This window comes from Pinus tabuliformis, chromosome 1_2 (genome assembly GCF_031772625.1).
Source record: "Pinus tabuliformis cultivar Carrire ecotype Pingquan chromosome 1_2, CPIR1, whole genome shotgun sequence".
Taxonomy (NCBI): Eukaryota; Viridiplantae; Streptophyta; class Pinopsida; order Pinales; family Pinaceae; genus Pinus; species Pinus tabuliformis.
In genome coordinates, this window is record NC_142298.1 from 107,183,032 (window position 1) to 107,327,210 (window position 144,179).

A 144,179-nucleotide genomic window follows, 5' to 3' on the forward strand; every position below is an offset into this window, starting at 1 on the left:
TTCCATGGAATGCAATGCTTCTTCCTCGTGATACCCAAGGATTAATTCCAATGGGGATTTTAAAGAACGTAACACCCTGTGATACACACAAAGGCATGTGCATTTGTAATAAACAAATATATACTAAATAATAATTAGTTATTGAAGAGACATGTCCCAAAGGACGTGACTATTTGTAAAGGGGCACCTTGCCTAATATATAAGCAGGGCCCTCAATGTAACAACCAATACTATCATTATATATATATATATATATATATATATATATTATTTTATAGGTAGCTGATAGAAATAATATTATAGTAAAAGAAATAATATTTGCATGTGTGTTGAGCATTCTTCATGTTTATATGTATAATTTGGATCTATACAAACAATATTTCATATTTAGTGTGGTATGTCAGATCTCTTTATGATAGCATGCAAGTCTGATTCTGTAAGTGCTAAACTGTAGAACAAGTTTTTGGGTGTATACATAAGAAAAAGTAATAAGATGGAAAAAATTAATTTTATGAGATTTTAAAAATTCAAGAAACCTTGTGGAAGTTATAAGTACACATTGTAAATATTTATACCAGGTCACTAATATAACAGTGACATGGTCATTATGGTGCATATAGGATTACCCTTCTTATTTAACATATATGTGCGACAAAAGGAAGATTTACCATGTCAAGGACTAATAAATCAATCATATAAATCAAATGGTTGTAATAGCAAAAGGGGGTAAGGGATATTAGAAGTTTTGGTATCCAAACAAAATGGAATTTATTCTGTGTTCATGTTGTTGAATGCAAAACTCAACATACTCTTCCAATTCTGGAAGTATTAATTATTAAGGAACTAGAAACGAATGCAAAGGCCAGAGATCACTCATAGCTACATAAAGTTTAACTATAATTAAAGCATATGGTAAATACCATATCAAGTGTATGCAAGGAACTATATAAAGGAATACCCTTAGTATAATATAAAACAACAGATAGCAGATGAAGCTCGTATGATCGGATGTGAAGTGAGACCTTATATTAAGTCAGTGTGATCGCAAACAAAGTCAAAGCAACTAGATTAATAAAAGAAAAGGAAGTGAGTAGTAAATCCCATAAACTCTTATAAAGGAGGTTACAATTAATATACAATTGTTAAGAAAGATTAACTACCAAATTTAATATGTTCATGCATAATTAGTATGATTAACAAAGGAAGATCGCATATGAAAGTAAGAGCTTCTCCAATAAAAAAATCAACTATCAAAAAATCCCAATATTATAAATATTTCACAAAAGCACAGGAATACGTAGTATACCAAACATGTATAGAGGTTATACAATACTAGTATCAAATGTATAAGTGTTTTATTAAAAATAAAATAAAACAATTATAGTATAAAAAATAAAAGAATCCAAGAAAATGGACTTTGAATTAGTCTACAACCTGAGGTCTTATAATTACACAAAAATGATTTAAATGTGAATCTTAAGGTAAAATCACTACACAATTTCTAGTATTCACACTATGGATTACTCAGAAAAAAATGGTGAACTTATCCATACTAAGCCCATATAGACATCTCAGATCATTATATTCATCTGCATGTGTGCACCTAGAAGAAGAAGAATAGAAGAGAAGATTCCAACCTAGGATGGAAGATGAAATTAGCCTTGCTAGGAGAAAAATGACATCCAATGCATTGTGAGTCCATAAAAGTAAATTATGTGCCTGCAAGTATAAGTACCTAAGAGAAACATAAATGAAATAATTAGATAACTAGTTATATAAGTAGAAGAAAAATTATATGCATTATGAAATGAAGGATCAAGTGGTTACCTTATGAAATTTGAGTTAGGATGACTGGTAATGCCTACAAATAATTCCATCTGAAGAGATAGCAGAAATGAAAAAAAAAAATTGACATAAAATAAATAATATTAAATGAAAAATGAACCATACCCAGAATTAAATGGACAAAGTGTGTACTGTTCCCGATGCTTTGGAAGGCGCTATGAGGAAAATTTATGGTGGGCGAACCTATAGTAACCCATTCACTACAAAAGAAAGGAAGGAGGAAAAAAACCTTTTCTAGAAAACTCTGAAATAGGTCATTAAAAGAAGAAACTATAATCCAAATTAGCTATAGAAAATGGAACAACCCTATCAAGATTGAGATTCCTCTGAAATGAAAAGAAAAGGGTAAGGTATAAATAAGCCAAAGTAAAATGAAGTGCCCATTGTTACTCAAGCTTATTATTTGATGGTATCATGAAAACCATCGTTAAGCACTGAACATGATAGAGGGAAATCCAATCATCTACACGTTATTCTTAAATTGAAATGAAAACAACCAACATAATACAATGAAATGATTTGAACATTTTACCAATAAGGCCAACGCAATTATGAGATTTATGGAGCTAGAGATTCAAACCCTCAACATAATAAGAAAGAGTTTCATTCTGCCACAGTCACAATGAGAAAAATAATATTGATGAAAGAAAATAGATAATACAGATTCTATATAAGAGAATCAAAGAATGAAACTAAGAAAAATTCGAACCTCATTAATTTCTATCGATGGCTAACTCATCCTGAAAATTTGAATCCTCTTCCAGGACTGTCAGTCACACAGAGGTCAGCCAGATAAACCCTAAGAAGAAGAGAGGAATCTGTTAAACCCCACTGAGTAAACCAACTGAAACAAGAATTTAATAGCAAACACTATATAAAAGGAACAATAGATTACCAAATTTCCAGAGACAAAACCTCCCCTAGGCACTAAATTATCTTGCTAGGAACCCTAGTAAAATTCTGTGAGAACCAAAGACAAGAGGAAAGTTAAGTTGAAATGGCTTGTTGCAGGACGGCGTGATAGCTTACCAAAAAAACAAAATGAAACGAAAATAACAAGAGGGCAAAGAAAAGAAGCCCTAGTTTTTTTTCCAAACCATCGTCACCTTCCACGCATCCCAAGAAAATCAACACGATCCATTGGCTGGACACCTACAGTAGGTGGAAATCACATGGGCTAGAGTAGATGGTTGTTGATCATTTGTCCAAGTGTAAATGAAAAGGAATGCCTAGCATAGATATAAAACCCCATATAACCCTAATTTCAACATACCCAGATATAATATCAATCAAACCAAACATTGCAAATAAAATACATTGCTAAAATGTCATGCGCACCACTTTAAGTCTACCCATGGGAAATAAAAATGTAATGGAGGCCATGGTTAGCATGCAAGAGAAATCCCACATGCTGAAACCCATAATAACATAAGAAAGGTATATCAAAATGTTAACTTAGGATAACTATAATGTGCAATTGAATATAAGCCTTTGACGATAATTTAAATATGGAAATAAGAGTTTAGTATAAAGTATGAAAATTGTTATTTGAGATTGAAAAGGGAATTCAAATTGATGGGATTCATAGGAATAATAAACCTAATAATCAATTTAATTGAATCCAAGAGCAAAGGGAAATCAGTATAGTTGGAAAGAGTCTATCAGTGATATAGAAATAAAAGCACAATCTTTTTGGTTTTAGGGAAATGTGGTAGGTGATAGTTTTTTGGGGCTAGGAGTGGATTGATCGGACTTTATGATTTACCTATTTTGGAGGCACATCAGAGTGTTTATTATAAAGGTGTATAACCAATTAGCGGTTGAATTATATGGATTAATTCCTAGAAGTGTCAACATTTTATTGGGATAAAATATTGTTGAATTAAGAAAAATAATCTCTTCTAAATAGTGGAAATGATGAACACTATTCACATCTAAAAAAAGAGGTACAAAATAATTAGTAGGTCAGGAAAGTTGCATTGTGAATAGAAAACAAATGAAAATAGAAACAAAAATAATAAAATAAAATTGAATCAATTATACCTTTATTACCAATGGCAAGGAACAAAGGCCTTCGTGAGACACCAAGAATAAATGGACAAAGGTGAGGATTCATTCCCCTTCTCCTTAGGAGGGTCCTTGTTGGTCCTTTTTGGGTTATCTTTTTCTCTTTCTATAAAAAAGGTGTAAATATGGCTCTCAAAATTGAATTTTCCAATATAAATCTACTTATGAATTCTAAATCCCCTTTGATTGCATACCCATGGTTTCCAGTGATACCCCTTTATTTAATTTACTTTTTGCCACAAATGTTTACTTGAATAACACCATATATTTTACACATAATTTACACAATAAAAAATCACTAGCAATTAAATCAATATGTAAAACCAAAAATGAGAAAGTTTGAAATCTTATATTATTTTATTAAGGAAATTCTCCAAAGGAATTGATACATGAAATTCAAATAGCGAACCTAGAAAATAATCTTGAAGATATTTCTTGCCACAATATTTTATTAATTTGGCCCTTCTATTGAGGACTTTCATAATGCAATGTAACCTAGAAAAGAACATTTTAACTCCTGATGCAATCTATTCTTGAAGGAATAATTTAGACTCTTTTTTTACCAACCCATACTTGGAGAATCAATAACTTTACTCATAACTCAACTTCTATGATCTATCTGCCTTGTATTTAGTAATCTGAGTCTCCAAGCACTAGTAATTTTATCCCAGTTCTAGCTTCCATGCACAAAATAAATTTGGAGCAATCATGATCTCCACACACAGGGTAATATCATGCCAATTTTGATCCCCATTCATAAGCGATCTCAACCCAATTTTGACCTCTGCAAATAGGGTAACTTTGGCACACTTATGACCACCACAAATAGGGTAAATTGAACCCTTTTTACTTTAATTATTTGACCTTTATCCGCTGAGTGGTTTGTTTCTAAGACTATAATTTGGCTTTAGAAAAATTATAAATTCAATCCCAACAAAGGGAATTATTCCTCATTAATTGGTGACTTCATCCATGGATAAATGTTGATATTTTTCACTACAAATAACCCATGATTTCAGCTGTCCTAACCAAGGAAAATCCAGCCTCAACAAATATTATCTTGGCCACCACATGATCAATAAACTCATCGCAAGTTAGATGTCAAACTGAAAAACACTTCGATCTCTAGGCAGGGTGATAATTCAACCCCAAGAATTTGATGGAAAGTTAACCCTAACACATGAATTATCTCCTCAAAAACCCATGAGTAATACCATGGCTCGATTTATTTCCACAAAATTACTTTTTACAACTTTTATTTAATTTTTTTATATTGATCAATTTATTTTCTTGTCTATATCCCATGGGATCTAGATATGATATGACTCATTCCTGTTTTATTTTGAAGGGTCAAAAAGGGATATTACAATACTCCCTTCTCACATTTTCTTGTCCTCAAGGAATGAAATAACCTACTATCCTTTCCATGTAGCATATTCTATAGGTAAGCCTTTCCATCGAATCAAATATAGTTGGATGACCTTGATCCCTAATTTATTTTCCCTTGTGTCAAATACCTCTTCTGGAATAAGAATTAATTTCTCTTCCTCGTCCAATGGTGGTAGCTCTATCATTGCCTCAGCTTGCTATCTAAGTGCCTTTTTAAGATAACATACATGGAATTCTACTTTCTTTAGGAAATTACAACTCGTAATTCACCTCCCCAATCTTTTTAGTCGCCTTGTAGGGATCATCAAACCATGGTTTTAACTTCTTGGAACTGTTTTTATTTAGGTTTGATTGCATGTATGGCTATATCTATAGAAAAATAAGATCCCCTTCCCAAAAAATACACCTTGGCATGTGGTGATCCACATACATATTTTGCTGATTCTAGGATACCCATAAATTATGTTGGAGGATTCTTAGTAGATCTTGACTCTACTACAATCAATCCCCATCAATCGGTGCCCTGCTATCTCTTAAATCCATCTCTAAAAATGTGGGTCCATCATATCCATATAATAGCTTGAACAGATCCATCATAATAGATATGTTATAGGTGTGTTATAACAATACTCCCTTAAGTGAAATGTGCTAATATAAGTTTTATATTGTCCTACCACATGATTCCTTAAATATACCTGTCTGACCATATATTTGTGGGTGATAACTAGTGCTCGAGGTTAATTACATACCCACCTATTTGAAGATTTCTTGCAAAAATGAATTGAGAAACCTATCATATTAGTCATTTATAATGTTCTTTGGAATCCCATGCAATTTTAAGATCTCATGAAATAACATCTCTACCACCTATGTTCTTGAATAATTGGAAACTATGGCCATGAAATGGGTGAATTTTGCCAATTGATAAACCACCACAAAGATGTAGTATTTTCCTTGCACCTTTAGAAGCCCTAAAATGGAATCCATAGAGATTCTTTGCCATTTTTGATTTGGAACTGGAAGAGGCTAAAGTAGTCCCACCTAATTAGACTACTCATTTTTGTTCTTCTAGTAGACGACACACTCAACTACAAGTCTCCCAATGTCCACCTTGAGGTATTTCCATGAAAATGCCTCATGTGACTTCCTATGTGTTTTGAAGAATCCCAGGTGTCTGGATAGCGACGAGTCAATCATGGACCTCATGATCTTCTCCTTACGATATGATCCATGAATGAATATTATTCCCTTATAATAAATAACATCATTTACAACCTGGTATTTGTCATCCAAATTATTCCATCCAACAACTCAAATTCAAACTTAACTTTTTGAGTATTCCACTAGTAGAAGTACCCTTCAATAATGATTGGTTTCCATGAGAGAGAATTTTGTTAGCATCCTAGAGAGAGAATCAACCACCACATTCTTCTTCCCCTTCACATATTCAATGTTAAAATCATAAGCTTGAATCTTTCAGAACCATTTCTGCTACCTCTCATTGAAATATTTTTGCTCCATGAAGTATTTGAGGCTATTATGGTATGTTTTGACCATGGATTTTCCACCCACAGAGTATTTTGTAAATCCTGCATGACGGCGAACATTTCATTTCCATATATATAATAGAGCCTTTCTAGCTCCCTTTTCTTCCATCACTCGGAAGCGATTAGATTGTTTCCCTACATCAACTCTACTCGTATGCCTTCCCTTGATGCATAACACTCTAAAACAAATTTTCATGAAAGCATCGAAGTGGAAGAAAGAGACGAGATCTCATTACCTCTTTGCACTGCTCAATGGTGAATTTTTCCTCCTCTATCCATTTGAAAGCTCAATTGTTCTTTATATCTATTAGGGGTGCCACCATTTGAGAATAACCCTTAGGAAAATGTTGATAGTAATTGCATATTGTAATACACCATCCCACATTTACTCACTTTTACAAGATCGCCAAGGTAAACATGAGCTGAGAGTTAGTATGACATGTCCCAACCTCAAAGTTCTAGTTATGGAAGTAGGGCCTACAAACCAGAAACTTGTTGATACCTCTCAGGAACACCAAATCACCCAGATGGTAGCCAACAATCTCTGGTGATAAAACTCTAAGCTGGAACTTCTTTTTAATTAAACTCATAGCCCAATCACATGCATTCCAAGTTGTGTATGTGGCTAGAAAGATCTAGTTTGACACGTGGACCTTCCTCTGTGTAGTTTTAGAAAAAAAAAATCCTAGAACTATGCATGTGGCTACGAAATCAGTGCCACATTTTCAGGATTATACTACAAGCAGTTTCCCATACTTTCCCAGAACTTTCTAGAATCAATTCTAAGGTAATCATAGGTATACACAAGTTATACTATCCCCAAAACATTCCCAAACACACCAAACATATGATAAAAAAATTGTCTAACATATAGTAGACATAGTAGGTACAGGTCATGAATGCATATCTCATTCACTTCACCAGAGGATCATCAAGAATGCTCACTTCCCTCTCAAGCTAGTTACACCAACACTTGTTAGCCGATGCATTCATGTAACGATAGAATAACTTATCAAATTATGAATAATATATATAGCAAGAGCACACCATTTAACCATGCTTATAACTAAAATATAACCAGAAGGAAGCCATGATGAGCCGGTCATAAAATCAACACATGTGCTCATTATTATAAATAGAAAATCAATATATAAATACATATGAAAATGATAACCAAGTCAAGGACTCCCACGTTCTACCCAACCATAAATTCGGATAAACCAACTATTTATTTCATTCAATCACCCCCATTGCATATTCTAAGAATGAATGGAGGAACTTATGGGATACACCAAAATAGAACCAACCAGGGCATCTAGAGGCTAAACCGCCTCAACCCTCAACCATAGTGATTCCCCCTAAACTAGTCCAGGAATCACCAAACCAACACACACTTGGATTCCTCAGAGTTTCTTCACCATAATTAGAGGAATCTCCCTTTATCTAACCACCTATCAAGGACTTCCTAGAGAAAGAAATATCCAGGTCCAACCCTTGGGATTTTCCTGAGACAACCTCACTTAGATCCAAAATCTTCTAGCAATTCAAAGCTCAACCAGAAAATAATCCCACCACACCATGGTTATCCAAGAAATGACAAGGAAAGTTTGAAACCAATATCAATCCAAGAAAAACCCATGTCAATGACAACAAATGAACCAAATAATCAAATGCATGTACCATGCATTCACATCCCAACAAGTAAATTACGCATGCAAACTTTTACCTGCCAAATATTTCTATTGTAGTTGTTATTCTAGCTTTCTCCTCGTGCTCTCTTGATTCCCTTTGCTTTTCCTTTTCCTTCATTTACTTTTCCTTTTCTTTCTTGCTTGCTTGCTCTCTGCTCTTGGGTCTCTCTCTCTCTCTTTGAAATTGATCCAAAGCTAAAAATTGACAAAAGTTATGAACTCTTTCTTTGATGCCTTTATATCATTGATTTATAATGTCTATTTCTTTCCTTTTTCCTTTTTTATTTATATTCCTATAATTTTTCTCTCATTAACCTTGCATGCATAGTATTGTGTCTTCATCTTCCTTTTGTCCTATTTTCCTTTATTCTTTTAATTAATTTCCATTTATTGTCTCTTTGCCTTTGCCAATTTCTTTGTCAATTTCCATAGCCATTAGTTAACCCGAAGTGATACCCCCTTTAATTTGTGTGTGTGTGTGTGTATATATATAAACCAAAAAATCATTTGTTTCAACGAGAAAATAAATAAGGATATAATTCTCACATTAGATCAACCATCTCCCATGTGGCTTCATTAGGCCCAAAGTGCTTCCACTGCACTTTAACTTTCTCTATCGCTTGGTTCAATAGCATGAATTTCTTCTACTGTAATATACATTATGGCTCTAGCTAGAACCCTCCCTTTGGTTCCACCTATAATTAAAACCAATTCATCACATGTTGATCATCCTGCACATATCTCTTAAGAAATGAAACATAGAAAAAATCATGAACTTTGATTTTTGGCTATAGTGCAAGTATGTAGGCCACTCGTCCCATCCTCTCAATGATATTTAAAGGCACACAATACCGAGTTGCCAACTTGTAAAATAACCCAATCCTTAATGATCTCCTCTTGGGCTTGATGTGAAAGTACACATGATTCGCAATCTTAAAATCCTTGAGTGCTTATGATGGTATGCATAATCCTTCTTCATGTCCTTTACTACCTTTAAGTTCCTTTTGATAACCTGCATTTCTTACTCCATTTCTTTCAACATATCCAGTACAATCAACACCCTTTTCACTCGATCACTCTAATTGATAGGAGTATTACAAATCCACCCATAGACAAAATCAAATGGACTCATCTTCGAGGATTCCTCATACCCATTATTATAGGCGAACTCCACAAGTTGAAGATACTCCTCCCACTTCCTCTACTAATTCATGACATACATCTTCAGCATGTCCTCAAGAATCCTGTTAAGTCTCTATGTGTGTCCATATGTTTGTCACTGATAAGCTATACTAAAATCTAACTCTGTCCGCAATCCTGAAAAGAACTCCTTCCAAAACCTAGAAGTGAACTTGGCATCTTTATCTGATATAATCTTATTGGGAACTCCATGCAACCTCACTATATCCCTAATGAAGATCTGAGCTACCTCACTAGATGAATTCATAGACTTCACTACAATGAAGTGATCTACCTTACTCAACCTATAAACCACAACCATGATGGAGTCATGTTTCCTTGATGCCATAGGAAACCCTATAATGAAGTCCATGGAACCAGCCTACCATTTCCATTCTGGAATCAGAATAGGCTGCAAAAAACTATCTATATGCTTGCATTCAACTTTCACTTGCTGACACACCAAACACCCTACAACAAACTCAACCACCTCTTTCTTCAAATTCGGCTAGTAGTAGAACGCCTTAATAACTGTGAAAGTATTTTCGTATCCTGGTTCACTTGAATATGATTGATCCAAATGGAAAATGGCATCCACCCATGGAATTTACCCATGGTATTCATCCACCCATCGTACTTATCTACCAATGGAACCTACGCATGGTATTGTAAGTGGCATACACCCATGGTATTCATCTACCCATGGTATTTATCCATGGTATTGTAAGTGGCATCTTCCCATGGCATTCATCCTCCCGTGGTATTTATCCACCCATGGAATTTACCCATGGTATTGTAAGTGACATCCACCCATGTTATTCATTCACCCATGTTATTTACCCACACATGGAATTTAATTGTGGTATTGTAACAAAAACAAAGGCTATAAGTAACAACCCACATTTTGTAAACGACAGATCCAAATGAGTGGTATCAAATTTAGGTTATGACTTCGTGGTATCCATAACTCTGCCTCTCCACATATGTTTTGAAGAGAATATAATACTTTCCACCCTCCTAAAATTGTCTTCCTTCTACAGTCCTCCCAATTAAGTTTGTTGTTGAAATCAATCCCAAGGTACTTGTACTCATTTACTTCTTCAAGAATGTTTCCTTCAAATAAGAATGTACGATGCCTCTGCTTCCTTTTATTAGATAAAATCACCATTTTGGTCTTACTAGTATTGATTCGCATCCCCACTACTCTACATAAATTCTCAAGGGCATGTAGGTGCATCTGCAATATATGGATCGATTTAGAAATCAATACAAGATCATCAACATATAAAAGAAGCTTTCTCACAAACTCCCTTAACCGAACACCATCTCCACCTTGCATATTTAACCACGCTTCTATTTTATCAATACATAAACTGAAAAGAGTAGGGGATATAGGGCAACCTTACTCGACTCGAATGTCACTTCTAAATACTTCTGAAATACGCATTGAGGTTCTAATTTTGCCTTTCACCTCTTCATAAAGTCTATGGAAAATGACTCTACAATTCAAAGGAATTTCAAGTTCTTCCATTCTACGCCCCAACTTATCTCTAGGGACTATGTTAAATTCCTTTTTGAAGTCAACAAAGAAGAAAAATACTTCTTCTTTGTCCCCCAAAATATTTTCAATAATGTGTCTCAACGTGATACCATGATCTAATGTAGAATGCTTCAGCCTAAAACACACTTGTCCTTTTTCCCTCTTTTCTTTTACTTTTGCCCACTTATTGATTCTATTTTCTACCATGTTGCTAAAAGTATTTGCAAACAAAGGAGTGATCATAATGGTTCTATAATTGGAAGGATTATTAATGTATCCACTTTTAAAAAGGCGTATTGCTAGGATTTTTTTCCAGTCCCTTGGGAATCCCTGTTGAATGATGTTGTTAAATATTTCAATGATATGCGGTGCAAGAGTGTTCGTTCGTTCTTTTAAATACTCTGCTTGAAGTTCAAGCAAGTCCTTTGCCTTTCCTATTTTCAACTTCTTAATTCAAACCTCCACCTCCTGTAACATTTAGAGCTTTGTACTTGTGTTGATCCTAGGGGGAGGCTCAGCCTCTAATTCTTTTTTATAGAGTTGCCTTGCATATTCGAACCACTGATTGGTTGCAATATTATTTTTCATTTTCTTCTTCCTTGGTTGAGGTTCCTACCAGAAAATCTTTGGGTCTTTCTTGCCTAGATAGATTAACTCTTCTCACGTTGTTTGCATGAATTCATATTTTTTTCTTTTTATTACCTGCTTATATAACTTTACATTCATCTTCTCCTTGCCTGTTTTTTTCAAGGTTCTCCTTCCCATTGCACGTTCCTCATAAAACCAAGCAATTTTAGGAAAGTATTTTGATTCTCATTTCCTATTTTTTTCGCTTTTTCACTTCTTAAGTGCACGTTGAATTATATTTGTTAACCAATGACTGTTGAAGCTTTGGAAACTCGTTTTATCCTTCTGAATTAATCTCTCTCGCATTGTCTTGAAGATAATACAATTTTCTTTTGTTAGAAGAATTTTTCCCCTTGATAGTGATTTCCAAGAGGATTAGGTTTTCCTCCTATGCTTCCTTTCTTCTAACCATGATAAATCTATATAAATTGGGTTATGGTTTGATTTTAAGTCCCAAATATGCTCTCCAATCTTAACTTCCTCTATATTTTCTATCAATCTTTGTGAACAAATCACATAGTCACGACACTTTTCCCATTGTGTGTGTTGCAAGTGAAGTTCCTAGACTTTTTCCATCTATCTAGACCATTGTAAATAATTAAGTCGAAATCACCACACAGTGTAAGAAACTCCTCTCCAAAATGATTGCTAAGTTTGTAATCCTCTAAACATCTCACCCATTGGGGATGCTCCTCTCCAGTGAGCCATATAGGATTGTGATCTTCTTTGGAACAAATAAGACTAGCCTGTTGATTTATTGTTGTAGCATTGAAATCTCCCACTAAAAGAACTTCTCTCTACTGAGAGTACTTGGCAATATCTTAATTTCAAGTTGCATATGGATCCTGCTATCTAGCCACTTATTTTTGTAAGTTTTTGAGACTTAAGGGGGAAAATAACATGTTGCAATTCTATGTGATTCTCATTCTCTGATATTTTGAACCATTTTGTGATACTGATTAACATAACTCGACTTTTAAAATGCGCCTTCCATCATGTTTCCATTTTAATATAGTTATGCTCTACTCTTTTGATAAGGCTAAGTTAATGCATAAACATTTAAATAATTGAATGAGTTTATTTTTTTCAATAAAATAAAATTCAATCTTGATTTTATTTATTTATATAGTTATTTAGAATTTCAATAATTTATATTATTTTAAATATTAAAAATAAATAAAAACAAAATTTCGAATAAACAACCAAATCTTAGAAATTATATATATATATGAATTGATTAAAATTTAAATATTTTAATTCCTTAGAATGTATTATATAATTAAATATTGTTAGTAAAAATATTTGAATTCTAAAATTTTAAAATTAATATTTTATTCGAGTATTAATTTAGATTTAAAATAAAATAAGATAAAAATTCTTGTTTTACACTAAGTGAATTTTATATTATAATAATTAATAATAAACTCCTAAACGAAGAATGCCATGTTTTTATATACATTTCATACTTGTTATTGATTGATAATATACTTTCTATAGTTAAAATTAATATCATATTTATCCATCATTATATTATTAATATTGATGTTAATATTATTATTTTAATATTTATTATGTATTCAATTGATATTTTGTATTTTATTACAATGTTTAACGTATATTTAAATTATATAGTAATTTTAAAAAATATTGTATTATTGACATTTTTATTAATTCAATAAAATTTTAATAATTTTCTTATAAAAATAAAATATTAAATAATATTTCATTTTTTAAATTTTGTTAAACTAATTTAAAACATAATGAATATTCCTTGTCATTATAATTGATGTTATTCATTTTTATAAGATTATAATCTAAAATTATTACATAATTAAGTTTACAAAAAAAATCGTTAGTTTTCTAAGATTTTTCTTGGTTTTCTTAGTGGATTTGAATGGTTTTCATCATCGTTATTTTTTTTTAGTTTTTGTATTTTGGTTTTCATTTAAAATTCGTTTTTTTTTTATTTGTAAGAAATAATATTGGAATAAGTGAAAAATGGTAGAAAACCTACCTCGACATCTAGAGATTTGGCTCCTCAGAAGCTGAGTCCAGCTTCTGGCACATGTCGAGGTATTAGGTGGTTGGATGAAGCTCCTCCATCCTTAATCAAGCTCCTAAAACTCTGGTTCAAGCTTCGAAGTTCGCGATCTATGTAATAAGGCCTACACTAACTACGATTTGGCCTCTTATTAACAATAAAGGGCTTGATCGAGATATAGAATCCATTGAGAGCATAAAGATCAATTGAGCCTCTTTATTAAATATATTGTGCCCAGGCTGTATTGGTAGGAAATTTGAGAAAGATGTTTGATCGATCCTGAAGCTTGATCAAGCTCTTAGATAACCTTGGGTTACACATGAGCTTGATCGAGCGTTTGTTTTATTTCTCAATTGAGTAATATTTAAGCCCTCAAATAGCTCAATCAAGGGCTAAAATATTGCTTGATCGAGTGGTTAAAAAGTTGTTGATCAGGCTACTTTTCTTTACCCCAAATCCCCCTTTCTTGCCAAAAGGTGTAAATGAGCTTCATGCACACACCCTAGGATCCACTTGAATCCCTTTTGAGGAGAGTAAATTCCCTAGAAATACTCCCTCATTCATTAGGAACAATTTTCCATGGCTTAATGAGATGTTCATCTCCCCAGATATTTACAAGGGCTTGCTAATATTGGAGAGAAATTCTTGAGAGTCATTCCCATAGCGTGTGGAGTCATCCATATAAATTTTGACTAGATCATGTAGTAGATCAAAAAATGTTAAGCACAACCATTTGGAATGTGGTATCAGAATTATATAAGCCAAATGGAAGGACCTTATAAGAAAAGGCCCACCAAGAACAAGTGAAAGTGATCTTATGTTTACCTTGAAGACTAATTTGGATTTGATTATGCCCATTAAACCCATCCAACAAGGAAAATAACTTTTTCACAACAAGCACATTAAGGACTTGGTAAATGAAGGGTAAGGGAGAATGATATTTCCTTATGGCTTTTTTAAGTTCCTTGTAATCAACATGAATTCTCCATTTTCCATTCTTTTTGGGAACAATAACCATAGGTGATAACCCTTAACTTTATGAAATTGGATATATGAATCCTGCATCAAGTAATTTTTGCAATTTTCTTTAACAATGTCCTTTAAAGAAAGATTCATTTGCCTTTGATGTTGGTGAATAATCTCATGATATATATATATATATATATATATATATATATATATATATATGATGCTTACATATAGATGGATTTATACCTTTCATACCCTTGTAATGCCATAAAAATGCACAAATGTGTTGGCTCAAGACTATAAGCAATTGATCATCTTGATCATCTAAATGCGAGGAGGTTATTTTTAATAGTATGGAGGGGATAATTTCCACCATTTTTTATGATATTTTAATAAAAATCAATAGGTAATAATTCTATACAAAAATATTATTAAAATAGCTAGGCTATCCTAGGGATAACTCCTCTTTCAGCTCATCAATTTTCATATCAGCATGATGTTGATTTCACAAAAAAATGTCAATTAAGTAATCTTCATCAAACTACTTGCTCGTAAGGGATATTTATATGGTACACATAGGATAGGGTGATGATAGGTCAAAATCATCATCATCTTCTGCTTCTACTCATGTAGGAAAGTCATCATCAATGAGAGATTGAGTTGGGGGTTATAGTACAAGATATTTTTGTGACTGCCAATTGGTAATTATCATGTTTCCATCCCTGCAAATGATATATACATAAAAATGATCTAACCAATGTATTCCTAGAATGATTTGGTTAACCATTTAACTTGGTCTTACACTGGAGAATAAGGAAATCTATAGAATATTCCTACGATTCTATCGATACCATTACATCTTCAATTATGCCTTCCAGCTCTACTATCGATATGTCAGAGTGCTACAACACATTTTTAGCTTAATATCAAATAACTTCCCAATAATATTGATGGTAGGGGCATCCCTTATCTTCCTACTAGGACTTGTAATAAATTTTTATTTAATGAATTTATTGTAAATTGAAACATCATTGATATATTTGAGGAGAGGTATTTTTACAGAGATTTTTTAGTTATACTATAAGTTCGACTTCTTGTGCGTTCTGTGTCTTTTGAGTTGCTAACATTTAAGGATAGCGATGTTTTTGGCGAATGATAGGAGGCACATGATCCTCCTTCTTATTTCTCATAATATTCATTAGGAGGAGGTGGATTAAATTTGGAAGAACCTTCCTTGAACTATGGTCAATCTCTTGGATCTATATAAAATATTTATGATAAGAAGTCTTTCCACTGTCAACAAATTGCGTCTTCTTACAACTAGGATTGGTATTCAGTTGAGCATGCATATCAAATTTCATTCGAGGAAAAAAATTGGGTACATGTTGTTACTGAGGAGGAGGCATTAGAGAAGATGGTTGGGTGACCTAAGGCCCCCATCCTTGTGATGGATAACCTTGTAGAGGGGGATGGTTGCAATATGGATAGAAGGGAGGACCGAAATGCTAAGGAGAATATGGGAAATGCGTGGGCATGGGAAAACCTGAAGGATTAGGCGGGTTCTAAGGTTGATATTGAGCATTTTATTTATGATTGAAATGATAAGGGAAATTTCTACCTTGCTAAAATTTTCTTAGGGCTTGCAATATCTTCTTATTAATGAAGCATAATTGCTCCATGCTCCCTTCTTTTGGTAAACGACCTTTGAAACTGGAATGGATGGAAATTTATTAGTAGAATTATTTTATTTACATATAGAGTAAATTTATATAAAATTCAAAGGACATTCATTCCTAGGGCATCTCTTTGTGCACCAGGGGAAAACAACAACCAATGATTTTTTCACTTCTTGTTTTTTCCTAATTTGTAAAGTATCCGTCTGAATGGAAAGTATTTGCAATATTATTATTTTCATATCCTATAACATTCCTCTTATTTCATTTTTAGTAGGCATATAGGAAGAATAAGAAATTACCAATCTCTTTCCCATTCTACCTTTTTCCCCAATGGTTGTAAAATGAATTATAAAAACTTGCTTAATCTCATCATAGGTGAGTTAGTAGATATCTCCATTAGCCAATAAGTTGAGAGTTTCCATGAGATCTTCTTTGACTCCTGTCAATAGTACATGATTTAAGGAATATCCTCTCAAATTACATTTGCGTTCTTTCTGTAACTTAGTCAGGACCTTTCCTCAAAGTCTTCTAAGGACTCATTTTCCCCTTGATTCATTCTAAAAGTATCATCTTTGGTATCCATTACTCTAAAATAATGTTAATACTTATTATTAAAAGAATGTTTCATTCACTAGTAGAAAATGACTAATTAGTTACTAAAAAAATTACTAAAATTTTCATATAAATGACTATTTTTCGGTCGGTGACCAATAGTAGCTATTTTACAGTATCTTATAACGTGACCAACTTTTAGTCGTTTTTAGCTTAGTCATTAATTTGTTGTCTCAATTTTATTATCTAGTAGTGTATTTAGTCATAAATTTGGTCATTAAATTAATCATTGATTTAGTCATTAATTGCCACAATTAATGACCAAATATATTACGAAATGTTCACTTGAGAAAACCAATTAATGACTAAAAAATATGACCAAAATGTTGGTCGTGTTATAAGAAATTGTAAAATAGATACTAATAGTCATATATATGCAAATTTTAGTCATCGTTTGAAACCAATTAATTACTAGATAAATATGACTAAATTTTGGTTGTGTTATAAGATACTATAAATTAGCTTCAAATAGTCGTATATATGCACAATTTAGTTGTAAGTTGTAATAAAAAAATTATCATTTGTAGTAGTCATTTGTTGTTTTTTGGTAGTTTAATAATCATTACATAAATCACTAATTTAGTATTTTATATTCATTTCATTTAATTTCATTAATAATCTTTATAAACGACTAATTTAGTTGTATATTCATTTTATTTATGTTCATCACTAATCAATATAAACTACTAATTTAGTAGTTTTAAATTGATTTTATGTGTTCATTATTAATCAACATAAATTAATTAGTATGATTTTGTAGCTAAATTAAAAAAATTCCATACAATGTACATGTTCATCCAATATGAAAACACAAAGTTACATATGTTAATTACAATACTAAACAATAGCAAGTGCAACTATAAATAATTACAACGACATAAATTATATTATATCAAATTTCAAGTACTACAATATGAGTTTCCAACTTAATATTTGTTGGACTACAATTTACACATGAAATATTGTTTCATCACTTCAAAACATTATTATTGTGTTGCCAAATCATTTACAGGTGAATTCACCAACTCTGAAGGTTTGACCATCAATATCTATATGTGTGTCTTATGTGAGATATTGGCTCTGAGGATATCACTAGACCAATTCCCTTATCTCTCCCTTTTCGCATTGTCACTCCAATGTTCTTGTTCTCCTCTTTCCTCAATTTCTACTTACCATCAATATTTAGTTTCCTTTCTGATAAAAAAAAATGTAAATTTTTTTTTTTTTTAAATACAATGAATAGTGCAAGGCATGAAAGATGATGAATACTAGAATATAAACTAAAGTAGACTATAAAGGATTTATACAACATATACCTCAACATCAGCAATGTCAAAGCCATTTTTCCCCATAAAAGCAAGAAACTCGAACAAGTTTTCTTCAGTTCGGCAATAATGGCCTGTATAAACATAGAAAATAAAATGTCACCATAGAAAAGAACACCTTAGTAACTTAGTATTCTACCTTCAAGGAAAGCTTAGGCACAATCATGTCAACTAAGTTACATGCTAAAAATCTCAAGCTGTAGATAACTTATGAAAACAAATAATCTCAGGTGTGATGTCTAATTATTGTCATTTTATTTGCAACAACATTTCATTCTCTCACACATGAACTTGGTAAAATATATAAACATGTGCTCAAATAAGAACATGAAGATAAATTTTTCTAATAGTCATGAAAATATTTTTACACAAAATAACTAAAAATATTTCAATCAATATCATGTAATACTAATTTCATCTTCAAGGTTTGGTCATTTTTTAAATGGACATGATACCAATTATTTTCAATTTCATAGCTAAAATACAAAATAAAATCAAAAGAAGCATTCAAAATACAATCAAACAATAAAGGGAGGATATCATGGAATGAATGTTGCAATTATTAAAGAAGTGTTTCTCTGCACACTGATGTCTTGTCTGACATTCCTAAAACATGTGCTTGCCAAAAATAACCATAAGGTGAAAAAATCACAACATTAAAAGCCATAGGAATCCCTACTAGAAACATTTCCAAAGTCGATGGCACGAGTGCCTGATGGGTCTCTAACAACAAATGAATCATGTCCAAGACATGCTTTGCATTGTCTTCCCATCTTTTTTCCAATCACATTTCTTGTAATCTGCCCAAACCAAAGTCAATTAACAATCAAACAAAGGCATTAACGTTTGTGTTTTTCTTTTATATCTATAAACTTTGAATATGATTTGTTTTAGGAACATATTAATTCATAGTTAAAGTCTTCTTGTCATGAGAAGGTATCAATCAAGTAGGACAGCAAAAAAATCGAACTCAATGAGGTCCTCAAACAATTTCTATAATATCAATATTTTTCTTGATGTGATATCTTGGATAGACAAATGAACATATCCACAAAATAAAAAGCCATATATTACTTATGTTCAAACTTTGTATATGGTGTATTCTTAGGAATCCTTTAAGATGTTCCTCTGCCTTTACCAAAGTAGACTATAGCTTGGTTAAACTCTGTATCCTTTCATTCAGCATCAATTTATGCAAGATAAGTGTCACACTTTATTCTTTCACATTTCTCAACATGGTACATATGACAAATTGTAAGTCACATAAAACCAAGAAAAAACCCTTTTCTAACCAAAACAAAAAACAAACAATGCCTCTAATAAAATTTCACACCTCATAAATTACTATGTCGCATGCTTAGGCTAAAGGTGAGATTCTTTGATTCATCTTTAATTCATATTTAATGGGATATTCGTATGTTTACCGTGATGTCAATTTGGCGTTAAAAGCAATATATAAATCAAGGTTATTAGCAATGACATTCAAGTATAATTCAAAAAAATAATTTCATTGTGAGGCAGTAGTACAACTCATCATAAATGCAATAGGTAAGAAAAATATAGTAGTACAAATGTACTTGAAAAGACCTTGTGTGTCACAAATGTAGCAGTACAACTCACCATTTTGTACTCTATTCTTTTGTGCATATATCCATCAAAACTAATCATTCATCTTATACTCTTTGATAAGTTTATGCATCTTATGTTGAACCATGTTGTCCCCATAAAGGGACAAAAGTGACAATATTTTAACCATAAGCAATACCAATAAAGCTTTCAATGGAATTCTTGAGCAAGCTTATAGTTAAATATCCTAAGCGAGAAGAGTGGAGGTGGGAAAAGATCTCTGGAATCCGTAGAGTATCTAGTGATCTAGTCATTGGGACAGGCTTCTTTTGCTAGGGGGTGACAATTGTATATTTGAGCAGTCTATCAGTGGTTGGGAGGAGATTCTGAAACCTAATCCCAATGCCCATTTTAAGTCACATTTTGCTGAATGTTTCATTAACTATCTAGGTAAGGTACAAACTACAATGTTGTATCTTTTTAGGAATTTTGTTAATTAAAGAAACAAACTCATGAATTTCAAATTGTAATAAGGTTAGGTATTGTTGGGTTAAACAATATACAAACCTCCTTGACATTGATATGGAACAAGAGGTATAAATCTAGGCCACTAGGTATTAACTATTAAGAAAGTGAATTGATGCCTCAAAAAGGCTTCATGTATAGTCTTTACATGATCTCCCTGCCTTAAAGATGATAATATGGTACTCATTTCCCATGAAACCTTAATGGTTCACACACCATACATTTTAATAACTATTATATGTTTTTATTATGTTGTGGTGATGTAACTTAGTTCTGTGAGAGAATTGTCTTTGTGTTGGAGCATTGTTGGTCTGGCATAGTTTGTGAGCCTCTTAATTGATTGTTGGACCCTCTATTGTATTGTTTCTCTAGTACAATAGTGTATGTATGTCCTCACTACTTCGTAAACACTCATTGCTAGTAAAAAGTGTTCTGTTGAAACACAAGGTAATGGTGGTATACGAATTTTTGTGTTAAAATGGTTTCCATAGACACCTATTGTAGTCCATTAATGTGTTACCCAACACATAATGTATTATTGCAGCACATGGAACTGTTGACACACAACATAGACTAATGTATAGGACCACTATGCTAACACACAGGCATAAAGTAGTGTTGCAGCAAACCATCTCATGCCAAAGTTGAATACATCATCGTATTGAGCAATATGTAACCACCATGGTAGCACTTGCAACCATAAGAAATGTTGTACATCTCTCTATTGGCATGTAAAACTAAAGGTAGTTTGTTGCCTTTTCTTGAGTATGTGACATACATCCCTCACATATCCCCTGCCTTGATAATACTTTGTGAGATAGATGGTTGTATCACATGTTAAATAGGGGAATAGAACAGGGTTACAAAAAGGATTCTTATGTTAACATTCCTAAATGTGCCTCAAGAATCCTATGCATCTGCCTTCAAAGTCAAACCTGAGTCAAATGTTACACTAGACAAAGGTAGTTGGGAGATTGATCAAAACAACACATGCTAGAGTAGATTTGATCAAATAGTAGTTGATTGGCTTATACATGTTAGAATGAGGGCACACATAACATACACCTATTATCTCAGTCATAACAAGGTGAAAACTTGTGGATGAAACTCTCTACAATCCCATTGCAAGAGGAAGTTGATGGCAAAGATTACAGGGTTAGGTAAGACATTAATGACTAACCTTTTTGAGGCATGAAAAATTTGATGAAGACCTTAAATGGGCAACAATAGATCATTTCAATCCGGGAACTGACCTTATGGGGAGTTTAGATAAGTGAGGATTATCTTACAATATCAAATTACAATCAATTCGAGACATGGGATGAAGCCCAAGATGAAACTGGATGACACTTGTCACAATGATATTTTCCATGCTTGGATTTCTTTCTGTATCCCATCATGGTGGACTTGTGACAGCTATGGTTCTCCTGTGTGTGTTCATGGGTTTTTTTATTGGTTACTCTTCTGGTCATTTATATAAGATGTTCAAGGGAACAGAATGGAAAACAAACACGTTGAAGAGTGCATTCATCTTCCCTGGCACTGTTTTTTGGCATTTTCTTTGTCCTCAATGCACTGATTTAGGGTAAAGAGCCCTCTGGTGTCATACCAATTGGGACAATGGCTACTTTGGTATTTTTATGGTTTGTGATATCTGTGTCTTTGGTCTTTGTTGGTAGTTAATTTGGCTATAAGAAACCTGTAATTGAAGATCTTATTAAGACAAATAAAATTCCCAGGTAGATTCCAAAGCAGGCATGGTACATGCAGCTAGTTTTCTCAGTACTCATTGGAGGCATATTACCCTTTGGTGTAGTTTTCATTGAATTATTCTTCATCTAAACATCTATTTGGCTACATCAATTTTATTACATTTTTGGGTTTATGTTCATTGTCTTTGTTATCCTTATTATTACTTGTGCAGATATCACTATTGTCCTCTACTACTTTCAGTTGTGTAGTGAGGACTACCACTAGTGGTCGAGAGCTTATCTAACTTCAGGCTCATCTGTACTTTACCTATTCCTGTATGCTACATTCTACTTCTTCACCAAGATGGAGATTACGAACCTTGTCTTTGGTATTATGTACTTCAACTACATGACAATTATTTCATACGCTTTCTTTGTATTGATAAGTACAATTTATTTATACTCATGCTTCTAGTTTTTATGGATAATTTATGCTTCATTGAAGATTGAATGGAGTTACATGTTGTAGCCAAATTTTCCTCAAGGCTCAAATTTGCATTTGAGCATAATCAGGTGGTAGAATGTTATATGTGTGTTCTTTGCTATAGTGTTTAGGAAAATAGAATATGAATTTGGTTGTCCTGGAGAAAGGAGATATCTGAGTGGATATCATGAATGTCATGTATTAGTTAGGTATCATGAATTTATCATGTCAGATGTGCATATCGATGTATTTTCAAACCTATAAAGATGAACAACCAATGAAATTTGAAACACTATTAGATTGATAAATTAAAGGCATGGAGGTATTTTGACGGAGTTTGTCAAGGTATTCCTGGAAAATATGGAGGAGGATGCAATATAATTATTGGAGACAACCATGTTGTTGCTTTAAAGGCAACAATCGGGGTTGATACTAATAATAGAGTAGAGATATTTTCACTTTGTTGATGCTAAAAATTGTTGTTGAAAGAGGTATAAACTTTCTTTGGATAAAGGATAATTCCAAGTTCATTGTAGAATGCAAAAATGGTAATTAGAGGGTTACTTCTAGGGCTATGAGTAGATGTATTCAAGAGCTCAAAATGAAGGGAATAAGATTTGATCTTTCCAGAGAGCCTCAGACTACCAAGAAGATGAAAAGCTATTATGACACTATTTGCAAAATGGGGTGATTCATGCATTATGACATAGCTAGCAGGTCTTAATATACGGTCCATTTCCAACAACACATATTTCAAAGTTTCAAATGCGCATATAAAATATCATCTATTCTCACTCAGCTCAACAAATCCAACTTGTTGCATTTCACAAATTGAATAGAAGTGCAACTGCTCTAACTTATCATTCTTGATGATGATCTCCCAATTGTGAAAGAACGATATTGGCAAGTGTTTGCAAGTGTAAACGATTTGCACCACAGAAAATCCATTTCTAGAGCAAGCAAAGAAGAGAAATGAATTTGATTAACAGATGAATGAATCCAAGAGAAAAAGCAAGGGGAAGAAGGAGATAACTAGCAAGTGTAGATAAACTACATTGATTGACTCAAGAATCTCTATTGGTTTCAACTACTGAACTACTGTCAGCTCAGTGTGCAAAACATGGGAGGTCACAAATGATAATATATGGAGCTATGAAAGCTTAGAAGATCATGAAGCTATGAGAAGATATCATTTTTCTAGGCAACCTGAAAAGAAGAATTACAATAGGCAATCTATGGAGAAATTAGAGAGAACCCAGCCTAGTCCAACAAAAGGTAACAATTTACAGAGGCCTGAGGTAAGAAAACACATTCTTTAGTATCATTCTAATAATGTGGCTCAATTTCCCAACCCTGTACAAGATGATGACGATCAAGACTGGAGGCAAAATTTTGATCAGCCCCTTGAGAAAACTATGAAATAAATGTTTGCTTTGGTTCATGAGCCATTCATGGTGAGTACCACAAGTATCACTTGCTTTAGCTCCTACAGTTGTAGGTCAAGTGACTCTAATTCATTAACTCCTGAGGATTTATCAGAGGAAGAAATCAGTGTGGAAGTGCCATTGTTCAACATAGTATCTCCTGATCTAGGCAACAGTACTTCGATTTTGGAGATGAACTAGAAGAATTTTTTTCAAGAATTGGAGTGAGAGAGCATTAAACCTCCATCAACTAGATTCAAAAATGCAGAACCCATGCCAAAGATTAATTTTCAAATAATAGGCATAAATTGTATACTAAGTTACTAACAGGATATGAAGGTATAAGAGATATGGAGACCAAAAAATAAGGGCAAATTTTATGGTAGTACATAATAATAATAATATATTAAAATTTAATTTAGTTTCTAGTAGTGGCCAAAGTTGACCAATGGGATTGAAAAAAGGATGGCCTTAGTTCATATTAGGAGTGTTCAGGCACATGCAGTAGAGAGTGGTACCAAAGTGCATAAGTGATGTAATGAAGAAAACTGCACAAAAAATGCAGTGAAGCAAAAGAAAATCCAGTGGCTTACTAGAAAAGGGAACAATAGTAATAACAACAGTAGTAGTAGTAATAGCACTAGTAGTAGTAGCAATAGAGTAGTGGTTTTAATACCATGTAGTGATGGTAATGGTAGTAGTAGAGGTAATATTTTAAAATAATACTATTAGAAGTGCTAACAATAATTATTAATAATAACAATAATTCTGGGAGCGATTTGAGAAAATATTGTATGGAGTAGATAATTGGTGTTCTGAAGAAAACCAAACACCACTCTGAGAAAAGGATTGGACGTGAGTTCTGAGCAACCTAATTCGATTTCTCACATGAATTTCGATGGTTATAAAGGATTGAACATGAAGCAGGACATGTGTGGTGGATCAAGGTCTCGAGTCATCCAAAGTAGAAAAAAATATGAAGGATTATTTGCCAAGATTGCAAGGAGGGTTAAACAAGCTCAAGCTCGATTCTCAGAATGCTTCACATGGTCCTTTTCCTGAGTATGAAAACTGTGATGAACAACCTGCTAGCGGCTAAGAATATTTTGTTCTATGATATCTTTGCGGTGGTGAAATCCTCGTATGACCCACAAATATTTCAAAGATTCGATGTTGGAAATGATCTTAGACAACAATATACATTATTCAATAGATCTTCAGAATCTGGTTCAATGCTATATGTTCCTGAATTCTCATGAATATCACAATACCATCATCAAGGTTTTTGAGATCCAACTACAGATTTCTTCCACTTGTAGAGGTAGTAAAACATTGTAAGACATGGATCATAGTCGGTTACATGGTTTCTCACTGTGGTACAAATTATTTACACTTTCAAACACTTGCCAATATTGTTCTCTCACAATTGGGAGCTCATCATCAACAGTGGTGCAAATCGAAGATATATATCAAACATTGCATGCCTTCCCTATACCAAATGTGGTAAGGCATGCTTCGACTCATAACATGCAATCATATTCCCCTCATCCACTTAGTATGTTCAGATATTTTGGTTTTAAAGTGGCACTGTGTTAATCAATTCACAACGCTAGTGAAAATTTATGCAGGTGGGATTATGAATATCATCATTGTCGATCACTTGAATTTGGAATTCAACCAAATGGAATTGCATAGGCTCAACCTTTGATGCCTACGAACCATCATATCCCAAGTGAAGCCTTTGATTGTCAAATTAGAGCTAAATTCTCCCAAGACCAGTCATTATGGCCTTCACAAAGATTGTATTCATGCTTTGAATTTTAAAGGAAATGCATTCACCAGAGGGTTTGTAGTGTCCGTGTCTCGTGGTTTCTTTTCAAGTAAAAGTGTTCTTTGCATTAGGAGTAACCAAGCAAACTTGTGAATTTACTTTCACACAACATTCTCTAGAGCGTTTGTTGTCTTTCCCTTTGTGAACAATACTACGACATTGAGATCAGGCTACAGGAAAATATACAGCTCTTCCAATTCTAGGTTTGTTGTGGTTAAGTTTGAGAATAAGGCTTATGAAATTGGTAAATTTTTTTATGATTTTAGACTCTTGATTTTTCTCTGTTGTCTCACCCTAGACATGTTGTTGCTCCTTAAAAGACCAATTCGGCACAGAAATGTAAAACTGGCACTATTGTTGGGATGCATGAATACATTGGCAACAATACCTATCCTGGGCATTTCCCTCTTCACATATATTATGATATTCAAAGGATTTTGAGGCATGAGTAATTGATAGCAGGTAACAGTATATCAACATTTTCACTCACAAGGAAAGTAAATGCATTAGACGAAATCCACAACAATGTATGTGACTTGGTAATGGAGAATTATGTTGCAAAAAAAATGAAAAATTCAGGCACAGGAAGCTGAACGTAATTTTATCTGCCATGTGCTTACAAAAGTGAGTATGGATTCATAGTCTATAGCCTCACATATAAGAATATCAATAGAATCAGCCCCAACAGAACTCAAAGAGGAAGAGATTGTCCATCAATTACATGCAGCAATAGATATGGATGGACTGAAATATATATATATATATATATATATATAAATATAAATATAAAAATATAAAAATTAAAAAAAAAATTAAAAAAATAAAAAATAAAAAAAATAAAAAAAAAACTAAGAAGAAGCTTAGCTACATAAAATGCTCAAAATAATAAAATGAAATATTCAAGCTAACACCCTCAAGGAGGGAAATCCAACGGATTTTGATGTAGCTTGTAGATATCCTCTCTAATCTCCTAGGTTAAGTCTTAGTTATATAGTAGGAGTTGCCTATACTGTCTAAATATTACCTAAAAAAGGGCAAGTTGATTGATAGAAGTGGCCACTAACTGAAGCAATTAAGAAGAACCCATAAAAATTGCACCAAGGAGGGGTCTATTTAAGCAACACCCTGAACTCCACCTAGATGATATATTGAGGAATTGCATGTTTATAGCAGATGAAGCATCGTAATATAAGGATTTAGAATCTCTCTATCCTATCCCAATCAACCCAAAGCAAGTCAGGTCCCCAAACTGTCAAGCCATAATGGGTCATGGCTCTAATGATCATGTCCAAAGAGGTGCATCTTGAAAGAGATGTCCTAGAGAGATATCTATTTAGCCACATATTCCTTATTAAGTTGGGGCTATAAAGCATGCCCCAAGCTAAGTTAGACTCCTAAGATTTGACCCCTAAGTATTTGTAGGTTGTAGTAATATGAATCCCATCCCCTCCAACATAAAAATGGTAGTCGAAGACAACATATTGAGACATGCTGAAGATCATAACCTTAGTCTCACTAGGTTCAAATGTGAACTATAAAATATCAGAAGAGTTGGATAAGGCATCAATTTTTCTGTACAACCCCTTAAGTGAGGTGCCAAGAGGATCATTTTGATGAAAACTAAAAGTAAGGAGATCAATATTTTGGGTAGAATACAACCAACACCATCTTGTATGTGCTCCTAAGAAAGGAGTCCATCTCATCAATATATAACCCAAAGAGAGTTAGTGAGAGAGGAAATTCCTATTTTACCTCTATAGTACTCCTAAGGTAGTCTAAGAAGATGTGGATAGTGTAGAAATAACCAAGCACTGACTCATATAGTATCATGATAGAATCTAATGGAATATCACCTCTAAAACAAGGCCTCTCTCATGAGTCATGATAGAATCAAATGCCTTGCAAAAGCCAACAAATCAACAAAATAGTTTCAATGAGAAATGATGGGCCTCTCTGATAATGTCACAAAGAGTGAAAGATGTGGTGAGTTGTTTGGCACCCCTTGTAGAACCCTAGCTACATTCTAGCTATAGGGTTACACCACTTTAGCTCATTTAATAATCACATGGGGTATTGTACCATAGAGCATGGAAAATGTGTGTGCAATCATGATGGTCAGATAATTGTTTTAGTTTTAAGAAACCCCCAACTTAAAATTGGAGTGGATGATATGGTGGGGCCCTCACAAAGAGAAACCTAAACAAACAACTTGATTACATGCATAAATTGATGGCTTCTACCAAGCCCATCTTGAACATGTAAATAATTTTATTAATTGATTTGAAAAAAAGGTCGAGTTGAGGGGGTGAGAGAGCCCTACATCTCAGTTTCCCTTTCTATAACATAATTTACAGAAGAAACTGTAGACAACATCGTTGAATGGAAAGTTGGTATTATTTTCCTTGCAATAGCTACATCTTGTGAGCCTTGAAGTAGATGAGTGGAGATCATGTTACCCTGCATGTTGGCCTGTCTTTAGGTGACTCACATGGAACTATTGATTGAGGAATTGATATAAGTTGTCCATTGGCATTTGGGTGTTGAATATATTGTAACTGAGTTGAAGGATGAATGTTGTAGGTTGTGAAGTATGGTGGTTTGTCCAACTTTACAACATTCTCTTTTACACTTGTTGGTGATGATATAGAGGGAACACTTAATGGCATTGTTGAGGTGGTTACTTGCAAGATTTTTCCTTCAGCTGTGGTAGCGCATCACCTACTTTTGATAAAGAATCTTGATGAGTTTCTAAAGCTACACTCTTGTGAGAACTTTCTCCTCTTGATGGATGGATCTGCCTATCCAATATTACATTTGCAGTTTGCATAGATGCACTTGTTTGTAAAGATTGATTTTGTAGTCTTTGAAATAGTTGGGCTGGTGGAGCCAGTATAAGTCCAAAACCCTGAGGAGAGAGAGGGCTTGATGACTAGTTATGACTAAAATGAGTAACTGAAACATAAGGGATGTCAAATACATATGAATTTTCAGAAGCATAACCTATAGAAAAGTCCCTCGGATGTCCTCCTCCCTAGATGTTCTCTTAAATTGGCTTGCAAATTTGAATTCAGAACATCCTGCAAAAGAAAGAACTACTTACTACAAAAGGGTTGCAAACAAATCAAGTATATGATATCAATCTAAGCGCAAAGTAGTTTCGATTGAGATAAAAGGATGCACAATATTGAGAAATTGAAATGCTTACAAGGATCCACAATATTCATAGATTAGATATTTCTTTCAAGTCCAAATAATGGTAATAAATTTAATACCTCTCCTCTATTGATACTACTGTTTTGTGAGCCTTTCCTAACCACCATTGAACACATAAAGTTTTCTTGTTCAGGAGCCTTTTTCCCTTGAGAATACATCTACACTATTCTTGTTAGAAATGAGTCTTGTTTAACAATTTTTGCATGCCACTGGTTCATTGAATCCATTCCTACTGCCTGCTGGAGCATGTGCCTAGGGGGCATTCTCAGCATATCATTTCCAGAACTTTCACCAGAACCAATACTCAATCACTGGTACCTAAGTAAAATGAGTCTTGTTTAACACTTTCTGCATGCCACTGGTTCATTGAATCCATTCCTACTGCCTGCTAGAGCAAGTGCCTAGGGGGCATTCTTAGCATATCATTTCCAGAACTTTCACCTGAACCAGTACTCATTTTACTTAGCTCCCAGTGATTCATATTACTTTAAGATTGCAAATCATCTTCCCTTTGAGGACTTTTCTTAGTGTAATCACTTTCAGATTTTACACTCTGATTATAATTCCCCTTGCCTTTTATCTGACCAACACATGTGCAATAATTTTGACTGTATTGTGACCTATTTATATCATTTGTATATCTTTGAGGATTTTCACAAATTGGGAAATTTATTTAAAGCTATTGACCTATTTCCCTGCTGACAGACTGAAGTGTTCCCAACACGTTTTTTTTGGCACAAGAGTCCCAAATAACATTGTTATAATTTAACTAGTAGTTGTTTTCTCTTTCTTGCTCATATTTTTCTACATTTCTCTCGTGATTACCTACTTTAGGTTTCCTAGTCAATCTACCCATGTGAAAACCTTCTTGCTATATTATCTACCCACTCTGGCTTGAATTAATGTCAGGATCCTGATGCTAGAATGACATGATTGTGACTTTGCCTACATCATTTCTTCCGTGATATGTGTGATCCTCAACTTTTTTCACATGACCACCTAGTTTCTCCAGTTCTAAATGTGCTACATTATCATTTTCATTCTTATCATGCCCTTTGTTGGCATTTACTAAAAGCTTATTCTGTTCAGATCCGCGTGCTTCACTTTTTCTCCAACAACTCTACTCCTTGGACGTAAGATGAAAGATTCTGTCAGATTCAGACTTTACCTTGGTCCCCTAATGAGTTATATTGTTGCCTCCCATCAAAATTCATATTGTGGGAATATACCCTACCATCAGGAGGGAAATTTTCAATATCCTGACTTTTCCAAGAATTCTGTTGTTGGTCATCAAAATTAGTGTGAGAGTGAATATTGCGACTTTTTTCAGAAGGTTGATAAAGAGTCTTTTCTTGCAATCCACCAGCTTTCTTAGGTGTTTCTTGAAGAAAGTGGGAGAAGGAAAATTTAACATCGCATTCATATCTCCTTTTAAGTTACACCATCTTTACATGCCTCAGAACTTATAAAGGAAAGTTTCCTATCAAACGAATATGATCCAATGTTCAGCGTAGACCATACTGAACTACAGCTACATTACCCAATCTAAAACCTTGTTCATATGCCAGTGATATGTCCGCTAAAATCTGGTGCATGAAGAACTCCCCAAATTTCTTTTCAAATTGAGACCTATTTCCCTTTTTTGATCAAGAGGAAGAAGCTTCCATTGATGTTGAAGCTACATTGATGCTTGATCTTGCCATGACCTCTGACTCTAGCCACATATGAGAAAGCAGTTGACAGATTCCCTCCTCAACCTCAGGGCTTAGATTATGAAAACCTATAGATGAAACATGTTATAGCAAGTAAAATTATCTGAAGCAACAATAATATCAATCTTAAGAAATGTCAAATAGATTACAGTTCTTATTTTGCTTCAACATGAAAACAAATAGAATTCCATGAACCTATAAAGGTAACGTTACCACAAACCAAAGAAACAACAATTGTATAATGTGGTGAAGGGAAGATGTAGGTGACAGAAAACACTCTGCCTACTCCAAAAGTTAAAACGAGAACATGCATACAAACTATTTGTGGTCCATATCAACATATGGATATTGCATGTGTTTGACCTCTTAATATAGTGGACCATGACCAAGGAGATCACAAAAGGGTGGTTATATGATTGATGATGTGTCTTTTTGCAATTTTCACTGGTCACTTACATAATAGAATGCAAGTGACAATATCGGCTTCTTTGACTAAGAGTTGGGTTGTAGTGGGATGCAGACTTTGATGAATGGAAATAATCAATATTTGCTATTTGATACAGTTTTACTTTATAGCTACATACAGAAATGTAGATGAGTATTATTGGATGCATTCAATATCTATTGTACCACAACGTAAATACTCATAATGATTAGCAGAAGCCCTAAAACTCTAAAAGTTTATGGCAGAGTTTACAACAAAATACTCAGAATGGACCTTTAAAAGATAACTGAATGTCAGATTCTTTATTTCATATTCCTGAAGAATAACATGTGGCATCTTAATAGATACACAACATCTGAATTATGAAATATTCAGGTGAAACCTAGTCAAACTGTCCCTGGATTCCAAACATTGTATCTCAACCAAAGAGGACCATACACAATATGCTTCAAGAAAGCAAAACACTAGTAATAATAATTCTTCCTTGTCATCTATAGCATATATATAAACTCCCTTTTGTGGACACATTGGAATTATGACCCTAGCTAAACTTCACACAATTTATTGCTTAAGAGCCAAACTGCCAATGCACATGATAAAATTGGGCACATTTGGACCACATGAAAAAATATGCACTCTAGTAACATAGGATGTAACAAGATTGTGTAGCACAGAGATATGTGTGCAATAAAAATTCTACATTCTTTGAGCATCTTGTGGGTATATTGTTCCCCTTAAGGATTCGTTCCAGACCTAAGGAAGTTGTGGGATTACACTTGAGAATGGCAAGGTTAGGTTTCTGTCCTCTGCAAGTTCTAAAGGGTTAGGTATCAGGCCATTCGATTAAAATAAGTTATGGGAACTGCAAGATGGGGTTATAAGCCTATGGAAACACCATAACGTTAGATTTTAGGCCATCAGGCTGCATACATAAAAGAAGATAGGGATCAGTTAGTTGGAGGCCCCCATGTTGTACCACAAGATTAGGTTGCAGACTGACAGGTTGCAGAATACTAAACACCCCATAAGGTTGTGTTGCAGGTTAAAGGATGCATCACAGGGTTTGTGAATATTGAAGAGAGTGGAAGAAAAAATAGATCAACAGGAAAATGAAGTGGAAGAGATCAAGTGTGAAGCTGAAGAATCAGAAGTTGAAAAAATATATGTAACAGATGTAATTTGTAGTTGATATGTAATTGCAGTGTATTTATAGAAAATCTTTTGATAGTGAATATGTGAGAAACAATATGATTGTGTTGCGTACTTGCCATCAATGAAATATTGAAATGCATATTTTCAATGATTCTCAGTGTTCCATGTGATGTTTTTTACTTGGATAGAATGTTCTTCAATTGTTAAATACAGATGCTGATGTGTTCTGTAAGTGAATTTTCTTTAACAAGCTAAGGATGGGTACACTGTCATGGGAAATCACTTTTGCATGAATGTGAAGAGTATAAGTTGAAAATACAATTGTATTGCTCGTCTTGCTTGAACGAGAGTGAACACAAACTGGGAAGCTATGACATTTATCCTCATCCTTAAGGTGAGAAACTCGAGTGATGACCTTCATGTTAGAGAAACAGGGCAGTGAAATCTGGCACACCATGCCTAAACTCCATAGTCAATTTTTTTACTAATCAAGTTAACATATTTAGAGATATAATTTGGATAGGAGCACAATATCAACAATGAAAGGAGATACTCACACCAAAAAAGCGCAATAAGGCAAGCTTGAAAGGAGATTTCTAGAACTGCATACATAGTTTTCACTCATTTGCATTACTATATCTAGGGTACAAAAGTGTGTGGAGTGTGATCAAAGTTGGCAGCGTCTTATAATAAAATACAATGAAGTGGGTGAGGGATCAATTTAAAAGCCTACCAAAATACATAAAAAGTACGATTTTAGTATATATTTCACATGTTCATTAGACCAAGCCTCATCACAATTTCAGTTTAACTTATTGCCCTGTTACCTTCTTGTTACCAGGCTGAAAACAATAGCCTAATATCAAAAGAAAACATTTATTCCATTCAGTGTTACAATATACATTCAAGGGCCAACAAGAAGCTTGAACGTATCTATTATATATGCTAATGTGCAATCAAAAGTGACTTTCTTGTCCCTATCTTAAACTGTGGTAACCTACTGTGCATATTTTGTACCCATGGTGTCACATTGGATCAACTGCTTAGTTTTTAGATTTTTACATTCAGTTACATTTGGTAAATTACTATATTTAGTATATTCCACCTTCTTCTATACAAAAAATGCACTAGCACCCCAGGCTTGTAAATGGGCAAGAAAATTACAACATATATTTATCTAAATTCCATATAAGCAATGTTGGGTTGATAGTCTGCCACTATAAAATTATTACTTTTAATGGCCATATGAGACATCAAGCCACCCAAATGCATAAATTTAGACACATTATGCATTTAAGAATGATAGGGTGATGGAGAAAATTGGTTCCCTGAACTTTGTTTGTCACCATCAAGAAGATGTAGTTTCTGTTGCCCAAAGTGTTGTTCTAACTGTTGCACTTGTTGTTGTTGAGCATGATTCTCCAACTGGTGTTGTACATACTACTTTAAGAGTTGGTCTTGATGTTGTCTAGCATGCTCTAACTACAGGGCTTGCTACTGTTGAGCATGCTCTAACTGTTGGGCTTGCTATTGTCGAGCTTGTTGTTGTAACTATTGGAATTGTTGCTAGGAAAAGGGTGCTTAAACTTTAAGAGGTATCATTGGGATGGCTAGGAAAAGATAAAAAAACCTAAGGCTAGGGGAGATTGGGGATTGAAGGATATTTAACCTTTGGGTGTTCATTAATGGCTAAATCTATTCATTTCCTCTAAAATACTTTGGAAAAAATTCTTGTGCAAAATTATATTGCTCTTGGTTCAATGACTAGATCCACTAGGAGCTAAAATGATTTTAGGGAGGTTCTAATCATTGGAAATATTTTTCATTAGTGTTCCCTCTTGCAAAGAAATTTCTAGCCTAGAGGGTTGGGAATGGTTCAAAAATAGATTGGGAAAAGATACTATTATGTGTTATAGTAAATACATACTTTTGTTAGATAACCTGATTTGTCACCTACATGAATCCAATTATTTCATGTTAAATCAAATCAACAAACTAAAGTGCAACAAAAAATGTAGCATTGTATGTGCACTACCATATAAAATTCCCATTTTAGAGAAGGAGATATTTCAGAGCCATGACCATTAGTCCTCACTAGGGTGCACTGCCCAACCTAGGGCCAGCACATGTTCCTGGTTCATCAATGTGATTTAAGTTTACAACTTGGTAGTTTTTGTGTGGCAATGTTATTTTGTACGCTGTTTTGCAAAATTTGCATGTGAGCTGGGACAAGTTTCCACTAGACATCAGTTGTTGCATATTGAAACATGCATGTTGTATTTCATCTGAATGGTTGCATAGACCAGTAATGTGGAAATTCCCTGTAGATTCTAGGAGTAGATTCTTAGGTTGAAAGCTACATGGGAAAATTTCTAAAATTGGATTGGAAGCTAGTTGGTGTTGTTTGGAGATCTACCCTAGGTCTTTTAAGGCTTGAGATTCTCTACTCATGGTCATTTCACTCTTGTTGATTGTGCTAACAATCAAATCTATTCACAGTTGTAGAGCATTGATGAGGGAACTATTCCACATAAAAAATAGGGTAGAAATGAGGGACCAAGTGCTGCCCAAGTTCCTCTCCAAAGCCAAACTTTTTGAGCTCACGGGTTTTTGAAGGCCCTTTAGGAAGATTCATGTTGGACATATAACTGAAAATAACTACTAGACAAGCATGGATGTGATGAAGAAGAGAATTTGATTGCATCTAATCAATCTTTCATAACGGAAGCTGAAGCCAAAAAGGAGGGCATTAATGGTGTCTTAGCTAGAGATCTCACTTTCATGGCTCAAAAACCTCTCTTTGGTTCCAACCTGAATGAAGCCATGGCCAAATTCTTGTTAAAAATAATAGCAAGAAAGGGTTCCTTGATTTGTGCCTTAATAAAAGGAACCCCAATGAGTCTCTTCTTGTGCATGCATGCTCTAGTTCCTAGAAATTAGGAGATTCCCTATAAATCCGGACGAGTTCCTAAACCACAAGCAAAAAAAATTCCCTTTTCCAGTGTTATTGACCTCTTTATCCAGTGAATAATTAGAAAAATTCCAAAATTTTGGCTTATTTCTACATTTGGAACTATTATCTTACATGTATTCTAACATTATAAGTTATTGTTTAAATTCGAATTATGTCAACTTTTACTGAAAGCAATTTACAAGAAGGAAAAATTATGAAATGCTTACAGTTTCATTGGTTCGTATGTTTCCACCCTGTGATTTTTGCCCAGTTGTTGAAGATGGGAACATGCCCTCGCTCCAAGTTTGTTCCCAAATATTTGGCATCTGATACCCTCATCTTCCTTGTTAGATTGTTCTTCATGGCCAGGCTTTGCACCTTTAACAACAGAGGCACCCTCAAAATAAGATGTGTAACCAGTATCTTGTTTAGTATTCCAGTTCCTGAACTTTGGAACATGTGTTGGCCGCTGCTGTAAACAAATACAACAAAAACACCCTAAAATTGTCAATCTATAAAAACACATACAATAAAACATCCATAGATATCAAAGTTCACAAAAGAGAGGGTGACTCTAAAATCCCTTGCCTTCACCTTTTAGGGTACCATTGTTGTTTGTTTGTTGTAATCCTTCATGTTCCATGATGCTCTTATTTGATCTATGAAGTATATTTGCAACATTTCTCAACAACCAAAAAAGAGAGGAAGACCTTCGTTATGAAACCAGCTCAAGAAAAGATAGAAAGGATAGATCAACGCCTTAGAATTCAGCCTCTTCGAGGGGGAAACCTCCTTTAGATTACATAAATGAACAATTCTTCGATGATTCAAATGACAAAACCTCCTTTCTATATATAGGAGTCTAAGTAGTCACAATATAATCCAGCTGACCTAACAATAACAATATAAAGCCACAAAAATAACAATAGAGGGATTCTATGGGAACATTAATAAAAATATGGGGGCAATGGGGGCACAACAATATAAATAAGGGGTATAACTACAATAGTAATGTGGTAATCACTAGTATTATAGGGACCCAACATGCCCCTCTCCTTCAAAAAAGTGTTGTCCTCAACGCTTGAGTAGTTCTGGATACTTCTGCATAAAATTCTCATCCTCCCATGTGGAATCTTCAGCGGATAAGTTCTTCCACTTGATAAGGTACTCTGAAATTGATCGATTTCGTAGCTGTCGAGTTCTTGTTTCTATAACTGCTTCCGGTTCCAATATAATTTTTCCTTCCTCGTCAAGTTCTGGCAATATTGTTTGAACTGGGAGCTTGTCGCCTATAACCTTCTTTAAGCATGAAACATGGAAAACTGGGTGCAATCGAGAAGCTGCAGGAAGCTCCAATTTGTATGCCATAGTACCAATCTTTTGCAACACCTTGTATGGACCATAATACTTTGGTGATAATTTATTATCCTTCTTAGCTTGTTTGAGGGACATTTGCTTATATGGTTGTAGCCGTAGGAATACCCAATCACCTACATCAAAACTTCTTTCACTGCGATGTTGATCTGCCTGTTGTTTCATTCTATTTTGTGCCAACACGAGGTTATCCTTTAAGAGTTGGAGGACTTGTTGTTGATGTTCGATGTGATGTTCCACTGCCTGAACCTTAGAATTTTCTCTTAAATATGATGTGATGGATGGTGGTTGATACCCATAAAGTGCCATAAATGGGGTCATTTTTGTTGCTGTATGAAAGGAAGTGTTATACCACCATTCAGCCAGAGGCAACCATTTGACCCATTGTGTCTGTTTATCAGATACAAAGCAACGAAGATATCCTTCCAAACATTTTTTTACTATCTCAGTTTGCCCATCAGATTGAGGATGATAAGATGAGCTATGAGCTAACTGAGTACCAAGACAAGAAAATAATTCTGTCCAAAAATTTCCAGTGAAAATGGGATCTCTGTCACTTACAATAATCTTTGGGTTTCCATGTAGCTTTTGAATTGTTTCCATAAATGCAGTAGAAACTGTACTGGCTTTAAATGGATGTGATAATGCACAAAAGTGTGCATACTTGGTAAGTCTGTCAACTACCACCATGATGACACTCTTTCCCTCAGACTTGGGTAAACCTGTGATAAAATCCATTGAAACCTCCTCCCAACGTTGGCTTGGAATGGATAAAGGTTGTAATAGACCCGGTGTCTTAATTGTTTCAACTTTATTTTGTTGGCAAACCAAACATTCTGCCACAAACTTTTGAATATCTGATTTAAGGCCATCCCAAAAAAATTCCTTCTTAACCCTGTGGTAAGTTTTTAAAAATCCTGAGTGCCCTCCTAAGGGAGAAGTGTGCAATTCCATAAGAATCTTTTGTTTTAGCTGGGAATTCTTACAGAGGTATAAGCGATCTTTGTACCATAACGAATCATTTTTCCAGCTAAATGTATCAGATGTACTGGAATCTTGTTGTAGCTTTCGAATAAGTGCCCACACTTCTTCGTCATTCTTCCATTCCTCCCTTGCTTCATTTATCCAATCTGGTTGGATAATAGAAATAGCGCACAACAATGCTTCCACATCCTCATCCTTTCTTGAGAGTGCATCTGCCACCACATTTTGCTTCCCTTTTTTGTAGATGATTTCAAAGTCATAACCCAACATCTTTGTGACCCACTTTTGTTGCTCTTCAGAGGATAATCTTTGTTCTAAAAAGTATTTAAGGCTATCATGATCCGTTTTTACCTTGAAGTGTCTTCCCATTAGGTAGGGTCGCCATTTCTTAAGTGCATGGAGTATTGCCAACATTTCCTTCTCATAAATAGCTTTGCTTAAAAACTTTCCCTTGATTGGACGACTTTCAAAAGCAATGGGTCTTTCATCTTGCATTAGAACAACACCAATTCCATTTCCTGAAGCATCACATTCCACAATAAAGGTTTTTGTGAAGTCCGGTGTAGCTAAGACCGGTGCTTGGCACATTGCCTCTTTAAGATGTTCAAAGGCCTTTGTTGCTTCCGGAGTCCATGAAAATGCATCTTTCTTCAATAATGTTGTTAGAGGTGCTGCTATTCTCCCATAATTCTTAACAAACTTGCGATAATACCCTGTCAACCCAAGAAATCCTCGCAGATGCTTTATGGATGTGGGGATTTTCCATTCCTTAATGGCTTTAATTTTGCTAGGGTCTACCTTAACTCCTTCATGAGATACAATATGACCCAAATATTCCACCTCCTGGACTCCAAAGAAACATTTGGATCTTTTTGCATATAATTGTTTCTCCTCCAATAGTTGTAGCACCCTGTCAACATGTTCAACATGATCCTTCCAAGACTTGTGTAGATTAGTATATCATCAAAAAATACTAACACAAATTTTCTAAGGAATGGTTTGAAAATTGAATTCATCAAACCTTGAAATGTTGAAGGTGCATTGGTAAGGCCAAAAGGCATGACCAAAAATTCATAATGACCCTCATGAGTTCTAAATGCCGTTTTCGGAATGTCTTCAATCTTCATTCTGATTTGATGATATCCTGAACGAAGATCCAACTTGGTGAAGTAAATTGATCCATGCAATTCATCCAGTAATTCATCAATGACAGGAATGGGGAACTTATCTTTAATAGTGAGCTTGTTGAGCTCCCTATAATCTGGACACATGCGCCATGATCCATCCTTCTTGTGCACCAATACTACTGGAGCAGAGAAAGAACTTTGACTCGGTTGAATTATACCAGCCTCTAGCATTTCTGCAACCATACGTTCAATTTCACTTTTTTGGACATAGGGATATCTGTACGGCCTGATGTTTGGAGGAACACTTCCTGGAATCAGATGAATAGCATGATCATGATCACGCATAGGTGGGAGACCCTTGGGAGTCTCAAATACCTTGGAATGATTGTCCAGGACTTTTTGGAGATCTGGAGAAATAGATGATTCTAATGTGGAAACATCTAGCGAACATAATTGTGCAATTACACCCCTTTGCTCCTTTTTTAGAAGCTTTGTCATACCATTAGAGCTGATTATCTTTCCTGGTTTCCCTGCAATACCCCTTAATTCAACTTCCTTTCCTTTCGTAGAAAATTTGATGAAAAGTTCTTGAAAATTAAAAGCTATTGTACCCAAGGATTGTAGCCATTGGACTCCTAGTACAACATCAGCACCTCCCATTGGAATGGAAAGCATTGGGCTAGTCAATACATATTCTCCCATGGATAGCTTGATATTATGGCACTTTCCAGAGCAATTTATTGTTCCTCCATTTGCAATCATCACTTGACACTCTGGTGCTGGATATAGGAAGCAATTCAATTCTTTTGCTACCCTACAATGAATAAAATTGTGGGTGCTTCCTGAATCAATCAACACTATTACCTTTTTCTTCTTGATTTGTCCTTCTATCTTGATGGTTTGAGGAGTGGTAATTCCCGCCAATGCATTACAAGATATGGTCGGATTTATTTGTTCTTCATCTAGGCTTTGTTCCTGGAGTATATCCTCTTCTTTTGACCTTTCTTGCTCCTTTTCTTCTTCCTCTTCACAATCTATGTAGAATAATTTCTTCTCAGCACACTTATGACCTTTAGTGTATTTGCTATCACAACTGTAAAAAAGCCCTTTTGCTCTTTTTTCTTCCAATTGTTGTGGTGTCAACCTTATAGGTTGTGGAAGACTAGGGGCAACAACACTTCCGTCTTTATAGTTGTGAGTGGTATGCTTCCTGGTTGCCATAATTTTGCTTTCCATTTTTCTTGCTAACCTGAATGCCTTCTCTAATGAATCAGGTTCCCAAAGGCAAACATCATGTTGGATATTATCCTTTAAAGACCCTATGAACACATCAATCCTATGCTCCTCTGGAATATCTTTTACCCTTATGTTCAATTTTTGGAACTCCTCAATGTGCTCCATTATTGAACCCTTTTGTTTGAGACTTATCAATTGGCTAAAAAAAGTGTTGCTTTTTGTATCCTCATAATGTGCTATCAATTCTTCCGTAAAAATTGCCCAAGTGATAAAATTTTTACGAGAGCAAAGCCATTGATACCATACAAACTGATTTGGTTCCAAATATAAAGTTGCCATACGTACCTTTTGTGTGTTTTGCACATTATTGAGATCGAAGAATTGCTCCATCTGTAATATCCATGTGGCGGGATCCTTGCCATCAAACTTCCTCATATCGATTTTTGGAATATGGTGGGTCTTCGATCCAACATTAGAGTCTATGGAATCATGATTAACATTTCTTTTGTTCACATCATGAGTTTCCTTTACAACCTTTTCACCATTAGTAAGTATTTCTTGTAGAAAATTTGTCAAATCTGTCTTCAAATCTGCCATGTCTGTCTTCAAATCTGTCATCAAATCTGTCTTCAAATCATCCATATTAGCTTCCATGCCCTTTATCTTAGATTCCACGCCATTTATCTTAGCATCTGTTAGCTTTTGTGAGCGTGACATTTGTTGCACTTGTTCTTGTAATTTTGATATATCATGTAGCATTTCTTCCTCTTCTTCATGAGTCATGCTAGAGCTTTCAGGTTCCTTACTAGGTGTTTGCATTTTCTTTCCTCAGGGCATCAGTTACCGATAATAATGCTTTACTATGCCCTTTGAATTCCTTCAAACCAAGCTTATGCAAAAATTAAAAAAAAAACTACACACTTTTTTTTACTTTGTAGAAGCCTGATATTGAATCTGATGTATCTCTGTAATTTCGAATCATCTAGTTCTGAAATTGTGATCTGTAGTAGCCTTCTATGTTGTCTTTCCAATGCCACTAGTCTGATCCAAATTGGATTCTCCAAGAAAGCGTTATGCACAATCTCCCGCAGTGACCTGATTATAGACTAGTTCAGTAGAGCGAACTTGTATGAAGTGCCACGTGTCACTGTTTCAACCTTTGAATCTACAAAATATATAAACAAATACTAAAGTCTGTTCTCTTTCTGTACCTTTTTACGAAATTTCAATCTGATGCTCAGAAAGAAAGTTATGACAATTTTCCCCAGATCACCTGTTTTGAGTGTAATTCACGAGTCTGCAAAAAGACCAACTTCCTCAGATCATATCTCCGAAAATATCTTGCAAAATGCTCTGAAATGCGGACCCAAGCTTCAGCGCGATTTCTTCTCAAATGGGTTTTTTTTGCGGCTTCTTAAACGTCACAGAAAAAAAGTTATAGCGAAAATTCCACGATGACCTGTTTGGAGCAGCGAAACCCTAGAATCCAAAGCTCTCATACCAAATGTTATGAAACCAGCTCAAGAAAAGATAGAAAAGATAGATCAACGCCTTAGAATTCAGCCTCTTCGAGGGGGAAAACTCCTTTACATTACATAAATTAACAATTATTTGATGATTCAAATGACAAAACCTCCTTTCTATATATAGGAGTCTAAGTAGTCACAATATAATCCAGCCGACCTAACAATAATAATATAAAGCCATAAAAATAACAATAGACCGATTCTATGGGCACATTAATAACAATATGGGGGCAATGGGGGCACAACAATATAAATAAGGGGTATAACTACAATAGTAATGGGGTAATCACTAGTATTATAGGGACCCAACAACCTTCTATGTGACAAAAGAATACTTCAAACTATGTCAATGGAACTAGGAGGACAACATTTGACAATAGCAATAAGGAGTGCCTAGAGCATCTATCAACCAGTTCTAAAATCTAAGAAGAATGAAAGAAGAGTATATAATAAAATAGAGAAGGAACGGAACCCAAAAGAGTATCCCTAGAAAGTGGAATTGATAATAGATAATACTTGAGAGAGAAAATCCTCCAAGTCATGACTAGTCGTCTCGAAATTAAAAACTATGGAGGTGAGGAAGAGAAACATCATTACTAGAATTTGAAACAAAGGGGAGCCATCACCATCCACCACTGTAAATTTGTCAATTTTAACATGCTTACCCGTTGGTTTCTGCAAGAAATCACAGGGATAATTGAAGGTCTAAAGGATTTTTAATGACTTTCATAAGGTGAATGAAATTTTTTTGCAAAAGGGCATATGATTGGTATGGTTCTCAATTCAAGTCAGGCAACACAAATGGGTTAAATGTGCGTAAATAAAGTTACATGGGCTATGTTTCAAAAGTGGCTTTGTAGTGACACTTGCAGAGTTTTCATGGCATACAAAACTTGTGATTGGAGGAAGTTTGAGCCATAGCAGAATTCAAACAAAGACTTTCTTAATGTGGTCACAAATGTTCTATGTGCTTGGATAGTTTTTTATGAAGTAGAGAATGATAATGTCCATATCAAACCAAAAATGAAAGGTCTACAGGATACACTTATATTATAGAAAAAAGCATTCTTCAGTACACAAGTCAAAGTCTGACAGAAAACCCCAAACGAATAAAAAAAACACTAGATTGGATATGGTGTATATAAAGGAAAGTGACTTATGAAGCACCTAAAACCAAATAAGGTGAAAACACCTGAAATTTCACTTGAATCAGTATAAAGGGATGCTATTAATGTGTTCTGGGCTACTTTGAGCCACAACACAAAAATACTGCTCTCTTGAAGCATGAATTTTGGTGTGATATGCTGTAATGAAGTAGGAAATTGTGGCAAAGCCTTTCCACAATGAATAATGCTTGGATCGGATGCAAACTCAAGCCTCCTCGGGGATAGCAAAATTCTGTCTAAACTATGAAACCAGTAATTTGTACCTATTCCAGATTTTGTAGCAGCAAGGTCAGACACTTCTATTTGTATTCTTCAAAAGGGCCGCTTAGGTTTTATATATATATACTTGTGCATCAACCACTTAAAGGAGTAAGGGTTGACCTGTTTGAGCCAACCTACAAGCTGTATTGAAACATATTTCATGGAGGACCAATTTATAATGTGTTTTGAATCAACTATTCTATATGGATCCGGCCCACGTCATTGCAACAATTAGGTGCTGACCTCTATTTTGGGTGGATTATAGATATGAGAAGTAGAGCTAAAGCCTGTTTGGGAGTATTTTTGGCAAATTTGTATGTTGAGCATTCACCTTAGAATATTTTTCCCACATTGGTGGACACTTGGAGGTCTCATGTACATGATAAGAATAGTTGTCCCACCTCTTGAAAGTTAGATGTGTCCACTTTGAAGCCCCTGTGCTCATTTTGTAGGAGGGTTTGGGATAATTCTTGATAGGATTGGACGACAAGACCAACCACTAAAGGTAGACAATTTACTTTAGAGGATAAGTACCTATGAAGGGCCTTTAGAGGCTAGAGGCTAGATGCTACACCAAAACCTTTTTTCCCCTCATTTGTTCAACATAGCTCACTTTTTTGGGCCTACTACCCCTCGTGTAAGCATGGGTACATATGAGCACTTCGCAATATTTATCACCATTAGTGTAAGCCCAAGGTCATGTTACCCCTCTTTCAGCAGGGGTACTCCAAAAAAACTTAGACATACCATATAAGCCCAAAGAATGTGCCTTATAGCCTTGTAAAGACATGTGGGTGTGTGTTATTTTGTGAAAGTGACTCTAAGATCCCCATTGGTGTGGATTTCATGGCTACTTTCAGTTTTGTTTTATTCATGGTATGTCTAGATCTGTGGCACTGTTGACTTCCCCTTGGTGGGAAATAACTCCCTGCCTTGCTGGGTATCATTGCAATATTTCTTTTCAAATTTATTTTAATTTCCAAAAATGTATTCTGTGAAATTTCAGGAAAAGAACATAATATTGCAAGAATTTGAGTGATTTGTATTTTAAAATCAATAATTGCAAAGTTTGTACACAAATTCTATTGTAAAAATCAACTCCTTGTTTGAATCAACAACAACACTAAAAACACAAAAACATGTTCAACTTTTAAAGGCCCCAAATGAAAATGACCAGATTTATTGTAAATACAATCTATCTTATTCAAAACTAATTATTGCAGACCTTTGGGGTGGCTTGTTACAAGATGGAGTTTATGATAGTATTATTGGAATTTTGGTTGTTCCTCTTGTCTTCTTGTCTTCCCGTGCTTTGTTAAATATAGGGTTGCTTTCACTCAAGACTCAAACACTAGGGATAGGTGCACCTCTGCCAAGCTACAGCATGTTGAATAACCTTTACATCAATGAAATATAGAGTTGTTCCTTGGAGAGAGTTATTGATTTATGAAATCTTATGTTAATGGCATGAACCTTATAACAAATATTCATAGTGCTCAATCAATTTGCTTCATCCAAGAATCTTCCTAACCAAATGCTAATGGATTCCTCTCACCTGTCAGATAATACACAACAATATTTTAATGTTTTCCTAGAAGTATAGGTATAATAAATATCCATATTATAGATTATGATGCAAAATTAGGCCCTGCTAGTACCTAACTTAAGAAGGCTTCACAAAGACCTGTATTGTCTCACAGAATGTGCAAAATCATTGGAATTTTTAGAATAATGAGTTTGAACAATAGATGGTGAGAAATGTCCTCAGTCAACCTAACATCTTTAATTTCAAATGTTACAGATGGAAGGGCCTTTATTTTAATCAACCTATTCCATTAATAATTTCTCAAATCAACTGTGTGCAGACTTGGTTCATAAGTACCTAAAATTTGTATTGATGGCTTGCAGGACGTTGACAAATTTTGCATGCCCATTCTCCACAAAGCATGTAGTTTCATGGCTTGATTTCTAAAATCTGCATGAAAGTAATAGCATATTGTGGTCCTAGACACACAAATTGCAAGTAATAGATATATATATATATATATATATATATATATATATATATATATATATATATATATATATATATTATTCTATTTATACAGGATATTTATCAATCCAAGATCACGGCTATTCAAACCACAAGAAAAAAACAATGCCGTTTTCCAGTGTTATTGACCACTTTATCCAGTGACTATTTAGAAAACTTCCAAAAAATTGGCTTATTCCTAAATTTGGAACTATTGCCTTAACAGGTATTCTAACATTATAAATTATGGTTTAAATTTCAATTATGCCAGTTTTGACTGAAAGCAATTTACAAGAAGGAAAAAATATGAAATACTTACAGTCTCATTGGTTCGTAGGTTTCCACCCTATGACTCTTGCCTAATTGTTGAAGGTGGTAACATGCACTCTGCTCTAGGTTTGTTCCCAAATCTTTGGCATCTGATACCCTCATATTCCTTGTTAGATTGTTCTTCATGGCCAGGCTTTCCACATCTAACAACACGGGCACACTCAAAATGCGATGTGTAACCAGTATCTTGTTTATTATTACAGTTCCCAAACTCCGAAACATGTGTTGGACGCTGTTGTAAACAAATACAAGAAAAACAACCTAAAATTATCAATCTATACAAACACATACAGGAAAGCATCCATAGATATCAAAGTTCACAAAAGAGAGGGCAACTCTAAAATCCCTTGCCTTCACCTTTTGGGGTACCATTGTTGTTTGTTTGTTGTAATCCTTCATGTTCCATGATGTATTTATTTGATCTATTACGTATATATGCAACATTTCTCAACAAAAAAAAAGAGAGGGAGACCTTCTATGTGACAAAAGAATACTTCAAACTATGTCAATAGGACTAGGAGGACAACATTTGACAACAACAATAAGGAGTTCCTAGAGCATCTATCAACCAGTTCTAAAATCTAAGAAGAATGAAAGAAGAGTAGACAATAAAATAGGAAAGCAAGGGAACCTAAAAGAGTATCCCTAGAAAGTGGAATTGATAATAGATAATACTTGAGAGAGAAAATCATCCAAGTCATGATTAGTAATCTCAAAAGAAAAGACTATGGAGGTGAGGAAGAGAAAAATCCTTACTAGCATTTGAAACAAAGAGGAGCCATCACCATCCACCACCATAAATGTGTCAATGTTGACATGGTTACCCCTTGGTTTGTGCAAGTAATCACAGGGCTAATTGAAGGTCTAAAGGATTTTTAATTATTATCATAAGGTGAATGAAAAAAATATGAAAAATGACATATGATTGTTATGGTTCTCAATTCATGTCAAGCAGCATGAATGGGTCAAATGTGCATAAAGGAAGTTACATGGTCTGTCTTTCAAAAGTGACTTTGAAGTAGCACTTGCAGATTTTTCATGGTAGACAAAACTTATAATTGGAGGCAATTTGAAACTTTGGTGCCATAGCAAAATTCAAACAAAGACTTTCTAAATGTGGTCACAAATGTTCTGCGTGCTTGGATCATTTGTTCTGAAGTATAGAATGATAATGTCCAGATCAAACCAGGAATGAAAGGTCTACAGGATACTCTTATACTGTAGGAAAAAGCATTCTTTAGTACACAAGTTAAAGTTTGACAAAAAAAGCCCAAAGGAATTAAAAAAACATTAGAATGGAAATGGTGTATATAAAGGCAAGTGACCTATCAAGCACCTGAAAAGAAATAGTGAGTAAACACCCAAAATTTCACAGTGTTCATAGAACTGGAACTGTGGTTGTCAAAATAGGACAAACCTCTCCAAGAATTGATCCACTCTCAGTTGTTAAAGAAGAATTGTCCATTGCAAGTCTAAGGTTTGATGAAGCTGCAATCAATTTCAAAGAAAACACTCCTTCCCATACTAACTTGACTGCCTTAGGTTTTAGTTTTTGAATTGAATGAAATATCTCACATCTCTCATTATAGATTCAGATAATGGATTTCAATTGTTGTGCTGTAGGAAACATCAAATATTCCCCACAGTCACCAAATGTGCAGGATAATGAATTTTTGTGCAGCATTTGTGAGATTTTCTTGGTCTTTGACTTGGTGATGCATCTATGAAAATCCAAGCTGCCATTATGTATAGTTTTCTTAGTGAATGAAGATGAGACAATGGTGAAGGAACTAGTACAAATGGCAGATATGCATGAACTCTACTCATAAGAAAAGGTTGTTGAGGAATCTGTAGAGGAAGACTAGTTTTGCTAGCTGCTTTCTTCACTGTCCTTTGTTTTTTCATGGGTTCTCAGTCAACAAAATTGGCTTGCTATGAGGGAAACCTTTTCAAAATGAAATAATAATTTAGTCTCCTTAGACATGCAAAAAGGAAATCATCTTTCACTACACCTCTGACTACGAATTACAGTTTTGACCATCAAAATCTTCATATGTGAATTTATCATCCTTCTCTACAAAGAAAAGGATTATCTCTGAGCAGGTCAACACAATGCTTACACAATTATTCCTCTGATAAATGATATTTTCTGTAGCTTAATGATGCTCCTTTGTTTGCTGCCAAGGGTTCCTTTAATGATGGAAATTATGCCACCTATTTAACCAGCTGTCATTTTAATTGATATATTTAAGCCCTTCAGATCTAGAGCTGTGGATTGTATGCCTTGAAACTTTGCTCATAAAAATGCAATCCAAACTTTGGCAGCTTTAAAAGTGAGAATTAGATCCTCTTTGTCTCCAGGGTGAATTCTAGTCAGAACACCATCCACATTCATATGTTCCAAATATGGGAGGAATTAGGGGACATGGATTCTAAACTATTGTCTTGTAGTCACCTTGAATGCAAGTGAACTTGTCCATACCGATCTTCTTCCTGGTCACATCTTGGGCAACAAAGCACACTCCCACAACATTCTCCTTCAGGTCCCTGCTTGAGAAAGCATTAAAGAGTAAAACTACTGGACCTTTTTCCTCCTCTGAGCCATGTCCTTTTAGCTCAATTTAAACATTTTACTTTTCAACTCCTTGTAAAGTCAAATGTAGCATCATTCTCGGCTAAAGTTTCCTTGACGATATTGATTAGAGGCTCCGCCAGGACCTCTTCCACTAACAACCATGTAAGTTCGATAACTTTTCTATTCCATCCATTTACTACTCCATAAGCATCAACTTACAAGATTGGAGTCTTTGTTGTTTCAATTAGTCTCACCATCTCATTTGTCACTGCATTCAATTCATCCATTTCCTGAAGTTTCAAATCAGTGAGTTACCTATTTATCGTGATATTTTTTCTACTGTCATCAATTTCTTTCTAGGAACCTCACAGTATTAACTGCAATGAATGGATGGCATCCGTCTCAACATCCTCCCAAGGCAAACTCCTCATTTTTTACATTTCAAGGAATGCATCAAACGAAGATCGTGGATGCATTTTCTTACCATCGTCTTTGTCCTGCAGGTCATGTTTGGCACCTCCCCATTTGATTTCTTTTGCAGTATGGGATCTAAACCAAAACAAAAGTATTTTGAATTAATTCTCATCGTGGCAATTCCACAAACTGCATTCCCTAATGATCTCGCTCTGGTATAGCCTGCATAAACAATATTATCTATGCTCAAACCTGTGGAATCCATGTGATGCTGAGATAGCCATGCAATAATATCTTGGATCTGAGCCTCAGTAGGAGTTACCCATAGAAGCCAAATGTTTTCTTCATAATAAAGGGAAACACCATCACATCTGACAAGATCCATGATGTTTGGCTTCCGAGTGACAATTCCCAAGGGTGTGTTGCGAAGAAGCATGTCACAAAGAAATGCTTGAGTGCACAGAATTGACTTTTCTCTCATCTCAGCAGCCAATTCAACTTCCTTGTTTTGCTGAATTCCAAAAACTTGCATTAAGAACTCACATGCAGACCTCAAAGGAAATGGAACATAACGTTGACTAGTGTGATGACAAACCTCCGTCTAGTTCCTTCTCATGGATTACTACAACCATTACTAGAGATGTTATAGAACCCATGTTGGCCATGTATTAAGCATGGAAACCATGAGGTGCTATGATTCTAGATCCATATAAACTTAGGTCTCTAGGCAATCTCTTGTCCTAAATCACTGTTATAGGTTGTGCATAGCAATCACAAATCATTCTTACTATGTTCCTCATAAAAAAAAATCTTGAAACCTGAAGGACATCAGTTGCAGGTTAGTGAAGACACAATAAGGTTCTAAATCATATCTTGTAATCTCGGATATCACCTCACCATCATCATCATGAAATTTATAAGACATAACATGGTCATAGCCTATAAGGTCACACACCTCTTGTACAATCATGCCACACAATAGCCCAATATTTCCACCAGGGATAGATTTCCAACCGTGATATTTCCTTTTGCAGCAAGATTATAGGATTGTAATGATCTCATTGCAGAGGTGGAAAAATATGAAGTCCCAATAGGCTCAAAATCTATCACCAACACCACATCAATTCTATGGAGTATAGCATAGAAGGGCTTACCGGAACTCTTGGAATGGACCAAAACAAGATTCATAAGATTGAGTTCTTCAAACTTGGAAGCCTTCTGCAATGCCATGGTGCTCGAAGGAGTGAACAAGGTCTTTGCATCACTGCCAATACAAAGAATTTGTTGGTCCTCCATGCTGGGAACTGCATGAGTTGATGCTTGAAACATATCTGGGGGGTTTTCACTGTAAGAAATCACTTCAAAAGTCTTCTCATTCACTGCAACCATGCACCCAAATGGATGAATAAGCTTGATCCTTTGTATTTGCTATAGATATGCACTAACTAAAACTGATAGAACAATCTCTAAATCCTTGTTATCTGTTCTAGAGTCACAGCCTTCAAAACCTTGAATTTTAGGGCAGACATCCCAGCTTTAAGAAATTTAAGAACTTCTCTCAATCCCTCATCTCCCACATCTGCATCCTCATTTTTCTCTGTATCAGTATCTGAGTCTTCAGTAGATTTAAGTGATAATGAGACGGAAGCATCTGCAGATTGTCCATTCTGCTACAAGGAGACCACCTGCTCCTTGTATTTCTGATTTTTGCTAAGAAACTTTCAAACATAGGAATGCCTAGAGCTCCTGCAACCTTAAACAACAACAAAATTTTCCCATATAAATCATTTTTAACAAAAAAATATATGCGATAACATGACCAAACGTGTGAGAGAGAAGGCGCCAATGGCTGGCCTCAGACCCAGACTTGCAGAGTAAGAAAGCATGGCTTTGGGTTCACAATGTTGGCCTTCTTCACCTCCTGGAGAATAGATCTAAAATATGGTGGTCATGTTAAGCCGAAAGTGGCATCGACCCTCGATCCTTCCAAATGTGCCCTTCCTTCTCCTTCTTCCTCATGGACAAACCTTTCAAATGGACGGAAAATAAACCATTTTGATATTTGGACAAAACTTTCAAATGGGGGGAAATAAACCATTTTAATATTTGAAAGAACAAATCCATGAAACCTTAATGAAAACTAAATGAAATGCTCTTCTATTTACCAATGGAATTAAATAAATGGTTGACTCTACCAAAAGATAATTTTCTTGGAAATTTGAAAAACAAACATATAAATATTAATTTTTCTTGATAGTTGTTAGATAAATAGATGTTCGTGATTTTTTTTTCTAGAATAAAGATTTAACGACAAACAAAACCTTAGAGCTGCACAAGCTCAATGTCCAACGAGGCTCTAGATCTCATAGGCCAAATCTAAAGAGATAAGCCAGATCTAAAGAGAAAGATTATAAACTAAAAAGGATACCAACTTTAATTCTGAGCAAAGCTTCAATGCACCTTCCAGAACTTCAGTTCTCCTTGCCATTTTTCATGGAAATCATGGTTGTTGTTTCTCAAGACTTTCTGCTAGAGGGGAAGGCAGAGCTGCAAGGTAACATGCGTGTTAATATGCCCTGGAATTGTTAGAGGGTGTTTAATATGAAATTAAGTCTCTTCTTCATTTATTACAAATACAAATTATTATTTTTACATCTTTATATAAAATTAAGAATCATTTTATAGGTTATTTAATAAATAAAAGGTTGATTCTTTTCTTTTGTTTAATGGGAGCTATTTTTTATTATAAATAGTTATTAATTTATAAAAAAAATTAGGTTTTTGTGTCACTAAATATCAATTGAGGGGGGTTTTGGTTGATTTATCAAAAGTGAATTATGGTGATATCAAAACACGTTTTGTGTGGTTAAAAGGTGAAGAAAAGTACTAATCCTATGGTAATGATAAATCATTATTTCCAATTAAATGTTTGGTTTAATAAGGATAATTCAATGGTGAGAGAGCTTTGGTAGTGGTGGCGCATAACAAAATACCCAATGGTGAGAGAGCATTGGAAATGTTATAAAAGGACAAGAGACTATTGAATAAAAGTAATATTAGAAAACATAAAACAATATGAAAGAAAATTTCTTGATTATCAGAAGATGAAGAAGATGATTGAGCTTGGGCTAGTTGGTAATGAAGTTCTCTTGCCTCAATTTCAAAGAGACTAGTTACTAGAAATTTTTCTCCATCAGATCTGTATTGGGAAATTTCATCCCATATTTGAGCAGGTTCATATGCATTGGTGAAATTTTCCAAGATCTTCTACTGATATATGGATTTTGGATTTTGTGGGAAATTTGTAGCTCGATGACCTTTCTTCTTACATATATAATAGTCAAAATTATTTGAAGGAATCTTCCTTCATTTAAATAATGATTTTTCCTTGGTTGAGATGATGTTTAATAGAGGGAGTCAACATGGGAAAGGTAATACTTTGGCTCTCACATGTTTTAGAAAATTGATATCTCTTGATATCTCTTTGTCCATAAACATTAGGGGTGGAAAAATAGCATAGCTTCTAGAGCTAAGTTTGTTCCAACTTAGTTATATCTTGAACCACAAATTAGTGTTGACCTCATGGATATGATAGAAATTTTGTGGCTTGTATGGTAGTATTGTCATAAAATAAGAAGGGTAGACATCAAAATAAGCTTTGTGTGGTCAAGTGAAGTAGTAATGTCATAAGATTAATGATAATTTCAAATGAAATGTTTGTTCTAGTGAGGATAACTAATCTATGGTATTTTCCATGATGTTCAATAGAGGGAGTCAACATGGGAAAGGTGATAGTTTGGCTCCCACATGATTTAGAAATTGATCTCTTTGTCTATAAACATTAGAGGCAGAAAAAAAATCCTAAGCTCTAGAGCTAAGTTTGTTCCAAATTAGCTATATCTTGAACCACAAATTGTTGTTGACCTCATGGATATGATAGAAATTTGGTGGCTTGTAGGGTAGTCTTGTCATGAAATAATGTTGCCACTTATTATCTAGTCATATATTTTAATCATAGACTAAATTAGTCATTTATTTTAGTCACTTTTAGTTTAGTCACTTTTAGTTTAGTCACATATTAACTATTCGTATATTTTATCCCTAGACTAAATTAGTCGTTTAAGTTAGTCATTTTGAGTTTGGTCACTTAAAATTGCTCAAATTTAGTAGTAATTTACTTGAAATAATTGAGGTGACTAGCTTTTTTAGTCACCTAGTCATTAATTTCATCATTTTCTACTAATGATTTGGTCCCAAGTGGTGATACTGTTATCCTCAAGGCTCATAAACTACCAGAGAGTTGCATCCTTCAAGCTGGAAGGTAAAGGACTGAGCTTTTTTCTCATCTTTCGTATAGTGACAAGTTCTACACACAACAACAAGCTCGAACATAAATGTTTTAGGATCCTCTGTGACTAGGTCTTAGAAGTGTGGAATTACAGATCGATCACTATTTTTATTTTTTTCTTCTCCATATGTCTCTCTAATGGATAATACAAACATTTCAAGATACATTTCTTCAACCATACTAGTATGGGTTGAAGGATTTTCTCCCTCAACAAGCTCCTCAAAGATCCTTGCTTCCTTACATGAAAAGGCCTCAAAGATCCCTATGTATAGATAAAGAGACTCACAATGAATTTAAAATGTCTACATGTTAGTAGAAGTGGGTTTTTTGGGTAAAAAGTAGTTTGTCTTGCCCCTAGGTCTACGAGGCATTAAATAAGAAAAATTCTAAAAAAAGTAAGAAAAATTATACAAAATGTTTAGTTTTTGTATTTTCTAGAAAATACTATTTGTTTTTCTTTCCTCAAAAGAAAAAATAAAGAAAACGAGTGAATTAATCACAAAAAAAGGTAGTTCATACCTTGACACCTCCATGACAATGGTGCCACAAAGTGATAGCCCTTAGTATTGCAAAAACAATTCTACAATTACCAAGAGTCTTATATTTTATTATCAACCTGGGGTTCATACAAACATAACATGAGTCATAATTAGATGTGCAGAAGGAATTATCTCTTTTCTTTTCTAATCCTCATGTAGGTGAGAGATGTTGTAGTGTTGGTTGGATGAATAGAATTCTAGACAAGTTTCCAAGCTAACTTGGAAATTGAAATTGCATAAATAACTTGCAGGAATGAATGGAACACACCTATGTTGATTGTAGGAAATAGAAGTAACACTTTGAATGAAAATAAAATACTTAGAAAGTAGACCTAAAGTCTATGTTGCAAAAGCTAAAAAGAATAGTTATAAAGCATGTAGTAAAAACATCTAATGGAAACTTCATGAGTTCTTTACTCTTTCAAAATTAATCCTCAACATCCTAGACATGTTCTAGTATCATAAGGAAAACAAATCAAGAGTTTATTGCTAAATTGGATGAAAAATATAGGACATTTATTTCCTAATTCAAGATACCATGTTTTTCTATAGGAAAAAACAACAAGTTAGAAAAATTTCTAAAATGCAAATCTAAGATGAGACAAGGGGTTACGAATGATGGGAAGTGATATTATTCATCTAGGAAAATGATGGAACAATTATGTCTAAGATTTAGCACTATGAAGTGAAGTTTTATTTATCCATTGTAATTATAATCCTCGCTACAGAGTAAAACACTAAAATTATAAAAATTATAATAGAAAAGGTAATGAAATGGAAAGTGACTTGAGAATGCAATGTTAATAAATATTAGTGATCTAAGATGCTGGAATATAATATAAATTCCATACCAAAAAAAATTTCTCATAAAACAACCTACTTAACCAAGAATCAAGCTATCAAACTATAATTTCCAGAAAATTTGAAAGTAAAGAAAATGAAAAGCATCAAAATAATTGCAACATAAATACAAGAGGGTTTTAAAGCTCTTGGGGTGGGTCGAACCCAAGGATTCTCAAACTCCTTAAATGGGAACCAAGATAGGAAGTGAAAGGAGGAACTACTTCAATTAACTTCAATTCTATCTTAAATTAGGAAATACAATGCTACAAAAATTGCCCAAAATATTCATAGCCTAAGCTCTTTCTAATCTAATATATTCCTATTTCATGAAGGGAAAGCTTGAATCTCTTATTTATACATCAGGAAGAGGATCAACCTCCTTAAGAGGAGGGTTGGATTTCCCCAAAAAATCTTAATAATAAGGGATCTTTCCTCATATCTAACTTGCAACAATAGGAGGTATTGAATGCTTTCATATAGTTATCCTTGTGTTTTAATTCAACAAGTAGAAATCCCTATAGTATCTCCAATGCAAGATTCTTCAGAATCTAGTCAAAATATTTATTAATCCTACAAAATAAATATATTAACTCACATAAAGAATGAAAATCACATTTAATCCTCGAGGAACTCATTAAGCTAGGAAAATATACCATTAAGTGAAAAATGTGGGGTAAAGCAATATTTTTGTAACACACCTATGGCTCTGCTTTTTAAACATTTATTATTTTTAGACATTGAACTTTTATTGGATTTAATGGTGATGGAAGTCATGATAAGACTTATGTGATGTTTTAGTTATTTTATTATTATTTGAATTAATAAACATATTGTCTAGAAATATTTAGAAAAGAGCACTAGAGTTTCGAAGGCTTCTTGCCATCTCAGGAAAAGTTGTTGGTGGTTAAGTTGACATGATGTACCTTCCCTAAAAGTCTTCCAAAAAATCCCTAGGAGAAAATAATTAAAATAAATTAAATTAACGGAAAGGGAGAGAAATATTATGCTAATCACTTAGTTGGATAAAAATACTAAGTGGGGTCGAATAAAGCATTACACGAGAGAAAAGTGTGCTTTAAAGAAAAATAAAAATAAAAATAAAAATAAAATAAAAATACCTAGGAAAAAGGCTTGCAAACATTAAAGAAGGACACTGCAAAACTTTGTTGGGAAGAAATCTATAAGAAAAACCACATAGGGAATCAAAGGGTGGTTGGTTCCTGAAGGCAAGAAGATCTTAGCTTAGGGGGGACTATTGGAGTTAGTTCATGATCGGGTGGAACATTCCCTGTTCCCGGTTTGGGGGGTCTACTGGTTCGTTCAATGGTTTAGCTTTGATAACATTGCCTCAAATGAGTTGTGCCTTGTTCTTTCTTCTAAGTTCCCATTCAAAGGCATCTAGGAAACACATCGTTAATTGTCCAAATTCACCTATGGTAATTAAAACATACAAAAAGTGGTACTAGTTTTTATTTGTTTCATACGCTAAAAGACAAGTCACCTTCAACCTTAGAAGAGCTGAAATTCACAGCCAAAAATAGAAATGAGTTGGAATTAGATAAAAAGATAAAAAGTAGGTAATCGTCAAATTTGAGAGAAGAAAGTGCACACCTTGAGCAATTATAGTATGTTGAAAAGTTTGATGATATAGGCACAAGACTAGAAATAAGGTATAAGACACCAAAAGTTTTGTGAACAAAAGAGAGTACTTATGTATATGCCAACACAGAACACTAGGAAATCAAAAACAATGAAGCCATAAAACCAAGTACTGAACTTGTAATCATGGATATCAAAATGTCTGTTGCTTGTCACAGCTATAAAATCACAACTTTGGTGCAATCCACATAAATGCATAGCAAAAATTTCTTCATGCTATATTCAAATTTATTTTTGTTGACTCGCATAGAATAATCTACTTGGAAATTCACAAATGTATGCATGCATTGTTGAGGATACAGATTAAAGATAATATGGCTATTATGAAAACTTCACCTGCCATCAAACATGTAAGCAAGTGCTAACGTAGCCATGAAGCATGCCATCTTTGATCATGATGATGAACAAAGATTCACAAGTGCTAGAACCCCTCCCTCTTCAACTATTCACCAAGCATTCCCAACATTGAATGCCAGACTCCACAATGCTCCAGCTGCAGTCTCGTGCACATTTTAGAATCAGGATATTCATGGTTATTATGTATAATTGTTCATCCTATCTCTAATAAAGCACACAAAGTGAAACACAGAAGAGAATCTAACATTGCACAGCGAGAAAACGATAGAAAATACACTAATGAAAAATCACTCAGAGAGTGAGATAATCATGAAAAAATTCAGATGTATAATAGAACAGAGAGAAGACAAAATCAAGCAAAATATCTTTGTTAGGTCCCTATAATACTAGTGGTGCCCCCATTACTATTGTTGTTGTATCCCTTATTAATATTGTTGTGCCCCTATTATCCCCATAGAATCCCTCTATTGTTATTTTTGTGCCTTTATATTATTATTGTTAGGTTGGCTTGGTTATATTGTGAACCCTTATAGTCCTATATATAGAAAGGAGGTTTTCTCATTTGTATCATCCAAGAATTGTTGATTTGTGTAATGTAAAGGAGGTTTCCCCCTCGAAGAGGCTGTATTCTAAGGCGTTCAACTATCTTTTCTATCTTTTTGTGCACTGATTTCATAACATTTGGTATCAGAGCTCTGGATTTTAGGGTTTCACTGCTCCAAATAGGTCATCGTGGAATTTTCGCTATAATTTCTCTTTCTGTGACATTTCAGAAGCGAAACAAAAAATCCATTTGAGACAAAATCATGCTAAATCTCGGGTCTGAATTTTAGAGCTTTTCGCATTATATTTGCGGAGATATTATCTAAGGAAGTTGACCTTTTTGTAGACTCCTTAATTACATTCCAAACATGTGACCTTAGGAAAATCATCATAACTTTTGTTTCGAGCATCAGATTGAAATTTCATAAGAAGTTACAGAAAGAGGATGGAATTTAGTTTCCTATGTATATTTTTTAGATACTAAGGTCAAAACAGTGACATGTGGCACTTCATACAAGTTCGCTCTTCTAGAAATGTCTATAATCAAGTCATCTTGGGAGATTGTGCATAACTCTAGCTTGGAAAATCTAAATTCAATCAGACTGGTGGCATTGAGAAGAGGACATAGAGGGATACTACAGATCGCAATTTCAAAAATGGATGATCTAAAATTACAGAGATACATCAGATTCAATATCGAGCTCCTACAAAGTGAAAAAAGGTGTGTAGTTTTTTTAATTTTTTAAGCTTGGTTTGAAAAATTAGTTTGAAGGAATTCAAAGGCCATAGAAAAGCATTATTATTGGTAATTGATGCCCTGAGGAGAGAAAATGCAAACACCTACGAAGCAACCTGAAAGTTCTAGCATGACTCATGAATAAGAGGAAGAAATGCAACATGATATATCAAAATTATGAGACCAAGTGCAACAAATGTCACTTGCACAAAAAGTAATAGAATCTAAGATGGATGGTTTAAAGAAAGATGTAGAAGCTAAGATGGATGGTTTAAAGAAATTTGTAGAATCTAAGATGGATTGTTTAAAGAAAGACGTAGAAGCTAAGATGGATGGCATGGAAGCTAAGATCAATGACATGGACGCTAAAATGGATGGCATGGATGATAAGATGGAAGAATTGAAGATAAATTTGAATACGTTGCTACAAGAAATGGTCACTAACGGTGAAAGGGTAGTAAAGGAAACTCATGATGAGAACAAATGAAATGTTAATCATGATTTCATAGACTCTAATGTTGGATCGAAGACCCACCATATTCCAAAAATTGATATAAGGAAGTTTGATAGCAAGGATCCCGCAACATGGATACTACAGATGGAGCAATTTTTCGATCTCAATAATTTGCAAAACACACAAAAGGTACATATTGCAACCTTATATTTGAAACCAAATCATTTTCTATGGTATCAATGGCTTTGCTCTTGTAAACAAATTATCACTTGGGCAATTTTTACGGAAGAAATGATAGCACATTATGAGGATACAAAAAGAAAAATTTTTTTTAGCCAATTGATAAGTCTCAAACAAAAGGGTCCAATGATGGAGCACATTGAGGAGTTCCAAAAATTGAACATAAGGGTAAAAAATATTCCAGAGGAGCATAGGATTGATGTGTTCATAGGGAATTTAAAGGATAATATCCAACATGATGTTCGCCTTTGGGAACCTGATTCATTAGAGAAGGCATTCAGGTTAGCAAGAAAAATGGAAAGCAAAATTATCATAATCAGGAAGCCTACCTGTTATGAAACCAGCTCACAAAAAGATAGAAAAGAGAGATCCAAACCTTAGAATTCAGCCTCTTCGAGGGGGCAACCTCCTTTACATTACATAAATGAGCAAATATTCAATGATTCAAATGACAAACCTCCTTTCTATATATAGGAGTCTAAGGAGTCACAATATAACCTAGCCGACCTAACAATAATAATATAAAGCCACAAAAATAACAATAGAGGGATTATATGGGGCACAGTAATAACAATATGGGGACAATAGGGGCACAACAATATTAATAAGGGATACAACTACAATAGTAATGGGGTAATCACTAGTATTATAGGGACCCAACATGCCCCTCTCCTTAAAAAAAGTGTTGTGCTCAACGCTTCAGTAGTTCTGGATGCTTCTGTATAAAATTCTCATCCTCCCATGTGGAATCTTTAGCGGATAAGTTCTTCCACTTGATAAGATACTCTGAAATTGATTGATTCCGTAACTGTTGAGTTCTTGTTTCTGTGACTGCTTCTGGTTCCAATATAATTTGTCCTTCCTCGTCAAGTTCCGGCAATATTGTTTGAACTGGGAGCTTGTCACCTATAACCTTCTTTAAACATGAAACATGGAAAATTGGGTGCAATCGAAAAGCTGCATGAAGCTCCAATTTGTATGCCATAGTACCAATCTTTTGCAACACCTTGTACGAACCATAATACTTTGGTGATAATTTATTATCCTGCTTAGCTTGCTTGAGGGACATTTTCTTATATGGTTGTAACCATAGGAATACCCAATCACCTACATCAAAACTTCTTTCACTGCGATGTTGATCTGCCTGTTGTTTCATCCTATTCTGTGCCAACACGAGGTTATCCTTTAAGAGTTGGAGGACATGTTGTTGATGTTCAATGTGATGTTCCACTGCTTGAACCTTAGAATTTTCTCTTAAATATGATGTGATGGATGGCGGATGATATCCATAAAGTGCCATAAATGGGGTCATTTTTGTTGTTGTATGGAAGGAAGTGTTATACCACCATTCAGCCAGAGGCAACCATTTGACCCATTGTGTCTGTTTATCAGATACAAAGTAACAAAGATATCCTTCCAAAAATTTGTTTACTATCTCAGTTTTCCCATACGATTGAGGATGATAAGATGAGCTATGAGCTAACTGAGTACCAAGACAAGAAAATAATTTTGTCCAAAAATTTCCAGTGAAAATGGGATCTATGTCACTTAAAATAATCTTTGGGTTTCCATGTAGCATTTGAATTGTTTCCATAAATGCAGTAGAATCTGTACTGGCTTAATATGGATGTGATAATGCACAAAAGTGTGCATACTTGGTAAATCTGTCAACTACCACCATGATGACACTCTTTCCCTCAGACTTGGGTAAACTTGTGATAAAATCCATTGAAACCTCCTCCCAACGTTGGCTTGGAATGGATAAAGGTTGTAATAGACCCGGTGTCTTAATTGTTTCAACTTTATTTTGTTGGCAAACCAAACATTCCGCCACAAACTTTTGAATATCTGATTTAAGGCCCTCCCAAAAAAATTCCTTCTTAATCATGTGGTAATTTTTTAAAAATCTTGAGTGCCCTCCTAAGGGAGAAGTGTGCAATTCCATAAGAATATTTTGTTTTAGCTTGGAATTCTTACAAAGGTATAAGTGATCTTTGTACAATAACGAATCATTTTTGCCAGCTAAATGTATCAGACGTACTGGAGTCTTGTTGTAACTTTCAAATAAGTGTGCAAACTTCTTCGTCATTCTTCCATTCCTCCCTTGTTTCGTTTATCCAATCTGGTTGGATAATAGAAATGGCACACAACAATGCTTCCACATCCTGATCCTTTCTTCAGAGTGCATCTGCCACCACATTTTGCTTCCCTTTCTTGTAGATGATTTCAAAGTCATAACCCAACATCTTTGTGACCCACTTTTGTTGCTCTTCAGATGATAATATTTGTTCTAAAAAGTATTTAAGGCTATCATGATCCGTTTTTACCTTGAATTGTCTTCCCATTAGGTAGGGTCGCCATTTCCTAAGTGCATGGAGTATTGCCAACATTTCCTTCTCATAAATAGCTCTGTGTAAAAACTTTCCCGTGATTGGACGACTTTCGAAAGCAATGGGTCTTTCATCTTGCATTAAAACAGCACCAATTCCATTTCTTGAAGCATCACATTCCACAATAAAGGTTTTTGTGAAGTCTGGTGTAGCTAAGACTGGTGCTTGGCACATTGCCTCTTTAAGATGCTGGAAGGCCTTTGTTGCTTTTGGAGTCCATGAGAATGCACCTTTCTTCAATAATGTTGTTAGAGGTGCTGCTATTCTCCCATAATTCTTAACAAACTTGCGATAATACCCTGTCAACCCGAGAAATCCTCGCAGATGCTTTATGGATGTGGGGATTTTCCATTCCTTAATAGCTTTAATTTTGCTAGGGTCTACCTTAACTCCTTCATGAGATACAATATGACCCAGATATTCCACGTCTTGTACTCCAAAGAAACATTTGGATCCTTTTGCATATAATTGTTTATCCTCCAATAATTGTAGCACCCTGTCAACATGTTCAACATGATCCTTCCAAGACTTGCTATAGATTAGTATATCATCAAAAAATACTAACATAAATTTTCTAAGGAATGGTTTTAAAATGGAATTCATCAAACCTTGAAGTGTTGAAGGTGCATTGGTAAGGCCAAAAGGCATGACCAAAAATTCATAATGACCCTCATGAGTTCTAAATGCTATTTTCGGAATGTCTTCAGTCTTCATTCTGATTTGATGATATCCTAAACGAAGATCCAACTTGGTGAAGTAAATTGATCCATGCAAATCATCCAGTAATACATCAATGATAGGAATGGGAAACTTATCTTTAATAGTGAGCTTGTTGAGCTCCCTATAATCCGTACACATGCACCATAATCCATCCTTCTTGTGCACCAATACTACTGGAGTAGAGAAAAAACTTTGACTCGGTTGAATTATACCAGCCTCTAGCATTTCTGCAACCATACATTTAATTTCACTCTTTTGGGCATAGGGATATCTTTACGGCCTGATGTTTGTAGGAACACTTCCTGGAATCAGATGAATAGCATGATCATGATCACGAATAGGTGGGAGACCTTTGTGAGTCTCAAATACCTTGGAATGATTGTCCAAAACTTTTTGGAGATCTGGAGAAATAGATGATTCCAATGTGGAAACATCTAGCGAACAAAATTGTGCAGTTACACATCTTTGTTCCTTTTTTAGAAGCTTTGTCATACCGTTAGAGCTGATTATCTTTCCCAATTTCCCTGCAATACCCCCTAATTCAACTTCCTTTCCTTCCACAGAAAATTTCATGAGAAATTCTTGAAAATTAAAAGCTATTGTACCCAAGGATTGTAGCCATTGGACTCCTAGTACAACGTCAACACCTCCCATTGGAATGGAAAGCATTGGGCTAGCCAATACATATTCTCCCATGGATAGCTTGATATTATGGCACTTTCTAGAGAAATTTATTGTTCCTCCATTTGCAACCATCACTTGACACTCTGGTGCTGGATATAAGAAGAAATTCAATTCTTTTGCTACCTTACAATGAACAAAATTGTGGGTACTTCCTGAATCAATCAACACTATTACCTTTTCTTCTTGATTTGTCCTTCTATCTTGATGGTTTCAGGAGTGGTAATTCGTGCCAATGCATTATAAGATATGGTCGGATTCATTTCTTCTTTATCTAGGCTTTGTTCCTGGAGTATATCCTCTTCTTTTGACCTTTGTTGCTCATTTTCTTCTTCCTCTTCACAATCTATGTAGAATAATTTCTTCTCAGCACACTTATGACCTTTAGTGTATTTTCTATCACAACTGTAACAAAGCCATTTTGCTCTTTTTTCTTCCAATTGTTGTGGTGTCAACCTTATAGGTTGTGGAAGACTAGGAGCAGCAACACTTCCATCTTTATAGTTGTGAGTGGCATGCTTCCTGGTTGTCATAATTTTGCTTTCCATTTTTCTTGCTAACCTGAATGCCTTCTCTAATGAATCAGGTTCCCAAAGGCGAACATCATGTTGGATATTATCCTTTAAAGTCCCTATGAACACATCAACCCTATGCTCCTCTGGAATATTTTTTACCCTTATGTTCAATTTTTGGAACTCCTCAATGTGCTCCATTATTGAACCCTTTTGTTTGAGACTTATCAATTGGCTAAAAAAAGTGTTTCTTTTTGTATCCTCATAATGTGCTGTCAATTCTTCCGTAAAAATTTCGCAAGTGATAATTTGTTTACAAGAGCAAAGCCATTGATACCATAAAAACTTATTTGGTTCCAAATATAAAGTTGCAATACGTACCTTTTGTGTGTTTTTCACATTATTGAGATTGAAAAATTGCTCCATCTGTAATATCCATGTTGCGGGATCCTTGCCATCAAACTTCCTCATATCGATTTTTAGAATATGGCGGGTCTTCGATCCAACATTAGAGTCTATGGAATCATGATTAACATTTCTTTTGTTCTCATCATGAGTTTTCTTTACTACCCTTTCACCATTAGTGACCATTTCTTGTAGCAACTTATTCATATTTATCTTCAATTCTTCCATCTTATCATCCATGCCATCAATTTTAGCATCCATGCCATTCATCTTAGCTTCCATGCCATTCATATTAGCTTCTACGCCTTTCTTTAAAAAATCCATCTTAGCTTCTACACCTTTCTTTAAACCATTCATCTTATCTTCTACATCTTTCCTTAAACCATCCATCTTAAATTCTGTTGGTTTTTTTGCAAGTGACACTTTTCACACTTGGTCTCGTAATTTTGATATATCATGTTGCATTTCTTCCTCTTCTTCATAAGTCATGCTAGAGATTTTAGGTTGCTTACTAGGTGTTTGCATTTTCTTTCCTCGTGGCATCAATTACTGATTCAAACTAATTTTTCAAACCAAGCTTATGCAAAAATTAAAAAAAGGCTACACACCTTTTTTCGCTTTGTAAAAACTTGATATTGAATCTGATGTATCTCTACAATTTTGGATCATCCAGTTCTGAAATTGCGACCTGTAGTAGCCCTCTATGTCTTCTTTCCAATGCCACCAGTCTGATCCAAGTTGGATTCTCCAAGGAAGAGTTATGCACAATCTCCCAAGGTGACCTGATTATAGACTAGTTCAGTAGAGTGAACTTGTACGACGTGCCACAAGTCACTATTTCAACCTTTGGATCTGAAAAATATATACAAGAAAACATATTTATTTATATATATAGATATATTTATATATATTATTTTACAGGTAGCTGATAGAAATAATATTATAGTAAAAGAAATAATATTTGCATGTGTGTTGAGCATTCTTCATGTTTATATGTATAATTTGGATCTATACAAACAATATTTCATATTTAGTGTGGTATGTCAGATCTCTTTATGATAGCATGCAAGTCTGATTGTGTAAGTGCTAAACTGTAGAACAAGTTTTTGGGTGTATACATAAGAAAAAGTAATAAGATGGAAGAAGTTAATTTTATGAGATTTTAAAGAATCAAGAAACCTTGTGGAAGTTATAAGTATGCATTGTAAATATTTATACCAGGGCACTAATATAACAGTGACATGGTCATTATGGTGCATATAGGATTACCCTTCTTATTTAACATATATGTGTGACAAAAGGAAGATTTACCATGTCAAGGACTAATAAATCAATCATATAAATCAAATGGTTGTAATAGCAAAAGGGGGTAAGGGATATTAGAAGTTTTGCTATCCAAACGAAATGGAATTTATTCTTTGCTGATGTTGTTGAATGCAAAACTCAATATCAATCTTTCACTTTGTAAAAGCTTGATATTGAATCTGATGTATCTCTGCAATTTCGGATCATCCAGTTTTGAAATTGCGACCTGTAGTAGCCCTCTATGTCTTCTTTCCAATGCCACCAATCTGATCCAAGTTGGATTCTCCAAGGAAGAGTTATGCACAATCTCCCAAGATGACCTAATTATAGACTAGTTCAGTAGAGCGAACTTGTACGACGTGCCACAAGTCACTATTTCGACCTTTCGATCCGAAAAATATATACAAGAAAACATATTTATTTATATATATAGATATATTTATATATATTATTTTACAGGTAGCTGATAGAAATAATATTATAGTAAAAGAAATAATATTTGCATGTGTGTTGAGCATTCTTCATGTTTATATGTATAATTTGGATCTATACAAACAATATTTCATATTTAGTGTGGTATGTCAGATCTCTTTATGATAGCATGCAAGTCTGATTGTGTAAGTGCTAAACTGTAGAACAAGTTTTTGGGTGTATACATAAGAAAAAGTAATAAGATGGAAGAAGTTAATTTTATGATATTTTAAAAAATCAAGAAACCTTATGGAAGTTATAAGTATGCATTGTAAATATTTATACCAGGTCACTAATATAACAGTGACATGGTCATTATGGTGCATATAGGATTACCCTTCTTATTTAACATATATGTGAGACAAAAGGAAGATTTACCATGTCAAGGACTAATAAATCAATCATATAAATCAAATGGTTGTAATAGCAAAAGGGGGTAAGGGATATTAGAATTTTTGGTATCCAAACGAAATGGAATTTATTCTTTGTTCATGTTGTTGAATGCAAAACTCAACATACTCTTCCAATTTTGGAAGTATTAGTTATTAAGGAACTAGAAACAAATGCAGGGGCCAGAGATCACTCATAGCGACATAAAGGTTAACTATAATTAAAGCATATGGGAAATACCATATCAAGTGTATGCAAGGAATTATATAAAGGAATATCCTTAGTATAATATAAAACAACAAATAGCAGATGAAGCTTGTATGATCGGATGTGAAGTGAAACCTTATATTAAGTCAGTGTGATAGCAAACAAAGTCAAAGCAACTAGATCAAAAAAAGAAAAGGAAGTGAGTATTAAATCCCATAAAATCTTATAAAGGAGGTTACAATTAATATAGAATTGTTAAGAAAGATTAACTACCACATTTAATATGTTCATGCATAATTAGTATGATTAACAAAGGAAGATTGCATATGAAAGTAAGAGCTTCTCCAATAAAAAAATCAACTATAAAAACATCCTAATATTATAAATATTTCACAAAAACACAGGAATACGTAGTAGACCAAACATGTATAGAGGTTATACAATACTAGTATCAAATGTATAAGTGTTTTATTAAAAATAAAATAAAACAGTTATAGTATAAAAAATAAAAGAATCCAAGAAAATGGACTTTGAATTAGTCTACAACCTGAGGTCTTATAATTACACAAAAATGATTTAAATGTGAACCTTAAGGTAAAATCACTACACAATTTCTAGTATTTACACTATGGATTACTCAGAAAAAAATGGTGAACTTATCCATACTAAGCCCATATAGACATCTCAGATCATTATATTCATCCGCATGTGTGCACCTAGAAGAAGAAGAATAAAAGAGAAGATTCCAACCCAGGATGGAAGATGAAATTAGCCTTGCTAGGAGAAAAATGACATCCAATGCATTGTGATTCCATAAAAGTAAATTATGTGCCTGCAAGTATAAGTACCTGAGAGAAACATGAATGAAATAATTAGATAACTAGTTATATAAGTAGAAGAAAAATTATATGCATTATGAAATGAAGGATCAAGTGGTTACCTTATAAAATTTGAGTTAGGATGACTGGTAATGCCTACAAATAATTCCATCTGAAGAGTTAGCAGAAATGAAAAAAAAAAATTTGACATAAAATAAATAATATTAAATGAAAAATGAACCATACCCAGAATTAAATCGACAAAGTGTGTACTCTTCCCAATGCTTTGGAAGGTGCTATGAGGAAAATTTATGGTGGGCGAACCTATAGTAACCCATTCACTACAAAAGAAAGGAAGGAGGAAAGAAACCTTTTCTAGAAAACTCTGAAATAGGTCATTAAAAGAAAAAACTATAATCCAAATTAGCTATAGAAAATGGAAAAACCCTATCAAGATTGAGATTCCTCTGAAATGAAAAGAAAAGGGTAAGGTATAAATAAGCCAAAGTAAAATGAAGCGCCTATTGTTACTCAAGCTTAGTATTTGATGGTATCATGAAAACCATCGTTAAGCACTGAACATAATAGAGGGAAATCCAATCATCTACATGTTATTCTTAAATTGAAATGAAAACGAGCAACATAACACAATGAAATGATTTTAACATTTTACCAATAAGGCCAACGCAATTATGAGATTTATCGAGCTAGAGATTCAAACCCTCAACATAATAAGAAAGAGTTTCATTCTGCCACAGTGACAATGAGAAAAATAATAGTGATGAAAGAAAATAGATATTACAGATTCTGTGTAAGAGAATAAAAGAATGAAACTAGGAAATATTCAAACCTCAGTAATTTCTATCGATGGCTAACTCATTCTGAAAAGTCGAATTCTCTTCCAGGACTGTCAGTCACACAGAGGTCAGCCAGATAAACCCTAAGAAGAAGAGAGGAATCTGTTAAACCCCACTGAGTAAACTAACTGAAACAAGAATTTAATAGCAAACACTATATAAAAGGAACAATAGATTACCAAATTTCTAGAGACAAAACCTCCCCTAGGCACTAAATTATCTTGCTAGGAACCCTAGTAAAATTCGGTGAGAACCAAAGACAAGAGGAAAGTTAAGTTCAGATGGCTTGTTGCAGGGCGACGTGATAGCTCACCAAAAAAACAAAATGAAACGAAAATAACAAGAGGGCAAAGAAAAAAAGCCCTAGTTTTTTTTCCAAACCATTGTCACCGTCCACGCATCCCAAGACAATCAACACGATCCATTGGTTGGAAACCTACAGTAGGTGGAAATCACATGGGCTAGAGTAGATGGTTGTTTATCATTTGTCCAAGTGTATAAGAAAAGGAATGCCTAGCATAGTTATAAAACCCCATATAACCATAATTTCAACATACCCAGATATAATATCAATCAAACCAAACATTGCAAATAAAATACATTGCTAAAATGTCATGCGCACCACTTTAAGTCTAACCATGGGAAATAAAAAGGTAATGAAGGCCATGGTTAGCATGCAAGAGAAATCCCACATGCGAAATCCATAATAACATAAGAAAGGTATATCAAAATGTTAACTTAGGATAACTATAATGTGCAATTGAATATAAGCCTTGGACCATAACTTAAATAAGGAAATAAGAGTTTAGTATAAAGTATGAAAATTGTTATTTGAGATTGAAAAGGGAATTCAAATCGATGGGATTCATAGGAATAATAAACCTAATAATCAATTTAATTGAATCCAAGAGCAAAGGGAATCCTAGACCAAAGGGAAATCAGTATAGTTGGAAAGAGTCTATTAGTGATATAGAAATAAAGCACATGCTTTTTGTTTTTAGTGAAATGTGGTACGTGATAGTTTTTTGGGGCTAGGAGTGGATTGATGGGCCTTTATGGTTTAACTATTTTGGAGGCACATCAAAGTGTTTAGTATAAAGGGGTATAACCAATTAACGGTTGAATTATATGGATTAATTCCTAGAAGTGTCAACATTTTATTGGGATAAAATATTGTTGAATTGAGAAAAATAATCTCTTCTAAATAGTGGAAATGATGAAAACTATTCACATCTAAAAAAAGAGGTACAAAATAATTAGTAGGTCAGGAAAGTTGCATTGTGAATAGAAAACAAATGAAAATAGAAACAAAAATAATAAAATAAAATTGAATCAATTATACCTTTACTAACAATGGCAAGGAACAAAGGCCTTCGTGAGACACCAAGTATAAATGGACAAAGGTGGGGATTCATTCGCCTTCCCCTTAGGAGGCTCCTTGTTGGTCCTTTTTGGGTTCTCTTTTTCTCTTTCTATAAAGAAAGTGTAAAGATGGCTCTCAAAATTGAATTTTCCAATATAAATCTACTTATGAATTCTAAATGCCCTTTGATTGCATACCCATGTTTTCCAGTAATACCCCTTTATTTAATTTACTAAAAGATTCGAGGGTTTTCTATAGAAATTATTTTGACACAAATGTTTACTTGAATAACACCATATATTTTACACATAATTTACACAATAAAAAATCACTAGCAATTAAATCAATATGTAAAACCAAAAATGAGAAAGTTTGAACTCTTATATTATTTTATTAAAGAAATTCTTCAAAGGAATTGATACATGAAATTCAAATAGGGAACCTAGAAAATAATCTTCAAGATATTTCTTGCCACAATATTTTATTAATTTGGCCCTTCTGTTGAGGACTTTCATAATGCAATGTAGCCTAGAAAAGAACATTTGAACTCTTGATGCAATCTATTCTTGAAGGAATAATTTAGACTCTTTTTTTACCAATCCATACTTGGAGAATCAATAACTTTACTCATAACTCAAATTCTATGATCTATCTGCCTTGTCTTTAGTAATCTGAGTCTCCAAGCACTAGTAATTTTATCCCAGTTCTAGCTTCCATGCACAAAATAACTTTGGAGCAATTATGATCTCCACACACAGGGTAATATCATGCCAATTTTGATCCCCATTCATAAGCGATCTCAGCCCAATTTTGACCTCCGCAAACAGGGTAACTTTGGCCCACTTATGACCACCACAAATGGGGTAAATTGAACCCTTTTTACTTTAATTATTTGACCTTTATCCGCTGAGTGATTTGTTTCTAAGACTATAATTTGGCTTTAGAAAAATTATAAATTCAATCCCAACAAAGGGAATTATTCCTCATTAATTGGTGACTTCATCCATGGATAAATGGTGATATTTGTCACTACAAATAACCCATGATTTCAGCTCTCCTAACGAAGGAAAATCCAGCCTCAACAAATATTATCTTGGCCACCACATGATCAATAAACTCATCGTAGGTTAGATGTCAAATTAAAAAACACTTCGATCTCTAGGCAGGGTGATAATTCAACCCCAACAATTTGATGGAAAGTTAACCCTAACACATGAATTATCTCCTCAAAAAACCATGAGTAATACCATGTCTTGATTCATTTCCACAAAGTTACCTTTTACAACTTTTATTTAATTTTTTTATGTTGACCAATTTATTTTCTTCTCAATATCCCATGGGATCTAGATATGATATGACTTATTCTCGTTTTATTTTGAAGGGTCAGAAAGGGATATTACAATACTCCCTTCTCACATTTTCTTGTCCTCAAGGAATGAAATAACCTACTATCCTTTCCATGTAGCATCTTCTACAGGTAAGCCTTTCCATCGAATCAAATATAGTTGGATGACCTTAATCCCTAATTTATTTTCCCTTGTGTCAAATACCTCTTCTGGGATAAGAATTAATTTCGCTTCCTCGTCCAATGGTGGTAGCTCTAGCATTGCCTCAACTTGCTATCTAAGTGCCTTTTTAAGATAAGATACATGGAATTCTACTTTCCTTAGGAAATTACAACTCATAATTCACCTCCCCAATCTTTGTAGTCACCTTGTAGAGACCATCAAACCATGGTTTTAACTTCTTGGAACTGTTTTTATTTAGGTTTGATTGCTTGTATGGCTATATCTATAAAAAAATAAGATCCCCTTCCCAAAAAATACACCCTAGCATGTGGTGATCCACATACATATTTTGTTGATTCTATTATACCCATAAATTATCTTGGAGGATTCTTAGTAGATCTTGACTCTGCTACAATCAATCCCTGTCAATCGGTGCCCTGCTATCTCTTAAATCCATCTCTAAAAATGTGAGTCCATCATATCGATATAATAGCTTGAACAAATCCATCATAACAGATATGTTATAGGTGTGTTATAACAATACTCCCTTAAGTGAAACCTGCTAATATAAGTTTTATATTGTCCTACCACATGATTCCTTAAATATCCCTATCTGACCATATATTTGTGGGTGATAACTAGTGCTCGAGGTTAATTACATACCCACCTATTTAAAGATTTCCTGCAAAAATGAATTGAGAAACCTATCATATTAGTCATTGATAATTTTCTTTGGAATCCCATGCAATTTTAAGATCTCATGAAATAACATCTCTACCACCTATGTTGTTGAATAATTGGAAACTATGGCCATGAAATGGGTGAATTTTGTCAATTGATCAACCACCACAAAGATGTAGTATTTTCCATGCACCTTTAGAAGCCCTATAATGGAATCCGTAGAGATTCTTTCCCATTGTTGATTTGGAACTAGAAGAGGCTAAAGTAGTCCCACCTAATTAGACTACTCATTTTTGTTCTTCTAGTAGATGACACACTCAACTACAAGTCTCACAATGTCCACCTTGAGGTATTTCCACGAAAATGCCTCATGTGACTTCCTATATGTTTTGAAGAATCCCAGGTGTCTAGATAGGGACGAGTCAATCATGGACCTCATGATCTTCTCCTTACGATATGATCCATGGATGAATATTATTCCCTTATAATAAAGAACATCATTTACAACCTGGTATTTGTCATCCAAATTATTCCATCCAACAACTCACATTCAAACTTATTTTTTTGAGTATTCCACTAGTAGAATTACCCTTCAATAATGATTGGCTTCCATGAGAGAGAATGTTGTTAGCATCCTAGAGAGATAATCAACCACCACATTCTTCTTCCCCTTCACATATTCAATGTTGAAATCATAAGCTTGAATCTTGCAGAACCATTTCTGCTTCCTCTCATTGAGATATTATTGCTCCATGAAGTATTTGAGGCTATTATGGTATGTTTTGACCATGGATTTTCCACCCACAAAATATTTTGTAAATCCTGCATGATGGTGAACATTTCGTTTCCATATATATAATAGAGCCTTTATAGCTCCCTTTGCTTCCATCACTTAGAAGCGATTAGATTGTTTCCCTGCATCAACTCTACTCTTATGCCTTCCCTTGATGCATAACACTCTAAAACAAATTTTCATGAAAGCATCGAATTGGAAGAAAGAGATGAGAGCTCATTACCTCTTTGCACTGCTCAATGGTGAATTTTCCCTCCTCTATCCATTTGAAAGCTCAATTGTTCTTTATATCTGTTAGGGGTGCCACCATTTGAGAATAACCCTTAGGAAAATGTTGATGGTAATTTGCATATTGTAATACACCATCCCACATTTACTCACTTTTACAAGATCGCCAAGGTAAACATGAGCTGAGAGTTAGTATGACATGTCCCAACCTCAAAGTTCTAATTATGGAAGTAGGGCCTACAAACCAGAAACTTGTTGATACCTCTCAGGAACACCAAATCACCCAGATGTTAGCCAACAAACTGTGGTGATAAAACTATGAGCTGGAACTTCTTTTTAACTATTCTCATAACCTGATCACATGCATTCCAAGTTGTGTATGTGGCTAGAAAGATCTAGTCTAACACGTGGGCCTTCCTCTGTGTAGTTTCAGAAAAAAATTCCTAGAACTATGCACGTGGCTACGAAATCAGTGCCACATTTTCAGGACTATACTACAAGCAGATGCCCATACTTTCCCAGAACATTCTAGAATCAATTCTAAGGTAATCATAGGCATACACAAGTTATACTATCCCCAAAAAATTCCCAAACACACCAAACATATGATAAAAATTTTGTCTAACATATAGTAGACATAGTAGGTACAGGTCATGAATTCATATCTCATTCACTTCACCAGAGAATCATCAAGAATGCTCACTTCCCTCTCAAGCTAGCTACACCAACACTTGTTAGCCGATGCATTCATGTAACGATAAAATAACTTATCAAATTATGAATAATATATATAACAAGAGCACACCATTTAACCATGCTTGTAACTAAAATATAACCAGAAGGAAGCCATGATGAACCGGTCATAAAATCTGTTGGCATTATGATTCAAGTGTTGTCCTTGATGGCAACTCACTCAGAGGATGGTACAGGTGCTCAGAGGTTGGTACAGGTGATGGCAACTTAATCAGAAGACAGATCTTAGTACAACATGCCAAGGAAGTTCATATACGCAAGTTCGTTAAGCCCAAGTCGCGTGTACACGCTAGTTGGATTCATAAAAAGCGCGTGTATGTGGAAAAGTATCTTTGGTCCATGGTGGTTAGTCCTTGGAAGTTGTGCCTATGATTTCGGACCATTGTGTCTCGACGGGCATGTCGACCCCTAGTTTTGAAGTTGATGGTATTGTGTTACTATGGTTTTGGCTCTTGGTATTGAGCTAGGCCTAAGACTATATAAGGAGAAGAAGATCATTAGGCAAAATCATCTTTCGACAAGGCTTGAATATCTAAGAGAGAAAGAGATCTGATATGCAGGTTCTAGGTTGCTTGATCTAAGCCAAGGAGAGATCACATTGGTTGATGGAAGACTAGATCTAAGGATAGATCGGGATCTAATGGTTTGAAATGCACTATCATGATATGGTTGATTATGCGTATTTCTAGATCTGCATATTGTCGCAATATTATGTTCTAGGTCTAACTAATGTCTGGTACAGCTGCAAATTGAGAAAGTTTATTTTTAGATCTGTACGCAGGTTGGCTTCGGTAAAAGCGCGTGTATACGCGGGTTTTGCTCATTGAAGTAGCGTATATCTTTTGAAGCTTGATTTTGGGTTTACAGTGGGGTCTGACTGTTATTGCAGAGTTCTGTAGTCTGCTCTGTGTTCTGGTAACTGGTGATTGACAGGGTTCAGTGGTTCAGTGATTCAAGTTTGGTTGTTTTATGCTTCAATGATCTGTTGTGGAAATTGAATGAATTGTGGTCTTCAGATTGTAATATCCAAGTCTGAAAATGTATGAAAAGTGATACCTGAAAGAAAGAAGATTGTAGGTCAGCACCTACGTACTAGTATCTTGGCTAGTACAAGAGCAAAGGGGGTTGGAGCTCCCTTCCAAGGAAGTTTGGAGAACGAGAGAAGGTTGTAGCCTTCTGCAGGTTGTAGCCTGCGTACTGGTATAAGGCTGCACCAGTACAAAAGATTGTAAACTGAAGTTTCATATTAAAGAAAGATAGAGACAACTTGCAGCAGGTGGTTTTCACCCACATTGGGTTTCCACCTTATATCTTGGTGTTCATGTGTGTGGCTTTTGATCTGTTCTGTTATACTGCACATGTTTACTGTTAATGTGGTGAATAATGTCCTGATGCACTTAACTGAAGAATAAGCTAACTAAATTGTGAGTTTTCTTCTTATACGTTGTTTTACTTAGTCACAGTAGCGTGTACACGCTGGTTCACTTAACTGAAGTAGCGTATATGTTTCTGAGCATTGAAAAGTTTGATTGATCTGATAATACTGATTCACCCCCCTCTCAGTATTATTTCCAACAATTGGTATCAGAGCCAGGTCCTTCAGAGAAGCTTGATCGCTTGAAGGTAGATCATTCATTATGAGCAACTACGAGAAAGAAGCATCAATCAGGCCACCGGTTTTTGATGGAACAAATTTCAATTATTGGAAGGTAAGAGTTACTGCATATCTTCAATCTCTTGGTACAGAAGTTTGGGACATTGTAGAAACAGGCTATGCTTTTCCTTCAGCTACTCCTACAGATCCAGCTGAGAAAAAGACATATGAAACAAATGCAAAAGCAGTCAGTACTCTATTAGGAAGTATATCCCAAACAGAATTCATGAAGGTCATGCACTTCAAATCAGCAAAAGAGATATGGGACAAAATGATCACTAGCTATGAAGGAGATGAACAGGTAAAGCAAGCTAAACTTCAAACTCTCAGGATTCAATATGAGACTCTCAAGATGTATAATGATGAAAGTGTGGCTAATTATTTTCTTCGGGTAGATGAGATTGTTAATTGTATGAAAAATTTGGGTGAAGAAATAAAAGAGACTATAGTAGTTCAAAAGATTCTAAGATCATTATCCCCCAAGTTTGAATCTAAAGTATCTGCAATAGAAGAAAAGGAAAATCTCAAAGTTCTCACTATGTCTCAGCTACATGGAATTCTAACTGTTTATGAAATGAGAAAGGGAGGTCCATCAGACAGAAGGGAAGCTGCTTTTAAGGCATCAGGAAAAGAAGATTACTATGAAGCAAGCCATGTTCCAGAAGAAGAGGAAGAAGAATCAAATTTTGTCAGAAATCTTCAAAGGGGTGCTGGAAGGTTCAGAGGTAAGCTACCTTTCAAATGCTTTGCTTGTGGAAGAGTAGGTCATTATGCTGCAAAATGTCCTTATAAGGATAAAGGAAAAGAACCTGCTAGATGGAACAAGAAACAAAGTGCAAATAAGAAAAGCTACTACACCCATGAAGATAGTGATGGCTTATCAAACAGTGATGAAGATGAACAAGGTAATAAATATAAGCTGTTAATGGCATTTGAAGATGATGATTATGAGGATGCTGTAGATGTGGATAATCTCTATAATGAAATTACTAGACTCAAGAGATGCATAGAAGAAAAGAGTGTGATCATTGATACTTTGCAATTTCAAATTGATGAAAAGGAAAAACATCTTGAAAAACTAGAAGGTGAAATTGTTGGTCTCAGAAAAGAAATTGAGAAAACAAAAGCTATTAATCTTAAGTTTGTCAAAGGATCTGAAACTTTGGATGAGATTATCAATGTGCAGCGGTCTCCTCTAAACAAGACAGGTTTGGGCTATAATGGAGAAACCTCTCAAGCATCCACCTCAAAAAGTTATCTTGATGCAGCAAGAAGAAATGAGCAGAAGAACAATGAAGATAATCAGGTAAAGCAGGGACAAATTACAAACAGAAACTATCAGGGACAATCCTTCTTAAGGGTGAACAAAAGCTACAACCAACCACAGGTAAAATCTTCTCAGTTTGGCACAAGAATAGATGAAAATAGAAATTACAATCAGTTGGCTGGTAGATTCAATAACCGCAGAAGCTTCTTCAATGGACAATGCTTTTCTTGCCATAACTTTGGTCACAAAGCAGCTCAATGTGTTGCATATAAAACAATCATGACTAGGGAAGCTCAAAAACAAAGAAGTATGACAGGGATTACAAAGAGGACCTATAACAACTTTTCGGTTCTTGAAAATGAAGTTGAATGTTCTATTTGCAATAATTTTGGTCATAAAGAATCTGAATGCAGGAGCAGGTTTCAGGAGAAAAAGGAACAAGCCACGAGCACCAAAAAATGGAGAATAAAGGAACCTCAGACAGAAAGATGTGGGATAGCTTTTTATGCAGAAGGACAGGAAAATCTATGGTACATTGACAGTGGATGTTCGAAACATATGACAGGTGATAAAGAAAAACTTGAATCTTATTCTACTTTAGAAAAGGGAAAGAAAGTTTCTTTTGGAAATGATACTCCTGCAACTATAAAAGGAAAAGGTATTGCTCCTTTGAAAGAAAAGGTCAAGGCTGGAAATGTTTTGTATGTTGATGGATTGAAGCATAATCTACTAAGTGTCAGCCAGATGTGTGATCAAAAAACCGAGGTTATTTTCAGATCGAATGGATGTCTTGTTCGTGATCTTGATACAGGTAAAACAGTTCTCAAAGGCAAAAGAACTCCAAATAATCTGTACATATTTGAAGAAGGACAACAACAATGCTATCTTAGCAAGGATGAAGAGCACTGGTTATGGCATCGAAGGTTGGGACATCTAAGCTTCTCACAAATAAGGAAAGCATGCAAATATCAGGCAGTTCGCGATCTTCCAGATATCAAAATTCCAGACAACACCATATGCAAATCTTGTCAGTTTGGAAAGCAAACCAGAACTAACTTTCCAGAGAAGGAAGGATCAGCTAGCTTGCCTCTTGAGCTAGTCCATACAGATGTATGTGGTCCATTTAGGAAAAGGACACCTCGAGGAGAAGAATATCTGATATTATTCATTGATGATTTCTCAAGGTTTGTTTGGTTAGGGCTTATGAAGCACAAAGATGAAGCATTCGAAAAATTCAAATCCTTCAAAGCATTGGCTGAAAATGAATCAGGACACAAAATTAAGTGCCTCAGATCTGACAGAGGTGGGGAGTTCACATCAAATGAATTTTTCGATTTCTGCGATGAACATGGGATAAGAAGAGAATTCTCTACAGCTAGAACTCCTCAGCAAAATGGGGTTGTGGAAAGAATGAACAGAACTATCCAACAAATGGCTCGTGCTATGCTCGATGAATCAGGTACTCCTGCAACCTTCTGGGGTGAAGCTGCACATGCTGCTGTTATCATTCTTAACAAAACAAATGTCCGAGTAAACAGCACTCAAACACCTCATGAGCTTTGGAGTGGTAAAACTCCTTCCGTGAAGCATTTCAAAATCTTTGGGAGCAAATGTTATATTAAGAATACTGATGAGCAACTTGGCAAACTTGAACCTAGAGCAGATGAGGGCATTCTTCTTGGTTATTCTCCACATAGCAAAGCATACAAGTGCTACAATAAAAGACTTGGCAGAATTGTTGACAGTATTGATATAGTGGTTGATGAGAAGGGATATATTCCTAGGCAAGTTCATCATGAAGACATTGAAGAAGATGAAGGTTACTCTCAAAGACGAAATAATGAAGAACCTCAAGAAGAAGAAGAATCTCAAGAAGAACCAGAGGAGCAGACAAGAATAGAAGAGAAGACTCCATCCAGATATGTCCAAAAGAATCATCCAGAAACTCAGATTGTGGGGCAGAAAGAAGCAGGAGTACAAACAAGAAGGACACTTGCAGAAGCTTCAAGCTACTTGGCTCTACTCTCCTCCATTGAACCACAAAATGTGAAAGAAGCATGCAAAGATGAATGTTGGGTCAAAGCAATGGATGAAGAACTTGAGCAAATCGAAAAGAACAACACTTGGGAATTAGTTCCTAGACCAAAAGATAAGAATGTAATAGGAACAAAATGGGTCTTCAAGAATAAATTAAATGAAAATGGAGAAGTAATTAGAAACAAGGCCAGACTTGTTTGTAAAGGGTATGCACAGCAAGAAGGAATAGATTTTGAAGAGACCTTTGCTCCTGTGGCAAGACTAGAGGCCATCCGAATGTTCCTTGCTCTCTCAAGCTTTCAAAACTTCAAGGTATTTCAAATGGACGTGAAATCAGCCTTCCTGAATGGAGACTTAGAAGAAGAAGTATATATTGAGCAGCCAGATGGTTTCATTCTTGGGAATGATCCAAACCTTGTATGCAGATTGAAAAAGGCACTCTATGGGCTCAAACAAGCTCCAAGGGCTTGGTACTATCGGTTGGACAAATATCTTCACCAACAAGGCTTTTCAAAAGGATCAGCAGATAGCAATCTCTATATAAAAGTTGAAAATAACAAATTGCTAATTCTTGTTGTTTATGTAGATGATATTATTTTTGGCAGCAATGAAGAGACTATGAGTCAAAACTTTGCCTTGGTTATGCAGAAAGAATTCGAAATGTCACTTCTTGGAGAATTGACATATTTTCTTGGATTGCAAATCCAACAAAATGAAGGAGGTATCTTCTTGTCTCAAACCAAATACCTCAAGCAGATCTTGAAGAAGTATGGCATGGAAGAGTCAAAGCCAGTTTGTACACCCATGGTTACAGGATGCAGCCTCAGTGCAAATGATGAATCAGCAGCAGTTCACCAACCCACTTATAGATCCATGATTGGGAGTTTGCTTTATTTGACAGGTACTCGACCAGATATTACACATGCAGTAGGAATGGTTGGAAGATTTCAAGCCAACCCAAAGGAAACTCATCTTCAGGCAGTCAAAAGAATCTTCAAATATCTTCAAGGGACCCAAAACTATGGCTTATGGTATCCTAGAAATACAGATCTCACTCTTCATGCTTACACAGATGCAGATTGGGCTGGAAGTGTGGATGATAGGAAAAGCACAAGTGGTGGTGCTTTCTTCATGGGTTCCAGATTAGTATCTTGGTTCAGCAAGAAACAGAGTTCGATTGCCTTATCTACAGCTGAAGCAGAATATGTGGCTGCGGCATCTTGTTGCACACAACTTCTTTGGATGATGCAGACCTTGCAGGACTTTCAAATCACTTGCACTCCACCAGTCTCTATCTTATGTGATAATACAAGTGCAATCAGCATTTCAAAGAATCCAGTCATGCACTCAAAGACCAAGCACATACCAATCAAGTACCATTTTCTTCGGGAACAAGTGCTTGAACAGAAGGTCAAGTTGGAGTATGTTCCTTCTAAGGAACAAGTTGCTGATATTCTCACAAAACCACTGCCCAGGGAAACTTTTGAATATCTCAGACAAAAGCTGGGAGTAGTTGATGCTTCATCCTGCTGTTGAAGCTTGTCTGTTCTACAGAAAAGTTGGTATACGCAAGTTACGAAAGGTATATACGCGTATACACGCGGATTTATGTTGGGAAAGTCGCGTGTAAGGTGTACGCTTGTTGCAGAAATTATATCCCCGTACATACGCTGTTTTATGCAGGAGAAATCGCGTATATGAAGTTCTGAACAGCAAGGGAAAACTCTGGAGTTCTGAACAGCAATGGGAATGTCAGAATTCTTCAGGCACAGTTTCAGGGGGTGCAACAGGCACAGGTTCAGGGGGAGCAGCTTAAAAGTCTCATAAAGCATTGTTGGCATTCAGATGTTTTGGTTGTTGGTTTCAGGAGAAGGAGCTCAGAAAGAAATCCTGGTTGCTGATCTAACAAGATGTTTTTCAGATGCTGCTGGTGCCTTTCCTAAGTCTTGGTCTAGATCTGTTGTCTCTATGTCATGTATCTCTCTTGTCATATCTCTTTTATGGTGTCAAGGTCATGTAACGGCCTATGTTGGTTTCCCCACTATGCCTGGGATGAATGCTGTAATATAATTGGTTGTCTCTGATATGTCCCCTCTTGGTAGGGAGTATGGATGTATGTATTGAGTCTTTTGGTGATAGGAAGGTCCCTTATGGTGTATAAGTCTTGGTTCTTGTTGAAGAACATCTTTTGCAGATCTGGCCTACTGTCAGGGGGAGCACGAGTCAGCACAGCCAAGCAGAGGTATCAGCATGTCCTCAGGGGGAGCACAGCCCTTTGCCCTTGATGTCAAAGGGGGAGAGTGACTTGGTGTGGTGGTTGCCATCAAGTCCAAAGGGGGAGATTGTTGGCATTATGATTCAAGTGTTGTCCTTGATGGCAACTCACTCAGAGGATGGTACAGGTGCTCAGAGGTTGGTACAGGTGATGGCAACTTAATCAGAAGACAGATCTTAGTACAGCATGCCAAGGAAGTTCATATACGCAAGTTCGTTAAGCCCAAGTCGCGTGTACACGCTAGTTGGATTCATAAAAAGCGCGTGTATGTGGAAAAGTATCTTTGGTCCATGGTGGTTAGTCCTTGGAAGTTGTGCCTATGATTTCGGACCATTGTGTCTCGACGGGCGTGTCGATCCCTAGTTTTGAAGTTGATGGTATTGTGTTACTATGGTTTTGGCTCTTGGTATTGAGCTAGGCCTAAGACTATATAAGGAGAAGAAGATCATTAGGCAAAATCATCTTTCGACAAGGCTTGAATATCTAAGAGAGAAAGAGATCTGATATGCAGGTTCTGGGTTGCTTGATCTAAGCCAAGGAGAGATCACATCGGTTGATGGAAGACTAGATCTAAGGATAGATCGGGATCTAATGGTTTGAAATGCACTATCATGATATGGTTGATTATGCGTATTTCTAGATCTGCATATTGTCGCAATATTATGTTCTGGGTCTAACTAATGTCTGGTACAGCTGCAAATTGAGAAAGTTTATTTTTAGATCTGTACGCAGGTTGGCTTCGGTAAAAGCGCGTGTATACGCGGGTTTTGCTCATTGAAGTAGCGTATATCTTTTGAAGCTTGATTTTGGGTTTACAGTGGGGTCTGACTGTTATTGCAGAGTTCTGTAGTCTGCTCTGTGTTCTGGTAACTGGTGATTGACAGGGTTCAGTGGTTCAGTGATTCAAGTTTGGTTGTTTTATGCTTCAATGATCTGTTGTGGAAATTGAATGAATTGTGGTCTTCAGATTGTAATATCCAAGTCTGAAAATGTATGAAAAGTGATACCTGAAAGAAAGAAGATTGTAGGTCAGCACCTACGTACTAGTATCTTGGTTAGTACAAGAGCAAAGGGGGTTGGAGCTCCCTTCCAAGGAAGTTTGGAGAATGAGAGAAGGTTGTAGCCTTCTGCAGGTTGTAGCCTGCGTACAGGTATAAGGCTGCACCAGTACAAAAGATTGTAAACTGAAGTTTCATATTAAAGAAAGATAGAGACAACTTGCAGCAGGTGGTTTTCACCCACATTGGGTTTCCACCTTATATCTTGGTGTTCATGTGTGTGGCTTTTGATCTGTTCTATTATACTGCACATGTTTACTGTTAATGTGGTGAATAATGTCCTGATGCACTTAACTGAAGAATAAGCTAACTAAATTGTGAGTTTTCTTCTTATACGCTGTTTTACTTAGTCACAGTAGCGTGTACACGCTGGTTCACTTAACTGAAGTAGCGTATATGTTTCTGAGCATTGAAAAGTTTGATTGATCTGATAATACTGATTCACCCCCCTCTCAGTATTATTTCCAACAAAATCAACACATGTGCTCATTCTTATCAATAAGAAATCAATACATAAATACATATGAAAATGATAACCAAGTCAAGGACTCCCACATTCTACCCAACCATAGACTGGGATAAACCAACTATTTATTTCATTCAATCACCCCCATTCCATATTCTAAGAATGAATGAAGGAACTTATGGATACACCAAAATAGAACCAACCAGGGCATCTAGAGGCTAAACCGCCTCAACCCTCAACCATAATGATTCCCCCTAAACTAGAACATGAATCACCAAACCAACACACACTTGGATTCCTCAGACTTTCTTCACCATAATTAGAGGAATCTCCCTTTATCCAGCCACCTATCAAGGGATTCCCAGAGAAAACAATATCCAGGCCCAACCCTTGGGATTTTCCTGAGACAACCTCACTTAGATCCAAAATCTTCTAGCAATCCAAAGCACAACCAGAAAATAATCCCACCACACCATGGTTATCCAAGAAATGAGAAGGAAAGTTTGAAACCAATATCAGTCCAAGAAAAACCCATGTCAATGACAACAAATGAACCAAATAATCAAATGCATCTACCATGCATTCACATCCCAACAAGTAAATTACGCATGCAACCTTTTACCTGCCAAATATTTCTATTGTAGTTGTTATTCTAGCTTTCTCCTCGTGCTCCCCTGATTCCCTTTGCTTTTCCTTTTCCTTCATTTACTTTTCCTTTTCTATCTTTCTTGTCTGCTCTATGCTCTTGGGTCACTCTCTATCTCTTTGAAATTGATCCAAAGCTAAAAACTGACAAAAGTTATGAACTCTTTCTTTGATGCCTTTTTATCATTGATTTATAATGTCTATTTTTTTCCTTTTTCCTTTTTTATTCATATTCCTCTAATTTTTCTCTCATTAACCTTGCATGCATAGTATTATGTCTTCATCTTCCTTTTCTCCTATTTTCCTTCATTCTTTTAATTAATTTCCATTTATTGTCTCTTTGCCTTTGCCAATTTCTTTATCAATTTCCATAGCCATTAGTTAACCCCAAGTGATAACCCCTTTAATTTGTGTGTGTGTGTGTGTGTATATAAACAAAAAAATCATTTGTTTCAACGAGAAAATAAATAAGGATATAATTCTCACATTAGATCAACCATCTCCCATGTAGCTTCATTAGGCCCAAAGTGCTTCCACTGCACTTTAACTTTCTCTATTGCTTGGTTCAATAGCATGAATTTCTTATACTATAATATACATTATGGCTCTAGCTAGAACTCTCCCTTTGGTTCCACCTACAATTCAAACCAATTAATCACATGTTGATGATCCTGCACACATCTCTTAAGAAATGAAACATGCAAAAAATCATGAACTTTCATTGTTGGCTATAGTGCAAGTATGTAGGCCACTCGTCCCATCCTCTCAATGATCTTTAAAGGCACACAATACCGATTTTCCAACTTGGAACATAACCCAATCCTTAAGGATCTACTCTTGGGCTTGATGTGAAAGTACACATGATCCCCAATCTTAAAATCCTTGAATGTTATATGCTGGTATGCATAACTCTTCTTCATTTCCTCTACTACCTTTAATTTCCTCTCGATAACCTGCATTTCTTACTCCATTTCTTTCAACATATCCAGTCCAATCAACACCCTTTTCACTCGATCACTCTAATTGATAGGAATATTATAAATCCACCCATAGACAAAATCAAATGGACTCATCTTCAAGGATTCCTCATACCCATTATTATAGGCGAACTCCACAAGTTGAAGATACTCCACCGACTTCCTCTACTAATTCATGACATACATCCTCAGCATGTCCTCAAGAATCTTGTTAAGTCTCTATGTGCGTCCATATGTTTGCAGCTGATAAGCTATACTAAAATCTAACTCTGTCTGCAATCCTGAAAAGAACTCCTTCCAAAACCTAGAAGTGAACTTGGCATCTCTATCTGATATAATCTTCTTGGGAGCTCCATGCAACCTCACTATATCCCTAATGAAGATCTGAGCTACCTCACTAGATGAATTCATAGACTTCACTACAATGAAGTGATCTACCTTACTCAACCTATAAACCACAACCATGATGGAGTCATGTTTCCTTGATGCCATAGGAAACCCTATAATGAAGTCCATGGAACTAGCCTGCCATTTCCATTCTGGAATCAGAATAGGCTGCCAAAAACTATCTGGATGCTTGCATTCAACTTTCACTTGCTAACACACCAAACAACCTACAACAAACTCAACCACCTCTTTCTTCAAATTCGGCTAGTAGTAGAACTTCTTAATAACTCTGAAAGTATTTTCCTATCCTGGGTGGCCTGAATGTGATTGATCTGAATGGAAAATGGCATCCACCCATGGAATTTACCCATGGTATTCATCCACCCATCGTACTTATCTACCAATTGAACCCACCCATAGTATTGTAAGTGGAATACACCCATGGTATTCATCTACCCATGGTATTTATCCATGGTATTGTAAGTGGCATCTTCCCGTGGCATTCATCCTCCCATGGTATTTATCCACCCATGGAATTTACCCATGGTATTGTAACTGACATCCACCCATGTGATTCATTCACCCATGTTATTTACCCACCCATGGAATTTAATTGTGGTATTGTAACAAAAACAAAGGCTATAAGTAACAACCCACATTTTGTAAACGACAGATCCAAATGAGTGGTATCAAATTCAGGTTATGACTTCGTGGGAATGAGGGTTTGAATCATATTTCAGTTTCAAAGTTTTGCAGAAATATTAAAAAAAATCATGCAACTTCCATGATCTCGACAGAGAATTTTAGAAGGTGAAAAATAGTTTTTTTTTTCTTTTTCTTTTTTCTGTTCGCTCGAATGGATTTTTTTTACGAAATTTTATTTCGTTTCCTGGTTTGAGAGATATGGGAAATTGAAGTTACATGTGTGGAATGTTGCGCAACCATGCGTACCATGACTTTCGGGAATTATTTTCTCACTAAACAAGTCATCAAAGTTCATTACATATAGCCTTTTATTGGTTACAATACCATAGGTAAATTCCATGGGTGGGTAAATACCATTAGTGATTGAATACCATGGGTGGATGTTACTTACAATACCATGGGTTGATAAATACCATGGGAGGTTGAATACCATGTGTAGATGCCACTTACAATACAATGGATAAATACCATGGGTGAATGCCACTTGCAATACCATGGGTAAATTCCAAGGGTGGATAAATGTCATAGGTGGAATAATACTATGGGTAAATTCCATGGGTGGATGAATATCACGGGTGGATATCATTTTCCATTTGGATCAATGACTTGACACCAAACTTCTTCAAAATAAGCTTCTTCAACTTGTTCTTATCTGGCACATAGATCCTTCTCCTGAATATGGCCAAGCCATCTATTGTGAGGTGATACTCATCCTAATCACCTTCACCCTCCTGCTACAATATTTGTTTCACCTCCTGGTACTTCTCATCATTCTACCCTGCATGTAAATTTTGATCCTATAAATATGTCCCATAAGCGCTCACAACTGAAATATGATTCACCTACACTCTTCTACTGATAACATTCGACCCCCTATTCTCCTTCCCCTTGATGTACTTGATCTAAAAATCAAACTCACTAAGAGTAGTCAACCATATTGCTTTCCTTGCATTCAGACTGGGTTAATCAAATAAGTACCATAGTCCACTATGATCACTAATCAACATGAATTTCCTTCCAATGAGATAATGTCTCTACATCTTCAATGCATGAATGATAACTACCAACTCAAGAACATGAGTCATATAGTTCTTCTTGTGCTCATTCAACTTCCTTGATTCATAGAATACCATATGCCCTTCCTACATCAGGACTCCACCAAGTCCTTCCTTGCAAGAATCTATACAATATGCAAACTCCTTATCAAGATCTATAATCTTCAAAAGTAGAGAATTTGTAAGAAAATGCTTGAGATGATCAAAACTAGTTGCACACTCCTTATTCCATTCAAACTTCTTCCCTTTCCTCTACAAATATGTGATAATATTGACAATCTTAGAGAAATTCCTAATGAACTTCTTGTAATAACTTGCTAGTCTCAGGAATGATCTTACCTCATCCACATTATTTGGAGCTCGGCACTCCATGATAGCCTTAACTTTTTCCAAATCCACTGCTATCCTCTCCTCGGAAACAACATGTACCAAGTGGTGAATTTGAGTCTAAAAGAAACTACACTTACTAAGATTGGAATACATCTGATGCTCTCTCAACAATATCAGTACTACTACCAAGTGCTCTGCATGCTACTCATTCTTGGAATATACCAATATATCATCAAAAAATACTATCATAGATTTGTCTAGGTAAGGACACAACACATTTTTCATTAAACACATCAAGGTGACTCGAGCATTGGTAAGACCAAAAGGAACTACCACAAACTCATAGTGCCCATACATTGTATGGAATGCAGTATTGTAGATGTATTCTTATTTGATGCACAAATGATGATATCCTGACCTTACGTCAATATTTTAAAATTTTATTTCTCCCTTCAACTGGTCAAAAAAATCATCAATCTGTGGCAATGAATACCTCTTCTTGATAGTCACCTTGTTTAGCTACATGTAATCAATGCATAATCGAAGAGTACCATCCTCATTTTTTACAAACAACACTGGTCAACCACAAGATGACACACTTGGACTTATCTATCCCTTATCAAGAATTTAATTAAGATTCAAGTTCAACTCCACCAACTACGGAGTGCTCATCCTATAAGGTTCCTCGGATATTGGTTCTACTCCTAGTACGAATTCAATAAAGAAATCCACCTCTTTATGAGGAGGTATCTCTAAAATCTATGGAATAATTACATCCTGAAATTTTTGTAAGACACGATACCTCCTTGAGGCTTCCTCATCCTCAACATCCTTTGCTTTGTCACTATAAACTTGAACTACAAACAATACACACCCTTTCCCGCAAATGCACTTAGCTTGCATAGTTGTAACCACTCTTACTGATGAAGGCTTCTTCATTCCATACAAAACTATTGTTTCACCATCATCATCTAGGCACTCAGTAGACTTGTCAGAGAAATCCACCTTAGTCCTATGACTAAAGAACCAATCCATATTAAAAATCATACTATATGATCCCAAAGAAGCACATTTATGTGTGTTGATGTAGGCATACCATTGAGATCAAATGCACAAGAACTCACCTAGTGATGAACTCTTCTCCTAGTCCCTATATCCAATTGAATCAACCAAGATTTTGCATGCACTTGTTTATTCAAACAACACTGATCCATTAGGTCATGAATAACATAACTATAGTTAGATCCATGACTAATCAAAATGGAAACAACTTGATCACAAACCTTACCTTTCGTCTCAATAATAGATCCCTGATGATCTGCCTACATGTTATCGAGTGCTACATAGATCTCAAGAATGCTCTGGCCAACATCCATAACTTTTTGTGCCTCCTAATCACTGTAGATATGTGTCCTACCACCCTAGTACAATGGCCAATCCTTATTACGGTGGTCTTTTCCACAAATCCAAAACTTCAACGATTCCCTACCATTGCCTTTACTCTACTTCTCTCCATGCTGATACCCATATCATTTTTCCACTACATTAAATTTCTTATGAGGTGATGCATTTTATTTCTCACCTGCATCTTGAGATATTCCTCACCTCTTGGGTCATTTTCCTTTAGTATTATCACCACCTTTCCAATCAAGCTTGGACTTAGGCTTGTTCTTTGACTAATCATAAAAATACTTCAATGTTATGATAACTTCCTCTAATTACAGAGGCTCATCAAACTCAATTTGATCCTTGAATGACAAAGGAAATCCATTGATGAACCTTTCAATATTTTCTTTCTCATTTTTAACATAGAGAATATACCTTAGCAACTCTAGGAATTTGGATGTATACTCGTCATCTATTATGGAACCCATCCTAAGCTCATAGAACTCCTTATCCTCTCCATGATAATACCTCTTAAACAAGCACTTATTTATGAATATTCTCTCAAACACTTCCCATGTTAGCTTCTCTTCCCTAATGACTATGAAATTCTTAATATCTTCCCACCAAATATTTTCTTTTCCATTGAGGTTGGAGGTGGCTATTTTGGCTTTCATGTTTTCTGAGTAGTCATGCAATCTAAAAAAAACTCCTCATAGCAAGAAACCATGCTTCTGCATCTTCTGATTTCTTCAATTCCGTATCAAAATTAGGAGGTTTGGCTTTCTTGAACTCCTCTAGCAAGTATTCACTCCTCTTATGATGCCAATGGTGATGGTGATGATGTCTCCTAGAATAAGAACTAGAATAAAACCCATATGTACCATTCCCCTTGTCAGGTGTATCCAAGAGTGTTCCACACTTCACGGTATCATCCCTCTCGAACATGTACCTTATCTAAGACTTACTACCATTTGCCTCATTAGTATTTTCTTCCTTCTATCCTCATTATTGATTCCCAGTTATCCCTTCTTCCAGAAGTTTGAAAGGCTTTTAAAGAGTCAATGCATTGACTTCATATTTATTTTCTTGAGCCTTTAAAATTAATTCCTCTGCCTCAATCAACCTATTATTATCTGCCATGCAACTCTTAATATCTACCCTCAGACTCCTCAGTGTATCTTCTAGATTAGTGGAATATTCCTTCCCTTGCTACTCAACTAACTTTTCCCATTCCACTGATTTCACATCAGGATTGTACGTCGAGTCATGTGAATTGTAATCCACCATTCTGCTCTTCAACTTTGGCCTTCTATTTCTTCCAAACATGGCAGGTTAGATAAACCAAATAGAAGAAATAATCAAAATCATACCTCAATGTATATCACGGGAGGCTATTATGTCTACATAAATTAGTCCATATTATCACCATATATAATAATAACAACAACATATCAACATCATGCTTGAAGCAAGATGATAATACACAAATGTAAAATAAATACATGCATGATAATCATAACCATCTTCATTTACATTGAGGTCCAACACTGTAAACCTCACTTTGATACCACTCTATAAGAACATTAGCCGATAAATGTTTACAGGGAACAAAACTACTCTAAGACCTCCGAGTAACACCCCACCCCACTTTTACCTGCTTTTAGAATCTTTCGAGGGTAAACATGAGATGACAGTTACTATGACATGACCCAAACTCTAAGTTTCAGTTATGGAAGTCAGGCCTGCAAAACAAAATCTTTTTGATACCTCTTAGGAACACTAGATCACCCATATGTCAACCAACAACCTCTCGTGATCAGACCCTGAGATAGAACTTCTTTTTAACTGATCTCATAGCCCAACTACATGCATGCCAAGATGTGCATGTGGCTAGAAATCTCCAGGCACATGCATATTCCTTCCTTCAGGCAGTTATAGCCGAAAGTTCCCAGAACTATGCACGCAACGGAAAAATTAGTGCCACAATTTTAGGTCTAGGCTATACGTTACTATCCAGAGTGTCCTAGAACTTTCCAAAATTAATTCCAAGGCAATCACAAGTCTACACAAGTTGCACTAGGCTCAAAACTTGCCTAAACATAAAAGACATATGATAAATTGTTTTTCAAACATATAGTACACATAATAGCTATAGGTCATGAATGGATATCAGATCATTATCTCATTCACTTGACTAGAGAATCATCAAGAAGGCTCATTTCCCTCTCAAGCTAGTTGCAACAACACTTGTTAGCCCATGATATCATGTAACAATACAATAACTTATCAAATTATGAGCAAGATCCATAACGAGAGAACATGATTTACCATGACTATAACCAACATTTAACCATAAAGAAGCCATGATGAACCAATCATGAAATCAACGCATGTGCTCATTATTTTCAATAAGAAATTAATACATAAATACATATGCAAATGCTAAACAAATCAGGGACTTCCATGTACCACTCAGCCATAAATTGTGCTAAACCAAATCTTTCTTTCATCCAATCACCCCCGTTCCATATTCCAAACATGAATGAGGAATATTTTTGGATAAACCAAGACAAAACCGACTAGGTCATCTAGAGGCTAAACCACCTCAATTCTCAACCACAATGATTTCACCTAAACCAGTCCAGAAATAACCAAACCAACATAAGCTTGGATGCATCATAGTTTCTTCATCATACCCAAAGGAATTTCCATGTGTCCACCAACCTATCAAGGGCTTCCATAAGAAAATCATCTCAACCCCCAACCCTTTGGATTTCTTGAGACCACCTCACTCGGATCCAAAATATTATGCAAAACCTAAGCTCAAACCAAGAAATAATCCCATAACTCCATGGATATCTAGGAAATGGAAAGGCAAGACAGAAACCAATCTCAATTTAGGCAAAACCCATGCCAATGATAACAAATGAACCAAATAATCAAATGTTTACCATGCATTCACATCCCAAAATGGAAATTTCATATGCAATCTATTACCTCTAAAATATTCCTGTTGTAGTTGTTGTTCCAACTTTTTTGTTGTGCTTCCTTTCTTCCCTTTGTTTAGCCTTTTCTTTCTTGCTTGCTCTCTCCTCTTGGATATCTCTTTCTCTATGAAATTGACACAAAGCTAGAAACTAACAAGAGCTATGGATTATTTCTCTGATTTATTTTTATTATTGATGTCTAATGTCTCTTCCTTTCCTTTTTCCTTTTTCCTTCATTTTCCTCTAATTTCTCCCTAATTTCCCTTGCTTGCATATTTTTTTCCTTTCATCTTCCCCTTCTCCTATTTTCCTTTATTCTTTTAATTAATTTCCATTTATTACCTCTTTGCCTTTGCTAATTTCAATAATCATTAATTAACCACATGCGATACCCACTTTAATGTTTTTCCTTCCATTTAGCTTCGAATACATGTCCCATGAACTTGGTCTTATTTTTGCCTTTAATTTCCTTTATTACATGAAACCTTGACCCAAATATGTTACACATATCCCCATGAATCTCCGTAATTCTATCAGGTTTTTGGTTTTTGGTCATTCAATGATATCCTAAATATTCCCCTGATGGACTTATGCTCGTCCTACACTAATGATATATCTAAGATATAATATACTTTTCATTCCAAATTCACTTTTGGACTCATTCATAAAAAGTTATTTCTCCTCTAATATGTTGAACACCTCATTCAAGTGCATCAAGTTCTCCTCCCAAGTGTTGTTTTAAATAAAAACATCATCATAGAAGACTAGAAAAAACTTCCATAGAATCTCGTAATGACCATACTGGCATCTAAATTTTGTCTTTTGCACATAGTTGTCATGCACTCTGATCTAGTGATAAATTGATCTTAAGTAAATCTTAGAGAAATACATATCTCCATGTAGCTAATCTAGAATCTCATATATTCGCAGTATTGGGTACTTATTCTTATTATTATTCTTGCTAAGTGTCTTTTCATCTATACCCATCCTCATAGTCTGATCTATATTCTTGACTAGTACCATAAAGGTTACAAATCGACATTTGATATGTGTTATGCACCCGATCTCTAACAAATCCTTGATAGTATTCTCAATTTCTTCCTTATACTTTTTGGGGTGATCGTATGGTGTGGTTATGACTAACTTGGACCCTTATTCTAGTTAAATGATGTGCTCAAATCCCTAGTCCAATGGTATACCTAGAGGGATAGAATCAGAAACCCTCTAGTTCTTGTCCAATAAGGCCTGGTGTTGGGTGCCTATAATACTAGTGATTACCCCATTACTATTGTAGTTGTATCCCTTATTAATATTGTTGTGCCCCTATTGTCCCCATATTGTTATTACTATGCCCCATATAATTCCTCTATTGTTATTTTTGTGGCTTTATATTATTATTGTTAGGTCAGTTGGGTTATATTGTGACTCCTTAAACTCCTATATATAGAAAGAAGGTTTTGTCATTTGAATCATCCAAGAATTGCTCATTTGTGTAATGTAAAGGAGGTTTCCCCCTCAAAGAGGCTGAATTATAAGGTGTTGATCTCTCTTTTCTATCTTTTTTTGAGTTGGTTTCATAACATTTGGTATCAGAGCTTTGGATTCTATGGTTTCGCTGCTCCAAACAGGTCATCGTGGCATTTTCGCTATAACTTTTTTTCTGTGATGTTTCAGAAGCTAAAAAAAACCCATTTTAGAAGAAATCAAACTGAACCTTGGGTCCGCATTTTAGAGCTTTTTGCACTATATTTGCAGAGATATGATCTGAGGAAGTTGGTCTTTTTGTAGACTCCTGAATTACATTCCAAACAGGTGACCTGTGGAAAATCATCATAACCTTCTCTCTCAGCATCAGATTAAAATTTCGTAAGAAGGTAGAGAAAGAGAACAGCCTGTAGTTTCTTTTATATCTTTTTCAGATCCAAAGGTTGAAAAAGTGACTCTTGGCAGGTCGTACAAGTTCGCTCTACTAAACTAGTCTATAATTAGGTCATCTTGGGAGATTGTGCATAACTCTTCCTTGGAGAATCCAATTTGGATCAGACTGGTGGCATTGGAAAGAGGACATAGAGGGCTACTACAAGTAACAATTTCAGAACTGGATGATCTGAAATTGCAGAGATACATCAGAACAATATCAAGATTCTACAAAGTGAAAGAAGGTGTGTAGTTTTTTTAAATTTTTGCATAAGCTTGGTTTGAAAAATTAGTTTGAATCGATAATTGATGCCCTGAGGAAAGAAAATGCAAACACCTAGTAAGAAATCTGAAAGATCTCGCATGAATTATGAAGAAGAGGAAGAAATGCAACATGATATATCAAAATTACGAGACCAAGTGCAACAAGTGTCACTTGCACAAAAAGCAACAGAATCTAAGATGGACGGTTTAAGGAAAGATGTAGAAGCTAGGATGGATGGTTTAAAGAAAGGTGTAGAAGCTAAGATGGATTGTTTAAAGAAAGGCGTAGAAGCTAAGATGGATGGCATGGAAGCTAATATGAATGGAATGGATGCTAAAATTGATGGCATGGATGATAAGACGGAAGAGTTCAATAATCGATAAGTCTCAAACAAAATGGTTCAATAATTGAGCACATTGAGGAGTTCCAAAAATTGAACATAAGGGTAAAAAATATTCCAGAGGAGCATAGGATTGATGTGTTCATAGGGACTTTAAAGGATAACATCCAACATGATGTTCACCTTTGGGAACCTGATTCATTAGAGAAGGCATTCAAGTTAGCAAGAAAAATGGAAAGCAAAATTATGGCAACCAGGAAGCATACCACTCAAAACTATAAAGATGGAAGTGTTGTTGCCCCTAGTCTTCCACAACCTATAAGGTTGACACCACAACAATTGGAAGAAAAAAAAGCAAAAGGGATTTGTTACAGTTGTGATAGCAAATACACTAAAGGTCATAAGTGTGTTGAGAAGAAATTATTCTACATATATTGTGAAGAGGAAGAAGAAAAGGAGCAAGAAAGGTCAAAAGAAGAGGATATACTCCAGGAACAAAGCCTAGATAAAGAGGAAATGAATCTGACCATATCTTGTAATGCATTGGTAGGAATTACCACTCCTCAAACCATCAAGATAGAAGGACAAATCAAGAAGAAAAAGGTAATAGTGTTGATTGATTCAGGAATTACCCAAAATTTTATTCATTGTAAGGTAGAAAAAGAATTGAATTGCTTCTTATATCCAGCACCAGAGTGTCAAGTGATGGTTGCAAATGGAGGAACAACAAATTTCTCTAGAAAGTGCCATAATATCAAGCTATCCATGGGAGAATATGTATTGACTAGCCTAATGCTTTGCATTCCAATGGGAGGTGTTGATGTTGTACTAGGAGTCCAATGGTTACAATCCTTGGGTACAATAACTTTTAATTTTCAAGAACTTTTCATGAAATTTTCTATGGAAGGAAAGGAAGTTGAATTAACGGGTATTGCAGGGAAACCGAGAAATATAATCAGCTCTAATGGTATGACAAAGCTTCTAAAAAAGGAACAAAGAGGTGTAATTGCACAATTATGTTCGATAGATGTTTCCACATTTGAATCATCTATTTCTCCAGGTCTCTAAAAATTATTGGATAATCATTCCAAGGTATTTGAGACTCCCAAAGGTCTCCCACCTATTCGTGATCATGATCATGCTATTCATCTGATTCCAGGAAGTGTTCCTCCAAACATCAGGCCATACAGATATCCCTATGCCCAAAAGAGTGAAATTGAACGTATGGTTGCAAAAATGCTAGAGGATAGTATAATTCAACTGAGTCAAAGTTCTTTCTCTGCTCCAATAGTATTGGTGCACAAGAAGGATGGATCATGGCGCATGTGTCCGGATTATAGGGAGCTCAACAAGCTCACTATTAAAGATAAGTTTCCCATTCCTATCATTGATGAATTACTGGATGAATTGCATGGATCAATTTACTTCACCAAGTTGGATCTTCGTTCAGGATATCATCAAATCAGAATGAAGACTGAAGACATTCCGAAAACAACATTTAGAACTCATGAAGGTCATTATGAACTTTTGGTCATGCCTTTTGGCCCTACCAATGCACCTTGAACATTTCAAGGTTCGATGAATTCCATTTTCAAACCATTCCTTATAAAATTTGTGTTAGTATTTTAATGATATACTAATCTACAAAAAGTCTTGGAAGGATCATGTTGAACATGTTGACAAGGTGTTACAACTATTGGAGGAGAAAAAATTATATACAAAAAGATCCAAATGTTTCTTTGGAGTACAAGAGGTGGAATATCTGGGTCATATTGTATCTTGTGAAGGAGTTAAGGTAGACCCTAGGAAAATTAGATCCATTAAGGAATGGAAAATCCGCACATCCATAAAGCATCCGCGAGGATTTCTCGGGTTGACAGGGTGTTACCGCAAGTTTGTTAAGAATTATGGGAGAATAGCAGCACCTATAACAACATTATTGAAGAAAGATGCATTTTCATGGACTCCAGAAGCAAAAAAGGCCTTCGAGCATCGTAAAGAGGCAAAGTGCCAAGCAGGAAATGGAATTGGTGTTGTTTTAATGCAAGATGAAAGACCCATTCCTTTCAAAAGTCGTCCAATCAAGGGAAAGTTTTTACACAAAGCTATTTATGAGAAGGAAATGTCGGCAATACTCCATGCACTTAAGAAATGGTGACCCTACCTAATGGGAAGACACTTCAAGGTAAAAACAAATCATGATAGCCTTAAATACTTTCTAGAACAAAGATTATCCTCTTAAGAACAACAAAAGTGGGTCAGAAACATGTTGGGTTATGACTTTGAAATCATCTACAAAAAAGGGAAGCAAAATGTGGTGGCAGATGCACTCTCAAGAAAGGATGAGGATGTGGAAGCATTCTTGTGTGCCATTTCTATTATCCAACCAGATTAGATAAACGAAGCAACGGAGGAATGGAAGAATGACAAACAAGTGTGGGCACTTATTCGAAAGTTACAACAAGACTCCAGTAGGTCTGATACATTTAGATGGCAAAATGGTTCGTTATGGTACAAAGATCGCTTATACTTCTATAAGAATTCCCAGCTAAAACAAAAGAGTATTATGGAATTGCACACTTCTCCCTTAGGAGGGCACTCAGGATTTTTAAAAACTTACCACAGGGTTAAGAAGGAATTTTTTTGGGAGGGCCTTAAATCAGATATTCAAAAGTTTGTGGCGAAATGTTTGGTTTGCCAACAAAATAAAGTTGAAACAATTAAGACACCAGGTCTATTACAGCCTTTATCCATTCCAAGCCAATATTGGGAGTAGGTTTCAATGGATTTTATCACAGGTTTACCCAAGTATGAGGGAAAGAGTGTCATCATGGTGGTAGTTGACAGACTTACCAAGTATGCACACTTTTGTGCATTATCACATCCATTTAAAGCCAATACAGTTTCTACCGCATTTATGGAAATAATTCAAAAGCTACATGGAAACCCAAAGATTATTGTATGTGACAGAGATCCCATTTTCACTGGAAATTTTTGGACATAATTATTTTCTTGTCTTGGTACTCAATTAGCTCATAACTCATCTTATCATCCTAAATCTGATGGGCAAACTGAGATAGTAAACAAATGTTTGGAAGGATATCTTTGTTGCTTTGTATCTGATAAACAGACACAATGGGTCAAATGGTTGCCTCTGGCTGAATGGTGGTATAACATTTCCTTCCATATAGCAACAAAAATGACCCTATTTATGGCACTTTATGGTTATCAGCCACCATCCATCACATCATATCTAAGAGAAAATTCTAAGGTTCAAGCAGTCGAACATCACATTGAACATCAAAAACAGGTCCTCCAACTCTTAAAGGATAACCTCGTGTTGGCACAGAATAGAATGAAACAACAGGAAGATCAACATCACAGCGAAATAAGTTTTGATGTAGGTGATTGGGTATTCCTACGGCTACAACCATATAAGCAAACGTCCCTCAAGCAAGCTAAGAAGGATAATACATTATCACCAAAGTATTATGGTCCGTACAAGGTGTTGCAAAAGATTGGTACTATGGCATACAAATTGGAGCTTCCTGTAGCTTCTCGATTGCACCCAGTTTTCCATGTTTCATGTTTAAAGAAGGTTATAGGCGACAAGCTCCCAGTTCAAACAATATTGCCAGAACTTGACGAGGAAGGAAAAATTATATTGGAACCAGAAGCAGTCACAGAAACAAGAACTCGACAGTTACGAAACCGATCAATTTCGGAGTATCTTATCAATTGGAAGAACTTATCCACTAAAGATTCCACACTGGAGGATGAGAATTCTATACAGAAGCATCCAGAACTACTGAAGCATTGACAAAAACACTTTTTTGAAGGAGAGGGGCTATTTGGGTCCCTATAATACTAGTTATTACCCCATTACTATTGTAGTTGTATCCCTTATTAATATTGTTGTGCCCCTATTGTCCCCATATTGTTATTATTGTGCCCCATAGAATCCCTCTATTGTTATTTTTGTGGCTTGATATTATTATTGTTAGGTCGGCTGGGTTATATTGTGACTCCTTAGACTCCTATATATAGAAAGGAGGTTTTGTCATTTGAATCATCCAAGAATTGCTCATTTGTGTAATGTAAAGGAGGTTGCCCCCTCGAAGAGGCTGAATTCTAAGGCGTTGATCTCTCTTTTCTATCTTTTTGTGAGTTGGTTTCATAACACCTGGATATCAGCCAAATAATGTTATTACTATTCTAATCCAATTTTTTGTGTGACCATACAATGTGCAACCCAAGTTATGTCTTCATTTTGAAACAGCCTCAAACATTTTGGTCATGGCTAGCTTTGGAGATTCTATGGTAGTTTCCCTAAGAAATGATCTTTTCCCTTCTGATGTAACCCATTCAATATCCATGGTGTTATAGTACTTCCAGTGCCTTCCGATTGCGATGAGCCACTACACTCCAACACCACATTGGCATCAGTCAACTCTAACACCATTTATAGTACCATCTCGGGCACTTTCTTTAAGCATGCCATATTGTGACCTCCTGCTACTTATACATCAAGTCCTTCAAACTTCTTTATATCCAGATGTCTTCTTGCAACCAAGGTTGCATCAATGGAGTTATGGGTGGAACCCTATTAATTAGGACCATGACACACTACCCTTTTATGACTCTCCAAGTACCTTAAAGGTGTTGTATCTGGGAACACATGAGAGTTTATATATAAAAACTCATGTCCCTTTCCTGGTTGGTGATTCATCCTCACTATTTTTGTTGTTATGATCATCTTCCTGAATTGCTTCCTGCTCCACCACTTTATTGTTATCTAACATCACTTATATATAGTGAACCTTTCCTTTTTCCATGCACCTATTCCCTAGAACCTAATGTTCCTTATACCTAAAAGGAAATATTTTCCTTCTCAATCCTTCAATTCTTCGATTTTTTTCCTTCCCACAAATTCTTCTTATTTAGCTTTGGTGGGAAAAGGAACTTGGTTGGTTCCTTGTTAGCCATTGCATCCTCCATATATCTTGTTTTGGAAATTTCCTCTTGAGTCGTGTCTGGCTTAAAATCCTTTACCTAGTTGTGCAATGGATCACTTAAGGCTTCCAAGAATAACATAACCAATAGGCCCTAGGATTTTTCTATCACCATCACCAACATTCTTTGAAACTCCATGATATAACTATATGGGATCCCTATCTACTTAATTTGTGCTAACTCTCTGAAGTGTAGCTCCAGATCCTTCTTATAAAAAATTTGTACCAATCCATCTTTAAAGTCAAAATAGTAGTTCATGCTGGAATGATCAAGTATGGTTAACCCTTGGTACCACCATTCATGTGCTTCACCCTCCATATGTAGTTTGGCATACTGGATGGCTCCTAATTCCATCATGGGATTGAGTTGAAAGTATGTGTCAAGTTTATACACCTAAGCTCTAGTTGTGCCTCCCTATATCCCATTGAAAGTTGGTACATTTATTTTATGGTCTTCTTTGGAATATCATTTTTCATCCATCACTTGTTAGAATCCCTTAATTTGCCTCTATGCTTGATGGCACAATAATATTGGAGTGATATTTGGGTCTAAAGGTCTACTCCCATCGTCTAGTACTCTCTCATGTAATCCAAAATGTTTTCATCCCACTTTTTTTTGTTATCTCCAATTGAGCTTCCCCCAATAAGATTTTAGGAACATATTAATAACAAAGAAACATTTCAATGTGGGAAAAGTAATCCATCAATAAGATATTCAATGCCCATGTAATATCTCTATACATATATTATATAGTTAAAAACGTTTATGTATATATAATGTAACATAATTTAAAATTAATTATTATTATTATTATTATTATTACTATTATTATTATTATTATTATTATTATTATTATTATTATTATTATTATTATTATGTCACTATTCTACAACTTTAAATATTTTTTCATATATTTTCAAGACGTTGATTCTATTTATGCATTCAAAAATCTAAATTAAGGAATGAAAAATTACACCTAATGATGTGTATATTTCAAGTTTTATACATAAAAAGATGTTTACACTTCAAGATTCCTAAATTTGAAGACTTTCAATCATTTTTCTAATTATATATATATTAAAAGTTCTTTTTTTTTTCCAATAATATTCTTGTTAACAACTTAACAACTATGGTGACCTTATTGAGAAAATAACATGTTCGTGCTCTATTCAAATAGAAAAATTTTCTTTGATGTGCATGAAGTCCTTAAACTACTCACCTTCAATCTTTGGATGCATGTTATTTGGAATCTCCAAAGAACTCTAGGGTCTAGCCATTGTCAAATTAAACAATTGGAAAAGTTCGGAAAGGTATTTAATAATTTTGTAGTTATTATAAAACAGTAATATTATCTAAAAATAAATAAATAGATAATGAATAAATTTTTGTAAGGGAAATTATAAGTTTAAATTTAACAACTAAAGCTTGTATAACATCTTAAAGTTTAGGAGTCAGATTAATGTATATAAATAGTTTTTTTTTTAAATATTGGGAAGATCTTTATGCACAAATTTGATGGCTAACTTGATAATTACCTTAGTGCAACCATATAAGTTAAAGCACTAGTGAATATTGATAGACATCAATCCATAATAAGCATAAAAACACTTAATGATACATGACGGTGAAATTAAAAAATCATAAAAATGATTTAAATTATAAGTTTATTTTAAATTATTTACCCCGATAAGGATGTCTATTTTGGAATAGGGATTTTAGCCTCATTTTTTTGTCGGTTAGAAAGTTTTTTTTAGTTCATTCAAATATTACAACATGATTTCCAAGTGTTCTCTATTATTCTGGCCTCACTACTACTAGATTTGTTGTTTAGAAGGGAAGCACAAAAACTACCTAAAAAAATCCAAAATCTACTAAGAACCCAAAAAGGGAAAGGAAAAAATTCCCAAAATACCCCTAAGATGAAGATAAAACCCACAAACATTAATGAGCAGGAGGATTTGTCAAAACTGGATTATTTGGTTCATTACCCTGTGAATCTAGAGGCCTCGGGTCATTTTGAGACATGGAATTCAACGTGAGTCAATCTCCCCTCTAGGTGTTCCATCCATTTTCACATTCTCCTTTTTTCTGCGTTAAAGTGAAGCCAAATGATCCTGAATATTCTAATGATTGTCCTACAAATAATTAATGAAGCCTATGACCTCATTAAGGTCATCATGGAAATTATGTCCTAGTTGTTCCAAGAGAAATGGTGACATCACTTAGCTCAAAATCCAACAAGTGAAAAGGAGGGTGAAAAACAACACGTATAGGAGACACGATGATGGGCCACCTCCTCTTCTAACTTTGCATTCACTCCACATTCTCCCCCTATTTTGTTAGCTTCCTCTCTATGCTTGATTCTTTGCCCTCTAAGTCCAACCCCTCTTCGTGCTTTACCATGTTGCTTGTACATATTCAATCAAACCCCAACCCACTAATGCCAACCTCGTACTTCCAACAATATACAAAGATTAAGCACAACCTGTAGATGCCAATGCCAAACAATAAGGTTCCAACCATGACCACCCTAAGCCTTTCTTGAGAGAGGAAACCCCAACAAGAGCTAACACTTTTCCTTTCAAAATTGCCACCGCAGATTGGCACTAGCCTTTGCCTCTCAATGACTACGGCACTCACCAAAATGATATGGTAGCCCCTACGGTGGAAGTGTTTTTCTAAATGATTTGGAAACAAACCAGTAGGCCCAATTATCTTCGGCTAGAGAGAGAATTTGTCGTTGTCCAACATAGGTAGGGGATTCTCGCTTGTAGCAGAATCACTAAAACACAAAAAAACATTGAATAGGACACTGGGATCTCTGTATCTTCTACCACACTGATGTCTAACTCTTCCTTCTATTGGAGGGCTTATACTTTCTAAACCAAACTCCAACATAATGAAATCAAATCCTATGAGCCCAACACAAGCTATCAATCCCTAGTTATGACCATTATTGGCCTTGAGACGTTGAAAATGTAGGCTTCCCTCAACTGGAAATGTGTGCAAAAAGATACAAACCTAGCTAAAAGATCTACCCCACAAATCAATAAAAATGTTACACTATGAATTTCAAGGAAACAACTGACGATACTTAGCAGAGTGTGTGATGCAAATACCCACTTCAAAAACCATCCATTAGCTTCCCAATTCAGGATGTGTCTCGTCCACACTGAACCCCAACAATGCTAATGAAAACTCCAGCGAACTACCTCACGAGGATCCAAAATTTGGCACTCCTAGCCATGAAGATAGCCACATGAGATTCCACTCGTGCATTGGATATTCTCTATCATAGATGACCAAGGTCAAAGAAGCATGTAGAGGTTGGCTACCTATGAAAACTCTTTGGATTCTTCAACACCCTCACATATGTCCATATGCAAGCTTGCAAAAATAAATAATGTTGTCACTAACCCATCTATAAAGCCACCATCCCAGATCTTGAACCTTCCATGCATCATGTATTTCATGTCGTCAAAATGTCACATGTCCTTGGTTTTATGTACAAAAAAGGGCTAATTCCCCTACCCGATCCCCCATATGACCATGGTCATCCACCCCATCAGGGGAGGGATTTTAGAATTTTAATTTAATTATAAGTAATTATTAGTTGGAACTTCCACAAAATATCTTAGAATATTTGTGGTTGTATACACAAATAATAGGTTGAAATTTATTTCCAAAGTGCTTATCTTTTGTTTTTGTTTTACCTTTTTTATTAAATTGATTAATTAAAATGGATGTCATACGAACAAGTGTCATATAAATTGAGTTATGGTCTTTTGGGTATATGGTATTGATAAGTCATGGTATTGACCGATGATACGTAACAAAGCCTATTTACATATTAAAAATCCCCATGGTAATGTCGAATAAATATCCACAATTAATAATCTTGTTCTATGTTATTTTTATACCCACCGAAGGTAGGTTATATTGTTTTTTATTTTGGTAAAAGGGAACATTCACTTTCAATTAGTTTTGAAATTCTATGAAGTTTATTAAAGTTTTGAAAAAAATAAATATTTAACACAATATTTTGAAAATAAAAAAATATATTTTAATTTTTTTAAATGCAAATCATTTTTTATAATTGGTTTATGGTGGGTTTTAATTGAATTATGAAATATAAAAATTATATTATAAATAAAAAATCTAAAAAAACTTATATTCACCAAGTGTTATAATAATGATTGTTATTGGAGTCTTTGCACAACAAAATGCCATATCATAGCTACCGACCATAATTTAAGCAAGTATTTGCATAAAAATTTGTGTGCAACTACCCACATGGTGTTTTGTTGTGCAAAGACTACTAAAAATTAGTTGCGAATAATTTTTAAATATATTTGGGATAGATCCACACCAAAAAACTCTTGCCTGAACAGCAATTACCTGACAATATACTAATTCAAAAATTTATATAGTGATGGATCCCCAACCAAAAATGAACTTCACTAGGTGTGTTCCAGCGAGTCGAAAAAATACCAAACCCTCCACTAAGGCAAAAGCGCACAAACGAATCCACCAACTAATGGCGGCAAGCACTCAAGCATCATAGTATGAGTTTGAAAATTAAACCACAATCCACATCCACTAAAAATACTCTCTAATTGAAAAACATGTTCAAAATTATTTTTTAGAATTTATTTTCCGTAAAAAAATATATTTATTTAGTATTTTCAATTTATTTTATTTTAATATATATATATATATATATATATATATATATATATATTTATTTATTTATTTTTGATATGTAATAAAATTAAAATGAGATTTAACGTTTTAAAAATTAATAAAAAACCTTTAAAACGAGTAAGATAACATTCATTATGTTTTATAAAAATCTTAGTTTAAAATTTAATAATTAAATTCATCCAAAATAAATAATAAAACTTAAAAGTTGTTTAAGGCACATCTCTTAGTCAATATAATATGATTTTAATTTTTCTTCAAAAATGACATAAAAAGTGGTGGGAAATTATCCACATTGCAATAACAATTATTATTAAAGTTTATTTGAGTATTTTTATGTCATTATATTTGTCCTTTCTTTTTTAATTTAAAAATAAATTTCTAACCACAAATTATATAGAGTTCATCAATTATATTTTTCATTGTTAAATGCATTTGTCTATATGCAATTTTAGTTCTTTATTGTTTTTACTTTAATTTAGCTATCGATTACCTTTTTCATAAGAGGGAGGTAGTAAGCAACAACGCTGCATAATACACTTGTAAATGTATGCATATTGAACTTATATATTAGTTCATTTTTATAATTCGTAATAATTTAAACTAATATTATAATATACTTACATTCTATTATGTATAATAAAATATGTGTTTTGATGTGTAATGTGCATTGATATCTAATCACATTTACTACCAATTAATGTATTTAGTCGAACTAGTATTATTATTAATTGTAAAAATAATTAATATATAGGTTAAACATATATACATTCAAAGAAACATGGAAAAATATTTTTAATGATGGAGACAAATACCTACTTTACAATGTAGATTATTAATCTATAAATAGGATTTCATATTGTTGGGGGTTTTATATGTTTATATTAATTTCCCTTCACTTTAAAATGTCAACTGAGGTTTGTAAACTTAGAGCTGCAACATATCATTAGTCTAGGCACACTTAAAAAACCTATTTAGAATGAAATGCTTTATTTTGAAAAGCTTCACCAATTTAATCTAACCTATTTCTCTCAAACAACTCTAATTTGACAACATTATCTGCCTAGTACACAATCATGTACCAGATTCTTATCCTTGTTCTAATTCCTAATTGAAATCCATTCAAATCCTCTAATCCTCTAATCCAGACTTGCCTTAGTTATGTTGTCAATTATTAACAAGATCTAATTCAAACTCAATCAACTATTGACTTGAATAAGACTAACCTTACAAAAGTTCCTCTCACTTAGAATCCTAAATTCTTCAATCAAGCATTAATATACCAAGTCTTCATTCAAACCTCAAGTTCTAACAATTTATGCAATTGATTCCAATTCTAATCCTATTTCTTATCAATTAACATGCAAGATTAGGAAGCATTCTTTAACTTGAAAGCAAAGAATAATAGATTAAACAAAAGTCACAGAAATTAAGTGCTAGATCTAAATCAAAAGCTTACAGACATTAGAAATAGAAGCTCTAGAAATTTGGTATTTACATAAAGCTACAAAAATTCGATACTTGCATAAATTCGATACTAAATTTCTAACTAAATCTAATTCATATTGTTTGGCCAGGATAAGTAGTCGGCCCTTGCCATGGCCTGTGTCAAGCTATTAACTACAGAAAATTAGATTATTCAAAACACATCAACAATTAAAGAATAAAACCAGAAGTATTATATCATAAGTCATAAATAAAACTAGTGCATCATGATTTCCACAATCAAGTGAAAAAATGGAGATGTTCTAGAAGATAAATTATGTCTAAGCTTCTTCCCTCAAACTTGTGAGATCTTATTTATACATAAAAAAATATGGATAAATGGATAAAACCACATTCCTAAACTCAAAAAATGAATTTACAATTTCAGAGGAAAAATGTCAATAATCTGATTTTTTTGGTAATTTTATACAAATTGGTGTTAAAGAACCAACCATATCTTCTAGACTATGATGTATTTTGGAGAATTGTTTCTATGGAGACTTATTTCCATATTATGAACACAAACCTCTCTTATAATTTCCTGATTCAATTCTATGGCCTTGTAAATCATTTCTGAAGTTGGTTGTTTAAATACTTTTTCCGATTTGGGTTTTTTTAGATTTTTTTTACCAATATGCTTCGAAGAACCAAATGTAACTTTTAAACAGTGTTTAGTTTTTGCAAACGGTTTGAGATATAACTAATTTCTCTACTTTTCAAAAACCCATTTTCCATATCCTTGAGATCTGCCACCATATGCATGGAAATCGAGGCATACCATGGCATTTTCAAAATTGGCTTAAATCATGTGCTAGGATCCCACATATGTGAGGTGGGTATATTCCAAGGCTTTTACCATAATTTTAGGCCCATGTGGCACCTAATTTATCATACCATAGAAAAGAAACATATGTTTTATAATTTTGACCTTTTTCTTCATTCGTGCAGGTGCAAAATTGAGTACCGAAGTACTGAACTAGTATCAAACTAAGTACTGAACTGCAAAATTATTACTGAGGTGGTAAAGAAATATAATTTTCATATTTAAAAATGATTCTTTGCCACATAACCACATTAAAAAACCGTTATTGGTAATATCATATTAAAGACACGTTCAATCATTAAAATTATAAGAAATCCATCATAATTAACCACAGGATAGAATAGGTTCATTTTGCGGAATTTGATGGTATAATGGCTATGAAAAGTATCATAAATGTAGGAATATGGATCATAAATGGGTAATTTATATAATTAATAATATGGCATATTCATAGCCCAACATTTCCCCATGCCTAAGATTTTGCATGCCCTCATGCAAACAAAATCCTTCCCTATGACATTGTTTCTTGGTGTAGGTGATGAAAGGTGAACTGTCATAACATCATAAACTTGATATGTTTCACAAAAGGATAGCACAAATTGAGGAGACACAAAATATGGACTAGGAAGGAATGGTGATGACATAGGGTAATGATGCAAATAATAGCTTTATAATTGTTGGCTTGGAAACTTTGTAAGACCATTACTCATTTTGTGGTTTTTTTCTTAGATAAGAAACAATACTTCATCCTCTTATTGATAGCATTCAGATGATGATTTTGTGAATTATTTATGATGTGCAAAGAGAATAGACTATAGATATTAATTTACAATATTGATGCATCACAATACTTTACTTTTCGTTCTTATGATGTTACTAGAATAAGCATTGATGGATTTGAAAATTGGGGTTTAATGGTGATTTAAGAGAGGTTAATATTTATGGAATAAGAAGTGTTTAGTCATCAATATTCCTTAAATTTTATTGGGTTAAAGAGTGTTAAACGTGTTACACCTCAAGTATACATTTGGAATTTTGATCTGTAATCTAGGTTGAGGATGAGACAAAGTAAGGTTGAAAGTATCAAATGCTCTAGAAGAGATGGAGTTGATGAATGCCGATCTGATCTGTTGATGGAAGTTGAATATAATAAACTAAAGATGTTGAATAAGTAAAAATAAATTCCAAAATAGAAAAGATATATCTGCTATGAATAGTTGGGATTTATCGCTCAACTCAACTTTTATGAAAATGACTTCTTATTGAATCATCTTTGTGAAATCGGAGTCTTGAAACATATAAGTAATGATAAAACATGAATGCATCATTTTTAACAACTTAAGGTAAAAGAAAATATGTCATCAAATACTCCTCTAAGTGTTCCATTTAATTTAAGAAGATTTCTTTTACACTTTTGTAAATATTCTTCTAGTATTTAAGCATCCCAATAGAACAATATGCTTGAATCCTTCTTTGTCATGCAAAATAGAAAATTGGTACCAAAATTTTGGGCACTGATTAAATGAAAGCAGGTACCAGAAAATTGGTATAAAATACCAGATAATGTTGCGATGCATTCATTTCCAACTTCACATAAGATTCCAAACATAATGGTCATAGCTTAATTTAAAAAACAAAAACTAGAAGTAAATCTACCTATCAAGAATGAATAATAAGTGGGAAAGAAAGGTAATAGTTGAACAATGTTGTAGTTGGAAATAATATTGAGTGGAAATATTCATTAAAATAATATGTAGCTGAAAGAAACCTCAATAGAAATCTGCTATAGGAATGAGTTTTTAGCTATTAACATCCCCACTTAAACAAAACAAATGAAAAAGATGTTGCTCTATATTTTAGAAATAAACTGAATATTAAATGAAACATTTATTTGTTTATTTGTTTGTTTATTATCCTACTCTACTTGAGAAAAAAAAAAAAACCTTTCCTTAAGCATAGGAGTATTTCCAATGCAACAATGTGTGTAACAAGTATAAAAATGCATTCATACTCAAGTTTATAATATTATATTCAATGCATATATGAGTATGATGAACTGAATTTTTTAATGATGATGTCAAAAAGTAAGGAAGAATAAAGGAGTGCTATGACCTTACAGTTTCTTGAAACCAATTTTCAACAAAATCAAAATGCTCTTGGTTTACCTCTTTATTTGGCTCATTTAGCATATCCTCCTTTACTGTGTCATTCAAAATCTTCTAGCATTATAAGATTATCCTCTTGTGTGCTTAGAGGATCCATATATAGGCATGTAAAAAAAGATTCAATATCACATTCTAATCGTTGCTCTCCATTGGATATAGTCCTTTATTTTTAAGGTTCCTCAATAAATTTGCAAGAGTATAGATCTTCATGTGGATGTGACTCATGGAGTTATTGTTATTCTATCACTTCTCGGAAGGAAGATAATTTCTTCACTATTGTCAAGATTTGTTCTTCGTAAGAGGCAGAAATCCCAACTGCTGCTGGGATTTGACAGAGTTCTTCCAAACTCTTGATCATCCTGGAATATTGCTTTGTTGGTTGCTAATCTATGTCCTTCATATGGATTAGTGTATGGATATCTTATTAAAAATATTAAAGAAATAATAAGGAAACACAGATGAAACAAATGAAAACAAACCAATCATGTACTCAAAGCCCCACCATGCTACTAGGATCCTATTGTCACCAAGTTGTTTGTTCACATAAGTTAAGCTTCTCTTCTTTTCCTGAATTTCACACAATTTAGGCTTCTCTTCTTTTCATGAATTAATCTAAAGGAAATCACACTTGCATGGAAAAAGAAGGAAACAACGAGGCTTTAAAGCCTACCTTCAATTCTACACATATGAAAAAGAAACTAGAAAATCAATTAGAGACAACTAGACTTTGAAGAAACCCCACCACAGTGGATGCATGGATCTTCACTCATGTCTTACCATACTTATCCACCCTATAATTTCCCTATAAATCTTACCACAAAAATTAATATACTAAAACTCAACATGGCAAAGAAAAATGTTACCTGAATGGTTGCAACTCCCCAACAATGAGGCTAAAAATGTTGGGGTTTTATATTTTTATATTAGTTTCCCTTCACATTAAAATTTCAATCGAGGTTCATAAAATTAGAGCTACAAAATATCACTAGTCTAGGCACACTTAACAAACCTATTTATAATATAATACTTTGTTTTAAAAAACCTCACCAATTTAATCTACCCTCTTTATCTCAAACAAATGTAATTTGATTGTGTTATCTACCTAGTACAAAATCAAGTACCAAACCCTTATATTTGTTCTAATTCCTAATTGAAATACATTAAAATATTTTAATCCTCTAATACAAACTTTCCTTAGTGGTGTTGTCAATTAACTATATCTAATCGAACTCAATCAACTATTAACTTGAATAAGAATAACCTTATAAAAGTTCCTCTCACTTAGAATTCTAACTTCTTCAATCAGGCATTAATATAACAAGTCTTCATTCAAACCTCAATCTCTAACAATTAACACAATCAATTCCAATTCTAATCCTATTTTTTATCATTTAACATGCAAGACTAGGAAGCATTCTTTAAATAGAAATCAAAGAATAATAGATTAAACAAAGTCACAGAAATTAAGTGCTAGATATAAATCAAAATCTTACATAAATTAGAAATAAAAGTTATACAAATTCAATACTTACAAAAAGCTACAAAAATTTGGTACTTACAAAAATTCGGTACTAAATTTTTAACTAAATCTAATTGATATAGCTTGGCCAGGATCAATGGTGGGCCCTTGCAATGACCTATGTCAATCTAAGTTAACTGTAGAAAATAATATTATTCACAACACATGAAAAATTAAGGAATAAGAGATGAAGTATTATATTATAAGTCTTCAATAAAACGAGTATAACATAATGTCGATAATCAAGTGAAAGAAAACATATGTTCTAGAAGAAAAATTATGTTTAAGATTCTTTCCTCGGACCTATGAGGTCTTATTTATACATAAAAGCTATGGATAAATTGATAAAAACACACCCCCAAACTCATAAAATGAATTTAAAACTTTAAAGAAAAAATCTCGAAATCTGATTTTTTTGTAATTTTATACAAATTTGTGTTAAAGAACAAACTATATCTTCTAGACCATGATGTATTTTGGAGAGTTGTTTCTATGGAGCATAATTTGTCATATTATCAACAAAATCCTCCCTTGTAATTTCTTGATTCAGTTCCATGGCCTCGGAAATCATGCCTGAAGTTGGTTGTTTAGGTTCTTTTGCCAATTTGGGTTTTTCATAAATTTTGTACAAATATGCTTTGAAGAATCCACTATAACTTTCAAACCGCATTAAATTTTAGGAAACTATTTGAGATCTAAGTAAATTTCTATATTTTTCAAAAACAAATTTTCCATTTTCTTGAGATTTGCCACCATATGCACAAATATTGAGGCAGAACATGGCAATTTCAAAATTGTTACCTATTTTTTGTTGTAGCTTAAATCACGTGCTAGGATCCCACACGTGTGAGATAGATATATTCCAAGCATTGTATCAGAATATTAAGCCCATGTGGCACCTAATTTACCTTACTAGAGAAAAGAAAAATGTATTTGGGTAAAAGCATGCTAATGTGTCTCATTATGTGGCAAAAGCAAAAAAGCACTCAAATGAAAAAAGATAAAAAAAATAATATAAAAATATCAATTGATGAGTTGAGTTTCATACTTGTTAATTATAAAAAATAAATGCTAAATTTGTAACAAAGCTAACTCACAATAAATTTTGGTAAAAGCTATAGTGAACCTATTTAATGGGTTTAGAAAATATAAATAATGTTATAAAAAGTAAATACTAAATTTGCAAATAAGTCAACTGATAGTAAATATTGGTAAAAACTATGGTTAATCACTCACAAAATATAAATAACTTTAAGTTAAATGAAATGCTAAAACTCTTTAAAAATATATAAAAATAGAATTAGAATTTCTAAACAAATAATTTTATATATTATATTTCGAATAATATAAAATATGTTATTATAATCATAATTAGAAATTTTATTATAAAAAATTTAAAATATATTTTAAAAATTTTCAAAAAATAATTTTAACATTTCGTTATATGTTATTTTCAAATTTCTATTAAAAAAAAATGATTTTATAAACTTGAAAGGGTAGTTTCTTGGGTCGCGGTTTTATATATACGAAAAGATGATTATTTTTACTAGTATTTTAATAATAATTAAAAAATATGCTTACTTTTTATTTTTAAATTTGTTTAGCAATCTTTAGAATGTTTACAACACATCTCTTAAAGAAATTGGAATTAAAAAACATAAATAAATAGAGAAATGGGGGGTCGCAGTTTTGTCACTACTTAAAAATTTCTGTAAAATATTAATGATATCTTTTAAAGTAAATGAATAAATTAGATAAAAAATATATATTAAATTTTAGAAAAAATATGACATGAAATTGAATTTAAATTGACATGTTTTGTCTTCTTTTACCACCACCTAATTTTTTATGATTTTGTAAATTTAAGAGTAAACATTCCAACTCCATTTGTTTTTATAAAACTTCTTTGCCACAAAAAGGGAAAAATTGATACACATTAACATGATTTTACCCATTTTATAATTTTTACTTTTTTCTTTATTCGTGCAAGTGCATAATTGAGTATCGAATATCGAACTCATGAACTGGTATTGACCTATGTAATGAGCTGCAAAATTTTTAATGAGATGGTAGAGAAATATAAATTTTCATATTGGAACATGCTTCTTGGCCACATAACCACATTAGTAAACCACCATTGATAAAACCATATTAAAAACACTTTTAATTATTAAAAAAATAGGAAATTCATCATAAGGGGTTCATTTAGCGAAAGTTGATGGTATAATGGTTATGAAAAATATCGTAAATGTAGAGATATGTCTCATGAATGAAGACTTTATATAATAAATAATATGGAATATTTAGAGCCCAACATAGACAATACCATGGGCCATATCATAGCTTATCATTACACATGCTTAAAAAATCATATGACACTTATTGATATAGCATTTTTTTAGTTAACCCATTTAATTAAAATGGGAAAATCTCATAACTATTTTGGAGATAAATCTCAACCTTTAATTTCGGTATACTATATCCTAAAAATATTCCTTGAAGGTTAAATATTGATCATCCACCTAATAATTATTGATAATTAAATTAAGATTGTGAGAGCCCTATTCCCAAAATAGACTCACCTCTCAATGTAATTAGTAATACATTTTTTTTTTGTAAACTAAATGTAAATCATAAACTAAAATGTGATATCCAAGTGGAAAAATGAATTCCATATTCTCACAAATAATAGCATCTCAATCAGATTTTTCTACACAATGGAAAAACATTTCATAACTCAGTTGTCAAACTAGTTGTGGGACAACCATCACTTATTGAGTTCACTATGATGGTTCCAGAGGGGACATGGTTTCATAACATCTCAATCACATTTTAATACAGAATGGAAAAACTTTTCATAACTCACTTGTCAAACTAGTTGTGGGACAACCATCACTTGTTGATTCCACTATTATCTAAGAAGCTCATTGATGGTTCCATTGGGGGTAGACTTCTAATCTTGCCAGAGGTCTTGGATATTGGGTTGTTAACACTATGTCCAAGGAAAACGCACTCTTAACCAAACATAAACAATTTTAATACATACTTCATACCCAAAGAGTGTTTGCTACACATATTTAATAAATAACTTTAAATTTAGATTATTATAATTCTTATTATTAATAAATTAAAAATAAATTATGAACTAAAACACCCACTTCTCATTTTCTCGTTTCATGTTTATTCCATAAAAGGTGGAAAACATAATCTCATTCCCACTTCTTGTGATGTCAAATTAAGATCGATTCTCTACATTTTTTTCCTACCATTCATAAAAAAAATTTTTTTTATCGGAAGGAAACCAGGTGCATTTTCTCTAATATTTGAATCTTATTTTTTCGTATATCATAAAATGTTAAAAAAAACAATCTCCTTTTCTCTTCTGGTTTAACTCACTCGACTCTGACTTGCTTCAGAACACCCAGTAGTAAAAAAGTAAGTGCATCATGTCGACCACCAGATTAGCCCATGAGAGAAAGAGGCAATTGACAGAGAATCCAACAAAGGAGTTGGACACCACCTGAAATGAAATAATTTCTACGAGACATGACTCGCACACATTGAGCCATCATCATATCCACTACACACCACTCAGTGGGATCGATTTGTTATCTATTAAACTCTACCACTACACCCTCTCGCACAAGTATTGTTAGAGAAACATTTTTCATCCAGACTGATTGCATCAATGATTTCGAGCTTTACTCTGCATTTTTTTTTCAATGCAGAATCATGTTCAGTCTTTTCATTGCTGAAGATGAAAAGGTGCAGCACCCCTCAAATTAGTTCTCTTTTGTTGACATCATCACTGCAATTTCAGTACTTTCACGCTCGGAAGTGTAAAATCTATGCAATGATTTCTGCGTTATGGTAATTTCACTATACAAGTATTCCACTCTATATGCAGCTATATATTGTGTGCATGGGGAGTTCACTCCACAATAATAGGGAAGAGCTTGTAACGACTCGTCTGGAAGTTCTTTTGACTCTTCTCGAAAAGTATCAGTTGAAATATTCAAAATTTAGTTGTGTCGTTAATTGATTTAACTGTTGTTATATCTGAACATTTATATAACATAGTTACCAAATTCGTCTATATTGGCCATAGAAATATGGCATTTCGATTTGTATATCTAAAAGTTTGGAAAAAGGAAATCAGGTTGAGATTTTATGGGATATCCACATGCTTACAGTGGTGGCCGCTAAAGCCAAAATAAATGGCGGGCAGATCGCAACTTTTTGTTTTTCCATATCACTGTTGCATGAGGGTTTAGAAAGTTGAAAAGGTAAGGAAAAGAAAAAATTTGAGTTGTGAAATCAACAAATTCCATGTGTAATTGAAATTTTATATTTGTAATTGAAATTTTAAATAAGTTTATATTACAGAATAATAATTAATTTTTATATATATTTTACAAGAACGGTTATGGTATTTCATTAACTAGTTGGCTAAAAGCCACAAATTCGGTTACAAAAGGAGAAGCAGATTTCTGCAACACTCTCCAACAAGAGGAGCATAACGCCTACTCTAAACAGATTCCTCTTTTTACATTTAATAAAGTGCACTTCTGCTGCTAATTTCTCGAGTTGAAAGATACAAACAAATTGTTGCAAAAGAATGCGATAAAACATGGCTCTTCAGGGGATTGGTTCCCAAAGGATTTCCTTATCTCTCAGAATGGTACCAGCAGCTAAATGAACTGCCTTATTTGCCTCAAAGTCTGCTTCTCTGTTATTGGTTCTCAAAACATGAAGATATTTTAGATTTAGGGAGTTTTCCATGCCTTTGATCCTTGTAATTATCCTTGCTAACTGCAGGTCCACTGGATTACAATTGGTCGCCACTGCTTGGATGATAACCTGGGAGTCCCCAAGGACATTTGCCTCCTCCAGTCCCAACGCTGTGAGGAGTTTGATTCCTTGACAAATGGATATCGCTTCAGCTTGTATGCTTGAGGAGTGGCTTAATCCCCAAGCAAATCTGTGCGAAGAAGTGGCTTCTGGGTTTATGATGAGCCCTCCAGCTCCAGCAATTCCTAGATTCCCTTTGGCTGCCCCATAAAAGAAGAGAGAAGGAATTGATTGATTGGACAACCAAGAATGAAAATCTTCTTCGTTTTTCCTGATTTGCCATTCTTTGAGGGTTGTCGGAGAGCTATTCGATATTTGAAATTTTAAATTGCGGGTAGTACCCAAATCTATGTCCTGCTGCCTTAGATTTGAATCATCTCCTTTGTCTTCCAGCCACTCCACTAAATGAGTTTTCACTGAGTTGGCAACTATTTTGTAGTCCTATTCCTTATTCCTGAATATCCTTCTGTTCCTTTCTAGCCAGCGTTGCCAGCTAATAAATTTTGGCAGTGCACTCCAAGCCGTCTTGATTGTTTTATTTTTTGGAACTGAGCCTGGGTATCTGACCATCCAGCCCACGAACAGATCCGAAACTGAGGATGGGAAGATGAACTTGTAATTCCAGGAAAGAAGAAGCTCCTACCATATAGAAGCTGCGAACTTGCACTCGATCATGAGATGAAAGGAAGATTCTGAGTTTTCCTTGCACAACGTGCATCTGGAAGGTCCATAGAAGCCCTATTTCTGAAGCCTATCTTCAGTGAGAATCTTTTGATGGCAGAGAAGCCAACAGAAGTGGTCAACTTTAGGAATAGAGGGGATTTTCCATATGCCAATCTAGGGGGCAGGGTTGGGAGGCACGTAGGGTCACAATAGACACTTAACGTATCCCTGAGCTACTATGTATCCTACCCGATTCGTGCCCCAGCCTCTCACATCCTACTTGCGCGCATGTATAGGAGCCAGCCCGTGCAACTTCGAGATCAGCGTTGTCAGCTTTGATTGCAAGTCAGGAGGAACTGAAAGTTGTTTCCAGCCCGTCCATGCATCGCCCTTCCAGTTCGAGATGTCCCACAGAGTATTGATGCTGGCATCTGACATCCAACATTTCAGCTCAGTCAAATCTCTCGAATCAGCTAGCGAAGGTTTATTCAGGATGTTGTCGTTCCACAGATGGATACGTTTTCCATTTCCTAGTATCCAGAAGGAGTGATTGCTAATCAGTGGACCAATTTTGTTGATGAACATACTGAAGGGAGTTCTGAGTTGATTTTTGGGCTGATCCAGGCATCTTAATATTGTTCCTCTGAAGTATTTCCTCCACAATGCGACTTGTACCCAACCTGGATTATGAGCTATTATTTTCCAAATCAATTTGGCTCCCATGGCAAGGTTTTGAGCATTGAGATCTTTGAAGTTCAGTCCTCCCTCTTGTTTTCGTTTGGTGACTGTGTCCCAATTGACTAGAGAAATTCTCTTCTCATTTTGTTTGCCTCCTTTCTAGAAGAACTACCTGATTTGCTCCTCCATATTTTTGATGATTCCCATAGGCGCCAGGAGAACAGAGAATTTGAATAGCGGAAGACTGTTAAGCACTGCTTTAATAAGGACTGATTTTCCAGCAATGTTGAGCCAAGAGGAACCCTAGGCTTGCATTTTTGCTTTGAATTTGTCTAGCTGAGGACACCAGTCTTTGCTCAAGGCCCTCTTGTGAAAGATAACCAAGATATTTAAATGAGGACCAAGAGGTTGATGCTGCAAATCCGAGGCATCTGGCAATGGAGCTAGCAGTTGAGGCATGAATATTCCAACAATAAATGTGACATTTTCCCTTGTTTAAAACACTACCTGAGACCATACAATAGTCTTCCAATGCTTCTTTGAATTTAGTAGTTGAATGAAGGGAAGCAGCCCCCAACAGTAATGTATCGTCAATGAAGAGGGCATGGTTTATGCTTTTTACCCCTCTTCCAACGCTCAGGCCAGCGATGTCTTGATCTTGCTGCTTTTTATCTAGATAAAAGCTGAGGGCAGAGGCCTGAAGGATGAAGAGGAGAGGTGAAAGGGGTCACCCCTACCTCAGCCCTCTTGAGGCTTTGAAAAAATCGGCAGCCCTACCGTTCACCAGGGGGCAATCCAAAGCTCCGAAATATAAGCTCTAATCTACTTGATGAAGTTTTGACCGAACCCCAGTGTTTGCAACACATCAAACACAAACCTATGCCTAACATGACCAAAAGCATTTTCTAGATCTAATTTAATAACCATACCTTTTTCCTTTCGGTGTAGGCTGCAATGAATCGCCTCTTGAACTAGAACGAAGTTGTCCACCATCTCCCTGCCATGAATAAATCCACCTTGGTTATCGTGGATGATTTTGGGGAGAATACTTTTCAGCCTGTTAGCTATCACTTTGGTTATCACTTTGTACCCAATATTGCATAAGGAGATTGGGCGAAATCTGCTGAAAGAGTTTGCTCCTTTCTCTTTGGGAATGAGGGCGAGAAATGTTGAGTTTGTGCTGCCTCCAATCTTCTGATAGTATTGGGAACTCTGAATCATTTTGAAGAACTCCTTCTCAACAATCTGCCAACAGGTCTGAAGAAATCTAGGCGTAAAACCGTCCGGTCCCGGAGCTTTGTCGGGATCCATTGCAAAAAGGGCCTCCTTGACTTCCTTTTGCGTGATTTTGCTTTCAAGTGCCTGGTTCATCTTGGAGGAGATAAGACTGGGGACAGCGTCCAGTAGAATTTCATTTTGCCCAGCTCCTAAATCTTCCCTATACAGATTCTCAAAGTGCTCTGAGGCTGCCTTTTTTATGCTCGTAAAGTCCTTCAAAATGCAGTTGTCTTCTTTTATTTCAGTGATGGAATTGCGGCCTTTCCTGGCTTGGGCTTGCTTATGGAAAAAGGAGGAGTTTCTATCACTAGATTTGAGCCAAAGACTTCTGGACTTGAGCCTCCAATACTCTTCTTCTTCCAGACAGGCCTTATGGAAACTTTGCTGAAGCTTGGCCTCCTTATCCAACTCGTCTTTAGTGATTTCAGCTGCTTCAAGATGTAGATGCTGACTTTCTAGAGCGATTTGTATTTTTTTCCTTTCCGCAACAGGGTTGGGCAGGGTCTTAGCCCAATTTTTTAGCATGGCTTTAACCCTTCTGAGTTTTTCCTCCCAAACATAAAAGGTTGATCCCTTGACTGGTTCTTTCTAGCAGTCTCTGACCTTTTCCATGAAATCTGTCTCTTTGGTCCAGAGAGAGCTGAATCTGAAAGGAATAGGCCCTAGATCCTTGGGGGGCAGCAGCTCTAGGCTAATAGGTTTGTGATCTGATACGTTGTTGTGAAGAATGCGCATTCTAGCTTCTAGTCCAAGAAGAAGAAAGGATCTTTGCACCAAAAATCTGTCAAGTCTTGCCGCTATGTTACTCGGGCCAACTCTCTTATTTGACCATGTGAACTTGCCAGTGATCAATGTAACGTCTATCAGATCCCAATCTTGCATGAGATCTTCCACTAATTCTCTTACCGGATCCCTGACTATGCTGCCTCCTCTTTTTTCTGACGAGAGGAGGGTGAGGTTGAGGTCTCTGGCTATGATTATATTCTCCGGATTCTCTAGATCTGCCAAGTTTTTGATGGAGTCCCAACATATTTTTTTTTCACCTGCATTGTTAGGAGCATATACATTGAATAGGCAAATAATTTCTTTAGATTCTAAGTGTTGCATTTTTAATAAAATCCAATGAGTGTTCAGGGACTTAGAGATTAATGAAAACTTATTTGGGTTCCAAAGCGACCCAAGTCCTCCCGATGCTCCACGGGCAGAGGTTGCTTGTGCTCCATCTTTTTTCCAAATTTTTTTGCTTACCTAGAGGAAGGTTGAATCCTCCAATTTAGTCTCCCGGATGAAAAGAATGTCTGGGGTTTCCAGTCTTATTAAATTATTCATTGCTTCTTCCTTAGTTTTAGTGCCCATTCCCCTACAATTCCAGGAGACTATCTTCATCATTTACTTTTGCTGTGATGAGCTCCTTTGGAGCTCTGGGTTTGGATCCTCTTCATCTTCGGGGTTTTTGCTAGGAGTTTCTCTAGCGTTGGCTGGCTGCCTTGGAGCTTGTCCTTGTAAGTTTCTTGATCTCTTTTTTCCTTTGCTGACATGCGCCCTCTTGTAGATCTTCTAGGGGTAGACTGTGATTCGCCTATTTCCCCTTCCTCCTCCGATTCCTCGGATTCTTGGGTTTCCTCTTCTTCTTCTGACATCCTCCCTTTGGATCTTTCTGGTACACTTTTGGATTTAGATGGAGAGATCTCCTTCGGGACTTCTGTCTCCTGCGTGTTCATGATTTCTGATCCAAGGATCTCAAATTTATTTCCTTGGCTTTCCATGGATGGTTTCTGGGCAGGGCCCGCTTGGGGAGCTTTTGCAGTTGCATTAGCATTCTTCCTGTGTGAAGTTTTGGGTCACTTTTCCTGATTCCATCCTTCTTCCTTCCCTTTTTCTTCTACCCCTTTGGATGGGCAGTCTCTGGCAAAGTGTCCGTAGACGTGACACTTCCAGCATTGAACGGTAGCTATTCATAGTCTAGTTTCTGTATATGCGTCGAGGGGCCTACATTTATTTTGATGGCTTCTGGTAGTCTAACCTCCAGATCTACCTCCACACAAATTCTGGTGCAATCGTATTGATCTTTGCTGTTGGCCTTGTCTATAAATTTCCCAAGAGTGTTTCCTATATGTTTCAAAGAGTCCCAGTTCCAGTAGTGGACGGGAAGATTGGGGAGTCTTACCCACACCGAGACCGTTGAAGGCACATCCACTGCCGGATCAAAGTCTAGCATCCATTTATTTAGATACAAGCCTTGAGGGCCCATGAAGTAGGGGCCATTCCTGAAAATGAGATCCTTGTCCTCTTTTTCAGAAAATTCGAATAAGAAATATCCTCTTTCGAGGAAGTAAGATGTTACCTTGTTTTTTTATCAAAGGAGCCCAGTTCCTAGCGACCTAGTTTTCCGTTGATTTCGGGGATGGCTAAAGACCCGTAAACTGTCCGACCAGAGCATGATCTGCCAGGGATAACGCTACCTGAATCGGACCTTCAAGCGGAAGAGCAATCTCGGGGATATCTTCTAGCTTTTTCACGAACTTAGCAGCTTCCATGCATTTCTTCTTGGGCAGAGAGGCCAATAAAGATCTGAAGGCCTCAGCGGCGGAAGGCGGAGGAGGGGAGGAAGGCCCCTGGGGGGGGGTTGGCTCCTCCATGGAGGGCCAGTAGGTCCAACCAGGCCAACCACAGGTCTGAAGCGAAGCCCTCGGCGGACACGCCCATAGGGATTAGAGTTCATAGAGTGCGGGCTCGCACGCAGTCTACAGATCACGCAAAAAGCGGATCTCGCAGGTTGCAGAGCGGGAACCGAGTCCAGCGATATCTAGTTTTTAAATATATATTAATTATTAAATAGATTTTAAAATAATTACTAAATAGATTTTAAAATTAGGGAGTGATTTTACCTAAAAGTTTTTGAGTTTTGAAAATAAGACAAATATTGGAGGCAGAAGTGAAATATTTTTTTTTGGTGAATTGTAATTTTAAAATTGTTTATATTAATTAAAATTAATAGAAATTGTCTAAATTTCAAAATTAATGAGAAAAAATGAAGAAAAAAAAATAGAAATTGCAGGTACAAAAAAACAAAAACTACATGTTTCTAATTTTTTTAAATATCTCTATGAGAATTTTTTCATTCGAATTTTACTATCCAACTTGGTAACTATGTTTTATAGTTCGGACCCAGCAAAGCAATTTCATTCGAATTTTACCTATCTAACTTGGTAACTACGTTTTTTAGTTCGGACCAAGCAAAGCAATCAGTGGTTTATATATATATATCTACACGTTTAGTTTTTTCGCAGCAGTATACATTAATGGATACGTTGGATATATTTCACCATTTAGATAGCCATAGGATCATTTCATGATACTCCAAGAGGAAGACTGGTTGTATCCTCTGTGGGAAATGATGGACCCGATTCTAATACGATCATCATTACAATTAGAGCGACCACAATCGACCACTGTTTCCTATCAAACCTTGTGTTGGGAAATGCTAAGATTGTTAAAGTGACAACAATGTGTTGAGAAATGCTAAGATTGTTAAAGTGACAACCAGGGAAAATGATCCCAATAAAATTATGTCTATAAAGTTTAAATATCACTTTTTATCGACCTTTTTAAAATTAAGCACTTCATTAGTAGATAGAGATTCAAAAGAGCCACTTGGCTGTGCACCCTCTTGTGTACGCAAGAAGAATTCGTGACAAGTGCAGTTTTGCATCATCGACATTGTAAATTATGCAAAAACATTCACATCAATTTTCTTTTTAATTTTTAGTACTTAGCTCTTAATTAGATTTGGGGTTATAATCGTCGCTGGAATTCATCATCGAATCCTTTGAAATAACACAGAGTTCACAATTTTCGAGGTTAGGTTGAACACATTATCCTCCTCCTTGGAAGATACAAGATAAAATGCAGGGATTCTTTAATCTGTGATGGAAAGGGGATTTTTGTACCAATTGTGAACTAGACAATAGACACACAAAAGACTGGCAAACACACCTACAACTGCAAGATTTTAGAAACGAACGAGAAAGCCGAATGGATAATATACATCCCGCTAAGCATCTATATTTATACAAAAATTCATGTCGGTTACAACAATTAAAATATTATTTTGTGAGGTGGTGTTTCCCTTTCTGCAGGAGGTGGTGACTGTTACATGTCTGATGACGTAAAGTGGTGCAAGAATGGCAATGGTGACCTCTAGAAATTGAAAAGCCATGGCAGTGTGTTGTAATGGTTGAAGAGGGCGTGTATTTGAAATAATTACTCTTACGTTCTCCCTCCTAATTGTTTAACCGAAAAGAAAAACGGTTTGCTACTAGATCAAAATGTTGTTACATGTTACATACTCATATGTTTTCCCTGAATTTCAAATAATTCTTTTCCCAAGGATTTTGTAAATATGTCTGGAAACTGGTTTTCTCTGATCTGCAGAGTTTCATATATATATTTCATTATTTTTTACAAATTCTTCAATGAAGTGAATCCTTGTATCAATATGTTTATTTTTCTTATGGAGAACATGGTTTTTTGATAATTCAATAGCAGATTTGTTGTTATAGGAAATATTAGTTGGTTCATTATGTTCATGCAAAAGCTCTTTGAAAATTCTTCTCTTCCACAAAATTTGACATGTTTTTGTTGTTGCAATATACTCTCTTTCATACTTTGTTTCAGCTTATGATAGAGTCACAATGGATTTCTTCATTGATGCCCATGAAACCGCACCTAACCAAAACTGAACACATCCCCAGATGTGCTCTTCTTTCCCTCAATATTACTTGCAAAATCACTATGTGTATATCTAGTTAGTTTAAAATATGAATGAGATGTATACTTGATACCATAATATTTTGTTTTAGCAACATATCTTATTTTTTGTTTTAGCAACATGTCCTAAAATTCTTTTTCCAACTAGCCAATGGCAGTGTTCCGAGAACGATGAATTTGGAAATTAAACTTACAACAAACACTAAATGAGGCCTTGTTGCAGTCAAATACATAAGACTTCCAACCAATTTCTTAAAGAAGGTTGGATCAATATTCGAACCTTGATCATTCTTACTGAGTTTTGTACCAATTGCAATTGGGGTTACAACTGGCTTACAGTTTTCCATCCTAAACCTTTTCAATATATCATTTGCATACTTAGATTGACAAATGAAAACACCATATGTTGAATTTAAGCTTTTGTGATCCATATCAAGTTTAATGAGAATATTTTTCAGCGGAAATCAAATTATAATATTTTTATCGACGTTCATCATCAGGACAAGTCGAGATACTTCAAATTGAGTTACTTCAATACCAAGAAAATATTTCATTAGGCCTAAATCAGTCATATCAAATTATGTTTTCATATTTGTCTTAAAATCATCTAATGTGATATCTCGAGTGAAAATGAAATCATTAACATAGAGGAACCCAATCAAAATCTCACCTTCCACGCTTACTTTTACATAGAAAGTTGGCCCAGTTGGACTCCTGATGAATCCATTGTTATTTAGATATTCATCAATTCTACTATACCATACTCAGGGTGCTTGTTTCAATTCATATAGTTCTTTCTTTAATTTGTAAACTTTATTTTCTTGACCACCAATTTCATATCCACAAGGTGGTTTCAGATAAACCTCTTCCTCCATAAAACCATTTAAAAATGCAGACTTAACATTCATCTGATATATTTTCCATTTATTTTGTGCAGCAATAGCTAATACCATTCTTACAGTGTGAAGTCTATCTACACATGCAAAAGTTTCATTATAATAAATACCAGGGTGTTGACTAAACCCCTAAGCTAGAAGTCTTGCTTTATGATTTTCAATTCCCCTTAAACATTCACTTTAGTTTTGTAAATCCATTTAACACCTATAGTATTTTTACCTTCAGGAAAATATACAAGTTCCCAAGTATTATTTCTTTCTATAGCAACAATTTCTTCATCCACGTCTTTTATCCAAAAAAAAAAATCTTTCACAACTTCATCAAAATTTAGTGGACCATAAGCAAGTAATGCAAAATTTGAAACTGATCCGGATTTAAACAAGAACGCAATAAAATACAGAAATAACCATAAAGACAGATATGCAGCGGAAATAATACCTCATTTCATTACTGTAAAATATTGAAATATGCTTACAAACAGAAATGGAAATAAACTAGCTAGGGCGATGGTAGCTTATCTCTGAGAAAAGATGTGGTGGCTACATGCCTCTGAACTGTCTTACAATGAGGCTCAAAGGCCTATTTATTGTTGAGAAACAATGGAAAACGCTTCACATTCCAAAACCTAACCCTAGAAGATGAAATGCCAAATTGTGGGCCCCGTTTTTGGGTAAGTTGGTACACCAACTTCCCGGGGTCGCGAATTGGTCGTACTATCTCCGTTTGACGTGCATGATAGCCCGTTGGAAAGATCTCTCCGAGGAGTACGACGAAAAAGACAATTTTTCTCAAAAAAATCGCTGATGGTAGATTTCCCAAAAAACGTCGTCTATGGCCTCAAAGCGGCTCCGGAAGTTTAGAACCCGAAAAAAACTGCTAAAAATAGTAAATTGTGCTATAATTAAGGAAACTGAAAAAACAATAAGAAGCACTAGAGGGGATCCAAGTGGAATTAGCAGGTGGCCACCAATATCCACCTGGATCATTCCTCCCCCCTTAGGAAGCAATGGTCCCCATTGCGTTGAGTTCCTCCATGAGATGAGGGAACTTCTGCTGCACTTGGTCCCTGGTGAGCCACTTGCCCTGGTGAAGGAGTTGTCCTGCTTTGACAACTCGATACAGTTGGATATTCTGCTGGCGAGTGTGCTTGATCTGTGTTTCCATGATCCGATCAGTTGCAACGTGTTCCATGCAAGCTGGATTTAACTCTATGGGTGTGAGTCGTTCTACAATGTCGGACGTGTCTAGTAATGGTGGAAAGTATGGCCGAAGGTGGTCGACATTGAACACCGGGTGCAGGCTAAGGAATGGGGGAATGCTGAGCTGAAATGCATTGTCTCCCACAGCCTTGGTAATGGTGTAAGGGCCATATCAGAGTGGTCTGAGTTTCCGATAGGCTCCGGTAAGGCGTTCCTTTTGCAAATGCAACCAGACTTTGTCTTCCACTTGAAACTTGTGTGGCACCCGATGTTGATCATGTCGCTGCTTGTACTTGGCATTTGATTTCTCCATAATGTCATGGACCTGCTAGCGAATATGTTGGATGTGCTCAATGAAGCTGTTTGCCTTATTTGTTTCGGACTGGACATGAGAAAAATCTGCGTGAGTAGCTGCAAATGGCATGGCCACATCGATGGGACATAGTGGCTGGAATCCCAATCCCACCTGGAAAGGGCTATGGCCAGTCAAGCTGTGGAGAGCTCGATTATAGCTGTGCTGAACATAAGGGAGGCTCTCGTCCCATGTGCATGGATGCTTTGAGTTGTACATGCGCAGAATGTGTACGATCATCCTGTTGACGACCTCAGTCTGGCCATCAGTTTGAGGATGGAAGGCTGTGGACTTAGTGAGTTTGGTGTCTAGCATCGACCAGAGGCTAGACCAAAATGTACTGGGGAACCTGATGTCCCGATTTGAAATGATAGACTGTGGGATCCCAAAGTGTACCCATACTCGTTCAAAGAAGAGTTTAGCAGTGGCTTTTCCTGTGATACTCTTCTTGTAGGCCGCCATAATGGGCATCTTCGAGAACCTGTCGACGACCACAAAAACACAGTCATTTCCATGCCTAGTGGGAGGGAGGCCTGACATGTAATCCATGGAGATGGATTCCCAAGGTCGACTAGGGGTAGGCAGCGAGGTATAGAGGCCTTGCTTCTTGATGGTTGGTTTGGCAATGACGCAAGCAGTGCATGATCTGATGTACTTCCTAACATCCTGTCAAAGATTCGGCCAATAGAAATATTTCTGCAGTACTGCCACCGCTTTTTCGACCCCAAAATGCCCAACGGCCTGACTGTAGTGTGCTTCCCAGATCATCTTGGCACGCTCACTTGCAGGAACACAAAGGTGACCCAGGTGGCATAACAGGTTGTCCTGGAGGTGAAAATCTGGAACATGCTGACCCTCCAAGAGTGTCTAGTATGTGTGGCCAAATTCTGGGTCGCTTTTGTAGAGAAGTGGCCAATCAGAAGTTTCGTGCCCATAAGAGTTGAGCACGGTGGTTAACGCCATGATCGGTGGTCGACTGAGGCAATCTGCAACATTATTGGTGCTGCCCTTCTTATACTTGATATTCAAATGGAACTGTTGTAGGTATGTGGACCACTTCTGATGGCGATCATTCTGCAATTTCCCTTGGGTCTGTATGAACTGCGGGGGTCGGTGGTCTATGTGGATGACCGTTTCCTTCCCCAAAATGTAATGCTTCCACTGTCAGCAGGCCTGCACAATGGAATACATCTCTTTGTCATAAGTGGGATACTTCCGGACTGTGTATGAAAGTGTCTGACTGTGATATGCCACTGGATGCCTGTGTTGAGTAAGGACTGCCCCAATAGCATAGTCAGAGGCATCTGTCTCGACCTCAAATGGTTGTTGCAAGTCTAGTAATGCAAGAACTGGTGCTGTGCAGAGTCGATCTTTCAACTCTGTGAATGCCTTCTGTTGAGATTCAGACCAAAAAAAATTTGCTTTCGCTCCTCCCTTGGTGACCTGACTCAAGGGCCAAGTGATATGAGAAAATCCCAACACGAACCTGCGGTAGAAGTTGGCAAGACCTAGAAAGCTGCGAAGCTCTGTTAGAGTGGTTGGAGATGGCCAATCCCGAATGACTTGGATCTTGGCTGGATCCACATGCACCCCCTGTTCATCAATAATGTATCCCAGATACTGAACCTGGGTCATGCCAAAAGTGCATTTCTCCAAATTGGCACATAACTTGTGTTGTCGCAGTGTTTGGAGAATCTGTCGGATGTGGTGGAGGAGCTCTTCCCAAGTCTTGCTAAAGATCAAGATGTCATCCAAGTATACCACTACAAATGAGTTGGTGAATGGCCGCAAGATGTTGTCCATTAGCCTCATGAAGGTTGCAGGAGCATTCGTCAATCTGAAAGGCATAACCAACCATTCGAAAAGGCCCTGCTTGGCTTTGAAGGCAGTCTTCCACACATCAGAGGGTTCGATTGGTACCTGGTGATATCCTGACTTCAAATCGATCTTGCTGAAATATTTTGCCCCCTTTAGTTGGTCTAGGAGGTCATCAATCCGTGGGATTGGGTACCTATTACGGACAGTGATCTTGTTCAGTGCTCGATAGTCAATACAGAGTCTCCAAGTCCCATCCTTCTTTTGTACTAGCACGATCGGGCTCCCACAGGGCGATGAACTCGGACGGATGTGACCGTTTTGCAGCAGCTCCTGAATCTGCCTCTTGATTTCATCGTTTTCCATAATAGAGCACCGATAGATTGTTCCATTGGGCAGCGGTGAACCTGGGGTCAGATCAATGGAGTGCTTGACCTGACAGTGTAGAGGAACCCCTGTGGGGGAGGTGAAGATGTCCTCATACTCCTCCACTACCTTGTCCATCTGTAGTTGTCATGCGGAGGGGCCCTGTCTGGAGGTCGTTGGCACCGTCTTCTTCTTTTCTTGAGGGCGTATCATCAAGAAAACAAACTTCCCGATTTTTGAAATGAGCTCACTGCATTGTTTTACAGTAACCAAAGAGATGGCAGTAGGCAGTGCTAGCTCTGGTATCCTGTACAACTTATTTCCCAAAGTAACAATAACAGCACGGGGCCTTGACTCATACACAGCATGTCGCTTCCACAAGTATGGTTGTCCTAATAACACATCACAAAATTCAAGGGGAGCAATTTCACACAATACCTCTTCCGTGAAGAGCTTGATGTTGTATGGAAGGCGACACTGTTGGCTCACGCGAAGATCCCGTCCTTGGTGCAGCCACCTAATGGTGTATGGTTGTGGATGTGCTATGGTCGGTAAGCCCAACCGTTTCACAACCTCTGCCGAAATGAGGTTCTTTTGGCTCCCGATGTCGACAATGAACTGTAGCGGGGAGCCCTTTACCCACATCTGGGAGTGGAAGAGACGCTCCTCCTCCTCTGGATCTTCAGGTTCCTCCTTCTGGATCTTCGTGGTGGCAACGATGGTGTTGGGCTCCGCATCGATAATCTACTTCCCTTTTTCATTCCCCTTATCGGGTTCTAACTCAGAGTCAGAACATGCATCTGATTCTGAAACCTTTAGCTTGGCCACCAGTGACTGCTTGGCCCGACACTCACTTGTGTTGTGAGTGGAGCTCTTATGGAACTCACACCACTTTCCAATGTCCTTTTTCGGCTTCGCGACGCTGTCCTTTGCTTGCAGCTTTAGCGGGTTGTCCTGGGCTGCCCCGCCTTGGCTTTTTCCTTTGTTCTGCGGTTTGGGGGCACCTTTCCCTTGTTTCGGATTCGTAGACCCAAAGTCTCGCTTCTTCTGTTTAAACTTTTGCTCCACCTTGACGGCATATCCGTATGCCGTGCCGAGCGAGGAGATGTTTAGGAATTCTATTTCTTCTTGGATGTAGTTGTGTAGGCAGCCACGGTATTTGAGTACCAAATGCTGCTCTGTATCCTTGATACCCAACTTTGTGCGAAGGGTATGGAAAATATTGGTAAACTCTGGTACGTCTTGGTCCCTTCTCTACCGTAGCGTGGTCCACTTTATGTATTGATCCTCATAGCTTCCGACAGGGTAGTACTGCTCCTTGATGGCATCTCGGAATGAATCCCAAGTCGGTGTGACTGAAAATAGTGAGCCTACACTTTCATCCTTCTGCTCGCAGTAGGTTTCCCACCAATCCTTGACATGGGGGGCTGCTTTGAGAAGAGCGAAAATAATCTTTTCCCGACTGGAAAAATCATGAACAGAAAAATAACCGTCTAGCACATTTAACCATTTATCGACGGCATCTGCGTCTATCTGACCCTCGAATATGGGGATTTCAAAATTAACTTGTACCTTAAATGGTGTGGCATTTCCAGAGTTGCTGTTGGAAGCCGATGCGTCGCCCCTGCGTAGCCGCTGAAGGATTTGGGCAAAGTTGTCCATCATCGCATTCCTTTGTCGCTCAAGGGCTTCTTCGAGCAAGATTTTGATAGGATCTCCTGCCCCCTCATCTTTCTTTTCATCCGCCATGGGAGGCCGTCGGGATTTGCGAGGTTGGTCTTGCAAAGGTTCGACTAGTTGAAGCCCTAACTCCTTATATCCCAACCTCGTTGGGGACATGCAAAGAAAAACAGAGAAGAAAAGCAGACCGCTCTGATACCACTGATCCGGATTTAAATAGGAACGCAATAAAATACAAAGATAACCATAAAGATAAATATGCAGTGGAAATAATACCTCATTTCATTACTGTAAAATACTGAAATATGCTTACAAACAGAAATGGAAATAAACCAGCTAGGGCGATGGTAGCTTATCTCTGAGAAGAGATGTGGTGGCTACATGCCTCTGAATTGTTTTACAATGAGGCTCGAAGGCCTATTTATTGTTGAGAAACAATGGAAAACCCTTCACATTCCAAAACCTAACCCTAGAAGATGAAACGCCAAATTGTGGGCCTCGTTTTTGGGTAAGTTGGTACATCAACTTCCCGGGGTCGCGAATTGGTCGTACTATCTCCGTTTGACGTGCATGATAGCCCGTTGGAAATATCTCTCCGAGGACTACGACGGAAAAGACGTTTTTTTTTTTTTAAATCGCCGGCGGTAGATTTCCCAAAAAATGTCGTTTAGGGCCTCAAAACGGCTCCGGAAGTTTAGGACCCGAAAAAAACTGCTAAAAATAGTAAATTGTGCTATAATTAAGGAAACTAAAAAAATTGTAAGAAGCACTAGAGGGGATCCAAGTGGAATTAGCTGGTGGCCACTAATATCCACCTAGATCAGGAACCTGATCTATTTCATAACTCTACTCATACAATTCCTTCAAACTTCTAGTATTTTGACATTTAATTCGATTCTTTAATGTAGCTATTGTAGGATTCGTTTCAGTACTCATAATTCTACTCATACAATTCCTTCAAACTTCTAGTATTTTGACCTTTAATTCGATCCTTTAATGTAGCTATTGTAGGATTTGATTCAGTACTCACCTCTGATGTTGTTGTTTGTTGTCCACCATAAACTAATGGTTCACCATGTTCTTCTTTTCTCAGTGTTCTAAATTGTAATGGAATAATTCTTAGTGATTGGCTTACTGAAGTGCTTGTAGCAGGTGTATATGGAATGTACTACCCACCTTGTACTTCTTGCTCATCCTCATTATTAGCTCCATCATATAATAAAATTACCTCCACAATAGATTTATGTATGCTTCCATGCCAAGCTTCGTCTTCCTTGAATTCAACATCCCTACTAACAATATATTTCCTAGTGATGGGATTATAGAGTCTATATTCTTTAGATACCTCATGATATCCAATAAAAATACATTTATCACTTTTGTTATCTAACTTATTTCTCAATTCTTTACGTACATGTGCATAAGCAATGCATCCAAAATTCTTAAATTAGATATATAACAACTCTTACCATTGCATGCTTCTTTGGAAATGTGATCCTTCATGCTCTTAGTTGGGCTTCCATCAATAATATAGACAACACAAGTTACTACTTCTTCCGAAAATTCATTTGGTATATGTTTTTCCTTCAACATACATCAAACCATATTCATAATAGTTTGATTTTTCCTTTCATCTATTCAATTTTGTTGTGTGGTATAATGTGTAGTAAACTGCATCTTAATTCCATGTGATTGAGAAAACTCAATGAAATCTATTAGCATATATTCACCACCTCTATTTGATGTAAAACTTTTAATATGATTTCCAGTTTCCTTTTGAACTATAGCTTTAAACCATTTAAATACAAATGTTTCAGATTTATGTTTCAAAAAATAAACCCATGTTTTTCGAATGTAGTCACCAATAAAGGTTAAAAAGTAGACATTACTAGCCAAAGAAGGTGTTTGCATCAGTCCACACAAATCTGTGTGAACAATCTCCAATGGAGCTTTCACCCTATATGAAACTCGAGATACAATTTTTTTTGTTTATGATGATTTGCAAGTATACAACTTTCACACAAGCTCATTGGCTATTGAATACTGGGCAAACCATTCACCATCTGTTTCTTCTGCAACAAATCTAGACCACCAAGATATGAATGACCATATCTTAAATTCCATAACCACGATTCTTTGAAATTATTAGTTTTATAAGGATTCAATGAGGGAGACAATTCACTTCTCATTATAAGTGAAAACATCCTATCTTTTGTCATCTCTACTCTTGATATTAGTTGTTTTCATGGATATTTGTCAATGATACTACACACATTATTCCTCAAGAACACTTTGTATATTTTCCCTATCAGTTTTGCAGTGCTCAACAAATTTTATTTTAAGATAGTTATAAATACACATTATCAATTGTTCTTCTCTCACAATTTTTAGTATAAACAACAATTACTCCTTTACCTTTAATTCATATCTTAATATCATTACCCAACTTGACTTCAAACTTAATACTGGTGTCTAGATTGGAGAACAAGTATTTGTTTTGAGTCATGTGATTTCTGCAATCGCTATCGAAAAACCAAATATTATCTAAACATTCGTGAGTCACATTAAAAATGATAAACATTGGCTCCTTATTATCTTCAAATTCTTCTAAGGTGTGTGTAGGTTGTTTACTAGCATCATCCTACTTCTTCAGACACTTGGTAGAAAAATGGCCATATCTTTTGTAATAATAACACTGGACTTTAGACATATCATACTTTGATTTCCTGGATGCCGGGTTCTATTTCTTGGTGCACTAAGATGTCATTTTATAGGCATTATTAATTCCTACATTAATTGTCAACCCAAGGCAAGTCTTTTTTATTTCAAGAGTGTCAGCACTATATATGCAGTGAATTCAGGGGTTAACTAATAACAAATTATTGCATTTGCTAATGAATCTCTTCTTCAAACTAAATCCAAACAATTATGAAATAAATAACTCTGAAAGAAATTCATAACATACTCTGCAATTCTACTTAACCTATCGTTAAAGCAAATGGATTTGAATACAACTTATAAAGAATCACACTTGACAGTCTTAAATAGAATTGAAGCTAACTCGCTAACTCATGAAAGAAAAACTGTAACAATTGACAGTAATGATAATTCAACATATAATCCTAATTGAACAACAAATCCGAATTGAACAGCAAAAGACACTGGAATAACAAACGGTATCTGAATAGCAAATGACTCTGTAAGCATAAAGCGATCAATTCTATCTCTGAAATCTATGGTAACATTACTTGAAATGAACAACGATCTGAGCTAGAACTAGCATAACCAATTCAGTCAAAAGCATTACTCATATATAACACATAGATCAATTTGAATCTTGAATGAACAAAAAAATAAAATTGAATCGACAATCCTTATGATAATCAAAAGTTGTATTAACTTTACATTAAAAAGCAGTAAATAATAAAATAGAAAATATTATGACACAAGTGAAGCAATATATCTTCTCTTGACTGGGCCTAGAGTTGCCAGAAGTCTCCGCTAAGAGATACTCAGATTATAAGTATGACTTAAATGCAGTCTTTTTTCATTAAAAGGAGTAACCAAGTTACAACATGCAAGATAACAGTATTATATCTCCAAAAGAATAATTGCAAACTATGAAATTATGAACTCCCTACAGTTTTTCCTCTCAGCCTTATATATTACATTTAGAAACTAAATAGATAAAAGAGAATCCTCAAGATCATGGGATCCTGAGGATTTTGCTATACTTGATCTGATTATGTCATAAAATAGTCCTTGGTTTGCTCGATCTTCCATTGTCCTGCCTTGCCTCTAACACCACCTCTTTCCCTTATGAGATGTTGTTGTTTTGTTGATTGAGCCACTATCGACCAATTCGCGTCTTCTGCACATAAATATAGTAAAGAATAGTTTTTCCTACTTTTGTCTAATTTGGTACTGATTACTTTTACCCGACTTTAGCTACTATTTCTTCTACTTTTATTCATAGAAAAAGATAATCATATGAGGATGAGTGTTAAATAAAGTTATTACCAAGGAGAAAACATACCCTTTTCTTGAACCAACATACTCCCCAACTTACCTTGCTGCATGACCTTATGCAATTAAATGGTTTAGGTGTAGCTGCGTCATGGAATAGGTAGGATATGCCTCCTCCCTATAAATTTTGAAGGCATTTTTTTTCTCAAGTACAACAAAAGGATGGTTAACTTCTTAATCCTTCAAGTTGTAGTCACTGGAATACTTATCTGGATGTTACCATATGATTGGAGTTCTATACTGACATCCTATCCATTCAGGCCCCATGGTTAAGACAATGTTACTGTACTTATGGAAATAAGAGGAGGCAGCTTTAAAGTTCTGGTATCCAAATGGTTCTCGGTTTCTAACAGTACTATTGGAGGCTTCCCACCTTTGTTTGGCTACAAACAAGGCTTCCTCCTCGATCTCTTGGAAGTACTCCTTTCCAGCTTGTATAATATCTATGTGAAATGGGCCCAATTGGCCCACAACACCATTTCACTTCATAAATTGTTTGTGCTTAATAGAGAGATGTAGGAGTTTTGTAGGTTCCCCTCTAACCCATAGGTCAATTCCATATTCATGATTTCTAAAAGTATTATGACCCTTGGCCCACTTGAGTTGGTTAGTAGAAAAAAAGAGAAATTAATGGAATTGGAAATCCCCTATAAAGGGGCTAGGGTTGTTGACTCTATCATATTCCAAAAACAAATTGTGCATACAAAGTTCACAGAGGAGGTGTTTTACCTACCCATTCTGCTCTCTCAAGTAGTTGACAAAGTCTAGGGTAGTTTTGATTTCCACAGACTTCCTAGCCTTAACAACTTTTATTTTCAGTAGGAGGTACCTTTCCAGGAGGAATAATGCATAATTTGTAGCAGGGGTTGTGCATGACAGGGTATTTGAATAGTGAGAGCAGACAGTTTCCGAATATTGTTTAGCCTTTTGTAATTTGTCATGTGCTTTCTCAACCTTTTTCTGTTCAGCCTTGTTTTGAGAAAAGGCCTCATCCTCGGTCACTATGAGTGCCTCAAACTTGATCCTTAATTCTTAATGTATACGTAGGGGCACTACCTCCTCCTTGTGGTGAGTTAATTCTTGTTGAACCTTTAGAAGTTCATTCTGCAGTCTCCTAATAAAAACCTTCCTTACTAATGGAATGTAAGTAGGTGTCTCCTCTTCTTGGCCTTCATTATCTTGTGTCTCCATAGGCTCAGTTTGGCCGGTGGCCTCGACTGCTCCTTGAGTTATGCAACAATCAATTGGGGTGCTTTCTTCAGCATCAGTCTGAACGGTAACATTGATAGTAGGGAATTCCGTTTGGGTCTCCTGTGAACAAACACATGGGTCTTCAGTCTGCATTTTAGTGTCCTCTACAAGACATGGCTCTGTCTGTGTTTCCTTTGAACAGACCAAAAGAATCTCTGTTTGGGTTTCAACATCCTTTCTATAACAATGTTTTGTCTGTTTTCCCACTACAACAAAAACGGTCATTAGTGAGGGTAATACCTGTGATAGACCTTTACGGTTCGTCACCAATGTTGCATATGGTTACGGTCCTTAAAAAATTGTTGTTGTAAGTGCATATAGTGACAGTCCTTTAAGGTTTGTCACCAAAGTCATTTTCAGTGACACTTTTAGTGAGGGTTGCTAAAGGCCAATCAATAATTCTCTCTTTGGTGAAAATTCTAGTGATGATCTTTTATTGACCCTCACCAATGCTCTTTTTGGTTACTTTTGGTGATGGTCAAAAAATGTTCATCGTCATTGATTATTCCAATTAATTTTTTTATGATGTTATATGCATGTTAGCATATTTTTCTCACATAATACCATTTTTGTGGAGTCTTTTCCATTATGTGTCTAAGGCCATAGTGGTTAGATTCAGTGAATTTTTTAAGAAGTAATTAGTGTGTATCAATTCCCTCAAATGAGAATATAATTTTCATATGAGCCAACACATGATTCATTTCTATTAGGTTTCTTATCTAAAAAATTCCGTTTAGATAAAGTTCCACTAGTGTGTGTAGGAACCATATTATTTAAAACATAGTCAAGCTTTGTCAATTCTATTAATGAGAGAGACATATCACTACTCAATACTCTTGGCACACCTTAACATGCTTTGGCACACACTAACATTCCTTGGCACCTCACATGTCTTGGAACATCTTTGTACCTTGAACATATTCCCATGACTGGGAAACCCAAGCACATGTTGGAAATCCCTAACATATAATAACACTCTCCTATAATGTATTGACATGAATTTTACTCCCTACCATGCCCTGGAAGACTTTGGCATGCATTAACATACATTATCACTTGGAAAACATTAGCACGTAGCATGTGTTGGAACCTATTATTAGTGTGCCTAGCATGCCCCTTTTGGAAAAGATAAAATCCTAACTTATTCACCCTATGATGGGTTCATTTACTTGCATTTTAGTTTTGTTCTTCCTTTTGTTTCCTTGACACTCCTTGACATGTATTGGCATACCCCATCACCCTCCACACACTAGCATGCATTAGCATATGGCATCCCTCGGCACTATTTTTCACATGTTAACAAACACTGGAACTCCATAGCACACTCTAGAACTTCTTGACATGCCTTTATATTCCCTAACATGCATTCCCAGTACTTGGCATACCTTGTCACTCCCTCCTTGGCATCCGAGCTAGCCCTCATTCACACTCCCTAGAACACCCTCATATTCATGGACTTCGATGTATTTTGACCTAGTGCTCCCTTGTGTTGCCCTAGTACTCCCTAACACACATTGGCACTTGGCACGTGTTGGCACATGGAAAGTCTTATAATGTCTATCATTCATTGAGATGCCTTGGTATTCGTTGGCATGGTTTAGTACTAAAGTTATCTAAGATCAATTATTGGAAATTAGATGAGAAGTAAGAGAGGAAGATTTGGAACCTAGAACACACTGGCACTTGACACTTGACACCTTTTGTTGGTGTGCCTAGCATGCCCCTATTGGAAAAGGTAAATTAATGACTTATTAACCCTCTTATGTGTTCATTTCCTTTTATTTTAACATGTTTCTCCTTTATGTTTCCTTGGCAGTCCCTAACACATATTGTGACGCGTTTGCACATATTGGAATGCCTTAGCACTTGACACATCTTAACATATTTGACATGCCTGCACACTATCTAGCACATGTTAGCATTCCCTAGCATGCCTTTGAACTAGTTCCCTCACAACTAGCCTTAAATTTTTTCATGATTTGGGGACATCATCAAGTCCTTAGCTACTGTAGTTCATTTGTCATTGGCCTACTTCAGCCACAACAACTTTACCAATTTCACCTACTACAAGTATATTTTTCCTTGTTCACCTAACAATTACCTATAACCCATCTTGGTCCACTCATGTCCAAGCTCAATTTTTCCCACTTAAGAACTTACCAAGACAGGGATCACATCTAGCCATGGCCATAAAAAAATTAAGCAACATAACCTACATATGCAATATTTCACATGTATGTCTAGCTCATATAAGCATTACAACATTAACTGAGAGTTTGCAAGAATCACAAGATGCACAAGACACATAAGATATAAGTTGGCACAAGTTGAGTGCCCCAAAACTTATACACAACAATGTACAATATGAAATTGCCTAAAATAGTTTAAAACATGAGAATTCGACCAAAGTGTCCCACTTGTCATATAAAAATAATAGCTAAAGGTAAATCAATGTTATTCGTAGCATAACGTGTCTGTTGGCTCTCATTTTTTGTCCAATTTTGCTTAAGAAAACATACTTAATCCTTATATTTTCCATCCATTTTCCATTACATCCACCTTATTTGATGTATTTTATGCATATTCAGTTATTTAATTTTAATTTTGCAATTTCTAGAAGTTTTCATGAAAATTGAATTTCCAGTGAAATTTTTGGACAGAATAAGAAATTCTCATAATAGCTATATGGATGTCATATTTTCAAGACACCTGGGCACGAGCTAGATACATTTATGAAAATCCTAGGAACTAGGACTGAGCTAACTCCAATTGGCTTGGTCAAATCAAGCTAAATGAGGCCCGGTCAAAGCTGTTCAAACAGGACCAATCATCTACAAAATCCCTAGGAAATATGGAAGTTTTATGATTTCATGGGATTTTCCATATGTTTAGTGATAGGATTGGATGGATTCGACTTGGATAGGTATATATGGATAGATATAGTTTTTTGAGCTATTTTAGATCACTTTGTTTCATGACCTTCTATTTAAGCCAAAACTTTGAAGGCTTATGCATGTAGAATTTTGTATAATTTATGTCGAGACATTTGAGTATTTGAAGTTAATTTGAAGAACCTGTTCTACTTCCATTTTGTTGTTAAATGTGCGGGCGATTGACTGGAGTTGTAGTAGTTGGTAACATCTTCAAGTGTGTAAGGCAAGGGTGGAGGGACCCCACTCCAGGCTAAGTACACTTCATTGTTTAACTAGCTTGATTTTCATGAACTAGTTGCTTCAGATTTGTTTACTTGTTTTATATCAGAATTGCTTACTTGAATTGATGTGTGATGATTTATGTTTGATTTGAAAATAACTCTTGAGTGATCTCACTTAAAGAATTATTGAATGAAGGTATTACAAACTCACGTGTTGGTGTGTGTCTATGTTATTTTAGGCAACGAATCGATCAGATTGCAAAATACACAAGCACTAGAAAATGAAAAATAGCAAGAGAAACACAGTAAGAAAATACAAGAAGACAACAATTAAGAAGGAGTTCACCCTAATCTCCAGGGCTACGTCTTTGGTCCAGCTTTCAATGGTGGCCTTATTTTATTGTGTCTTTAAAGCAGAGATTTACAATGAGGAGCTCAATTTGACTCTCCTGAAACAAAATAATGTTTGGTAGGGTGGTTCTTGGATCCCCCAAGCCACTAGAGTGCACGGACTTTGTTCCTCACCAGATCTTGACCTTTCTAGTCTTCAATGGGAGGAGCCCAATGTGGTGCTCAATTCCCCGGCAAATCCTCTCAGGGATTGCTTGAACCTCTCAAGATTTATGTCTGCTCGATACTACCTTAGGTCAGCTCGGCTCTCTATTTTTTGCGTCTTGCTTCACTATCTTTTCTTCGCTCTCAATTTCTCTGTCTTCATTCTTCTCTTCTCAGTGCATTATATTCTATCTCTGTTTGTTGCTTAAAGCCAATCTATCCCAGACTGGTTGCTTCCTCTTCTGCCCCCGTCGGATCGCTTGCTGCTGCTCGCTTGGAGATCCTTGTCTCTGCGTCATCATCAACGGGTCACAGGGAGTGGCCACTTGTCCTCTTATGAACTGTGCCAGCCCTTTCCTCGTAGGTTCGATTTTTAGTTACTCTGTGGAATGAGTCATTTTCCATCTCAGCGGTCAAATCGGACTTCATAATTCTTTATGCCATGGCTTAATCCCCTATCAAATCCAGTTCCTCCATTGGGCGTGATCTCTGTCGTCAGATCTCGAGTCCCTAGATCCTACAATATTCGCTCATTTCAAGCGATTGACTTGCTCGACCGTTAGCGTGCGATGAGCGATGGTTTTCTCTCTGATGTGCCTGCCACTCGTCGGGCGCTGAATGGAATCACTCGTTTTTATCCAAATCCGCTTACCACCAAAGGGTGCCCTTGATATACTGTCGGTTTTAGAGCACGGGACCCGCCTTTCACATTAGCACTTTCCCCACGGGTTCCCGGCTTCCATGTGTCCAAGTGCTTTGAGGCTTTTTCCTTCTCAATGGGCTTTTCTCGCGCTAATCGCACATCAGAAATACCCTCGGTTTCCCGATCCAGGCTTCGTAAGTGCTAGTTTCACCTCCTACGTGGTGTCCATGGGTCTTGGTCAACGCGCTAATCGCACATCATAAATGCCCTCTGTTTCCCGATCTGGGCTTCCCAAGTGCCAGTTTCGCCTCCTGCGCGGTCTCCATGGGCCTCGGTTAGTGTGCTTTGACCAAGGTCCTCATAGTTCCTCGTTGGCTGCAAACTACCACTATCCAGAGGTCTTCCTGATCACTCTTGTTCATAAATTCTGAGGTCTGTCCTAATTTGATACAGTCATAGCACTTTACTAATTTTTATGGATCCAATTTGGATCATGGCCTTCCCACTGAAAAAGCTTTTGGACCACCAAAAGTTGATTTTCAAGCATCAACTAAGTTAGGGTACAATTGTCTCACTTGTCCAATCTCTATCCACTTTGCCCTGCTCAACTTTGAACCCCTAAGCCCAATTTTGAGGTACTCGACATCTCCCCTGCACATCGTCCTCACCTTTCTATTCAGAACTGTGTCTTCCTTCAATTCATTAAGATATTCAAGCAGTAGGTCATCAATAGAAGGCAATTGACTCTGCTCTTCGGGATCCTCAATTAGTGAGGGTTCAAAAAATCTCAAGCAATTTGCATTTACAACTGAGTAGATGTGCATGTAAGCTGGTAGATCAAAATGAAAAGCATTCTCACCAATATCCTCAAGTATCTTGAAAGGTCCATACTTGATAGGCTTTAGCTTTTTAACTTCACCTTGCATCCTGTCCTTGCTGATATACAGCCAGACTTGGTCACCAAGTTCGAAACTATGCTCCATATGATGCTTGTCATGCCTTGCCTTGTATTTGGCTTGCCTCTTTTCCAGCTGTTCCTGTACTGCCTGGTGGATCTCCTGGATTTGTTGAATGAACCTAGTTGCCCTGTCCACATCACTGTGTCCTTCAACTGTGGTGTCTTTACCAAAGACAAAATCCAAAGGAAACCTTGGTGTGAAACCAAAATAGGTATCAAAAGGATATCTCTATGTAGAAGAGTGTTTTGCTCTATTGTAAGCAGGTTGTACATAACACAAATGTTCATCCCAAAGCTTAGAATGTTTGCTGCAATATCCTCTAAGTAAATGGATCACTGTCCTGTTAACTACTTCTATCTAGCCATCAGTTTGTGGATGAAAAGTTGTGCTTTTCTTCAGTTTGGTGTCCATTAGTTCCCACAGACTTGACCAAAACTTCCCCACAAATCGGGTGTCTCGATTAGATATAATGGAAGTGGGTAATCCAGAATGAACCCATACATGTTCAAAGAATAGTTTTGTGGTTTGTTCAACTGTAATCTGTTTATTACAAGGTATCAAAATACAAATTTTACCAAACCTATCCACAACAACATATAGATAATCATGACGTTTCCTAGATTTAGGCAGTCCTCCAACAAAATCCATGGAAACACTTTCCCAAGGGTGGGAAGGAACTAGTAATGGAATGTACAAGCCTAGTTTTCTATTGCTGGGCTTGCTTTTAGCACACATAGTACACCCCCCTACATATCTAGAAACTGTCTCGTTCATTTTTGGCCAATAACAAAATCTTTGCAGCTGTGCAACTATTTTACTTACCCCAAAGTGACCTGATATTAGAGAAGTGTGTGCTTATCGAATTATCTTTACTCTTTCAGTTTGTGGAATGCATAACTTCCCACAATGGTATAAGAGTCGGTCCTTTATATGATAATCAATTCTTCTACTCGTTTTCCTTGACTTAAAGTTGCATATACATCTTTAAAGTCTATACCTTGAGCATATTGTTCAATGTTGCTTTCATGTAGCATAGAATTATGCTTAAGTAGAGTAAATGCACTTATAATGGGTCTAGATAACATATCTCCAACTTTATTATGTATTCCCTTTTTATATCTAATGACTAAACGAAATTGTTGTAGAAAACACATCCATCTATGGTGTCTTGTTTGCTACATCTTAGTTTGGGAGTGTAGATATTGAAGTGGTTGATGATCAGTATGTATTACTATCTCTTTGTCCATTAAGTAATGTTTCCACTTTTTCACACTCTGTACTAATGCATACAATTCTTTATCATATGTAGGATAGTTAACTACTGTAGAATTAAATGTCTCAGCATGATAACATATGGGTCTGCTCTGTTGTGTCAACACTGCTCCCATGGCATAGTCACTGGCATCTGTTTGGATCTCAAATGGTCTTTGAAGATCAAGTAGTGCAAGTACAGGTGTTGTACTAGTCTTTTCTTTCAAGGTGTTGAAGGTGTTCTGTTGTTTGCCTCCCCACTGAAACACCTTGTTCAATCCTATTAAAGCATGTGAGGGAGCTGCAATGGAGGAAAAGTTAGAAATGAACTTTCTCCAATATTGTGCTGCTCCTAAGAAGCTTCTAACTTCTGTAGCAGATTTAGGTTTAGGCCAGCTTACAATGACTGCCACCTTAGAGGGATCTATCTTCAATTCACCACCCCCTACGATATGACCCAAATATTTCATAGATGTTTTGCCAAATTCACATTTTGACAGTTTAAAATGAAGTTTTTCTCTTTTCAAAACATCTAGTTTCTACTTAACATGCTTTAAGTGTACTTCCCACATTTTTCTAAAAACCAGAATGTCATCCAGATACACAATAACAAAATCATCAAGAAAAGGTCTGAGTACATCATTCATTAATCTCATGAAAGTAGCAGGAGCATTAGTTAAGCCAAAAGGTATAACCAACCACTCATACAATCCCTGCTTTGTTTTGAAAGCAGTCTTCCATGCATCTTGTTCTGCAACTCTGAACTGATGGTATCCACTATGCAAGTATAGCTTGGAGAAATAAACAACTTCTTTCAATTGATCTAACAGATCATCTATGCCACGAAGGGGATAAATTTTTTTGATTGTTATATTATTTAGTGCTCAGTAATCAATGCACATTCTCCATGAGCCATCTTTCATTCTCACCAAAACAATTGGTGACCCACATGGTGATGTGCTAGGTTTGATGAACCCTTTCTCGAGCAACTCCTGCACTTGCTTCTTAATTTCAGCATTCTCTAAAGTAGACAACCTATACATTCCAATGTTAGACAATGGAGAATCTTGCTGCAAAATAATATCATGCACTATTTCCTTTTTGGGTGGAAAACCTTTAGGTTCTTGAAACAAAATATCATACTCTGAAACAACCATTTCTAAATCAGCTTGTTGTTTAGCATTATAGCCCTCAAATACATTGGTTGTTAGGGTCCCACCCTAACCCCCTTATTTATCTAATGGGATTACGTCGTAGTCAAGAATCAATAAAGCCCATATTAATATTTGTAAGTGGTTAACCCGCAATTAATGACGGGACCACAGTTAGTTGCAAATGGGTCGTAGTATTAGATAGATGGTATTAATAAAACCCACGGTATTGATCCGTGGTATTGCATGTATGATTCATATATAAAGGATAGAGACTCCCTGGGAGGAGCATCGTGTCTTATTTTGTAAGCGAGCTCTGCTCTATTGGAGGTTGCCCCCTCGAAGAGGCAAGTGAACATTACTCTCTGAATAATAAAATCATTGATGTTCTGTGTCTGGGTATATTTCCTTCGCATATTCTGTATTTCGGTATCATTTTGTAGGTTAAGAGCATAACAAGTGGTATCAGAGCACTTTCCAGGGCCGGTGGGATCTCCATTTCTTAGCAAACATTTTTTTGGCTAGAGATGTGTTTCGGCGTCTTTAAACCACAGGATCTGTCGTTGAGCGCATAAACCTACGGATTTGGGGAGGCATGCACGCAGGAAATACAAGAGGTGGTCACATCTATTGGACTCCCTGGTAACCCCTGTGGGTACCCCTTCGAGTAGTAGCGCATTAGATAGAACCGTGCACATACTGTCTTCCACGTACCCTCTGGGTATATCGGAAGCCCCCTGGGCTCCCTTGAAACCTCACCATAGATAAACCGTCGACCGTATTGTGGCTACAGTACACCGAGAATAGCACTCGGAGAGATTACTCGCTTGTACGATAGGGTAGTCAGGTTGTACGGCTAAGGGTACGGTCGATCCTCCTTAGTTAGAGCCCTGAAACATTGGCCGAGTACTACTACCAGATCCTTATGTATATTGCGATCTGTAGCACCTGACACTCCTCAAGACCATAGTTCCCTTTTCTGTCGGGGGATCACGCATCATCTCTTCCAGATCCGCTTGTGAAAAAGGGGTGCAGCAGCAGCAGACATCAGTCCCGCAGTCTCGAGTTCACAGATCAGTCATTCAGATCTATTAGATCCATCAGAGCCACAGAGCCATCAGATCCACCATTCAGATCTCTCAGATCCACCAGATCTGAGTAGTGTGTGGGGTTCCTATACTGGGGCATAATTTTCGCAGGACTTTTTGCAGCATTGACATTTTGAAGATTTGGCGACTGCAGTATTCATAAGGAAGGAGTAAAACTCCGTTAGGAGTTTTCAGAAAAAAAAACGTTTGAGATCTCCCAGGGCGCTTATTGGTGATCTATCCCATGAGAATCAGGACGACGAGCTGAGCAAGGTGGTACCATTCAATTCTTACTGATTTTTTTTTGGGCGGCCCCAAATCTCAAGAACATCTGATTGGTGCATGGTAGAAACTAGAGCTCAAGCTATGGCCAATGAGAGGATGGACAACCTTGAAACAACCTTGCAATCCATCCAAAATCAGATTGAAAGCCTATCGAAACTAATTTTGAAGGGCAAAGAGGAAGCCCACGAGGAGGCGTATAATGGCAAGGGACAGAGTGAGGGTGAGTCTAGCCACTCTCCTCACGCCTGAGGCACCCACCAACAATCTCGTCAGCGACGTCCCAAGTTGGATATGCATAAATTTGATGGGTCTCAGCCGACAACATGGATAGCACAAATGGAGCAGTATTTCAATGTGAATAACATCTTAGATGATGATACTCAACTTATGGTGGCGAGCATGTACTTGGACAATGAAAGGCGGCAATGGTGGGAATGGCAGCAACGTTGCAGTGGACCTTTTCGGACTTGGACCACCTTCAAAAAAAGCTCTTCAAGACCGCTTTGACCAAGAATCTTCTTTTTTGGGTCATCTTACTAAGCTCCGACAAACTGGCACAGTGGACGAATATATTACAACCTTCAAAGCATTAGCCTTCCGCACCTGGGATCTCTCAAATGCATTCTACACGGAATGTTTTATCAGCAGTCTTAAAGAAGCCATAAAAGCCCAAGTCCAACTGCACCACCCTCCCACGTGGACAGAGGCTTGCAAGGTAGCTCGTAACGTGGAACGTGCGTTAGCAGCCCAGTACAGTCACCCAAATTTCCCCGCTAAGGGTCGCTCCCCACAGGCTCACAACACCACTCAAACACTTAAGGTCCAAAAGGTGTCACTTGCAGAAATGGCCGAAAGAAGAAAGCAAGGATTATGTTACTACTGTGATGAAAAATACTCCCTAGGTCAGAAATGCAAGGAGCCCAAATTTTTTCAAATTGATGCCACTGATTATAGCTCATTGGAGGAAGACCCACCACTGGAGAAACATGAGGAGGTAGAAGAGAACAACCAACACAACAATGTACCTGACGAACAAGTTATTTCGCTGCATGCTTTGGCAGGGATTTCTTCACCTCAAACTCTCAAAATCAGAGGTTTTATCAAACATCGCCCAGTGGTATTCTTGATTGATAGTGGAAGTGCACATAATTTCATCCATCAAAAAGTTGTGGAAGCAGTGCATTGTTTTGTACGGGCAGTTTCTAACTTCAAGGTTCAAATCGCGGATGGGGGCATAATGAAATGTGAAGGCCACTGTGAAAATTTCAAACTTCAAATGGGGGATTATCAATTGTAGACCCACATGTTTGCCATACACATGGGAGGATGTGACATTGTCCTCGGCGCTGACTGGCTCCGAACTCTGGGGCCTATCACAGTGGATTTCCAGGAGTTATATATGAGTTTTAAGCAGCACAAATCCACACATACCCTCCGTGGACTCCAGGTAGGAGCTCCCTCTATCATCAGCTCGCATAGGAATGAAAAATTGCTAAAAAAGGGCCATCATGGAGTTATAGCTCAATTTAATGCCATCCAGGCAGTCGCAACCAAGTCTCTACCAATTCTTCTGGAGATGCAACAGATTTTAAATAACCATCTGCCAGTCTTTGACAAGCCTCATGAGCTTCCACCCTCGAGAGGGGAACATGATCATAGCATCACCTTGGTTCCAGGGGCCCAACCCCCAAATGTGTGCCCATATAGATATCCGTTCACCCAAAAGAATGAAATAGAAAAAATAATCAAGGAACTTTTGGAAGCAGGTGTCATTCGTCCCAGCATTAGTCCTTATTCGTCACCGGTGGTCATGGTGCTCAAGAAAGATGGCGAGTGGCGGATGTGTCTAGACTTCAGGGCTCTCAATAAGTTGACAATCAAAGATAAATTTCCCATCCCAGTGGTTGATGATTTGCTGGATGAACTCAATGGGGCTCAATTCTTCACTAAGCTGGATCTGCGCTCAGGCTACCACCAAATTCGCATGAAGGAAGTCGACATTCTAAAGACTGCTTTCCGCACTCATGAAGGTCATTATGAGTTCCTAGTCATGCCATTCGGTCTTTGTAATGCCCCATCTACTTTTCAGAGCCTTATGAACCACCTTCCCAAACCATATCTTAGGAAATTTGTCCTTGTCTTCTTCGATGACATCCTCATCTATAGTTGCACTTGGGCCGCACATCTTTAGCATGTAGATCTACTCCTCCAACTGCTCCGCAAGCATAAATTATTTGTTAGAATGTCCAAGTGTGCATTTGGCATGGAAGAAGTTGAGTATTTGGGCCACATTGTGGGGCGTGAAGGTCTCAATGTGGACCCCAAAAAGATCCAGGCAATGCAGGAGTGTCCTCAACCTCGAACCTTGAAAATCCTGAGAGGATTCTTGGGTCTCACACGCTATTATCGCAAATTTGTCTGCAATTATGGTCGCATAGCAAAGCCCCTCACTCAACTCCTGAAGAAAAATTCATTCTTCTGGAATGAGGAAGCACAACAGCCTTTACAACTCTAAAAAATGCCATGTGTTCCACTCCAGTCTTAGCACTACCTGATTTCACCAAATCTTTTGTCATTGAATGTGATGCTTCAGGTACGGGTATTGGGGCAGTCTTAATGCAGGAAGGACGAACTTTGACCTTCACCAGCCAACAAATCAGTGGGAAGAATCTGGGACAATCAACCTACGAGAAGGAAATGATGGCCATCTTACATGCAGTAGAGACCTGGTGACCTTACTTATTGGGGCGATGTTTCCAAATCCGCACAGACCATCAGAGTCTTAAATATTTTTTGGATCAATGCCTATCCTCCCCACAACAAAATAAATGGCTAGCCAAAATGTTGGGATATGATTATGAGATCATTTACAAGAAAGGGCAAGACAACAGGGTAGCAGATGCATTATCTCGCCAATTTGAGGAGGAAAGTACCCTGCTAGCAATTTCCCTTCCCATTCCAGAATGGATTGAAGAAGCTCGCCGGGAATGGTTTTCACATCCCAAGCTCTCCCAACTCATTTGTCAATTGCAGACAGATCTAACTTCCAGCAAGGGCTACTCATGGTAGGATGAGATTCTTCGCTATAAGGACAGAGTCGTCATATCACCAACCTCCACCCTCAAAAGTCGCATTTTGGCAGAATTGCACTCATCCCCCATTGCAAGACATTTAGGCTTTCAGGAGACATATGCTCGCACTAGAAGATCATTTTTTTGGATAGGTATGAAAAAGGACATCCTTACTTTCGTAGCCGAATGCGATGTCTGTCAACGACACAAAGGGGAGACAATTTATACGCTAGGCACATTACAACTGTTGCCCATCCCGGCATCAATATGGATAGAGGTTTCTATGGATTTCATTACAGGTCTTCCAAAGTCAGGAAACAAGTCAGTAATCATGGTGGTTGTGGACAGACTTTCGAAGTATGCTCATTTTTGTGCCCTATCCCACCCGTTTACACCAACTTTGGTCGCT

The 144,179-nt window shown here is 35.8% G+C and overlaps 1 pseudogene; it reads right to left on the reverse strand.

Annotated features, from left to right (window-relative positions):
• Window positions 1–47,909: 47,909 nt before the first annotated feature.
• Window positions 47,910–115,782, reverse strand: LOC149204725 (phytochrome-like; annotated as a pseudogene).
• Between the last annotated feature and the right edge of the window lie 28,397 nt (window positions 115,783–144,179).